At 43.3% G+C, this 144,179-nt stretch overlaps 4 protein-coding genes and 1 long non-coding RNA gene across 10 annotated transcripts in view; 4 read left to right on the top strand and 1 right to left on the bottom strand.

Moving 5' to 3' along the window:
• dock3 (dedicator of cytokinesis 3) overlaps nt 1–2,313 on the top strand; it is a 157,251-nt gene extending 154,938 nt beyond the window's left edge. The window contains exon 55 of the mRNA XM_081705151.1: nt 1–2,313. This exon is cut by the window's left edge and continues 2,866 nt beyond it. The gene's annotated coding sequence lies outside the window, so the exon portion shown is untranslated.
• A 1,995-nt stretch (nt 2,314–4,308) lies between these two features.
• On the top strand, nt 4,309–7,972 carry manf (mesencephalic astrocyte-derived neurotrophic factor). The gene is made up of 4 exons (XM_027001876.3): nt 4,309–4,510; nt 5,296–5,423; nt 5,513–5,654; nt 6,857–7,972. Exons 1-4 carry the CDS (start codon nt 4,423–4,425, stop codon nt 7,039–7,041), a joined length of 543 nt encoding a protein of 180 aa, XP_026857677.1. The 5' UTR covers nt 4,309–4,422; the 3' UTR covers nt 7,042–7,972.
• Nucleotides 7,973–8,821: 849 nt separating this feature from the next.
• Nucleotides 8,822–12,801, top strand: rbm15b (RNA binding motif protein 15B). The gene has a single exon (XM_027001908.3). The coding sequence runs from the start codon at nt 9,037–9,039 to the stop codon at nt 11,545–11,547; it is 2,511 nt and encodes an 836-aa protein (XP_026857709.3). The 5' UTR covers nt 8,822–9,036; the 3' UTR covers nt 11,548–12,801.
• An 11,356-nt stretch (nt 12,802–24,157) lies between these two features.
• On the bottom strand, nt 24,158–83,512 carry pcbp4 (poly(rC) binding protein 4). 6 transcript variants are annotated; one of them, XM_035520219.2, is made up of 15 exons: nt 83,366–83,512; nt 82,953–83,046; nt 54,281–54,478; nt 52,989–53,012; nt 49,778–49,810; nt 47,449–47,565; nt 43,150–43,281; nt 41,360–41,488; nt 37,980–38,054; nt 36,501–36,572; nt 34,524–34,565; nt 34,162–34,240; nt 32,367–32,422; nt 28,387–28,556; nt 24,158–26,501 (listed from the first exon to the last, which is right to left on the bottom strand). In XM_035520219.2, the coding sequence occupies exons 3-15, from the start codon at nt 54,386–54,388 to the stop codon at nt 26,147–26,149; spliced, it is 1,392 nt and encodes a 463-aa protein (XP_035376112.1). In that variant the 5' UTR covers nt 54,389–54,478; nt 82,953–83,046; nt 83,366–83,512; the 3' UTR covers nt 24,158–26,146. The 6 variants fall into 6 exon arrangements, with proteins under 6 accessions (XP_035376112.1, XP_035376111.1, XP_035376113.1 ...); XM_035520218.2 differs by lacking the exon at nt 83,366–83,512 and having other exon boundaries at nt 82,953–83,176; XM_035520220.2 differs by lacking the exons at nt 82,953–83,046; nt 83,366–83,512 and having other exon boundaries at nt 32,367–32,419.
• Nucleotides 83,513–93,993: 10,481 nt separating this feature from the next.
• LOC113572380 (uncharacterized) lies at nt 93,994–116,132 on the top strand. The gene is made up of 2 exons (XR_003410101.3): nt 93,994–94,758; nt 114,678–116,132. It is a non-coding gene; the product is annotated as an uncharacterized LOC113572380 (long non-coding RNA).
• Nucleotides 116,133–144,179: the final 28,047 nt, after the last annotated feature.

The following is a 144,179-nucleotide window of genomic DNA, read 5'->3' as shown; positions in this document are numbered from 1 at the left end:
ACACCACAGGATATTAAAGATTAGGTCCATGGAACTTTGCATATGTAGTATTAGACTTTTATTACATATGATGCCTTGAATTGTGCTATCAAAACTTTGTTCCACTTAGATAAACTATCAAATTAAAAATGGTCTATGTTGATCATTTGTAATACATAAAAATGTACTTGGGTCTGAATCTTTTTGCAAGCAGCTGTATATATTGAAGCTACCTGCAAAACATGTAATCAGTGTTTTAAGGTAATCACTATTAATACTTTAATTTTTCATTTGAGTTTCCTTTTCACAGTTTTGGGCATTTGTAGATGAATAAGTTTATGTGATGATCATTGATTTTGCTGATATAATTATAGACCGCAATTTTTAATTTTACACCAAAAGTTTTAATTTTGTCTGTATGTCCCTTTCAGTGTGCATAGAAAAGCCAACTAGTCGGGATGTAGTGCATGTCACTTTATCTAGAAGATCTATTTTGGAGTTGAAAAGTAATTTTTTATTGACATCTCACTAATAGCAGATGATATAGATATGATAGAGAATGCACATGACATATACAATATATTTGCCCTCTGTTATACTTGAAAGATATCAAACGCAATCATGCTGTCTTGAATCACACACTTTATTTCTGTCTGTGTAATATGAACTTTGTCTTCTTAATAGTGCAAACATTTGCTGAGAGGAAGGTAATTGAATAAATAATAGTGTGTTAGTGGTTGCAGAGCACATTTTTGAAGGGAATATTTTGAAAGTAGTTAGCAGTGGTGGAAGACTCAATGAAACATAGTCATTTTAAGTCCTGATGTATTAAAAGTAGCATTTAAACTTCATATACCTTAGCATAACCTTTCATATACCACCCATATTTTAATCCATCTTTCTCAGTCAAATATGAACACGAGAAGAGTCAAGTGATAACTGGATGGTGTAGTGAAATAATGTCATGTCTTTTTTTTTCTTTTTTTTTTAAAAGCATTTTTTTTGTACAAATATTCATTTTAATTTATCAAATTTCCAAGCTATTCTCATTTAGATTTGCTTTTAGGAATCAAGTAGGATATTAAAATGTTTTATGCTAATATATGTGTTTGTTAGTATTTTGAATGATAAGGGATCAAAGGTATTTGGGAAATTTTTTCACAGACACTGTGACGAGACAAAAAGTGATACAGAACTGGCCAAAATTGTGGGTTAGAGTTTCACCTAAAAGGTATTCATATTTGATTATTGGAACAATTTCTATTATGATTTTAATCTATAACTATTTAAGAACACATTATCTGTGAATGTGCATGTATGTGTGTGTCTTTTATTGGTTTCGTTTTTCTTTTTTGCTTTGCATATATGCAGGGGAAAAAGAAACAGTATTACATTCAAAACTCATTAATCACAAAATTATAGCTATAGATGTACATATTTTACTCATCTGATGTCTTGGCAGAGTAGAACTTGTATTTTGAAATGTTGATTTGGCTGGGGTTTTTTTTTTTAGATTGAAGGCCTTTGTTCTTACATGAGGAGGATTGGGGAGAATATGGAGAATGTGTTCACCTTCTCTTTCTTTCCCCACATGGGTTTGAAATGCATCAGATAAATTGTTTGGAACACAGAGTGCAGAATATCAGAATATGTGGGCCAAGTAACATACAGTTACATTGTTACACTTTTACATTGTACACTGTATTGATCACTTAAGAGTTCAGAGTCCCTTGACCTGTATGTTTATAATGCGTTTTTGAAGAGAGCAAGACGATGGCTACTGCTGTAATGTTGAAAGAAAAATGCCAGTGTGTTGATAGGAATTCCATAGCTCAATTAAAAGAAGAACAAAGAAAAAAACATCTTTGTACAGACAAAGATCTTTAGAAAGAATGGAACTAAACACTTTGGAAAGCATTACAACTCTTATGTCAATATATCTATCTTTATGTATATATTCCTTCATAAGCTGTGTATTTATACGGTTAAGAAGGGTAAATCATGTATAGATTGGGAATAATTGTCTGCCTTGTACTCTCGGATGTAAATGTGTTTTTAAAACTAAAATGCAAACTGGAAAGAGTGACTCTTTCAGTGACCTAATCACTACAGTTATTTTGTGTATTTTGCATCGAAAAGGAACAAATTATGATAAATTAGAGATTAAAAGCCTTTGTACAAGTATTCTCCAAGTAATTTCTTTGTATATATTGTGCTGGCATGGACAAAATGTGACGTGAACTTTAGATGTAAATACATTTTTTCCTACTCACTTAACTGCTGTGATGTGAAATTCATTAATAATGCCTAACATTAAAGATAATGTTTTATGGACTTGTAGTTGACTTGTCTTCTTGGCTCCGTAATCATAAATGTGTCACAAATGTGATGTAGCTGCATGTTTGGAGCTGAGCTATCTGGCCATACAGCCACATTCTGTTAAGCTCCATTATGATGTGTTGGTTAGCTCAGGAGTAAGCATCTGGTTTGGAAGATCTACCAGCCTGTAGAGTTTAGCTCTAATCCAAGACACCTGATGCAGTTAGTCAAGGCCTTCTGTAGCATCTGAATGTTACATCTTAACATAATGCAGTAAGGTTTGTTATTTGTTTTTTTGCTAATTTCCTTTCAGTGTTAATCCTATCTATTTCTCACCCACTGATTTAGGATAATGTCTTAGGACACACAAATGTGAATTTTAGACTTTATAATATTTTGGTAATTTCTATTTACATTCATTGTAAATAAACATTTTAGTTCTAAAACTATGAAAATAAAAGTAGTTATCGTAGAGAAACAGTGAATGTTTAGGCAGCAAGTCTATGGCCTTTTGATTAACTCAAACAAGTTAATGACAATAGCATTCTCTTCCATTCCACAATGATACACCAAAGTCTCCAGTATCCTCCTCTGTACTCCCCTGATATAGACCATTGGTCCCTTTTTATTTACGTTTGTCCATTGGATGCCCCTAATTCTCTGAATTAGAGAACTGAAGCCATTTTTGATGGTTAGGGTCCTGAGGTTGGTACACACTGCCAGATTAAACCCTGTGGAGGCCCCTAGGCAGTCATAATCCTGAGGCCTCCCTCACAAATTATCTCCTAATATATGTTGTGGCAGTGCAGCAGAGACCATCGACCGGTGTCTGCTATGCCTATTTGGAAATCTGGCACTGTTGGTACATCATTCTTAATGAAATTATCATTTTTTTCTTATCACCCCATAGGGTGTACTGTAGCTGTGAACCTACAGCAATTTTGCATATTTGTACTTGGGAAAAATTAAAATAGTCTGATTAATTAATTTGAATTTAGTTATCTTGTCTTACTTTTACAATACTATATATAAAATATATGGAAAAAAACAAAAACAACAACAACAAAAAAAAAAAACAGCACAAATATCCATGATCCATGACACCAAATATTAAAAACTAAATGCACCAGAGCTATTGCTTGGAGTCTCTTTCTTCTCTCTTTAGAAGGTGATTTAACTCTTATAAGAGAAGTAAAGAATAAAAGTTTTTGCTTATATGTTTGCTATACATAATTGGCCTACTTATTCTCAAATACAGCCAGACCTAACCCTTTGTATTTGATTAATTTTCATTAAATAATTTAGTCATTATTTGTAGTTTGTAGAGACTACTATTTACCGCTACATTTTACACCAAAATAAAATGAAATTAAGTCACATTCAACCTAGAGTTCATTTTCGTGATCTTCAGTTATGTAGCTAAAATTGCCAGTGTTCAAAAAGTAATGGTCAGTGAGAGCTAATGTACCTCTGCCACCCCTTGCACTTCAAAGATGTTAAGATGCTATAGTAACGATTCTTGAAGGTGTATCGAAAACAGTTTCTTCAAAACAGTTTGTTCTTGTAGTTACAAGTTCATGTGGTTTTGTTAACATTTGGTTGGATTAACGAAAACTAACCTTTATTTAAATAGTTGTTTATTAAACACTACAATGCGAGAATCTCGACTCCTTTTTAACACGGTCGTGAACTATTCTAGAAATGCAGTCGCAGTCTGTAGTCGTGAAGACCGCCATCAGATCTTCTGAACTACAAACATGGTGTATATATAAAAAAAACCGCTGCCAAATCACAAGAAGCAAATCTGAGCATCGATCGAACCTGGCCAACATGTCTTCCAATCAAAAGGCGCCAACTGGACTCTGTCCCTGGATTGAATAATCTAGATCCAATCAAAAGTGAGTGCGTGGTGCGGGGTAGTCAGGGAACCAATTGTGTTATGAAGAGTGGCAAGACAACCAATGGCGTGTAAGCATGGGCGGACCTTTTGTAGCAGGACGCTTCCTTGAATCATTACGTTTCGTACTCACGAACCGGTAGATCGTCCACCTGCACATAACTATATGAGACGTGCTGTACTTGTATCGTATTTTCTTTAAGTAGGTAGTGAGCTACGTTACAGTAATGTTATATTTAATTGGATTTTCGGTGGCTCTTGCCCTGGTCTTAATGCCGAGCAGCAGTGAGTCTTTGAAAGAGGGGGAGTGTGAAGGTGAGTTCATGTGTAAGATGATGCTAACCGCAGTAGTTAGCTGGATGCTTAGCGCAAACGTTACCGTGTTTAAACGTGCAGCAGTAATACTGGATGAGCGTTATTTAATCTTATGTTAATATGAACCCCCAAAAGACAGATTTAGGCAGACAGGTAAAGTGGCTAACTGCTTCATCTCACAGCTACTCTATAGTAAATGAAATGTCACAGAATGGGGAGCTCCGTTTGCCGGTACAGCTTGTGTATAGCGCTGGGGCTTGGTAGCTAGTTAGCTACATTGCAAGTGGATTGAAATACATTTAAGTAGCTAGTTAATTCATTAGCATTCGTATTTTGATTGTCCTGTAGATTCCAAGTCATCATGAGCCTAATGTGCCATTGACCAGCGATGATATTGAATATAGATATACCCATGTAGCGAGCCATGTATATCTGCCTAATTTTGCCTCAGGAGTACTTCCGGAATATTCAGAACTAATATCTGACAATAAAATGACGCGCATCTTTTATGAAAGTGCGAACTTCAGAGGTTTGGATAAAGATACAGTTGTGTAATCATGTTGTCTTTATATATAGACGGAGCTGTTTGTATTATGGGACTGTTCTATTAAAGACGGAGTGTGTAGAAAATGTAGTTATTAAAAAAAAGAACCTCTTGGAACATCTTGAGGCAGTCTGAAAGGGAATTTTCCAAGGTTCAGTAAAGACTCAAAGAACATTTTATGACAATGAAGTCACAATTATCGTAACATATTTTTGCTAACATGTATATGTTGTTATCCTAGTGTGTGTAAGCTTTCTGGGGAAGTTTTACCAGTCACTGAAAGATAATGATATCAAGTTCACGAATGATGCCATCGAAAATGCTCTGGTGAAAACCTGCAAAGAGGCGAAAGGAAAAGAAAATCGGCTGGTAAGGTGTTCATTTTCAACCTAACTTGTGCGAAATGTTTAATTTACCTTAATGTTTTATTTTAAAAATGTTTGCATCATTGCTCTCAGTGCTACTATATAGGAGCAACCAGTGATGCTGCTACGAAAATCATTAACGAGGTCTCCAAACCCTTGAGTTACCATGTGCCGGTGGAGAAGATATGTGAAAAGCTCAAGAAAAAGGATGGTCAGATCTGTGAACTTAAGTATGGTAAGATGTTGTTTCTTGTTTCTGGCAGCCTGTGACTAGCTAGAACTGTTGTGTTCCTCTCCTGTATTTGAAGGCAATCATGTATTGCACTGTTGTTGGATGTTTCTAGAACTATTTCAGCACCAGTTTAAGTTTTGCTATTGTTTTGTCTAGTCTGATGAAGCGGTGGATCCAGTAACTATAGCCACTATTTCCCCAAGGTTCAAGAACATTTGCATAGAAATAAAATGTATAGTGTTATCATCGCACTGAAGATTCCCAACTAGTTTATATCAGTGAAGAGATTGCCTGACCCTGAACAGCCTGAGTTTCTTTAAAATGTAAAGTAACACATTTCTTAGTGGTATCCTTGGACCTGAGACAAGGACTTTTGGTATCCTTGGATGTGTTTTACTCCTTGTGCCTTGCCGGACAACCGTGACACACACATCAGGTGCACCCTCTAGCTGCTCTGTCATGAAGCTTCCCAAGTATGAACAGAGAAGCAAATTCTCTCCCTGGCAGAAGGGGGCATCAGCTGACATCATGTATAGTGAATTCTGGGTCATGACACACATAACCTCAACAGATGACGAGTGAGCCACAGGTGTGCAAAAACAAAAAAAAAATTTCAACAGTAGTATTTGCCCATTGGAATGCATGTGAGAGAAATCGGAACTCAATCGAGTATTTGGTAAGACGAGTGCCATTTTAATGCATGAGAAGTGACATAATATGAGCTTCCATGGGAGCCCTCTTCTACTGTGTGCATGTGGGGAGATGCTCTATGTTCTGACTTCATTTAACACTATAAATTGCATGCTATTCTACTACATTTTGACTCATAAGCATAATTAAGTCCAAAATCTTATTACTTAAAGCCTAATTATCACAGTAAAACCTTTGCTTCAATTCAGTCAAGTCACAATTGCAGTGCAGAAATGAAATTGCTTGGCAGCACACAAGTTTCCACTGGCATTTCCACTAGTCATCTCTGTTTTTCAGGGTTGTTTTTGACACAGTGGGTGAGCAGTATTTGCATTGGAAATGTATGGGCGAAGATTTGCTTGTCACATGCATTAAAAGCATTCCATAAATTTCTGAAATCAAGCTTGTTGATTATGGAACCTCAGAAGTGTCAGCTTTCACTTGCAAATTGGACATGGTGCTATTTGAATATTTGTCACCTCTTCTGAGTGCATTTTTGTTCTTCTGTCCCCTAGACAAACAAGTGGACTTGAGCACGGTTGACCTGAAGAAACTCAAAGTGAAAGACCTGAAGAAAATCCTAGATGAGTGGGGTGAGTCCTGCAAAGGCTGCGTGGAGAAATCGGACTTCATCCGCAAGATCAACGAGCTCATGCCCAAGTACGCGCCCAGTGCGGCCAAGGCACGGACAGACCTGTAAACTCCTGTGGAGTTATGGGACTGAGGAGAGTAGCTAAAAGAATTGTGGGTGGGTGATTTGCGCTGTGCGGCTGATTGACCACCTAATGAGAACCGAAGATTTGTTTGTCATATTGCCCTTTAATCTAGTGGTAAACATTGAGTGACAGTGCAAGCATTTATCCTGAGCATTCCTTTTTCTTTTTTCCCTTTCAGTGAGAATTTAAAGTGATTATTGCATTGTTTCAGCAGGAAAAAGTAAAATACTTTTACTTTAACATGCCACCATTTGACTTAAGAGGAGCTGCTGTAGCCATTCCTTAGTCCTGGAGCGTTTGTCGCCGTTCTTTAGGATGGTGGGCAGTGGATGCTTCAAACAATCCCATGTGCATCAAACAGAATCAAGGCTTACCAAGAAAGCCACACAAAGCTAAATGCTAAAGTAAAAGTCCTGCATTGATGTCATATCACCCAGCTGATTTCACACATTAGTTTCACCTGTTGGCTTTTGCTAATTTCCAAAAGCAGGTGGTTGGGACCAAATTGCAGGTCAACGGTAAACTCAAACTCTGCCTCTGGAAACAGAGTCCTGTGAGCCCAGGGGAAAATGTTCCTGGAACTCATAAATGCCTGAGCAAGAGTGATGTTTAGCACAGAACATAAAACTTCTCATTGAAACAAGAAATAGCCTCGCTTAAGACTTTCCTTTATGAAAACATCAACAACATTTCTTGCACACTTGATTAAAGTGAAAAACCATGCCAGCAGATTGCAGGTTTACACCTAGATGGTATGGGTTATATTGCAAAACACTGTCAAAAGGATAGGCTTTTTTATTTGAGTATTATGAAATAGGAATGAGATTGATCTGCAATATACAAATGGACTTCTCTGTAAAACACATTTATTACAGTTGTACTATACTTTTTCATTAAAACAAGAAAATTACTGTATTTCCTTCTCTTTTGATTTTTAAACATTATACTTCTGGGAACTTTTGAGGTGGCTATGAGATTGGTAGCACTGTGCTAATTTCTTCCTGCATTATTTATGATAAAATATCAATTCTCTGGAGGTGGGATCCATGCAGAACAGAGGTATGTGCTGCCTGAGAAACAGCCCTGTTACATTGTGTCTAAATGTTCTGCATTATATCTGCCCTACCAGATGAGCTGCAGGAACTGCTGAATGCTTATCCTGTTACTGAAGACATCAGAAAGTTGGTCTTGAATTACTTTAGGATCATCCTGTTTTGATCATAGGGAGGGTTTTGGCTAAATTATATGCAAATATTGTTTATGCAAACAAAGCAGTTATAACTCGAGTAGAAATGCGCCTTCTTATCTTAAATGACTGCTTAGTGATGCACCACATTCACAGGCTGTGAATATCTGATTGATTGGTTATCTTGTGGAAAGGTATGTTTCAACGGTGTTTTAATTTCCTGCTCTCATAGCTACGTTATGTTATTACATATTACATTAGATATGTACATGTATTTGTTAGCATGCCTGTATGCGCATTTATGTAAGAATATATGAAATGAGCAGGAAACTACCCAGCAGAATTAGTGTTTTGTCTTCTACGCTGTAGCCATGTTAACATCACGAGTTACGTGATTATATATATAAAAAAGAAAAGCTCTATAGGCGTGCTTGTTCATCTGTATTATGGGAACCTTAACCTTAGAGAATGCGTAAAATGACAGGGGCACAATATTTAACTACTTGATCAGCTTTCGTGACATCAAGGGCTACATTGCCCAAGCTCCTCCCACCGGCGGAGCGCGCACATTCCTATTGTCCAAGATGGCGGCGTAGATGCAGGTTATACGATGCTTCTGTTTTTAATGCGTTTTTTGTTGTTTTTTTTAGTATAGTTGGACGTTTCTTTGCGCTATAAACGTGGGTTTAGCTTTTACTAAAGATACATTGATGCGCAGGGTCTCAAAGAACCGTGGAATTTTGTATCAAACGGGATTTTCTTTGCAGCCGCTGGGAAAAGTTTGAGCATCAAAATGAAAAGACAGGCCGAGCGGGACACTAGTCCCGCAAGAGCTATTGCCAAACGGATACGGGAGAGAGAGCGAGAACGAGAGGGGAACCGCAGGGAAGATGTACCGCCACCGCCGCTTGCTCTGCTGCTGGCGGAGAGTCGGAACTATCACAAACACCAGGCGCGGAGCCGAAGCAGGGAGCGGGAAAAGCCCCGGTTAAGAGAAGAACGAGCTGCCGCGGGAGATAGCCTGCATCACCGCCCGCACCACGAACTGGGTCTCCTCGGTCGGCCTCCGCTGCGGACTACACCAGTAATTCCCAAAGGTAAACCACCGACCACCGCAGACCTCCTTGGTAGCAGGGGAGCGAGTGGACTGGAGTACAAGACATTACTCATTAGCAACTTGGGTTCACAGTTATCAGACGAACATGTGGAGGACGGACTGTTTCACGAGTTTAAAAAGTTCGGAGACGTCAGTGTTAAATTGTCGCACACTCCAGAACTGGGCCGAGTCGCCTACGTGAATTTCAGGCAACCAGATAACGCGAGAGAAGCGCGGCACGCCAAAGCCAGGCTGGTGCTGTATGACCGGCCGCTTAAAGTTGAACCCATGTATATGCGTCGCCGCAGCTGCACGCCGCCTGATGTTAGCTATGTGCCTCTGCACGGTCCTTATCCCTACAGACAACGCTCTCTCTCTCCGGGTGCCGGAGGCAGTGCAATTCGAGATGTGCGACCCCGACATTACGTCGAGGGCATTGGACTTAGCAGAGAACGCGAGCGTGTTTTGGACTATTACAGCGCCTTGGAAGAGAGAAGCCGTACCTATGCTTACCAACTGCCTGATGAGGATTTAAAACCAGAGGATGATCAGAGAGCCACCAGGAATTTGTTTATTGGCAACCTGGATCACAATGTGTCTGAAGCAGAACTGAGGCAAGGCTTTGACAAGTATGGGATCATCGAGGAGGTCGTTATTAAACGTCCTGCCCGTGGACAGGGGGGTGCGTATGCGTTCCTGAAATTCCAGAATTTGGACATGGCTCACAGGGCCAAAGTAGCCATGCAGGGCCGCCTTATCGGCGGCAACCAGGTGAAGATTGGCTATGGGAAGGCCAACCCCACCACCCGCCTTTGGGTAGGGGGCCTAGGCCCCAACACCTCTCTGGCAGCCCTGGCCCGGGAGTTTGATCGTTTTGGTAGCATCCGCACCATCGACTACGTTAAAGGGGACAACTTTGCCTACATTCACTACGAGAGTCTGGATGCGGCGCAGGCTGCCTGTGCCCAGATGCGCGGTTTCCCATTGGGTGGCCCCAGCCGCCGCCTTCGCGTAGACTTTGCAAAGGCGGAGGAGACCAGGGCGTACCCACAGCAATACCAGCCAACCCTCCCGCTACCGGCACACTACGACGTCCTGGGTGACGGTTATGGTCGTCACCGCAGCCTGGAGCGAGAGCTGAGAGCGCGGGTGCGCTCTCCATCACACCCTCTGTTTGGCGAGCGTGAGCGTGACTGGAGCCCCCCCAAAGGCCTGGAACGGCGAGCAAATCCGGAGGCGTTCGGCCGGGGGAGGCCCCGCAGTCGGAGCAGAGAGCGCTGGACGAAGGAGAGGGACGCAGAGAAGGTGGCTGGGAAGGGCTGGGAGGAGCGCCGCAAGCGCCGGAGCCGGAGCAAGAGCCGCAGCAGGAGCCGCAGCGTCAGCCCCGGCGAGCGTATGTACGAAGAGAGAGGTCGTCCCAGGACGAGGGGAGTAGCTCCCTCCACCCCAGAGGACAGCCCCGACCGGGGCCGCGGCCGGCTCCCCGACTCCACCTCTGAGCCCCAGGACCACACCCCTGACAGCAGCCGGCACTCGGGTGACGATCGGCCGGCGCAGGATGATGCCGGCCACGCACGGAAGGGAGGTGAGCCAGAGCGCAACCACCACAAGAATGAAGCGGACCCAGACTCGCAGACAGACAAGCCCCGCGGCGAGGCCAAGAAGCCGGGCACTCTCTCGGAGTACGCACAGACCCTGAGCCGAGTGTGGCACGGTTCGCTGGTTCTGAAGAACAGCTGCTTCCCCACCCACATGCACATGCTCGAGGGAGGGACCAGCTTCCTCCTTTCCCTCATGAAGGACAATCAGGTGGGTGGGACCAAGATCGCTCAGCTCAAGATAGCCCAGAGGCTGCGGCTGGACCAGCCCAAGCTGGACGAGGTAACCCGCCGCATCAAGCTGGGCGGCCCCGATGGCTATGCGGTCCTGCTGGCTGTCCAGGGCCCCATGGACCGTGAATCGCCCCCTCCGGAGCCGGGCCTCCAGAAACGTCTGCTCCGCAACCTGGTAACCTACCTCAGGAACAAGCAGGCTGCCGGAGTCATCGGTCTCCCCCTCGGAGGGCCCAGGGAGCGTGAGGTGGGGGGTATGCTTTACGCCTTCCCTCCCTGCGACTTCTCCCAGCAATACCTGCAGGCTGCTCTCAAAACACTGGGCAGAGTAGATGAGGAGCACCTCGTTGTCGTGGTCGTAAAAGACTCACCTTAATACTGCTTCGCTTCCGTTCCAGCCACTGTTTTCTTTAGAAAATATGGAGTCTTCCGATTTGAACACTCCCAACCGTAAGTGGATAAAAAGACCAGCTTTGCTTGTCATAGTGGATATGGTTACGGCCTTTCACGCAGACTCGCCCGCTTAATGGTGGACATATTTGGTTCCTTTCCAAACAGTTTTGAAACGGCTTGGCATTTTTGTCCTTGGTGGGTTTTTTTGTTTATATATATATATATATATATATATATATATATATATATATATATATATATATATATATTATATAAAATGTGAGAAACTTGATGGAAAGTTGTTTTTAATTCTGTTTTTAATGACTGCATTCTAGTTTCTGATTGTACCTCATTTTAAAGTGTCTTTTTCTGATCTTGCATGCAAGAGGCGGTTTTACTGAATTTCCTCACCAGAGATCTGGTGTGATGATTGAGTATTTGATAGGAAATCAGGCATAATGTTTTGTATTGAAGCCTTATTCCCCCCTCAGTAACTTAATGGTTCCTTTCCCCAGTGCAAGCTACTGGAGTTTTTTGTCTGTTTTTCCTTATGCTGACAGACCAAGTTAATCTAAACCATGCTGTGTCCCGTATGTAATACTTGCGAGAGCAGTTTACTTGTTACAGGGGAGGCACTTGTACCCGCACAGTCAACCTCTACCTCTGAAATCATTTAGTGTCAGGTAATTTTGCCAGCCTGAAAATCAGTTTGTTTTCAGTAACATTTCTGACATGCATTAATCAAAACTTCTTCAAAAAAAGGAAAAAAAAAAACCAAACAAACCGATGAGTTGTATCCAGCGACACTAATGTTCAGAAATAGTACAAACTAAAACTTGTGCACTAGTATAATGGTTGTGTAGTATGCCATTAGTTTGTTTTTAAATGTTATGTTTTTCCACAGCTCTCTCCCCAGTTTACCTAATGGGAAGTCATTTAAGAACATATGAAGTTGACATTGTGCTTAAACACTGCCCACAATGATTTTAAATGAACTCCAGCTGCACTGACTGAATTCCATTTCGACTTTTTATGAAGGGGTACCCATTGTTCCAGCAGCTCACACTACAGAGAATGACAGCTGCTTCTTAGATATTGTTTTATAGCCTGTTCTCTGCTCTTCTGGATGCTCCATTTTGTTCTCAAACATGTAGCCTTTTTTGTTGTATCTGTTTGTATTTGAACAATGGTATGCCATATGAAAATGTAAGTAAACATTTCATGCTTTTGTTTTTAATCCTCTCTGGTGCTTTAATTCCTGATTCTGAGGGCTGGTATGATCATACTGATATCAAAGGCATGCGTCCCCCAGTTCATAATGATGCCCAAATACCTCATATTCCAGTCCCTGAGCCTATATCCTGTCTCCATAGCTACCTATTTTGATCCATGCTTCAGAAGACTAATGTGGAGGTTAGTTGTAACCAGGCAACGATGCTCACAAGTGAGCTATTGCATCAATACAAGGAGAGGCACGGGAAGTTGAAAAAGTAGTTAACGTTTTGGTCTGTTCCTTGGTGGTGTTTATCGCCACTAGATGGCAGTGTGTCCACAGAGTTTCTTTTTGTGCAAACTGGTTCCAAGGCAGCCCTGCTGTGCAAACGCGAAATAGCTTTAGGGTATAGATTTGGCAGTGCATATTAAACACTGAACTAATTTTTTCCAGCTTAATAATGCCCAATCTTTAACATTTGACATTTAAATTTCCACAGTAATTCATAGGATGAAGATGTATTCCTCATATAAATAAGTTAATATCACAACTTGTGAATATTTATTAGCTTTGCTCTAACTGCATGAGCTAACAGGCTCATGAGCTAAAAGACCATCATTAAGGCTGCAAGTGTCATTAAAGTTTGTCTCTAAGCATCTGGGTCAAACACTCCTGCAAAGGAATGCTTGTATCTAGAAAGCTGACTGAGTGCAAAGTCATTTTTGCAAGACATCTTTTCCATTACCTCAAATGGCAAAACAGGAAATCATAAAATGCACAACAAACTGCATACTTTGCAGTGATATGAAAAATGACAAAAATGGAAATTTATTTATTTATTTTAAAGACCTGATTGACGAATGTTTATGCTGGTTTAGCAGCAGTAGTCGGTGTTTTACTGAACTTTACTGAACAATCCAAAACAATGGAAATGTTCTTGTTTCCCCCACTGTGTGCAGCAAATGAAGTTGTGTAATGATCCAAAGAGGATCCTTATATTTGCAGCCTTCTCTATAAAGGTGTCTTATTTTGTCCCTGGTAAATAATGTCCAGCCCAATTCAGAGTCTTAATTAAAATCATGAGTTTGAAAATAGTGTTCATTGTCGCTACAGTTTAGTGGTAGATTGAGTGAGCTATTTTTTTCAGTTTTTAAACATAGGTTAAAATGTTTTTCTTAAGTAGAGAAACCATAGGTTCCTGCTGTGTGTTATTCAAACTACTGCTGTTCTACATGTATTATCAAGGACATATTCTAAAAAGGTACCATTTACAGAGTATTAAAGTAACCTTAAGCTGTGGAGTTGACAGACATGCCCAGTAATTCGCCAGTGTCCTCAGAAGGACTTGTTTCCACATCCCACTTGAAAACAAATTGGACCCTGAGCCTGGCCTCTGTTCCCTGCAAACAGTCGAACCCTGGGAACCAAGGCACTGTGAACAGTAAACACATCCCTCAACTGTTTTGCCATAATTAGGCCAAGCAGAAACCCCAGCCATTTCGCTTCCCTCTTAATCAGCTGACCAAGCTCCAGTTGTCTGGATCCGCAGGAGCGTCTCGCTTGACGGATCTTCCAGAACCTTCCAGCTGACGATGCTCGCTGCACTCCCTTGGCTTTGACTGACGTGCTGCTTAATTGAGTGGACTCCTCAGTCTTCAGAAGGCAGGTCATTCTAGAGTGTCTTACGCCAGTATTATTAAGAGAGTTTTTTGTGCTTTGTCCGTGGGCTGCATTTTCCACTGTATGGGTGAACCCAGAAAAAGGGGTAAAAGTGCTGTGGTAAGATTCTGTAGAGTCACTAGACATCCTAGCCATAGACTCATTGAAAAGTGTGGGTTTACTTATGAGGGTTTCTCATACTCCTTTTGAATTTAACCCTGGAATAATACAAAACAAAATCCATTTTAAAGGTGGTTGTGCACTGAATTCTAATGTAATCCTCTTTTTTTAAAGATATATTTTATATGTCTCTCTTTAGAAAAAAGCTGATATTAGCAGTGGCTATCTTCATGCACTTAACTAGTGCAGGAGAATAAAACCTGTAAATCACACACATGACAATTGTTTTACACAATATAGTTTTAAGCATGGCTCTGAGAATGTATAATGCAGACACTCACTCACTACCCAGCGCCTGCCTGCACCTACATTCAGTGGACACGTTACTAAGTTTCTCTCTCTTGTCATTCAGAAATGTTCAGTTGGTCTCATTCCATGGTCAAGTGTTTTAACTGCAGGACCACTGCTGTTTGGATATCACTGGGGCAGTGGACCACTGTCAGCGCAGAAGTGACATTGGCATTTTAGCAGATATTGCACTGACATAAGAGCATCAGACACAGCAATGTTACTCAAGTTTGCAAAGATGCAAATGTCCCTGCTGGGTCGAGTGGTCTTCCATCCAAAACTGTAGCCAGTAAAAATGCAAGTGGTGAGTCAGCTGTCATGGGGCTTGGTGGTCTGAGATCACAAGGCAAACTAAGACTACACACCCCCGGCAAAAGCTGTGGCCAAGTTTCCCTGGCAATCAGTGGGAGAGCAGATCTGGGAGGTGTGAGATGCTGGCAAAATGGAGCGCTTTTTTTTTTCTGTATTCATGTAGCGTGACTTCTAAGAATTTACTATCTTCTCGGGCTCGCTATACTTGGATTTAGCCTGACTGGCTGCCTTCAGGCAGATTTTGATTTCCTGTTTTAGATAAAATATTATTTTACTATATAACGTGTTTAGACAGTGCAGTGTTGGTGTGGAAGAGTAGCTGGAAGAGTGTGGAAGTGATGTGTCGGTACGGTTCTGTCCACTTGTGCATTTTATCTACTTTTACACAACTGACCCAGCTTATGAAAGACTGGATAATTAGCTGATGAGATCATGTTGGAGTGGGAAAAACTCAAAAACATGCTGGGCATGGTAGCGTTTCTCTACTGCAGGAGGCTGCTGTTTTTTTGAGACCTGTGTTATAATAGCAGTCAATTCCTCTGCTCTCAGGGTTTAAAGGCTCAAAGGGGTGTTTTAGTACACAGATTCCTCACATGTTACATGTTTAGCCAGAGAGTCTTAATGGAATACCATTTCGTGAACTTTGGCTCTGTTCTCTCCAGTCTACCGTGATCCTTCATGTGGGGCACTCAGGACAGAAGTTCCCCATAAAGGGGGTGGGGGGTGCTGTGCAGCCATGGACTACTGGCCCGGGCATTTATTTAAAAAAAAAAAAAAAAAAGAAGACACTTCTTAGATTTAGAACCTCAGGAAAATATTAGTCCTGCATTTCATTTCATTTAACGACAAGTAAACCCAATATATTACTCATGTTTCCTGTGTTATATTTCACATTATTCTTGATATTCTTGATGCATCTGCTATGTGGTAAACTTTCTTTGATAACCCATGGAAGTTGTGCTGGAATGATGTATTATTACACTGCTGGGTTCGCCAGGTCCCTGTACATTGCAGACATATAGCCAAAAATCCTTGCTCAGGTTCACACGTGGATAGGAAAGCTATGGTAATGGCAAGAGACACTCCCTGAAACTGCGTTTTCGGCAAGGAAGACCACTATTCCGGTAGAGGCAGCCACAGCAGAGGAGAGCATGTAAACAGAGCAACTCTAACACATGCTCACACCTGTTCTCTGTGCACAGATAATTACTGTGCAAAGATAATGCCCGGTCGGTGCACATGGGTAATGCCCCCTCGCAAAGATAATGCCCTGTTTTTGCACAGATAATACCCTCTCTATGCATAGCGATAATTCCTGTTCTTTGCACAGGGATACTGGCCAGTATTTGCACAGGTAATATCCTTTGCTAAAAAAAGATCTTATGAACAGTGTAAAAAAAAAAATCCTGATTAATATTAGTCCTGTCTGCCAATCATCCTGTGTCAGTTTACCTCAGTTTATCACAGCTATTTCACTGTTTCCAGAATTAGATGTCTGCAAGCTGAATTCAGAGAGGAGTAAAATATGTTAAAAGAGCTGTCTGCAGAGTCCTGCCATCCTACCTCATATGCCACTATGAATATAGGCCTACATATTTAGTTCAGTAAGGTTTATGCAAATGGTTATGGTTAATATCAAATGATTTTAAAGGAATTTAAAAAGAATTGTTCAGGCCTTTTATAGTGATTGTTGGTTTATACAACTAAATTATAGTTTCCTGTTGTGAATTGACTGTAAGTAACTTTTTTGGTTCAATTCAGGTGTGTGCTTATTTATTTATTGTAGGAGCACATTTAGCATTTCCAAAAAAATCCAATATTACTTAAAAAGGAAACACTTTCAGTAATTTAAAATGAAACATTTTTTTGTGAAATGCATTCTTCTACAGTAAACCAAATTTTAACAAAATGACGGAAAGCCTGGACCGTGTTTAAAACACAGACGTTTCTCCTACAACCAAAAGCCTAAAGCCGTTTCTGTCATCTTCCCTTAGTTACTATCACCAGTTGCCCTTGGCTGTTAGAACCCTGCTGCTGTCCTCTCAGCCCGATAGACATGCCAGCTCTCTCCAGCTACCTGGGTTCTTAATCCCTCCTGTGTGTTTCAAGCCCGAAGTGCTCAACTGTGGGGGGGTAGGAAGCACCCCCGTATCACTATCGACAATGTCCGTACGAGCACAGGGTGGTAATAAAAGCCCCCCAGGCAAGCTGCAAGATCGTGGATGTTCTATTGTTTGCCATAAGATGCTTTCTTCTATCTTACTGCAAAATGGGACCACTCTCACCACGTGCTGGGGAAAACAGGCAGCGCATTAGCAACATCCTATATTACAAGTTCTAAAAGCAATTTATCTGTCTCATTCCATGCCCTGTGGAAGTATCTCTCTTCTTTTTTCAAATGTTCAAATTTCTGAATAAGCCCAAATTCACTTTGGTGGGTGAGGGGGTATATATGAGGCTGATGGATCTTTTGAAAAGCTTCTTGCTGTGCTGAGGCAGCAACATCTCTGACCTGTATATGTCTGATTGACTTAACGTGCTCCTCTGCACCTGCAGGTTTTAACCACAACTCTTCAGCACACGCACCAAGATGTAGGTTGGGAGGGGGAGTTGTTTCAGTAACCGTCTCTCATACCCCATGTAGGCTCTATTGTGGTTTGTATCATGTCCCTAAATAAACAGAATATCTCTGTAAATAACTTTTATGTCAGATATTGGAGAAATGGAATAACTTGGTGAAATAAAGTTTTTTGGCACTGGTAATTGCACCAAAGGTTGTTTACAGCACAAACCCATGAAAATAACAAAATGTACATTTTGTTGTGCAAATTTTCTTTCTCCAAATACACCGGTGGGCCGAGTTCTTTCTCAGTGCGGTTTTGACCATGCTCCTTTTACCATAAATCTCATTACCTAATTGTTTTGCTCTCTTTGGCTTTCATGATCAATTGCCCACCAGGCTGAGGTCCTGTGGGAACCGTCCAAGCTCGTCTGTTGCCGAGGGGGTCATGTGTGAGCACGGAGTGTTTCCCGGTAGCAGCCCATCGACCTGGGGCACTCACTGTAGGCCAGGCTGGTTGCTCTTAAAGCTCGGGAAATGGAGGGCAAAAGTAATGAAATATTAATGTGGAATCATGAGAGCTCCAATGAAATCCATTAAAGTGGTGGGGGGTGTTTAGTGGGGGGGGGGGGGGGGGGGGTCAATGAAACATAGCCACCCCACCCATCTCAGTCAACCAGACCAGAATGGAAACAAGATCTGTAGATGTGGCTGCTGTTATCTCTCCATATCAATTCTAACAAGGAGTGCCCATGATGTAACCCTCAGTTTTGACCAGCCCCTAGCAAGCCACAGCCAAGACCAGCACTGGCTGTAATACAGTCAAAAAGCTATAGCTGTGGTGGCTTAGTGTGATGCAACAGGGCCCGAATGTGACAACCCTGTTTGCGGTTCTGCTGAACTGTACTTCAAAGCTGTATCTAAAAGTAGTAGTAGTATGTGACAGACAGTTCAGCTGTTGTTGCTTTGGGCCCAAGTTGCCTTCAGCTATCAACAATATGTCATGGTACGAATGTAACAACAGTGGGAGAGTTCTCATCCAGGAGCAGCCACAGTATTTCTTCATTTTGTTCATGTTATTTCCAAGTTTTGTTGAAGCACGTGTCTCTTGCACCCAGAAGCTGGCTTCGACTCATCTTACCCCAGCACCACGTAGATCGGCCCAAAACCTATGCCTGTCTTCAGTCTGGCAGTCAGAAGAAAGAGGCCCTAAGTCTCTTGGGCGACGATTTGGGTGACTGACAGCATGGCTTCCAAGGACACCTGGTGGAATGTAGTGCACCAACAGCAACGCTAGGTGCACTGTGTTAACAGAGGCGTGGTGGAGCACGAGCAACACATTATTTCTGCCACGCAGCAGCTGAGTGGCTTTCGGGACGCCAGGCAAATTTGTGACATACCTACCCTAGATGCTCAGGGCATTGTTGCACGGCTACGAAATGAAGCTCCTCTCTGCCACTAAGCCCATCATAGTCTCACAAAAGCCGACCAAAAGTCTAGGCGAGGAGAGAGGCATCTCTCTAAAACAATAGGGAGCATGTTTTATCAGTGAGAGATTATGTATTTTTAAACCATGAACTGAGCACAATGGCTCAGCCAGCACAGCACTGCTGAGGTTTATTCTTAAACAGCACCATTTGCTTCTATTACCCATGATCCTCTTTAGGAGTAGACACAGTTACTGTTTTGTTTAAAGGGGCAGCTGAGTGAATACCTTCCTCCAATTTTACACTTAGCCACTGAAGTAGTACACTACCCATGGAATTCTACACTTTATAGGAAACGGGGAGAAAATTTGGTTATGATTTAAACATCTACTTTTTCATATAGAAACTGGCTCCTCCTGGTACCAATCTCTCTCTCTCTCTCTCTCTCTCTCTCTCTCTCTCTCTCTCTCTCTCTCTCTCTCTCTCTCTCTCTCTCTCTATATATATATATATATATATATATATATATATATATATATATATATATATAACACCCCCACACACACACTTTGCTTTGCCGAAGGACCCGTGTCCTTAGTATTAATAGTATTTATTCCTATTAGGTCATATGTCGCGATATATAACAAAATAGCAGTAAGATCAGACCCTTCATTTCACTACTGTATTAAGATGTAGGATCTCAAAGCCTGTTGGACAGAGGTCTTTGGGCTTCTTCTTGGCAGATGCTGACCCCGGGGGGGGGGGGGGGGGGGCTCCTGGCTGGCAGATGGCTGACTACATGGGGGCCAGAGGCACCAGGCATCTCCTTCTCCTTCTCTTTCAGCCCTGTGATTGATCCCATTCTTTGATTGTCCTCGTGGTCCTTCAGGAAGATCTGCTCTGTCCCAGTGGGACACTGAAACAGGACACTTCTAGATGCTCCACGTATGAGGTCAGGAGTGCTGTTGTATTGGACTGTGGCGTCGACATCACTCAGAGAGAGAGTGTTTGAGTGTGTGTGTATGTGTGTGTTTGTGTGTGTGTTTATCACTCATTCTGGTTGAAAGGGTGCAGTAGTCGCAGTCACAGTTTCCTTGTTATGGTTCCTTTGTACAGTACAAAGGTAAAGAAAGCAGAGTTGTAGAAATGCTTGAACAAAGATCATACAATTGGGCTACATAAGCACGATATATAGCCCAGTCATGTCACCTACACAGACCATTAGCTCACAATCACCGTGAATTGTCCCCTCCATTTGTACTCAGCACAGTGATTTGTGCTGAATAAGTTGATAAATTAGTAAGTGACTCCTAATGATGCATAACAATAACAGTAATACCTCCCCATGCAGTCGAGCCACTTGGATTTCAACTTTTACTTATTGCCACAGCAACGAATCAAATACACTAAAAGCAATAAACTGAACTATACTGGTTATTACGGCAGAGCTTTTGTGATGCGTGAGATTTGATTGGTTAGCCGTGAGTACTGAGAAGTATGATATAATCATGGAAGCCAGTGTACAAATTTACAGAAAATATTCTCATAGTCTCCCACAATCCCTTCCTGTGTATGCAGACGGACAAGAAAATACTAATGACTTATGCTTTGCAGTGTGGACAGGGTTTCCGCTTACTGGTAGCCATTAGGACAGGTCTGAGTGTAGGCGGACCTGCTTAAAGATTAGCTGTCATTCTTTTAAGAGGCAAAAATAAGGCCAGACCCGCCCTGGGGAATAAGAGCTGGCTGATGATGGGGTTTAGCACACTTGGACGAGTCGCGCCAAATGGATTTCTAGCCGCAACAGTTGGCTTGGATTTGGGGATGTTTTCCAAGTAAGAACGATGTCTTAAAGGATTTAAGCCTTTTTAGCATTCAATTTCAGCATTCCCCTATATACACATATTTACAATTTTTTTTTTTTTTTTTTTATAAATCAGTGATTTGTGGGAATACATAAATTAATTATGCGAATAATGCAACGAATGAATCAATAAAAGACTGAAGGCATTAAACAATGAATAAATGAGCAATGAGTGAATTAATAAATGAATGCGCAGCTAGCCACATGGGTAGTTAGCAGGAAATCATGTGGTTGTGACAAGTTTCACCTAGGACGAAAAAGGCTATGGGGAGAAGGTTGAAAAAACAACCCCAATCGTGTTCTTTTCCGTCTGCCAGACCACATTTTTTTGTCCCTTATTTCAATGATTCAGTATGACTAAGCAGACTTTATGAGTGCAAGCAGGTTCCCTCTTAGCCATGATGAAGTAGAATAAATGAGAGCAAATATAACAAAAACAGGGGAAATAAATACATCTAAATCTATGGCATTTCAGAGTAAACTGCATCGGTCGAAACATGTATTACGACTCTAAAAACGATAGAAATAAATCAGTTAATAATCCAACTAAGTGAAAGTCAAGTGCAAAAGTGCGAAGACTACTGCTACATCAGCCGACGTCCATTGACAGCAAATGGATCGTTGGTTTACAGATAGGCCACTAGTTGGAACGGGAGAGTGCAGCGCACCTACCCCGAGCTCAGTGAGCCGCGGCAAGGGGCCTGCGGGGCCGGCAATTCCACACTAGCACGTGCACAATTACGAAACATTCGCTACCCAACCAACCATAACAACAGTTATTTCAGCCTGACTCCCGAATAACAAAGGTTCTAAGCAATGATATCATATATAGCAGTAATTAAATGAGAATGATAACCCTGACTGCCATCGTCTTTCTACAATCTAGCCAATCTAACGCTTGTTTAAAATCGGGGGGTGGGGGGGAGAGTACACTATTGATGTATATAGTATATTTATCGCTTTCTTTTTGTCCGTCTTTCCCCACTATTTGTTCTCATTAACGCTGCATACTCTTCTACACACTAAATGTTTCTGGCATTGATAAAAAGGCAATAGATGACTAAACTGGTTACGAAAGCCAAGTTGTAAGGCAGTTGGCTTTACCCTACAAGGCAACTATTTGATGTTAATGTAACGCACGCAAACATATCGCTTTCCAAACGAAACGCAGTGTCTTATTTTGGGGTTTATAATTTGTAGAGATAAATGGAAAAAGAGTTTGAATTACAATTTAACTCAATTTGAACTCATAACCTTGCTATAACGTATGCTGCGTTATACTAATTTTTTTTGTTGTTGTTGTTATGTTTTGTGGCTATAGTGAAGTTTATATTAAGTTTTCCCGAATAGCTTTTTATGGTAGCATAGCGACTACATCCGCCGTCGGTCTCTGTCCCACTGCTGGGGTAACCAAGCGCGGCTTTCTCTTGAACTCGTGCGCTGAACTCTAATGCACGCTCTCCGTTCTTTAGCTCGTGCATGGTGCTTTTTAAACTCGTGTCGGGCCCCACTTGTATTTGGCGGAGCTCTCGACAGCCAAGTAGCCATCACCATATAATTACCGGCGTCCATTTAGGGCCTCTTTTGTCTTCGACTTGCCTTTAATTGTCAGTAAATTGTAATTATTATTCCAGACATCGCCCGGAAGAGGTTATCACCCGGCGTAATTGCCCGTGGCTTCTGGTGCCTTTGTCTGGGGATGTTGGCTAATTTGAAGGCTGTTGGAAACGATCGGCCTAGGCGAAGGGATAGGAAACAGCCTCCTCCAGCAGGATGCGTTGCTTGATTGTGTGGGCAACGACGGTGTTGTCGGTGCGACTCGGGGCTTACTGTAGGGTTATCATTACACTGCAGTGCCCCAACACCGAACCCCCAGGCGCGCACTCAAACGCTCGCATGCACACGTATATACCCTGCATAACCATTTATTGTGGCCTGGAAGAATTTGTTTGTGTTGTGCAGCTGTTTAAGCGTAACTGTATTCATAGCAGACTTTCATCTCGAGGTTGTAGTCTGTTTCTCTCGCACGGCGGTGGCACTGCGCCAGGCTGCACTGTCGTTAGGCTAGAGACGCACAGACCCGTCTATCGGTGGTCGGACGGCGTCAGGCCGTTGGATGGCGTCCGTGACCAAACGTCGCCTGCATCCACTGCCGTGTTCCGAACCGTTGGCTTTAGTTGGTCAACTCTGCATGTTGAATCGGCGTCGACGGTCGGCCCTGTGGCAGTTTTCCGATTGGTTGTTCAGTATGAATTTGACACGAAACGAAATAATATAAACTGCATATGTTTTTTTGTCTCCTTGTGGTTTGATCTACCGAGGCAGTGTGCTAAGCTAACATTTTTTTTGCTAGACGGAAAGTAATTTTGTTGTGCATTTGTCAATACCGTATGCAATTTTCTGGAATGAATTAGAGCTCAGATGTGGGAGTCACTCAGAACTCAGTACTCATTATAATAAGCCTGTACCCTCGGGGAAGCAGCGGTTTCCTTTTGAGTTATTTTCTTTTAGGGCGGAGGGATCAAAGGGGGACCTGATTGGTCGGTTGCGGCTATTCCTAGAAAGGTGTTCTATTTTCCTGGGCTAATCCCACTAAATGAAAACACAGGAACTACTGAGCCCTCTAAGCCGAGTCAGAGTGTAGGGTAACGTGGACGTTTGAGTTGCACTTTCTATGTCTTGTGCCAATGTTTTTAAACGTGATTGTGCTGAGACATGAGAAATAAAAAACTATTATGACGCATGCTTGTGTTTGTATGTTTGTTCAATGTTTAAACGAATGGTACACATTAGCTTTTAATTTGACATTAAGATCATGCTAAAATATATCTGGTAGTTTAGATTCAGACTTGGCATTTGATCAATGTTGAGTAAAGTAATCAATATTAATACTATACCACCCCCTACCCCCACCCCAACAACATTTTGAATATATGTTTAATACAGTAAAAAAAAAAAAAAAAAGTATTGCATGTCCAAACAACATAAAACTTGTTACTTGTGGTGCCTGGTTAGAGAGAGAGAGAGAGACTTGTGTTAGGAGTGATGTCAACACCAGTGTGCAAACAAATTACAGTCAGGAGCCTAGAATCAAGTTAATACAGTATTGTTTTATTTTTTTTCATATGGCATTGATGAATGCAGTGAAATCAAGAGTCACACAAGTGCCAGGCCGACACAGGGCGAAACCCGGGTGCAAATCAAAACAGACGTTTGAAGAAAGTAGTGAATCACTTGAACATTTCACCCCTGTTTCTCATTTGGCCATAGTGGAATTCTCATGTTCAAGTGCAGTGTGGCATGTTGTATAGCAACGCTGTGTCATTTTATACAGGGTAAATGGTGGTTTTGTTTGGAATGAGCGAATTGATAGAATGCAACGAATATACAGGTTGCGCGCATGTGTGCGCGCACTCGAGCGGGTTCGTGCTTGTCTGTGCGTGTGCGTGTTTATATCACATGGTTCATCAAGCCGATGCTATCGTGGCCTTTGCCTGAATTTTGCCTCATTGTTCTCCACAGTCCATACCCAGCAGTGGTGTGTTTAAGGCCGATACCCAGGATACATCGCTGAACCATCAAGAGATGTTTTGCATAGACGCCAAGTTGAATTCATGCAAATGAGTATGTGAGACGTTAGAAGAAAGGAAAAGACAGGAGAGGGAAAAAATACATCCATAAACACAAACACAAGGTCAAAGGTTAACCACATCTAAATGTATGAATTTGTAAGTAACCGTGGACAAATTCAATTCATAATATCTGGCTTTACAAAAATAAGTGAGTTATATTCATATATTTCATAAAAAGAAAAATAATATATATATATATATATATATATAACAGAACTAAAATAAGTCTACATAATATACTCTTGTGGATGAAAACAGTCATAATTACAACAGCTACAGTTGATGCACATTTATGGCTAGGTCTAGTGTGTGTGTCTGTGTTTGTATGTATTTGTGAGAGTTTAATCAACACTTTCAGTCCAGTATTGCTTGTCTGTTAGTTTGCCTGGTGTTGATTCCGCTGCCAACAAAGAGACCTTGGCTACTATTTGTTTTAGCTTCTGTGTGAATGTGTGGGCCAAATTAACATGCATTTTTAATTTCTGAACAGGTAAATCACCATGCATAGAAGACTCTGAATGCTATCAGGAGAGGTGAGCACAGTTTTGACCACCGCAGTTCTTTTTGTTTAGGCTAGTTTAGCTAAGTTCAGCGTTTCCAAATCGAAATAAAAGGTCCTATCTTTACGAATTTCAGTGTTTAATTAGTTTATAATATCACATAATAGCAATATACACTTTCCATTCAACAATAAGGAATCTTGAAATCTGTGAAGTTTAGAGGAAGGAGAAAATTATTGGTGTGCCTTGTACCATAAAAGGGCCGAAACTGTTGTGTGATGACACGCAAAGCCAACATTGTAAAAGAAAATACTTGCAATAAATAAAATAAATAACCCATGTTCAAACAAATGTGACAAAAACACATAAAAACATAACACAAGAGCGAGGTTTAAATCTGTAGTCTTCTTAAAAACATTTTTTCTGGTTTTTTTTTATACATTGTTTAAAGATTCTTAAAAAAATGAGAAAGTTGTATACATAAGCATCCACAGACATCATTGTATAAAAGCTGAGACAGAGTGTTTAGCATCAGTCACCAGTGTCATACTTTATAAACTCTTTGTGGGAATATTTTGTAATTATTAATAAATAAGAGCAGACAGTAGATGAGTATAAGGACGGGGGCATGGGACAGGACTGAGTTAGGAGTAGGCTATGGCTTTAGAGGCTACTGAAACCAAAAAACATAAACAAAACTTTCTAAATATGCTATTGTCCTTCTATAGTGTCTTAGTAGTAGTTTTCAGTAACCAAAACAAAAAACAACCCAAAACAACAACAACAACAACAACAACAACAACAACAACAAAAAACTTCCAGTAAAGTCTCTTTCGACTACACGGCTACAACAGGCAGGAGGGGAGGACCACTGAAGCATTTCCTCACCGGGTTGTGGTCTCAGGAGCAGGGACGGGGGGCTACCCATGGTTGCACGCGGGCTGCCGTCAGTAGGGCGCAAACTTCTGCCGCTCGGGTTTCTTGATGCCGTTGGCTGAGGAGATCTTGGCCGTGTAGGAGGCCAGGGCGCCGTGGGCAGGTGCAGCAGCGGCAGCCGCGGCGGCCGTGGCCACGGCCGCGGGGGCGGAGAGAGCCAGGAAGGGGACGGACTTCATTCCCAGGAGGCTGGAGAGGGGGAGGGCATAGGGAGCGCCCAGGATGGGAGCGTGGGGCAGACCACCCATCGCTGCCAGGGCTGCGGCGGAGGACGAGGCAGGGGAGGCGGGCTGGGTGAAGCTCATGTTGAGGTCTACAGGGGTCGACATGGAGGAGGACTGGGCGGTGGATTTGGCTGTCTCTAAACTGTACGGGGGGGGGGGGGGGGGCAGGAAGAGGAAAGGGGTGTTGAGGGCGGAGGGAGAGGAGAGAAGGAAAGGGACCCGGATGGAGAAGGGTTAGAAGGTTAAATAAAAGACATGTTAAAGAAAAAAATTGAGAAAGAGAAGGAAAAGAAGACAAAAAAAGGAAACAAAAAGGAAAAATCATAAGAGAGGTGTGTTTTGCTGGAGGTTGCAACAGATTATTTGAGGGGGGACCTTGGCACTCATGGGGGAGGTGCTGTTTAATTTGGGGTGATGGCTTGGGTAGGGGCTTAGGGAAAGGAAACAAAATGATTTTAAATTCATTAGGATTTCTTTAATCTGTAGTCGATGGTAAAAAGAGCAAATGCGTTTGGCAATATGGTTTTGATTGCAAATGCAGGAGCTCATGCGTGCTAGCACAGAGTGTGTGTGTGTGCGTGTTTGTTTCAAGAGCCTGTGCTGACCTTCTGTCACACTGAGGTCAAATGAACATTATAAAAGAATGGGGTGTGTTCAATATGCAGAACTTTCTGATGCAATGCTTTGCAATGCTGCATGTGTTGAAGGATGTGTTCTTTGACAGGAACACTAATGGCGGGTGACACTCATGGACGGAAGCTCCAAAACACGAGTGAACACGTCAAGATGAAAGAGCTTGATTGAATCATCTTGTTATCTGAAGACTGTCAAAGTGGAATTCCATAGATTCTCTGGCCGAAAACTACCTTCCACTCACTGGCTCTCTTCCAAACCAAATTAACAGCATTTCAACTCGTGACAAACCATTTAAAGAACTTAAACTCATATCAGATGCAAGTAAAACTAAACTTGTTCGCAAAATTGTTTAAAAATGACCGTTTTTCTATTTGTGGCCTTGCAGAGATTATAGCAGATTTTGGACAAAACAAACAGGGATCTCATTAGGAAGGCCCTCTGGCAGTCTGCACCCATCTGCTTGTTGAACACACCTGGGACAAGCACCCATTTTTTATTCATGATCCACACTCGGAACCTGCTGATTCACAACACAGGCCAATAAATCTGACTGTGATATCTGACTGTCTTCAGAAATCAGAAATCTTAGTGTCTCCAGCCATATGTGCAAATATGTAAATAAATAAATAAATTAATTCATTCTACATAACAAAACAACTATGATAGCATACAATTTCTCATTTAATTGGTTTGAAAAAACAATTCTATTGTAAATACTAATAATTATTATTAGTATTATTATTTGATCAAATACAATGTCTCATTTTATATTTGTGTCTCATTTTCACTATTAGTAGCAGTCATTACTATAAGTGCCATTGAGAAGCACGCTGATTCATTTTCATAGGCCTGGGCACTGAGTGAACTATCAGTTTTGTTTGATCATCACATTAAATTTCCTCTGTCATTGCCAGGAGAACATTACACCGAGAAACACTTAGAAGCTCTCTGGAACATGTGCCTTTCTTGTCTGACTCAACGTTTGATCAAATTACAGCTGCTGAGCTCTCATGGGAGAGAATTACAGTCTGTCTATGAGGCAGACTGAACACTCTGCCTTTAGCTTTAACAATCCACTATCTTGAAACACAGACAATTAATTCCACGTTTTGACTTATTTTAGCCCCTTTCCCCCCATTTTGTAGTCACCTGGTGATTCTGGTTCGAGCAGGAGAGTGATTACAACACTGTCCTTCTTTGACACAAGAGCAATACATTAGCAAAGGCCCCAGACAGCCAGACAGTCGATGTCCTGGCAGAGATGTGATTTATACTCCGATCCTTAGCCAAGGTATTATTGGGTAAGGTGAGAGACTGATTCTTGATGAGCATATGAGGAGCAGCTAACCTCCATTTACTTCCAGCACAGACAACAGGGTTGTGGTACTTACCAGGATGTGATGAGGTACTGGGCCAGGTTGATGCTGATCGGAGTGCCTGTAATGGTGACATGTCGGTCACTGGTGCTGTCCAGCTGACTGCCGATCTTGATCTGAGCCCCGGATACCTGGCGGATCTCGTTGATTTTTGTACCTTGTCTGCCGATTATGGAACCAATCAGCTGTGAAGGCAGACGAGGGCAAAAGAGGTTCAGTGATATTGGGTTAACCGAGGTGGTAACGAAACCATGACACACTTACACTGAATTGGGAATCTGAATTCAAGTAACACTACCTTTCATATATGACTGTATCCCAACCCAGTCTCAGAAACCCACAGAAACATCGCATTTTTTAATGTGCTAAGTATTCGGGGCTTATATTTCTCGTTTGCAGGGTGTTGGGAGCTGGGCTAGAGAAAATATACAGACTGTTCAGATGCCCCCAAGGACTGGGTTGGGAAACTCACATAAACTCTAAAGTATAAGGAATTTCTTTTGTGTAATATTCCATATTAGGTTTTTTTTATTGTCACCTTAAAAGTTATGGTACAGTGTATTAAGATAGAGACATAAAGTGGGACTATGCTGTTGCATGACCTCTAGGACCCTTCATTTTCTTTTGCAGTCTTGTAAAGGGGAAACCGTCAACACATCATTTAGTCCACACTGTCTGGCTGAGTGAAGCAGATTACTTGTGAATCTAGTCCATAATCTCTCTAGTCATTGGTCATCTGCGGTCCTATCAAAATCGGCAGTGACCAGTTGTGCTGCCAAGTGACTACTGATTTTCAAACTCAAGTCAGGGAACAAGATCACAGAAATCCATGTCTGTATCAGGCGCATCTAAGCACTTGTTCAGAGCACACTCTCTGTAGTTATGCAATTTCTCTCTTTAGCACACTGCTACAGAAACATCTGCTGTGCTTTGTTCAAGCCACTGAGTCCGTGTGCCGCCACCGAAACCGTTCATTAGCACCACCCGAAACGGCAAGGCAATGATGGCGGGGCGCCGTGCCTCCGCAATGTGCGTTTGTTAATGGCCATGCTTACTCTGCTGGTTGAGGTCGTCACTGTGAGCCCACAACAGGTGGCAAAGCCTGACTTTCGCACTCGGCTCTAACGCGGTGCTCTAGCTGAATGGGCAGCTTCCAAACTCAGACACGGCCTGCCGATTCTCCGACAGCACGCCGGAGGGGAAGGTCGGAGGCCAAGCTCTTGACCCCGGTGGCTTTGTGTCAGGCCTGGACGATGACGATGCGACACCAGCGCAGATGCGTTGGCAGTTCGGCATTTGCCTGACAGTTCCCCCTTTCTGCTCATCCTCTTCGTCCTAACACTACTCCCTCACATTGTGTTTGTGTGTCTGTGTGTGCGTGTTTCACCCACAGAGCATTCCTTTCCTCACAAGTCATATGGCGCTGCAGTTCCTGATTTGTCCTGCTGCTCTCCCTGGTGCCTGAGGCTATTAATGGCTCAGCTGATTATGTAGGTGTCCAAGTGTTTGGCGGACGATGGGCAGGTCACGCTGGCACCCCAGTCCGGCCCCCTGCACCAGCCATCCATATCCCGTGTTTTATGAAACTGTAAATTATTCAGCCCTCACAGGAGAGCAAGGCAAGAGGTCACACAAACCCCTATTTCCTATTTATTCATAGCAAAAATATGAAATAAAGCTTCTGACGTCAGACATTATCCAGTTCAAAGATCTGGTCCGCACAGGAACAGAAAACCATCATTGGGGTAAATCCCCTCCCTTCCGAGGTAACAGCAGGTCTATTTTCAGTCGAATCCCTGTTGCACTCTGTAATTTTAAAAAAATCCGGGGGAGACAGCGGAGGACATGGCTCAGAGGAGACAGGGCCACTCTCCCCACTTTTACCCCCCTGCTGTGAGCTGACTCACTGGGAAGCCCCTCCAACTTACAGGCCAAAAAAACTTGTCTCTGCCAAGGTGGTCTCCAGCACCGGGGTCTGATTCCTGTCCTGCCACGCTCCTGAAGACTTCACGGGTTAGGCCTTTGTGGTGAAGCACCTCCTCAGGAGAAGGAGGCTTGATTGCGAGTGATAAACAACTTGGTCTGCCAGCCTTTTGATGTTTGTTTGATGTTGTCTTGTTGCAGAATCGTTACGCTGCAAATGCATTCCAGTAATAAATGCCATGTTATCTCCCTGTTTATAGCCTTTTTGTGCGCATGTGAATGGAGACGAATTCAAATTTGGCCCGTTGCATATACTTTGGTGAATGCCTGTCATATATATTGGCAACGGTTTATATATTTAGTAATAGATCATAACAGATGCATTAGATAGATTTAATATAACATGACCATTGAGACATTATTGTATTTATGATTTGTTGGTAGGATCTAATCTATAACTCATGTATATTAAGAATACTGCTATAAATCAGACTACAGATGTTTCCAGTTCATACATAGTCAAGATTTGTATTGGCTTTTAAAGTCCTTACAATACATTTACATATAGTCATATGGTTATATCCAGACCATTGTAATATATATAGCATCTAAAGCATTTCCCTACTCAAATCATTTAACATAGGATTTCTTCTCTATTAGCTCATTATTACAATGGAAATTATGATTGCTTAAAATGGTATGTTATGCATTTATATATATTATGCAAGTGCCACTTTAAATTAATTTTTATTTCTGTGATGTTAGAATAATTTGACGCAGTTGCCTAGTCTGAAGCAAAGAAGGGTGTAAGGCTTAATATGTTTCCTGTGAACCCTGAAATGTTGGCCCAAACGAGAGATGCACTTGTTCACTTGTCCCAAATAACAATTCAAACAAACCTGCCTGCTATGAATCACAAGCAATAAAAACCCAATACCAGTGAAGGATTCTCCTCGCCTTCCAAACACCAGGCCCTTAAAATAACAAAGCTCGCATTCCGCCATCGCGGCTCATGGCTCCAACGAGCGTGGCCGGAGCCCTCAACTGGGCCTGGAGCCAGCAGATTAATCCAGCGATCTTGGTGAGGCACAAGGGCACTGGGGCGTGGAGCGAGAGTGGGGGTGCTTTGGTGGGCAGGCATGACAGGCACGTCCAGCTTCCCTCCAGGGCACTGTACTGTGAGAAGCTGTGGGCTCCGATGAAAGGCTCCGGACGGCATCTTTATTTACCGCTCTGTTTTGACAGCAGAGGAGCCCAAAATACGTCAGCCGGCATGACAGGATTGGAGGGAAGCTCCTGTCACTGCTGCAAGGGAGCCAGGCGGACTGATGGGGCTGGACGGACTGTCTGACGTGGGGCTGTTTGTGCCGTATCTTTGATGGATCTAGGTTACACGACGAGATATGAAGAGCCCACGGAAGAACGCCGTTGCACAGACTGTGCAGGGCTGTGCTTTTATGAGTTCTCAGTAATATTACAAAGAGTCACAAATCCTCTTTAACATATAGCCCGTAAGTGTATTATCACTCTACCACCAGTGTTAATATATTAACCTCAACTCCTCACATGCACACACACACACACACACACACACACACACACACACACACACACACACACACACACACACACACACACACACACCATTTCATTTTTCACTGTGCATACTGGAGCTCACATTTCTTATGTTTGGGTGACATCCTTCTCATAATTCTCACCTATGAGATTCTAATATTCATAAAGCAAGGCAGATATTTTCCACCAATCCCATGAAACTGGATTACAACACAAACTTTCTTCATGCAAGCTGCTTATGAACAGATATTCTATGATGGACAACATTCTTACCAACTGTTTCTTCAATTTACACTCAGTATTAAAAGTAAATCAAAGTCTCGCTTTACAACCACGAAACTGCCTGTTCAATCTGCAGAACACCTTATAAAAATTAAAGACCTTACCAGCTAAGTGTGACTTAACCAGAACTGTAAATGACGCCACTAAAGTACCAATTTTGAAATGGCTATGGTGTAAACAGGCCGCTGAAGAGGAAGTGAGGGAGCAGCACTTACGTCGTTTGGAATGAGAAGCTCCTGCGAAGCCGTCTGGGAATTGGACTCCATGCCTGCTAAGAAAGAGGAGAGTCATCAAGTTAATGAAGCCCAGGAGCACTTCAGCAAAAGCTGATTATCACAGCTGCATTGTGTGCCTCTCTAAGTGGGTGTCACCCCTCCGAATAATTGTTCACTCCTGTAACTGAAAGTGGAGCTCAACATGTTGGGCCTTTGACATCTCAACGGCTGCCAGTCCTTCCGGTTTCTACCTGGAGAGTTTGAAAGTCTGTTGGCTGCTTGTGGAAGACTGTTTGAAGAGGTTTAGGAGATTTTAATTTTTTGCATTTATTTTTTATTGCATTTTCTTCTAGCAATCATCCCCAAAGGAATTTATAGGGGAATGATATTTTTTATGTTTGTGTAAATATAGACAAAATTCTTGAAGGACTGCTGACAATGCCTAGAATTGCTACTGACAACAGCAGCTTGAAATATTTCGTGTAGCATTGAGAATGAAAGACCAAGAGAAACCCTGTTGCTAGTTTGCCAAGTAACTTTTCAGCAAGGTCTGTGTGAAAGTCCATGGGATTGGCCGTGGTCTCATGTGTACCTTACACAAGAGCCTTGCCTTTGTAACAAGACTACCATTCCCCATGAGCTAGGTCAGTCTTCAGCTCAGCATCGCCAAGTTAGCTGCACACTACACGAACGACTTCTGTACACATTGGTATCCTTCAGCAGCACAGTCCAACCTTGCTGCTTTCATTCCCGGTCCTGACCTACGACTGCTACCTGCCTCTGACGCCTGCATGTTATCACCTGCCACACAACGAAAGCTTAGCCAACTTCTCCCCGTCTCCACTTCCATCATCACCGCCGACCCCCCCACCCCCCAAACCCGCTCATCAGTAACCTGTTTTAATATACTGAAACACTGATGAGCTTTTTACCCCCAACATAATTGAATTCTCCAGCCATATCATGAGAGGGATATGCTCTCCTGGCCTCCGCAGCAGGAACGGAGCTGCTGTTGTGTTCATTCTTTGATGCACAGAAATTGCTGCGAGCAACACCTTTCGTCTCAGAGGCTGAGCGCTTATTTACCATAATGCTTAACAGTCAGTTAAGTACAAAATAGGCTGCTTTGAAAAACCCGTTTCTGCGCAAATATATACAGGATCCCCAGATGTGGTTTCTTGAAACAATATGAGAGAAGGGATAATAGTCCCTGTCAGTGGGCTGGGGTGGGGGGTAAGGGAATGGTTAATGCCTTTGGTTGGTGGGGTGAACTTGGTGGCTGTGAGAAGATCCCATACTTGACGAGAAATTGGATATGGACTGGAAAAGCATGGGCTGCTCGATGTGAATTCCCCACCAGGATCAGCCCTGTTTTTTTCTCCTGGTCTGATCGACACGTGCCATATGCTTCAAGGCAGGCAGCCAGACTGGCACGGCCCCTGGTGGGAGGTCCATTTGATCTACGTTTATGCGTCCAGGTGCTTCGATGCAACATGTCTTCTGAAGATATTGCCATCCCTGGCCCTGGGTGACACAGAGTCCAAGCAAAGTCCTGTTCGATTTTCCCATTAGTAAGTCACAACGTTCTGTTCTGAGCCAAAGTTTGCAGGGGCAGGACTGTGATTGTGAAGCTTGCTGTTTACATTTGCCTGTAATTGGCCACTGGCAAATGAAGTCTGTAAGGGGCAGCATATGGGAGAGGCTCCAACCAGTCAAACCAGCCTTCTTACAACTGGTCTGTCCCTTTTACATGACGCTCATGGGAAACAACAGCCAACGTGTGGGTGGAACTTACCAGGTAGGACGGGAGTAGTCGTGGGCTGGGCTATCGGTGCCAGTCCCTGCTGCATAGACAACTGGTGCAGCTTGGCCAGCTAAAGGACAGACAAACAGATACACACACACACACACACACACACACACACACACACACACAGAAAAGCATGAAGGGACACTTGAATGAATGACAAGTTATTACAGACTGGATGAGAACTTTGGCTTAATGACATATTGTTTCTAAACAGCAGCATAAAAAAAGAGTCAGACGGGCAAACATGCTCATTTATAATGTAGCACAGAATAACTGAGTCATATCTCAGTGTAGACTGGTGTTGTCAGGGGGAACAAGGACAAGCAATTAATCTTCATGACCCTTACCTCTGAATGTGGAATGCCATATTGGTTCTGTACAGTGTATGCCTAGAAGACAGAAGAAGAGAAGTCACAGGGTTTTTTGTTTCACCTTTCTGAGTACATTACATTACACACGGGAATGGCTTAGAGAGGCTGGCTAATAGGCTGGTGCCGTTCACACTCTGCCCACGCTTTCAACCCGCGTCAACGGCGCTCGCTTTGGTTGGTTTACAGAGGCCCACTTTCGAACCGGAGAGCTTTCAGAGTTCAGGCCTCGGCATCAAAGAGAATATGGAGCTCGGTAGGCAGACGCAGGATGTAAAGGGGAGGACTGTGTGCCACTCCCACAGGCACTCTTGTGTAAGCCTGTTTAAAAGTTTAAACACACTGCAGAAAGACAGACGAGAGTGAGAGAGAGAGGGGAAGGAAAAGAGCAGGAGAGGTGGAGAGAGAGCGAGAGACAGAGGGCGAAAGGCAGGTGGGACTAGTGACACAAAAATACTACACACACACACACACACACACCCACTTGCTGTTCCTATCACTCTGTTTAATAACTGGTCATGGGTTTTAGGAGAATGTTTTCGAGGGAAATGGACTTTTTTCAATAGAAACTGTACATAATCCACCAGGGCATAGGCCCAGACACCCATGGGAGCCTGAGAGAAGTGTGTCCGTGTGTATGGTGTGTGGGCTCAGTTCTGTTTGCTTTCTCTTGCAATGGTTGTCTTTTGATATATACTTGTTCCTGTGTTTATCATTACCTTCGCTGCTCTAAGCAGTTGGGGAGCATATGAGGGGAAAGGAGAGGATGCTCCATCGAAATTATTTCATTTATTGATTGGTGTTATTTATCTTTCCATGTCCCTTTCTATTCTTTCCCTGTTGAAGCACAGCCCACTCGTAAATAATGGGTAAAAGCATTAATCGCCTTACACAAGCACTTAACACAGTTACCCCCCCCCACACACACACAGACAAACACACACACGTGCACTAATGCAGTGCCTTCATTAGTGAGAGTCTCCATGGTCTTGCCAGGCAGCACTTATCTGAATGTACTCTGAAGACTGCCAAAGTATCACTCTGCCTCATGGCAAGGCCCTAAGTCATGGGTAGGCACTCTGCATGTGTGTGTGTGTGTGTGTGTGTGTGTGTGTGTGTGTGTGTGTGTGTGTGTGTTTGCGCGCACCAAAGTGTGCGTGTGTGTGTAGGTCACATGCCTCCCCTGTTTCAGCCAGTCTGATAAGGGCATTGGTAATGTTGTTGAGAACCATGACTAAACACAGACACACACACACATGCACATACACAAGCAAAGGAATATTTGGCTTTAATATTCTGTATCACCCTCCTTCACTGCCCAGATATTGCCTGCATGCTAAATTGCTGCAAATGGTTGATTTTATCAGTAACCAGGCCTACATACTTGACCTCCATTCCATCTTTGAAACTCCTCATCAAAACAGTCTTTTATGAGCCAGGTTCTCATCCTGTTGCTTTTCAGATATATTACGTATAAGAAATGGTCCATCAGAACTTGAAAAACTTCAGTATAGAGGAAAAAAAAAAAGACCCATTTTAATCCTTCACGACACCCCCCCCCGCCCAAAAAATCTAAGCACATGCCCAAAATGCAGCAAATTCTAAGCAAACTCAAAAAGAATGCTAGATAGCTCCATATCTTCCCCACAGAGAAAGGACATGGAAAACAACCTGAATTAGCTGCTACGAAACACGCGGTTCCCAAGGACTTTAAATTAATTGAAAACCGCGTGTTATGCTAATAAACAGAGAGGCCTAGGGTGGGATTGAGGATTGGGGACATGCACAAACCAAAAAAGGAGAGGTCTTTTCTCCCTGGCTCGAGAGATAGTCTGGTTGCAACATGCGGCGAGCGAGCGTGACAGGAAGAGAGTCTGCCTGCATCTTTACAGGCCTGGCCTGAAGAGAAGGAAGATGCAGTAGGACGATGGCGTCCTGTGGTAATATGATACTCACTTGTTGCAGATCCAGAGCTCCCTGAGCCACAGAGAATAGAGGGTGAGAGCCAAACTCAGACGCTTCGAACACCTTCAAAAGGCAATAGGAACAGAAACAACACACAAACCAAGGCTTTCATTTACATATCATTGCCATCTATCTATCTATCTAGATTTGTGTGTGTGTGTGTGTGTGTGTGTGTGTGAGTGAGTGCGTGTGTGTGTATGCCAAATCAATTTTATCGCCACATTGCACTTAAACTAGAGTAAGGTGAGCGAAAAGCTTAAGGGCTTGCGCCTTACATTCTAGCAGTACTGTTGGAAGATATATATGTGAATATTCTATGTACATATTATAAAAAAAAAGTAGTAAAATATATGCAGATGTGCAAAAGTACAAAACACAGTAGTATACAGGGTACAGACATTACATGCACACTATCACTCACACGTCATGCATGCATCATACATACTATGCAAAACAAACCTTGAGTAGACACTGTGATAATAATAGTAATATTTATTATTACTATAATCACTACTACTACTACTATTATTATTATTATTATTATTATTAATAGTAATAACACTTCAATAAATATGCCGGGCCAACATGACTGAAAGGGAAAGGGGCCGAACATCAATTTTTTTTTAATAAACATCAATCTTGGCCTTACCACAATAGGGCAACATGTCAGAGTTAGGCATTTTCACAGCTGCCAGCTGCCTCTCCAATTAATTTTTTTCACTTTCGAAAGTGAGCCTCTCCGAACTCTTTAATGTTAATGAATATTCATGAGCTGATCTTAATGTTATCGTTACTGAATGAATTGGCATGCCTTGAAGAATAAACATTAAAGCCACTTTAGTCTAACACTTTAAGGGAAAGTTATAGTGGTGTGATCGCTAGATAATTCAGTGAGGAGAATAGGTAGAGAAGACATAGCATGTGAGTAGTCACTGAATTTCATACGTTTTGTGCTTTTTTCTTGTGTACCTCAAAAAGGCTGAATTCAGATTTAGCTAATTTAGTTTCATTTAATTATAAAACATCCGTCAGAAATTAACATTTTAAAGCAGAAACAAAGAACCGTATTATTATCATCAACTTTTTTGATCTGCAGTACTTTATGGAGTACTTTACTTTGACCATACCCTACTTGTTTGAACATTTACCAGAATTACTAACAAACTAACATTTCAGTACTTTTCATTTCAAATGTTAAATATTATAATCAATAAGTGTGTCTAAATATGGTAAACTGTACTTCATTTTCAACAGAGCTGAACTGAGGTGCTTTGGTGGTTATGGTGTTAGGTGTTAGGCTATTAATTAATAAATAATTAGGGTTAATACCCTAATTATTAATATTTATGAATACCCTACTTATTAATTAATAGTGTATTAATGTGATGCAGTATATGAGAAAACACAGGCCACATCCAAGCAATACAGTGTGCTGTGTCTGTAGATGATTGTGGGTTTTGAAGTTCACACCTGATTTCCAGAGAGCAGCAGTGCCCCTGGCGTGGGGCTTGGCCGGTATGGAATTGTGGCGCCTTTCGGAGGTGACTGTGGAACACAGGGATAAAAGGAGAGCAAATCGGGTGGCGTTCTGCAAACTTGTTTTCAAAAGCGTTTTGTTTATGAGACCACCATTTTATTTACAAGTTGTCATTTCAAGGTTCACTTGCCATAGTATGTTTATCCATAATGAACGCAGACAGTACATTTTATAAGTGTTCCTTATTTAGGAAAGAAACAGCACACAATATATGTAGTATTTAAAGGAACAGCCGAAAGTAAAAAGAAAACATAAAAACACCTGAAATGGTATCTTTTATTATACCAGCAGTGGAAGGTCTCAAAATAATCATATGTTCGTTTTAGTGCCTGATTGCGGAGACTGACGTGATTTAATTACCTTAACAAGTAGAAATGCTGACAAGCCCAGCACAAATGCACTGTGCCTATCGATCAGTTCCTCAGCACATTACTTAAGCGCAGCCCATTATCTTTAAACCGGAAGCCATTTGCTTAGATTATATTCTGTATAATGTTGAGAGTGATGATACTCGGTTATGGTAATGCTTTTTTGGCATTTGCTTTTTTTTCAATTAAGTATGAGCTAGTTGGATAGATCATCATGACATCTAACAGCGCGTCAAGAATCCATCCTCTCCATTCAGTCACTCCCTACTCAAGCCATATTTCAGGCCAGAGGTTCTTAGACTAATTAGCAGTAATCTGGGATCAGTTCAGGCCTTACGCCCTGATCCATACAATTAAATGCACATGGATGGGAGAAGCTGACTCACCCTTCTTTCTCCACTAAGTACTGCACGGGCCTTGATTAGGCTTAACCCAGACCTGACCATCTTTGCTCATGTGAAAAAGTGACACAAATACGCTACTTACTCCTTATAGACCTACATTTACTTACCGGCTGTATTAGTATCTAACACAGAGCAAGTTATACGTTTACCTGGAGCAAGTGTAGTACAAACTCTGGTAATTATTTTGGGGGAAAATATGAGAAGTACTAGGAAGTACATTAAAATGTCTGACAGGTCCTTGTGATTAAGCAGAAAAGGACACAGTGAAATACCTTGTAATTGGATAATTATTTGGATTAGCAAGGTAGTGAATACAAACATGTTCCACTAAATTTCACCATAATGCCATGGGCTTAAACAGAAAAATAAATAACTACAAAATAAACACCTCTAAAAGGAAGGGTTACCCATAAACCCCACACAGAGAACTGATGGATGTAACGAGGAGCGATGCTAATGGATCCGGATCCTGCCAAGCACGCTCTCTCCCCTCCGATCAGCTGAGCGCAGGGAGTCTTTTTAAACATTCATCGGGCAGCTTTGCATAATTTGCATCCTCTAGCAGGTGACAACAGCCGGCGAGGAGCAGTCCTGAGACGTGGTTCCAAGGCCTTTGAAGGCAGGCTTGGCATTAGAAAAAACCCAAAACAACCCCAATGAGCCAGTGAAAGGAGCAGGAGCAGGTCCCACGCTAAAAGTAAAACTTCCTCATGGAATACACCCCAACCCCCACTGCCCTCCCGTGCCTGTCTGATACGATGCTCGGAAGTACACAGAAAGTGCATAAAGGAAGCAGAAATTACTGCATGCACTGCAGGAGATAATTAAAACAGGCCTTTTAAGTACTGTTCGAAGAAGAAACTGCAAACACTGTCCTATATTTTACATGAGACTTTAAAAGCTTTGTCAGGCTTTAGTGGTTGTAATACTTGTAATGTAATATTAAAGCTTCAATGAGAAGCTGCAAAAACAGTGACACCCCAGAGATTAGCCATGAATAAAGTCCTATTCGGACTGGATTAGTTTATCAGCGGGACATTTGTAATAAAACATTTTGCACGTCTCCTCAGTGATGAAACTCATGCATCCAGATGGCATTTTACTACAAGAATACAAGAATATAGTGTGTTGTATCTACAAACAAAAATGTTTGTGTCATGTGCGATCATATGTGCTCCATTCACAACATGGCATCCAAACAGGCAAAAAGGTGCTGGAGTAGAGAAGACGTGGCTCTGGGGTGACCCAAGGTTTCAGAAACAATTTGAAATGACAGTTCATAACCACAAAGTATAGTATAGGAGTCAGTTTGGACACAAATAACTGTATAAATTAAAACTCAGCGTACTAATAGGGATCATTATATTTGCCTAGTGTGCTTTAATTTATTATTTACTACATATTCTCCCTTTATCCTTATGGCTTGTATATTGTATTACATTAGCAGTTTGAATACAAACAATAACTTACAGTTATATTAGTTTAACAGGCTTTAACATTAGATCTTTAAGGAAGTGATCCAACTAGTAAGTAATGATTTATACCTGGAGCTGCTATTAAAATAGCTCCTTTAATAAGCCTACAGGATCTCGCTTTTACTGATTTTAGCTTCTTTTCCATCTGGACAGTGAGTGCTCTCTTATGTAGAGAGTTTGCAGTGGAACATGTACCATGCAGACCAAGTAAACGTTAAGCGACTCTTCATAAGCATCCATTTTTTCGTTTCACAAATCGGGGAAGGTCACCGATGGATCCATGGACTAGGAAACTAAATACGACTAGTAGCAATGGTCAAAAATTGTTTTTTTCCAATCACGAGGCTACATGGTCCTGGAAAATCATGGTGATTTATATCAGGCTGGGACCAAAAATTAGCAGAGGAGCACTGAGTTAGGGTAATCTAATTCCGCCTTCTATTTTCTCAGTGGAGGAAGGAGAAAAACACCTATGTGGCCGTTCCGGATGGAAATAAAAATCACAGTGGAGAGCCTGAGAAGCAAACAAGAAGTTACCGCAGGACCACATACAAATTTAATACCTTCTGAATAGGGCTTGAGTAAAAAAAAAAAAGTGCATACTAGTTAGCAGTGGCAATAGAAAAACTTCAATGTTAGTTTAATGACCATCCGCAGTCTTGTTTGCACTCTGTTACATCCCCACAGTACAGTTATGGATTATTACCAAATAAATTCAACAATGGTGGTTTTAAATCCATAGACAGAATCTTTTTCATTATATAATGTCTGGAGCTATTGTTGAGTCACAACAAGTGTTGCTGGTATATTCTGCCAATGTATTTTATACACTGAGTACGTGCGATTGGTGAGGACAAAGTTCATTGCTTCTGGACAGTCAATGTGCTGACTTATAATGAGAGAGAAATGGGCCCAGATTCAGGCATGGCTGGGTCCGATTCCATTATGTTAACAAGAACTGAAAGGAAGCTTTCTGCAGAGTGCTCCTTTATGTAGATATTGCTATTGATTCAATAAGATTTTCAAGTTCGAGGATGAAGTGAAACAAAGGAATGAGCAGCAGTACCTCGAGAATGACAGTGCAGATGAGTTTGACACACTGGATAATGGCCTCTTGGCTACCAGATATTGTCACCCCTCTTTCTGTAGAGTTGGGAAGAAGGTCTCCGGCCACCTGGACTTGCGCCCCTGTGGTCTGCCAATGAGAGGATGAGCCATCAGCACACATGCATGAAGCAAGCACTACTGGACTGTAGAGAATGTAGGTCAGAGTAGCATGAAAATGGGACGCAAGTGCAAACTATTAATTGCATTACAAAATATGCATTAGGGAAGGCATCTGGCTACATTTTAGTACATGAATCGAGATGCTGACTTTACAGAGTCACTGCCTCAGTGCGTCTCATTTCCTGATACAGGGACCAATGCAATGCACATAGAGCTGCAAAAAGTAGTAATTTGATTATTCATATTCATATTAAATCAACAAAGCAGCTTAAATGTTGTTTGGAAATCAGAGGCTGTAGGAACTCATTCAGCATTTTTAAAATTTTGTTTATTGTTTTTTGTAAAATAACGTAAAACAACACTGCACTTTCTGCATCTTTTTACTTTTTAAAATATTTTTGTGCTTTACTAACTATAAATGAACATGTATCAAGTTTTTCAAAGCTTGTGCTAAATACATCCATAACATAAACCAATTTGGCTTACTATATAAGTAGCATCATTAGTGCTTCAGTAATTTGGAAAGGATAATGTTAGTAAAATAGCTATAATCTTACTCTGTCCAGTCAGCTCCATTTCAAACTATGCTGCTGAACCTTGTCCTCAACACCAGGATATTTTATTTTCAGTTGCTGGAACATTCACATCGTACACATCTTATTTTTGTATATCACATTAAACTTATTTGTCCTCAATTAATAAATGCCTCCAGACCTTGTTTTTTTGTTTTTATTTTGAGCATTCAGGTTAAGACGTAAATTCACACTTAGTTTCATGCCACTTAAAAGGTAAATAGAAAGTCAACCAAGCAAATATCTGTCAACATTTTTATTGTTGGTGTTGTCGATAACGTCGAAAAATTGTTTCAGCTCTAATTGCACATTATAGTTTTTTCCCTTAGCCTAATCCAACAGCTGTTGCACTATTTGAAGGTAGGAGAATCAGTATAGTGAGGGAGCCCTTATGTTGGAACATTAGTGACTTTTTGACCTAGCCAAGGGTACCATATGGGGATCATCTTCACATAATAAATGTGCGTGAGGGTCCCCAGGAGTCACACAAGCCACCAAAGTATGAGATGTCACAGCATGGGGCCATTTCATTCAGAGAAATACACCATCCCACAGTTGGCTCCTTGCTTGTAACCTGTACCTAGTATTATCAGGCCTAGGCAATAAAGAAGCAAGGTTTCTGAAATGAAAAACGTGCACACTATTTAGCTAGTGTGAGCCAGCGATTTCATTCCATCCCCTTGCACAAGTTGCAAAGATGAACCCCTGTATAGTTTGCCTGGCTGGCTTGAAAAATCACAAAAAGAACAACAAAAGCCTTGCTCTCTTAACCAAATCTCCCACCTTCGATTAACATATTGGAAACACACTTCCTGCCTTTCGCCTTCCTCCATTTCCTGCATTAGCGTCCACTCAAAGTTAGCGTGACCAGGCTCTCAGCATTACCTCATCCCTAGGTTGACAGCAGAGAGGCCATAAATATAAAACAAACAGGTGATCACTGGCATCCAGACCCACGAAATATCCAGTGGAGCAATGCTTCTTACTAATCTTATAGAAGAGGCAGACAACGGCAAGGTGGCAAAAAGCCAGGAAGAGGGACGGAGGTGGCACTTACCTCTCTGATCTCTTTGATTTTAGAGCCGCCCTTGCCGATGAGAGAGCCGCACTGGCTGGCAGGAATCACGAGCCTTAATGTGACTGGGGGCTTGCTGGTGACTGTTCCATTAGCCACCAAAGCAACCAGGTCCTGGTGGGAGAGGGCATGGAAGAGCATTTTAAGATGCTCAAGCGCAGGTGCTGCAGACTTTAGTACTGAACGGAAATAAAGAGCTGAGACACGGAACAGTGCTGGATTGTGTGTGGTGAGGCAGGGGGAGGCAGGATCCCATCAACGCTATTTCCCGAAACGCTTAGACAAGTTATAAAAGGTGAGGGAAGTCATGACTTTGGTACGGCCATAGGCAGACACCATACACGGCTAATAAATTAGATTCATCTACGCGTTGGCCCTAAGAATGGCCCATAAATTTGCTCATAGCATTTTACATGTGAAATACTAGATCACTGGTAAATTGTATTTGATGGAAATGACGAGTTGAACAGAACATAGTCATTAAGACAGTCTTGCACATGTCACGGAAAGCTCGCCTCCCACGAGTCCGGTGGTTTGGCTCGCCGCGTGCAGTGGGAGGGTCATGTTCGTAGCAACACCTGCACACACCTGTATTGTTAGTCTTTTGTGTATTTAAACACTTATCGTTGTGTGCAGTGTTGTCGGTTATTGTTGACGTAATGTGTTAATGGTCATGTTAAATGTTCTTCTTGTCATTGTTAAATGTAACCGTGTTTATTGTGTTTGTTCAGTGTTAACCGTGTTACGTTCATTGTTTGTAACACGTGAGTGCCGTCGTCTTTATGTTTCAATTAAATGTTCATCCATGTCAAGGAAGTCTGTGCGTCCTGCTCCACGCCCTTCGGCACTCGGGCAGTCGTTACAGAACAATACAAATTCAAAGCTTTACAGCTGTTTTAGTCATATCACATCACCGTAACTAACATTTATTGAGATCTGTATCCTCTTTAATGCATCAAAGAACTCTAGAACCTGTTCAAATCAATTATAGGTAAGTCAGAGAATAAGCCTGGACTGAACCTTCCAAAATTAGATCATTCCATAAGTTTTAGATGAATTTTGTACAACAAGACCTTGTGCATCCCCATTTCATACTTCCAAGGGGCTTCTTTCACATCATCACAATTTAATCAATCCCTGCTATTCACAATTTAATCAATTCCTACAATTCACAATTTGCAAATCGATGTGGCCTGCCGACAAAAGGTTACCAGCAAATTGAAAAAGTTGAGCCAGGCCCATGGCTGAGCTCCCATCGATTTCCTCCATCAGATTATGGACAGCATTTACCCATCTCACATTTTGTGTTGCTTTTGAGGCTATATTTGATGTACCCACTGGCTTCAGAACCACTCAAGAATGCAGCTAATGGGACCGGAGTCAGCCACTCATCCAATCAGCAGTCTTAAAGAGCAACAGCAACAGCCGTTTAGCCCCACCTCCCTTCTCTGTGCTTTTTTTGGATTCTGAGGTAACTGCCACTGGTCATAATCATACAACCATGGGTGAGCCAGTTCTGGAAAGATGGTACATTAGCAGCTCAGGATGCAGCCCAATGGCTGACAGTGACAGCACCAGACTCACCCATTAGTACTGCTATTCATCCATATATGTATGAGCCTGCATCTAGTTTTTAGTTCCTATTTTCTTTAGTTTAATTTTTAATTTTTGGTTTCTAGGGAACATTTTACAAATATTGCTAAAGGTCATCCTCACTCTCTTATCCACAAAAAAGACTACAGGGATGACATAGCTAGCTAGCTACATAAAGTAGCTGCAGTAACAGACCAGCTAGTCGTAACTTGCTACAATAATGTCCTTTCTTCTCTAGACAAATGCCATTTTTTGAAATCACATCATTTTGTGAGAAAATGACTTGACAAACTAATCTGGTTAAGTATGTTCACTTGGCTTATAAAGGGCTCGATAAAGCTACCTATGTGGGCAGGTTGAGTAGTTTTAAGCCATGCTTTTTGGTCTTACATCATGGTCTGACATCATGGCACTTGACTTTAACCCAAAGCAATTCATCTTCTCTTCAGACATCTACTGACAAAGAGACAATTCTCTTGTCTACAGTCATAAATGTTCTATAGAATACACAATAAACTACCACATGATATTTTTGTTACATTTTCTGTTGTTTTGTTGCTGTTGCCCTTTCAGTGAGACAGGAGAAATAGCGAATGTGGCTCGAGAACAGCAGTCGAGGGCACCTTTCACTGCCATTCTCCAGCCACAGAGAGCAATAGGAGCTGATGTCCATTAGTTAGCTGGTGTAATTTCGGAGGCTCTTTCTTTAATTAAGCTGGCAATAAATATCAGTCTCGAGTCGTGGGCCGCCGTTGCTGCAATCAATTAGAGGGGGGCTGCACTCTTGCTGGGGTTTAAAATGTAAATAGTGGCTGGCTGATGTGGCGGCCGCCACCAGCTCACGCTCAGGCTACGTGGATGGAATCGTTATGAGTTGATGGTCTGCCTCCAGACGTCACCTGACAAAGGGATTTCTTTCTGTTTGTGTTGACAGAGGGCCTGTCTGTGGAGACTCTGCCTTTTGCATTCCTTCAGAGTGCACTCCAAAAACCTCCCGAGAACGGACAGGGAATGAGAGGGAAGGAAAGGAGGGGTCCTCATCTGCCTCTGAAAATACAGTGGCCTTTGGAAAATATGCAGGAGATGAATATCTGAATGCGTGAATGAGTGATACATTATCTCTTCCCTGTCTCTCTCTCTCTCTCTCTCTCTCTCTCTCTCTCTCTAGCTCTTGCTCTCACTCCCTGTTTCTCCCTCTCTATATCTCTTTTGCTAGAGAATTTATACTTTCACCTCTGCCCATATCAGTCTCTCCTCCGCTGAGTCAGGAGTCTCCTTCTGGTTTAAATTTGGATATATGCTTTATGTCATAATAGACATGAAGAGCACATCTCCCCCCTCAGTATCATTTGAAATACTAGCAAGATGTTCAGGCCCAGTAATCCACTTCTTCTCCTGATCTACTGTTCTCAGTTCGACGAATGATAAATCAGCAGTTGTGATGTTAACCTCCACAGGTCCATGCTTTATCTTATAAGGTGCACTGCCCGTGCATGCCGACGGAGACCTGGGATTTAATCCCTGGTACTTTACAGGCTTAATGTGGAATTGCTGAAAAATTGTCACAGCCCACACAGGATAAGTGCTGAGTTCTTAAAAGCAACCAAGGTAAACACGCTCCGTTGTATGTTTCCCTGGTTGCATTGTTATTTGACCTGCTGTGTTTTATGACTCTCTGAAGGCAGTTTTGTAAAAGACCTGTGTTAAACGAGAGGTCCACTTCTCAGAATTTTCTCAACCTGTCCTTATTCCTTACTTCTTCTTCTTCTTTAGTTATAACATGCTAGCACACATGTCTAATAAAGAGAAGGAACAGAACCAGAGGCAGTAGTTTGGTCTCATACACTTCCATTAGCCAAGCCATCCAACCTCTTTTCCAGTATCATCCTCACTTGCCCACTGAATCGCAAGGCAGATAATGTTGTAACATTACAAAGTCAACCTCAATTCCATTAAGATTCACCAGTAGTTGAGGGCATAGCTCATGTGGCCAGAAATCGGTGCGATTGTTTTGTGTATGTTTTTTTTTTTAACACCAGCTTTTTTCTCCTCCTCTATACAAAAACACGAAAGGAGGCAAGTTCCGGATAGCTGGCTAACGAGTGGCGCCCTGCCATAAATGAAGTAACGGGTTTTGGTTTGAGTGCGTGGATTGGCAAGGCAAGGTTGACACAAAAGTTGATGCAGAGGAGTCATTAGTGGCCCATCGGGGCCCATCAGGGTGCCTCGTTTTGTATGTAGGCTGATGGAGGAAAAGCATGGAGCGTTAAGTGGCCCTTGGGCATCGCTCCACGGAGGACTGCATGCATCTGCATGTGTATGGGAGGAGTCTGTGTAACTGTGTGTTTCCAGCAAGCGTAATTTACCTGTGGTGACTTTGTACTCGTATTGTTGCGGGAGGGTCTCTGCAATGACATGCTACTACTAGGAATCTCTTTCGTGGGGTGACTTTGTGTTCACCTTGAACATGGTACCCTATAACATGGTCCTCTGATTATACGCAACAGCGGAGCAGTCATGAGAGTGGGTGTCAGGCACATCTCCTGTCATGAGCCTTTATTTGTGTGATATTAAATATCCATGTGCCTCATAATGTAATTTCAGAGTGCTTATTTATAGCTAAAGTACACTGCAATTTGTGTGTGTGTGTGTGTGTGTGTGTGTGTGTGTTTGCGTGTGTGTTCTCACCTCCTCAAGCTTTATCGTGATCATAGTAAACGCTCGGAACACACACTCTGTCGGGCCAGTGATGGTGATGATGCGCTCGGGGCACGAGCCCTCTGAGATGTTGACGCGTGCACTGCTCTGTTAGGACAGACAGATCAGGAAGACGAGAAGTCAATGGCAACGATGGACACAGTAAAAGAAACAGCCACAGACAGACTGAAGGTTGATGGCCACTATTTCAACGGCTCATCTAGATCTGTGTCTCTCTCACTCCCTTTCCCCTTCTCTGTGTCCCCCCTTTTCTTCAGAGAACTGGTGTGGCTGGTATCTTTCTGAATCTCTTAGCTTTGTTTAGAGAAGCACAGAACAGGCTCCTGAGCACTGAAATATAAATATGTATCTAGAAGTAGGGCTGTAAACAGTGTGTGTGTGTGTGTGTGTGTGTGTGTGTGTGTGTGTGTGTGTGTGTGTGTGTGTGTGTGTGTGTGTGAGTATGCATGATCACGCAGTATGTAATAAAATACAGCATTTTTTGTGTTCTCCACTCTCATTTATGTGTGTGTGTACGTGAGCAACACAGAGACATCCTGTGTACTAATATTTTTAAAAATAGACGACAGTGTGAGGTGTGTATAAATGTGTATTTGTGCGAGTGTATATATGTTTTTTTCCCCTGTGTGTACACTCAACTGACTCATTCTCCAGCTTCAGGAGAGTGTGTGATGGACGGCTAAAGAAAGTCCCGTGTTGGGCTGGCCCACATGAGTCATCCTCCTGTAGGTCCCATGCCATCTCCCTCCTTTAACACCGATTGCCATCGATCACACTTCCGCACGCGTCCACACGCTCATGCAAAGCCCTACCCCCATCCATACATCACAGCAGCTCTCCACATAAATGCCACAGGAGATTCTGGTTTCATAATCCATAACCAGTCCTAACCTGTAGATTTCGAACTAAAACGCAATGGGTCAACGCCTTAGGATTTCTCACTTTGGGGCTGCGTATCCTTCCAAAACCTGGTTGCCAAATCCCACAGCATGCAGCGTTTGAGGTTTCTCAGTGCACCTCTGCTTCTGCCTCTCTTTGTTTATGATAGTGGCAAATGAAGAGCTTCCAAACGCTTTTCTCAAGACAGAGATGACTACAAAAGATCTCACATAAACAACAGTGGCTTTACAAATCTCTACTACCGCCTTTAAGAAATAGCTTCATTTAAGGATTCGGCAATGAGACAATTCCATAGCCAAGTCTGCACCCACATGAATGCAATCATTCCAGGTTCCTCCACCGTTGCCATTTTGATTACTGTTATGTCTCAGCACTCGGTGCTGATGGCTATTTCTCGCTTATAGCTCATCGCAAGTGAAGGGATTTTTATCTTTCCAATCTGAGACACTCCGATCAGAGTTACACTAAAAGGGGTCGGCGGTGAGGAACTGCTAAGTCGCAGCAGCTGGAAACGCTGAACACACCCACCCACACACACACAAATACACAAGCACCGGTAGTGGGCCGGAGGGGACAGACACAGGAATAGCCACATGAGCACGCCTTTTGATGTCGCCTGTGACCCCCGCACGACCCCGCGCTGCCTCTCAACCAGCAAATGATGCCTACCCCTTGCACCTGCTCTTGGGCGTACGTCCCCTCAGACGCCAATTAGGCACGCGCGAGAGAGAGAAAGGAAGGGTCTGTTCTGCATCGTGTGTTAGGGAGACGAAAAGCAGCAGCCTTCATTCGGCGGCAGGAAACGCATGTCTGTCGGGAGCTTTATTGCGCTGGCTGGCTGCTAGAGCGAGAGCGAAGCGAGAGCAAGCCAGGGAAACTGCTAGAGAAGAGCTACACATCAGTGTCTTTATGGCTGAAATAAAAAGGCTTTTTTCACGTGCGAAGGCATTGCACGCACACACACACCTGAGCTCTCTCCGTCTCCGGGTGACATTCTTTTGTGGCAGCAGCCTTGAAATACCAACATCCCCATTTAGCAGGTGTTAATGAATTTATATTGTGTTCAGTGTGGGCGCGCATGTGTGTCTGTGCGTGTCTGGAGCCCTTGAGATGAAAAATCTCATTTATATTTATGTTCTTCTCCTCTCGCATTGTCTTGTCAGCATACAGATGTGGAATGATGTAAGATTTGTTTCTTTTTTCAGTCTGCTTGGGACCACCGCTGTGTTAAGCTTTAATGCGTTGGTGTGCCAGGCCAGCTTCAAATACATAGCATTTCCTGTTTGATATGTTTGAAGCATAATGCAGGCTATACATACAAAACAACAGTGTTTATATTGTGTGTGTGTGTGTGTATGTATACATAAAATATGTATTCTCTAGGTACAGTATCTCGTACCTCCTCTCGTATCCTCTTGACTGTTTCTCCTTTCTGTGAAAAAAGAGCAAAAATAATTTTAAATTCCACTTTTGGCACATCCTGCTACCCACCAGGCCGTCGCTGAGGTATTCATCTAAGTAACCCATGTATGTGCTCGACTCCGATACCCAGTAGCATGCATTTTGTATGAACAGGTCCCAGAGGAGCCCCTTCAACCACTGATGTCCCGCCCACTGGTGCCAATCAATAGCTCTCCAAGCACTTATAATAGGCAGTCTCTTTTCTGTCTTTCAGGAAGAAAGGGCGGTGCCCAACTATGGGAGCAGAAGTGCATTCCTGTCCCCCTTCTCCGTTGTCTTTCCACCTGAATAGAGTAGCGTAAGGGTTGATTGCGTTTTATGAGTGAGGGCCACGCCTTCAGTTTGTGGACTGTGGCTTGAGGAGTGAATGAAAAACCACAGAAGTGGGAAAGAAGTCATTTGCCGAGCTTCCTATGTGCGTTCTCCTTACACTCAAGATATTGCATCATTCCGCTGAGCTGGAGTGCTTTAACACAAAACACGAGGCTTTCTGTGTTACATCCTTACACACTTGCTCACTTATAAACGTGACTTATTTTCATTTTTGAGTCTTCCTAATGCCTGGTGCATACCTGACGTGTTGCAAGAGGCACGAGAGTCCGCCTGGCCGAAATGATGTCACACGCCCCTCTGTGCGGTATCGGCCCGTCTGGCGCAAATTTTTTGCAACTTCCTGGCAGCGTGGATGTCAAGCAATAAAATGTAGAATTTTGAAGAGAGGCGGATGGCAGAAATTAGAAAGTAGAGACACCTTTTATGACTCCTCGGCGAGAGACTATCGAGACATGCAGATGGCTCGGAGTTCTTGGAAAGGAATTGCATTGACAGCCAGTCTCCCAGACAGTTTGACAGGGCTGGAGTGGGTACTGGCATGCTGAACGAAGGGACAAATTTGATGCAATAGATCACCACAGCACTGGGCAGACGTGAAAATATTTAAAATGCATTTCATCATCGGTTTGGCGAACTGGCATTACCAGAAGGTTATACTCTCCCTTCTGTCGACTTCCTTTGTTTATTAGTCCCAGAGATAATCTCTTTTTCTGTTTGCCTCTTTTAACAGTAGCAACATGTACAACTCCAGCAGCAGATCTTCAATCGCGTTCGTTTTCTAATAAACAATTCCGTGCTCACCCACTTTGTGCAGTTTAAAATGGTATTTTAAAAATAGGGGGATATCGCAGAGAATAGGAGAAAGTACCGCAATTGAGTAAGCCTATGAAACAGTTGTGGAGATCTTGCAACCCTCAGTGCGGAAAGTGTGATGCCGTCTTAACATATGCCACGCGTATGCATCTAGCAGTAAAGTTAGGTTTCTACCTGTCTTATTGTCTTTGGAGCTATGAAAAAAATAACGTATTTGCGATGTAAAAACGATGTGCTTTCTATGTTGACCCCGTGCCGTGTTGCCTCGCGCGGTCGTGCGCTCGGCGCTTCGTGAGAATGGTACGCCTCTACGGGCAATATGTGACCCCTCTGTGGGAGATTATCGAGATTGTCTAATGCCTCGAAATCCACGGAAGGTTTCTAGTGTAAAAAGAGGCAGTTTGTTATAAGACATACAAAAACATCGATCCGTCTACATGCCATCCTCTCCTGCCGTTCTTCCTCAAGCTGTTGAATACTGTGGTCAGTCACTTTTACTGCATTTTTCATCTACGCTGCAAAAGTATAACTCAGGCTTAAATCTGCTACTTTTACTCATGGCCCATCCACACGCACTGCAACCACAAGTGTAGCTCTGATCCGCTGGGTGACAACCGACGGCAAGTTGTCACCGGTCGACTCAAGAGGTAAACCACGCGAACGCATTTCTAACGATCGCAAAGCTTGTACATGCCACCCACACGGTCGCCAATTCAGACCGGAGAAACACGGGAGTACCCGCACGAGGCCTTCTGTTCATTTTCATTTGCCGCAAGATGAGTGTTGAGGTAGAAGAGAAGAGAAGCGTGTCAGCGTGGACGGTGTTCGGACGTGATTGAGCATTAAAGTATCACCATTTCAGAAATGTCACTCGGCTGCCTGGAGAGGCTGACATATAATTAAGATCGCCAAGGAGAGAGCCTAAGATTCAGATTAGCCCTTGTCTTGTTGGCTGACGGGGGCGAGGGTGAGATTTCGGTCAGACAAGCCACATGTAACAGCACGTTTTAGTTAGAGAAAATAACTCGGAAAAAAACACTGGTTACATTGGCTGCTTATAATGTAGCTCCACATTCTTGAATTAGACATGCTTGTCTGTTTGTCTCAACTTGTTTCTTAAGTCAGTAGTCATTCCATGTGGGGTGAAATCTTGTGTGTCCTATTTTATGTCCTTCTTGTGGGTGTAGGAGTAGAAGACACAGGTGTCGGTCAAGTGTTCAGTTCTGGAGACCACAGTAAGTCAGTCTTGCTCAGCTTAACAGGTGCCTGTTGGCCGTTGTCTGTGCTGCATCACCATCCAGCTCCCAGTGTACTGGTGTAGAGGTGTGAGTGTGTGTGAGTGTATTTAAGAAGGTAAAACTATGGTGAAAGGCCAGGGACCTATTATCAGGCTAGATCTGAAGAATGAGCCTCTGCCTTACAAAGTGAGTCCCAGTAGGCCAAGGAAATGCTAGTGTATGGTGTGTGTTTACATGCAGTTACACACTCGTGAGTGTGACTGCTGCAGGACCTATAGTTAGCTAACGGGGCAAAGCTCAAAGCAGTGGTACAAACACACACACGCACACACACACACACACACGCACGCATACACAAATACACACACGCATGCGCGGACACACACAGCATGCACACACTGCATGTTAATGATGATGGGTTTTGCTGGTATGAAATCTCCACAGACGGCTCCAGTCGAACAGCCTTCAGGGATAAACAGTGTCAGTGTAGGGTATTAAACAGTATGAGATGGGAAATGCGACCGGTTCCCATCATTACTGTGTGCATGGCATCTCTGCCAAAATTAGCTGAGCAGTTTGCTATCAAAAATCTTAATAGTCAATCACTGTGATTATTTTTTAGATGAAAGATTTATAACCTTAGGGCTCCAAAGAAACTACACGTGCACAATTTGGTGGGAAAACTGGATGACAATAAAGGAACATGGTGTCAGCACAGAAATATCATGCAAATATTTGCAAACAAAGGGAGACAGAGATACTCACCTTGCCTATGATGCTCCCCACCTCCTGCAGAAACAGAAAATAACAAATAAAACACAGGCCAAATGTCAGGTTATTGATTGGCACGCTCCTCACTGGACATCCGTCCACAGGGAGTAGACCCGCTAGCCATCTCAGAGCTGGCCCTAGCCTTCATAGATAGAACAAACCCAGCTGATCACTACCGGACCAGGCTGTGGCTGCCCAAGCTCCCCCTGAGGAAAACTGGTCACGCCCTCATCAAATTTCACTAATTCGGTTCTAGGATCTCTGTGCGCTAGAGATGGCGGTGCACTCACTGTTAGGAGCAGTACTGAGATCTGAGTAAGACAATGGAATACGTGGACCAATGAGACATTTCCTTTCAGCAAATTATTTTCTATTAATTGTGAGCAAAACCATAAAAGCATCCATGATCAGTTTCAATGATGAGTCACTGTTTTCAAGTTATCCTTCAGTAGTCATTGGATTCAAAATCCATGATTAGTATAATTTTCCAATCTTGTCAAATCAGAGAGCAATTATATGCCTATTTTGGATTCTTGTCAAGGATTTTGCAGTTTCATTGGAAGGTCAGGAACTCATTCTCAAAGCATTAAACCCCACTTCTAAAGTTTCTTGTCAGAGATTCTTTATGCATACAAAACAGAACACAATATGCCGAAAGTGACATTTCAGCTGAATGATATATGAATTTTAATCTGCACAGCAATAATTTATGTGATGATTTATTAACAATTTCCAGTGTACACAGACATTTCATGACAGTTAAAGACTTATTCATTACATTCAGATAGAAAATGGAACATTAAAAGGGCCAGTATTTAAATCAACTACTTATGGGTGGTTCATGGTCTGGGGAAAATACATGGAAAATCTATTCTAACTCTGTCGAATCTCATGGCCGGTTTACTTAACGGCCCAGATGTCCCAGTAATGAGGGCCAGTAGACCGATCTCTTTGGACTGCTTCCTGAAAGCCAGTAGTATACTTCACCCAAATATGCTACATTGGCTTACAATGAATGAAAACTAGTGATCAGTTAGCATGATCTGATTTGCATAGCCACAATGGTTAAACAATCATGAAAAATCCATTAGGGTTAATACTGAAGGCTGAGGTTCCCAAAGACATCACAACAGCAGGATTAAGTTGAGTATCACATGGATTCATTTTGGTTTTGGGTCAAGTGTACAACATGTGAAGTTTCTATTGTTAGATGCTTCTATTTCAGGATGAGGTGTGAGTGTAGCTGTGTGTGTGGGTGTGTGTGTGTGTGTGTTTGTGTGTCCCACCTTGCCGTGCATGAGCAACCTGAGGGTGAGAGTGACGTTCATGCCCCCTTCTCCAAAATCCTGCTCACAGTTCATTCTGGCTGTGCAGTCTGGCCCAGGGAGTCGCATGAAAGAAGCTCTGAAGATGATGGTGGTGTCGGTGGGGGAGGGGGAGGGGGGGGCAGGGAACTCAGGCTCTTTCTCCTTCCTCTCACAACCCTTGGGGAAACACAGGAAGAAAAGGCAGATCGTACTTAGCATCATACTCTGGGTTCTTTAAAAGGGGAGGGCTCGTGGAGGAATCCTTTCAACGACGGAAACATCATGCATCGTTATCCGTTTTTATTAGCATCGTTCGTCCTTTTAACAAAAGGTCAGTACTTCTGAGCAGAAACGTTATGCATTCGTCTTTTTTTCTGGGTAACAAATGGAGGGAAACCAATTATTTAATGCTCATAAGCCCAGACAGCAATTTGATAGCAGCACTCCACCCCAATGCTGTATCTTTTAAACAGAGAGGATGGCGTAAGGAAGAAACCAGGGCTCTTACTTTCAAAGCAATGTTTAAGGAAAGGGTATCATTTGTCTTCAAGAGGCCCTTGATGAGAGGCATGGCGATATATGTGCCAGCCGTTATTTGACTGATGTTAAATAAAGATACAGATAGCACACGATCATAACAATGTAAGAGACAGCTGACAGATATAATGAGGCATTTAGTTGCACAATAGCACTGTGAAGCACAGGCCTCTTCAAATAAAGCTTTATCATTTTGACTGCATTCCACACCTCCCCCCATCCCCAAAGTAAAATGGCAGTTGGTGAAGGGTTTGGCTGGTGAGGCTGTTCCAGACATTTCTGTACCCATGTGCTGCTTTGTGTCCTGTCAACAGTTCTGGCACTTGGAGAAAGTGTGCAATAAGACATGCTGAGATCAGGGAATTGCGTCCCACTTGTGAGGTAATTGCAGGTCATATCTACATTAGCTGTTTTCTCTCAAAGACACCTCAAGAAGGCTTCAGAGACTGGCTACTTTTAAAAGCGGCGTCTAAAGTAAACAGAAATATACCCATCCATATACCCATCTAAATTGCCCAAAATGAATAGTCAATAAGGGACAGTGCCTTAGGGGATGTATTATCATATTTGTTATGCTAAAAGTCAAATGTCTTATTTGGAAAAGAAAAACAGAAAGCGTAATGGATGAGTACACACAGGGCATACACAACGGGTGGAGGCAGGCATGGTTTAAAAAAAAAAAAAAAAAAGAAAACTTGTAAAATGTAAAAGGCAAAAATCCATCTAGCACACTCCACCTGACCATTTCAACCAGACTGAGCCTTGAAATGTTTTAATGTCATTGAGAGAATTAACTGCCAAGTCAGTTAAAGGCTCAGGGCAGAATTAAATAGGCTCTTGGCATCAATGTACTACTTTTGGGGGATGCTTGGGAGAAAAGGCAAGGACGACAGGCCTCTCGGCAGACGTCGCGTGTCAGAGCCACGACGTCGCTGCATGCTAATGAGCACCTCGCTTGGTTTTGCTCTTTGGGCGCCTAAAGGAGGAAGCTCCCTCATCCGCCCCTTGCCGCATCGCAAAACCCTAGGACACGGGGAACGTGGGAAGATGCTACGAGCTTCGTTAATTGTAGCCTCTGTCATTGCAGCCTACTCAGGCACAAGGCACCACCTATTTTGGGGGTTTGGGAGGGTGGCGATGCCGCGCGTTTTCATGTCTGGCAGAACTCCAAAATGTAGGTCACAAATCTAACACCAGCTCAGGCGTGAAGAAAGAGACGAGTGTCAGTCACATCAGGTGGATTTCTAATGAGGTCTGCCTGTCTGAGCATGAAGTGGGCGGGGTTAACAAACTGTTGCTTGACTTGTCATGTCTGGGGGTGGGGACTGGTGGCTTCTGTAGACTACAGCCTTCGTTCCCTTCATATGTGTCTCTTTATAGCTTCGCTGCTGCTCGCCAGACCAATTACAGCAGCATTCTGCTGGAGCGTCTGAACAGGGAGGCGTGGAGAGATACAGGGCCCTGAGGGTCACACTCAGGCAGTGCTGGCGACTCTTAAGCCCAGAGCGAAGGAACATCTGGCTCTGCTTCTATGTCCCTAATTGACATGAAGCTCCCTGACTCGACTTTTCATTCTGGAGTGATAAAGCACTGGGCCTTTTTGGATATGCTGCGATTAAAACCACCATCAGGGTGTCCTGTTGTGACAGAGACACGACCGAGGGTGGGTAAGCTGACAGCAGCCCTCGCTCACACGCCTGTGTGAGCATAGCAACCATGGTGGGATGTCGGCGAGGGCGGACGCGATTAGCAACCAGCTGTCATGGCCACAAGATCTGGTCCGATTGGCCCGAAACTGAATTTCTTGTGTGAGCTGTGAACGCCGAGACCTGTACCTCGCTCCAAAATTTATGATGGTTGATCGATATCAGATTTTCCAGTGGCATGTTACATCTTTTCAGTTGGCATGGCATGGCATTAGCTGAATATTCCCAGTCCAGCCACACGCAGGTGCTTAAGATCGAAGTGGCCTTTCACACGAGATTCCTGGTTCACCACACTTAGACCAAGTAACAAAAGTGGCGAGTCCTTTAGGAGCTTGAGTTTGCAGGCAGCTCAGGGCAAAGCGGAGTGCTAACGTTTGCATGGCTGCTCACTGTTGCTTACCACCATTCCTCCTCAAAGGCCAGATCACATATCGTGCTCTGCTAGTCAAGGCAGTGAAGCATGGGAGGTTTCTGTTCCGCCCCCCATAATGGTGTATTCCACCTACATTGCTATGCTACTGCTACAGAAGACCACCACTTCTAAAAGGAAGGAAGGGTAACAACAGGTGCCTACATGGTCAATTCGCTATGTTGCTTCATTTCACACTGCAAAGTATTATCTTGGGGGTGTTTTCAAAGGCAGCAGACAGGACACTGGACTCTGAGCCGAGATGGGGAGAGGCAGCAATGTTTGCCAAGCCATTTTTCCTCTGGGGTTGTACATTGAGGGCAGGATTAATTTCAGGGACTTTGGCGGGTGGCTGAGGGGCAGTATTTGCAGCCGGTATCCTTCAGCACCACAGTGGAATTTCTATTACAGGCCACTCTGCTTCATCACAGCAGAAATTAATAATTGAAACACTTTCAGATTATGTGCAGGATGGGGTTAAAAAAAAATCCCTGCTTAGGCGTATACCTCTCCCAAGCACATAACGGAGCATTTCCACATGCCTTGAGCCACAGCTTCTGTCTCTGATCCCGTGTATGAGTGATTCATGGCCGGTCCCTGGGGTTTATAGCTAGCGATGCCATCTTTCTAGTTACTGGTCAGGCCTACACTGTGGTTGGGAGGTGGTAGTGGGGGGCATGACCAGGTGTGTGTATGAGTGTGTATGGGGGGCATGGCCTAGGGTTTGAGAGGGGGTGGGTGTAACAGTGCAAACATTGGCTGTCGATACTGAGACACAGGGCACCTCGCCCTACTAACAATGGAATATGGGCAATGGAGTGGGGGGAGCAATGTTAGCACTCGGTAAATGAGATCGGGTTAGGTGCTGGCGAAGCTGCTTTCTTCTTTTCCTCATACAGCTGGTCACTTTAGTTCGATGCATTCCTTTGATGGAGAACACGGGCAGCCGTTTGGATTCAGCAATAGCTTTAGATGTGCGTGTAAATGATCCCTGCAAAATGCCACCTGCAGTTGCCAAGACTTTCACCAACTCTCACACTTCAATGACGTATGTACTAGCACCAAAATACCTACATAATCATTATCCAAATACAGCTTCTCCACGGGTTCCATAGTGATTCCACACACCAGATTTACGTTGCAAGTCCATCTATCTTACAGCACTAGTAATCAGCCAAGTCAGTTCAACGCACAGCAATGACTCACTTAAGCCATGCTCACATGACTTCAGGTTTTATAACTTGTCAGCTCTTCAATTTAAGGGTTCAGTAGGCAATAACTGATGAAGTATTTCAAAGTTTATCGTAAATTAATATTTAATGTCATCTAGTGTAATATAGATTGTTTTCTAAATTGCGTGTCTTGTGTGTCACAGGGGGCTTCTAACCCTCGTTTATCAGAGATTTGCAAATGATGGTGATCATGTTATCTCCTGCCGACTGACTCACAAAGAGACACAAAAATCCATTTTGTTGACGTGGTCACTTTTTAAAGAGTTCTACAGTTTATTTGATGTGCTTTATGAGATAAAACCATGATGACGTAAAATGGGACGCTTGAATTGCATAGTTTTTCTAATCACATTTTATGTTTTTTTTGAGTTTGAGTTATACAGTTTTGAGTGTTTCTGGCCAGTGGTGATGTCACGGTGATGCATGCAGGGTGAGAGGTTTTTCAGACTAAACTGGAACATGTAAGTGCCACACACACACACACACACACACACACACACACACGAGTGCAGCTCTCCTCTGACCAGGCCTTCACAGAGCGAATAGAGAAGGGAAAAAAGATCAGGCAGCTTTGTCAGTCCTTCAACAGCCCTCCTCCTTCTCTCCCTCCTTCCTGCTCTCTCTCCCCCTCAATCCCTCCCTCTGTCTCTCTCCCCCTTCTCTCTTTCGCTCTATGTATCTCTCTGTCTCTCTCTATCTTCCTCCCCCCCAGTGTTCGTGATCACTGTAATTACACTGAATCTAATAGCAGGGGTGGCGTTGTGGAGGCCTCTGATCCGAAGACAGTGAGCTCTATGTGTTGGGCTGTAGAACTTTAAGTATAAAGCAGTCAAACTCAATTTCCTCCTTTATGGAGAAGCATTCTTTCATGGCAAATGTGTCTATCTGCCACGCTTCATAACCGCCAATGAAGCTAAAGCTTAGTGTCAACTGAGATCATGAACGGCTCAGAATCGAGCAAAAACGCAAGAAGGAATTTCTCACACAGGACTTGCGACAGGCGGATTTCCCGATCACTATCCCTTTACATCAGTTTTCCTGATGATCACTGCCCTTGTCATCACAATATCTTAAAGGTGAATAAAAGTAATAACGCATCCCCCCACCCTGAGGTGGAAATACTAGTTAGTGTTGGACAATGAATGTTATTTCATTGTCAAAAGCTTTGAAGTGGATTACCATAATTACGACACTCAGGGCTCTTTGGGTTGGGTGAGTGAGTGGATTCTTTAAAGGCGGCCCATGCATGGAGAATCACAAGCCAGCTTCAGAGTGAAACTAAAGTGGCGGTACTTTATGTAGCTGTAGTAATATTTATTCTCTCTGAGGTCTCAGAAAAGGGCTGAGTGAGGAGAAGGAAACCCTGCAGAATAAACAGGGCTGTGGAGCGTGATTGACAGCCCAACGCCGCCCGCGACCTTGGCCGCTTGAGGGCCTCATGTCCAGGGGAGATTTATGAAAGGGGCCTAGATGCCACAGCGAAAAGGGAGATGACAGGGGGCGGGGTCGCGGAATCTTGTCTACCGCTCTGGTGCTAAACCGCCAACATGGCAGCACATGGCAAGACCCAAACTCACACACATGCACAACCACATACACAAACACAGTCAAACAGAGAGTTGTCCAATCACTGCTGCACACACACACAGTCGACTAGAGAGAGTTGACCAATCATTGCTGCACACACACAGACACACACACACACACTCTCTCTCTCTCTCTCTCTCTCTCTCTCTCTCTCGCTCTCTCTCGCTCTCGCTCTCTCTCTATCTCACACACATACACAGACAAACAAATAAGCAGCTGGAAGGACAAAATGAATTTGAGTGCTAGGCAAAAGTGCTGTGCTATGGTATTTTTAAAAATTTGCATTTTATTTGGATATTGAAGGGAAATTTGTCTAAAACACACACACAGAATGGCCTCACAGTGAAAAACCAGAGTGAAGGTTAAAACATCATGTTCAAGGAACATAAACATCCCCTGCTATTTTAGCAAATCTGCTAATCAGGGGTGCAAATCAGGCAGGTAGCAAAATCAATACCTCTGATTGTGAAGAAATTAGACTAAGTGAGCTGACAGATCCTCACGTAACGTATGGGGCGTGGTCAGAATGGCCACATAAATTCTGATCTGGGATCTGCCTTGTCAAATTACTACTTCAAGAATTAGAATATTAGGATATGGTCTGAAATCAGCAGCTAACAGCGAGTGCTACCCGTGCGCCAATCCCCGGGTTCATACTGAGAAAAAGCCAGGGCACTATTCCAACAATTCACCACAGAACATTTGAATATCAGTGCTGAACAGTACACGCCTGACCCTTCACACCACCATTAGGGCTGGGATATGCTAAGCCCAAACTGATATGAGGATGTTCTAAAGGGATTTGCCCTTGTCATGTTTCATGGATATTGATTCTCTATGACCTTATTGACCTTTGCTGGAGTTAATACTAAAATCTCCCATTTTAATTACCATGAGTAAAAACAAACAAACAAAAAATGTAAATAATGAATAGGTCAGAAAGTAGCGCACACAAATGTGCCTTAGGATATTGTCAGTAATCAGTAATCATACTTATCTTGGAATGATCTTGACGCCCAAACGACATAACTAGTTGACATAGCTAACTGACTGCATATATATTTTTCTGTATTTGTTAGACAAGCCTCTTTGATTTCCTGTGATCACCAGGGAACAAAGGCTGTCTTTGTAGCTAGCACCAGTGCTTAAATTAGCATTCAGGCTTCAGGCTTAGGAATTACAGAAGTACCGGTGACTAAACCATCTTGGGGCCGGATTACAGAGGGCAGCGGAATTATGAGGGTAGAGTGTCGACTTAGTCCTCTCCATATCTAATTCCCATTGTCTGGAGCTGGAAATTAATGCATGGCTTTGCTTGCAGGGTATTTAGCAAATATATAGATGCGTGGTTTATGCTTTAGCAGTTCAGAATTGCACTCCATGGCTCTTTGTTTATTTAATTTTAATTATTTATTTGTTTATTTATGCATTTATGTACACTGAACTAGCTCAAAGATGAAAATGTGAAGAAAATACTAACAAAATCTGTGGCTTCATTCTGAGGTGTCCTGAGTCCAACTACTGTAGCTAATGTATCAATGTCCTGCCGGTACTGCTCACACCTCAACCCACAACAGCCCCTATCTTGTCCCCATTTTTCCTCATTTGGCGAGAAAAGCTCCACCCGAGAGTAGGCACTGAATTAAATTTGTTCTGTAATCTTGCTAGGCTGGGAGTACTCAGATATTTAATGAGCAGAGGCAATAATCTGGAACTGGCCCCTTTCTTTATTTAATTAGAAGCTCCACAAAGGCGGTGCAGTTATTATCCTTCCTAGGTTTGAACTGCAGGTCTGATCTGCCTGGCTGGAAACTCCATTTCCACTCTTGTGCTCCAAGATCCTATTTCTCCCCACTCAGCCCATCGGCCACTGCCTCGCCGGCTTCTTCCAGTCCAGCTGCTGAGCTCACCGGATAGAGAATATTGACTGAGAACTAAATTTCAAACACATCTTACTCTTCCTTTTTTCCCCTCATTCGCTGTTTGTGATCCCTGCTCTGGTATGACCTGAAAACCCAGGTGATGGAAAAATAAATAAAATAGAGACTGAAGAAAAAGAAATACGCAAAAAAACACTGAGAGCCTGGTGGGGGAGTGTTTGGAAGTGTCTTTCTTTTTTTTGCTGTTTTTGTTTTTTCTCCCTCATTACCATGCTGGTAGACCAGAGGTTGTGCATTTCTGTCGGGCATTTTGTTTGGGTGTCCAGTTCCTTTCAGTCATGGAACTGTTAGTAAAGCTTGCGATTAATTCTCTGGAGATCCACAGGAAAACAAGAAGAGCATTTTTGGGTTACTGGAGGGGATGAATCTTCAAAAGATTCACTGAGAAACACTGTGTCTTGTTTTCTGCATAACAGAGATTACTGGGAAAAATACATCTCCTGATGAGCAAACTCGGGTTGACCTGAATATATAATATGATTCCATCACTGTGCTTTTGCCACTTAAATTATGGTTCTTTGAGCTTCAGCCTTTGTCAGGGGTAGGGTGTAGACACCTGAGCTGGAAGATGAGATACACACTTGGTTTGGGGACTTGACACTTGGGCCCAGTGGAGTGTGTTGCTACAACAACAGTGCGTGCCACCTTCACCCTCTACACTATGTTGGATTCCACCACGGAGGAGTGGGTCGTAAAGGGTGGAGGATGAATGGAGAAAGCAGCGTGCTGGGGCAGGATTTTGTCAGCTGCACAATCAAGAGCACGTTGGGCGTGTGCCTGTGATCTTGGGGAAGCTCCTCAGCTGTTCCAGGCTGGACAGCTGGGCCCCATTCGGGGGTGGTGTGGGGCGAAACCGCAGGGCTGGCAGGGCACTGGAGTCAGCGGGGGACAGTGAAATTCCATGCTTTCATTAAAAGCATGCTTCGATACTGGTGTGCGACATGTAAAAACTGGGCCTAATCCTTGCTCGTTAATGCCGACCGCAGTGCTTTGTGGGAGAGTTCTTTCATAATTCATAATTTCATAATTCTGTTGCCTCTGACTGAAATATGTAGTAATGTCTGATTTAGTAAGGGAGCAGAATCTCAAGACCCTCATGGGAACTGCTGCTGTTGCAGACTTTCTTGGTCACAGATTAATAGGCCATTTGACCCACAGATTGCTTTTGCCTATTGGATGTATCATTTCACCATCACCAAGTAAGTGTTCTTGGTTTCAGAAAAAGGTCCTTTTTTCCCTCCCTTAACATATGTGGCAATGTAAACATGAAAATGTGAATTTAGCATGAAATTGTTTTTGGCCCAGGCCTTGAATTTTTTGATTTTTTTAAAAACTTTAAAGACCGAAATTACTCTTCCTCGGACTGAATGCACACAAGGTTCAAGCAAGTATTTAAAAAGAATGTGGGCACTGTACTGGCAAGTGGCAGATGTTCTGTAGTGAAATAAAGTGAACTGACTCTCTCACATTCCTCTCAAGGTTCTAATGAGGTCTATAGGGAGCAGGATTCACCTGCTCTGTGTGCCCCAACCCTCCGCTGACCTCTGCCCCTCCCACTGTTCTGTGAGGCCCTATCAAAAGAGCCACAGGCACAATTAAAATCAAAGGCCAATCCTTAAGTAATTAAGTAATTAACAATCAGTGAAAAGCCTGGCATGGGGTTAATTGCATATTATGTTATGAGCCAACATGCTGAGGTTTCGCCTGCGCAGTAATGTCTTTCTAGGCATTAGGCAAAGCGGCATTGTTATGCCTTTATTGGTAGATTGGAAGTCATTGGCCAGGTTTTGTTTCAGGACTCGTTCTCCTATTGATCTCCAGTAGAAGCCAGATTGACTGCTATCGTTTTCAGCATCTGGCTCCTTGCCTCTGGGGCTATTTTAAGATGTGATCAGCACAGCTAATTGGATTCCTTGTTACCACTAAGGGCTGGTGTCAAAGGTCATTCATAGTCTGCCCGTACCTGTGGTTTAGATTTCATATTTTGTGGACAGGATATTCAGTCTGAGTTAATTGTAACCTACACTACATGCAGGAGTGGGTACAAGTTATATCCTGACAGACAAAGTCATTTGATAGAATAAATGGGTATGACACTAAATGCTTCTTTTAAACGTATCACAAAGAGGCTTTAACTAAGGTGAAGGTCACTAAAACGTTTTCCATCCATACCACCAGACTCTCTTAGTACCTTCACCTAAGGTGATCGTTTAAACTGGGCTGATTAATATTACCCTATCCGTGACAAAAGTCAGAAGCCGAAACGTGTGTCGAGCTAGAAAACTTCTTCAGCTGATGTGCAGTGTTCGCTCATCAAGCCTTGCTCTTGCCTTCCGTCTCCACAAACACCGGACCACGGAACGCGGGCACGTGTCCGAGAGTTCTGTTCACTGGCGCCCGAACGCAGGCACACACATGCCTGCAAGGCGAGCAATATCGAAATTAAGCAAATTAAGTGAAGGTGACACACTGATTTATTTACATTCTAAACAAATTTATATTACATTCTATACTCTGGAAATCAATCACGCTAGATAATCCAATTCTTTTAAAGGAGGGTGGAGGGTGGCGAAGCGTCATTCGTGGAAATGGTTTTATGAACTAAAGGCTTAGGTTTATAGCTTTGGTGACTCTCCCCGAGTCGTAAACTAAGAGCTGATGGTGTCCCTGTGCTGTTTTAAGCAAATGACACCTAAAGTTTACAAAATAATATATCCCTTAAACACATAACAGGGTTCCAAATTAATCAATAGTTTATTAGATATTGGCTCTTCCTTCAGTTTTTTGAGAAAAGCAACATCGTTTGACTAACCACCCTAACCATCAAGAAGCATTAATATGCTTATTCTGTTTAGAGGAAAAATCCAACATTTTAATTAATTCAGTCATTCATTTATTCACGTGGGAAAAAAATAGACGGTTCTAAAATAAAACATTTCATAAGACGAGAAAGCAAAACTGTTTTTAGAAACTACAATGAATTGAAAATTTCTTTTAAATAAACACGCCTCGGTCATTTATTCATTCTCTCATACAACAAATATGAATCAAAGAAACCGATTACTGATCTAATTATACTTACTCGATAGTAATTCTGTGGTCTTATGGCATTAAGGGGGTGGATGGTTGCGAGGCTTGTTAAGCAATGTCACATTAATTGTGATTTACTGTGGTTTCCAGTCCTTATGTACGTGTGGGTATGTGCGTGTGTACACCCGTGATGGAGCAGCCTGACAGGCTGGAAGGCAGGGCCTCATTAGTAAATGTCTCCCCTTGTCCGGGTGGGAAAACGTCACCGTTGCTCGCGTTGCGCGGTGTCATCTGACTAACCATCCGCTGAAGGTCTCGGTGCAGGTCCCCAACTGTTGATTCTGTCACCAATTACCAGCGTTAATGAAGTAAGTAATGTGAAGTCTGTCAGTCTCACACGCGGACTTAATGTCGTCATGTATTTCATAGCAATAGCCCACAAGCACAACCGAAGAATGTAGAGGTTTGTGTATTCAGAATGACTACCTAGTGTACAAAATCCAAGCGACAACATGCCAGAATTGGGCTGCGCCTGCAGAACGTCTTGCGTACCCATTACCGCACCCACGGGACATGCGGTTAAACCACTCACACGTAGCCAATAAATAGCTACACGGTCATCGTATTCAATGCATGAAAATCCGTTGAACTGAGTGTCAAAAAACACCAACGTAGAGCCTGTCCTAGACAAGGCCTATTTACATTGCTAGATCAAACGACCTAATAATGCACTGATCTACCGTTTAAGCCTTACGCCAACCATAAAATGAGTTTGAATGTGCTAATCTATGTGTTGGGAAAACAATATAAGAGCATAAGGACAGTGGATTCATTACCTTTTCGTCCTATAAACGGGTGTTGAAAGCAAATTTGCCTCCACTCATATTTTATTTAGTTATTTTTTGGCGTTCAACCCAAGCATGTGTTTTCACGTCTCACTGTTTTTTGCTGGTCAAGAAGACAACGACAGTGCATGTAATTGATTTAACCACGTATGCTGCAGATTCAGCCAGTGACGTCAATTGTTTTCTCACGCGCCGTCCAAATCGTACTTTGCAATACAAACATAATGTAGCGTGATGTGGGCCGTAGCCGGAATGTTGGTGCCCGGTCCATCTTACCTCCATCCCAACTGTCCGTAAACCTCCTCTCACATTCATCTGCCCATTAACCCTCACATCACCTATTGATTTTAAGGTTCGCTTAAAGCATCTCACAACCATCGCGCTAATTCATCAGTTGTTCAGGCTTACACGGCGTGACGATCTTTCCTGTCCAGTGCGTCATGGTAAGTCATCTGACGGTCATATGCTGGGAGACGAAGTGGTTTTAGCGAGGTACTAATAATGTAATTCAATTAGTGGTTATTAAAGCTGGTATTTGTTCTACCATCTGTACGGTTAATTAGCTTACTGCTTAAATACCATGCCAACTCTATTACGCTTTGTATGCGTATTCATAAACTGCAGCAATTTTACTTAAGGTTTAGCGGAATAACACTGAATGTGTGTGTGTTTTTTTTAATCAATAAATACTGAGCTCCTTTCTATTACCTGTATTCCGTCATAAGCAAATTTGGCTTAGTGTCATTACTGTCGTAATAATGCCCGCCAAGGACTCAAAACAAACAACAGGCCTTGTTTTAATATGGAGTTGAGTATTTGTGTTACCCCAGTAGAACTATCCCAGATAAAGGCTGCTTATTACACATGGTCCCAAGATGCACGAAGCTGGCATCTTATATCCCCCCACCCCCAATTAAAATCACAAATTCCATTGGCTATGCTAATTATTTCAACCGGAACTTCCTGGGTAACCGTTAATCAGAAAGAATAATAAAGAACAGCGTCATTGAAAAATACAAAAATGCAAAGCATATCTTTAATGTAAACTAAGAAAATACAATAATGGTTTATGTGCAACAATACACATGCCTGGGAAATTGTGCACTTCATCAGAAAAGGTATTTAACAGAGACATTTATTTTTAGAATGCATTTATTTGTAGTCTCCTGTGTGACCATTCTGTTGAAGTTGGCTACAAATCATAAAATGATCCAGACTAGATCAGAGACACTACAATGACCTCACTGGGTTATTTATAATAATGAAAATAAGAACGGTGAAGAAAATAACAGGATTAAAAACAAGTATGAACAATTTACAAAAGATACATTTCCAGCCACCGCAGGCTAGTACTGCAACCAGCCCTGAGACATACACCCTACTATCACAATCATCCAGAATGGGTTGGGGCAGCAGGTGCAGGCTGCTGCAATGGTAAAACAGGATGCAGATTTTAAAGGGGGGGGGGGCATTAATGTGTAGAAGACCACAATCTTGTTATCCCCCGAGATGGACTCATTTGGCCAGGCTTGCCTCCTCAGTCCCGCCCTGGACCCGCCTCTCCTTCCAGAAGTTCTCCACCAGTCTGCCGGTCCTACATTCAATTAAGCTAATGGACATCTGTATAGCAGTGTGTCCTGCACTTCCGTCTCAGCACAGGCGCACACACACTCGCACAAGCACACACACACCCCCACACACAAACAAGGCTCTCCGAGATGAGGCTCTCTACAGAGCTTTTTAATCAATGGATGGCAAAGGCAAACTGACAAATGTTTACGATATACACTCCAGTTTCAGTCTAAGTCATAATTTCCCCACACATCCCCAGTGAGATGTCTTCTGTAGGTTATTTGCAAGTCAATAAACATGTTGATACATTTGGAGAAAAAAAAACAAAAACATGACTGATGTGTTTTTCCCAAATAACAAGTCAATCTGTCACTTTTTCAAGTCAAAGTGAAAAATCAGACATATTGAGAGTAGCTCTTCACTATCAACAATGCTGAAGTTCCAATATCTGTACCCATATTCTAGTTTCAGTGGACCATCTGTAAACATCCTAAGGGCAGATAAGATTCTGGGGCATGTCTTATGCCAAATATCTAACCCATGGTAGCATCACAAGGTGAAAACATGGGAAGCCTGTTAATGATCTACAGTGCTCTCCACAACGAGTAATCATATGATAAAAGCCTCTTCCCATGAGAATGGATGGCCTTAGAGATGTAGGGCCCACAGAACACTTCAAGGACATTTCAAACCATCAGGCTCCATTCTGTTGCATCCTGTCATCTGCCGGTCCTAACTCCAGATCACCCGACAAATTGGGACCAGTTCTCGGACAAACGTATTGGTTGTGCAGCCTTAAATTAATCGAGTTGCCAATTCATCACCTCCTTTCTATGCACTTCATTTCCACTCTATGCACACCCTGCCACCAACACAGCAGAGTCACATAGGAGCTCAGCAGAGTAAATCTTCTTCCTTGACATTACTGTTTATTCCAAACCGGATCCTCGCCGCCCAGACCTGACCTGAGACAAAGGCAGCGCCTGCCACTTGGTTGAAAAAAAACAACAAAAAAAAAAACCTCTATTGAGCCATTTGACTTTGTCCTAGTGTGAAGGTCGTGGCTGTTCTCCATTACTCTATCTCATTTCCCCTTAGTTGACAATGATGCTAGCAACCTGAGAACCCACAAGAGATAGAGGGACTTTGGAGGGGGGGGGCGCGGCAGGGCAGGGTAGGGTAAATGATCGATAGCCTACTAACAGCAAGGCACTGGAGGTTATGGATATTTATTTTGCCCACTTCTTACAGGAATTCTGCCTTTTTTATACAGCCCCATCAAAATGTATGCAGCGTATTAGCAAATCGATTGCTGCATATTTGTAATTGCAAAGGAAACAATGGGATTTGGCAATACTAGAGGATACAAGGTTTAGAAATGGTAAATAAATGCAGGGTTTTCTCCTCTGGTGGGAAAAAGAAAACATTTTTAAGTTGCATTATCATATCCTGAAAAACACACTGACAACTGAGGTCTGCCATTTTTATTAACAGACAGTGTGTGACTTGGGAAGAGTGAGTATAAATTAGTATTATAATTTAGAATTTGACTTTGAGAGTGATAAATGCATGAAGTAGCAATTTAAATCAGTGTGACGATCTTTACCCTACGGACTTTTCCTGCAGCCATGCCAAGATCTTTTCTGTCCTGCCGAGATGGCCTAAAAGAGTCTGACTAAAAGGGGCGAAAGGTTAAACTGAGGAAAGGCACAGATAAAGAACGGAAGTGGATCAGGAGTTTCCGAAACTGATGACTCTGCGTACCACACTTGGAACATGCTTTCACAGTGTTTTTGATTATAAAACCCACAAACCACAGGCTGTAAACGTTACAACCAAAGTCAAACCCAAATGCAGTGCATGGAAATGGCAGCGGCAAAGCCAATGCTGCTTTCTACTGATTATGTCTCATCACCTGATCTCCGGGTGGGCTGGCAAACCAGAAAATTCTATAATGACAAACAGCAGACGTACGTTTTGTCCTTGTGCCCGAATTGGTTGTAATTCGAGCTGAGCTATTCTTAATTTTATTACGCGCGCACAGATTCCTGGCTACTGTGCCACACAGCTTCATCCTTTTCAGTCATTCCAGTATCCCTGAGCTTTTTGAAGGACTCAGGAAACTAAAAATAAATAAATAAATAATAACCATCAGGAGACGTCCATGTCAAGCTTCTTTTTTTATATACTTCTGCTTGCGTCAGAGGTTCTGGGAGCAGGAATCAGAATTCCCGTTCAAAGCTCCTCTTCTCACGTCGCAGTGCAGCGCTGAAATGAAGGCAGGGGCGTGACATGCAGGAGGGACGTTTCTGTCCACCTACGACCTGTGTCGCAGGCAGCGAGTAGGACCTGGCTGCGGACAATTAAAAATGCCGAAGCCTCTCTCAGCAGACCAATGAGGAGTTCCACTTACCTAATTCTGAGTATACAGTGGTGTAAAAAAGTGTTTGCCCCCTTCCTGATATCTTATTTATTTGCATGTTTGTCATCCCCTTTTCACACAGGGCCATGTAGGTTTGGATTTTTTTTTCTTCCTTCATTTAAAACCTTCATTTAAAAACTGCATTTTGTGTTTACTTGTGCTATCTTTGTCTAACATTTAAATTTGTCTGATGATCTGAAACATTTAAGATATCAGGAAGGGGGCAAGCACTTTTTCACATCACTGTAGGACTATGAGTATTAGGCAAGTACTGATGTTAATCTAATATAAAATTAGTGTATGAATGATGTTTATTTCCAGTTGTAATTTTATGCAGGCCAAAATGTATCCTCACTTCTAATTGTCAATTTATCTGACTGTGTTGCACTATATGCACATAGCTGGGCCCAATGTTCCGATAACATTTTAAGTCTGTGTCTGGGCCACGGGGTGAAAAAAGGTGAAGTGTTATGTGAATTTTATCAGCTATTTATCACCTTAACATGGCTAGGGAGCTGCAGTGTCAAAACAGTGGCAATGATGTTAAATATGAGCTTGCCTTGTATAGGCTTACATTGCCTGGAATCTGTCCATAAACACCCGCACTCTAAAACAGCTACTGAGATTTGTAAATGACTGTTCGACAGCATCAGATGAAAGTTGAAATAAAAATAATTGAAACATGCTATTCTGTTGTGAATGCAGTCTGGTCTTTGACCTTCAGTTCTCTCATTGTGGCAGTGGAAATAAATTGATAAATGAAAACAGCAACAGTTTTACTTTGAAATAAATGTGCTGGCCTCTGTGTTTGAGGAAACACTGAGTTTTTCTGAGTAAGCCTTTAGAAAGTTTATTAAAGTTCACCATTAATATGAAAGCTAGCTTGGCTATTTACACCTAAAAGCCAGCTGTGCCAGCAGGAATTATGTTAACTGACTTCTCACTTTAATTGTTCCCCTTTTTGGACAAAATACATCCTTAAGATCCTACCCAAGCACTAAAAAATCCACAGCTCAAGAAGAAAACAAGAACCCAGGAAACAAACTGTGGTAAATTAGCAAGTGTATCCATCCCAACATCCTTTTTTTGTTTCATTTTTGACTCCAAAAAAAAATCCAGGACTTAAATCATGTAATCCAAAAATGTTAAGGCTGCCAGTGAGATAATCTAGCATGCCTCATGCCCAGACATCATGTGACTATGACTACCCATTCTAAAACAAAATATTGCTATCAACCCCAAAGTGACAAACTCCCCACCAAACAGCATAAGGTCTGTCCGGGGCCACAGGAAATTGTGCAGGAGCTGGGGAGAATTCTCTCGCTTTTATGTTTGTGGCAAAGGGCCAGCCTGACACAGCGTGCTTGGAGTGAGAAAGACCTGTCAAAGCAGTTCTGGAAAGCCATCAGTCAGAGCAGTCTCTCCCACTTCCCAACAACCAGCCAGTTCGGAGGAACACCTGACCTTTCCATCTAATCCCAGAGAGTGTTCTCCGAGGGTGTGCGCTCGGTCGGAGCTCCTGCACTGCCAGGGGAATTGCTTGTTTGAACAGTGGCAGTATTCCGGAAGTACTCCGGTGCCTAGGGTACCACAGCATATACAGTGGTGTGAAAAAGTGTTTGCCCTCTTCCTGATATATTTTTGCATGTTTGTCACACTTAAATGTTTCAGGTCATCAAACAAATTTAAATATTAAACAAAGATAACAAGTAAACACAAAATGCAGTTTATAAATTAAGGGAAAGTTTTTATTATTAAGGGGAAAAAAAATCCAAACCTACATGGCCCCGTGTGAAAAAGTGATTGCCCCCTAAACCTAATAACTGGTTGGGCAACAACTGCAATCAAGTGTTTGCGATAACTGGCAATGAGTCTTTTTCAGCGCTGTGGAGGAATTTTGGCCCACTCATCTTTGCAGAATTGTTGTAATTCGGCTACATTGGGGGGTTTTTGAGCATGAACCGCTTTTTTAAGGTCATGCCACAGCATCTCAATCGGATTCAGGTCAAGACTTTGACTAGGCCATTCCAAAGTCTTCATTTTGTTTTTCTTAAGCCATTCAGAGGAGGACCTGCTGGTGTGTTTTGGATCATTGTCCTGCTGCAGAACCCAAGTGCGCTTCAGCTTGAGGTCACAAACAGATGGCCAACATTCTTCTTCAGGATTTTTTGGTAGACAGCAGAATTCATGGTTCTATTTACCACAGCAAGTCTTCCAGGTCCTGAAGCAGCAAAACAGCCCCAGACCATCACACTACCACGACCATATTTTACTGTTGGTATGATGTTCCTTTTCTGAAATGCTGTGTTACTTTTACGGCAGATGTAATGGGACATACACCTTCCAAAAAGTTCAACTTTTGTCTCGTCAGTCCACAGAGTATTTTCGCAAAGGTCTTGGGGATCATCAAGATGTTTTCTGGCAAAACTGAGACGAGCCTTTATGTTCTTTTTGCTCAGCGGTGGTTTTCCTCTTGGAGCTCTGCCATGCAGGCCATTTTTGCCCAGTCTCTTTCTTATGGTGGAGTCATGAACACTGACCTTAACTGAGGCAAGTGAGGCCTGCAGTTCTTTGGATGTTGTTGTGGAGTCTTTTGTGATCTATTGGATGAGTCTTCGCTGCACTCTTGGGGTAATTTTGGTCAGCTGGCCACTCCTGAGAAGGTTCACCACTGTTCCATGTTTTTGCCATTTTTGGATAATGGCTCTCACTGTGGTTCGCTGGAGTCCCAAAGCTTTAAAAATGTCTTTATAACCTTTTCCAGACTGATAGAGCTCAATTACTTTGTATCTCGTTTTTTCCTGAATTTCTTTGGATCACAGCTTACTATCTCGCTTTTGAGGGTCTACTTCACTTTATCAGGCAGGTCCTATTTAAGTGACTTCTTGATTGAGAATAGGTGTGGCAGTAATCAGGCCTGGGTGTGGCTAGAGAAATTGAACTCAGCTTTTCAAAGATGTAATAACCACAGTTAATTTATGTTTTAACTGGGGGGTGGTTTAAAGACATTAATTTAAAAACTGCATTTTGTGTTTACTTGTATTATCTTTGTCTAATATTTAAGTTTGTTTGACGATCTGAAACATTTAATTGTGACAAACATGCAAAAAAATAAAGTATCAGGAAGGGGGCAAACACTTTTTCACACCACTGTAACAACCCGCTTCTTTGCCATGTGCCCAAAGCAAGTGCCAGAGCAGGTGAGTGATTCCATGATCACTCTGCTTTCAAATGCCTCACTGGTTTAAAGGAATTTCATTGAAATTTATTTCAATCCAGTGTGAGTTATATTAGCACAGGTAATTTCACTGTGTGTCTGTTGAAATGAGAGAATCGTCCTGGATCACTGTATAACTGTAAATCTGTCCTTACACTCTGCCCTAGTGATGCCTGGTCCAGAGATTATTGTGTCAGGTAGCCCTTGTTTGTTTACATACTGAGATTACAGTCATACCTTATCTGATAAGAAGATGAATAGTTAATGTCATTACTCTTGAAATTTGTTTCTAAATACATACCATTACTCCTGTGTCTAAAAATACTGCAGATTGTTATGCATATTTTCCTACTGCAACACCCCATCTGTAAGTCACATAGATTGACAGGTGCAGGGCAAATTGTTGGGTGGTGTTTTTTTTGGGGCGGGGGCTGAAACAACAAAGATGGGGAGAAAAGAAAGCAGAGGGAAAAAACAAAGACAGGATGCTTGGAAATCTGATTAGCATGCACACCACTAGGCTGGGAGCCCTGGCTGAACACTGCATGGCGCTAGTCGTGCTCTACTCCCATCTTCAACCTCTGCCCGCTGTTGGTCAGATACGCTGTAGGGAGGCGGGGATAATGCACCCTGGCCACCTGCCTCCGCCGCACTCTGGGCCCTGAAGAAACCGAAAGCCGGTGCCATGGAGTCAGCGGCTGGATAGGGGTGGTGATTGTGGAGGAACACACGTACAGAGCAGAGAGAGCAGCAAACCAAAAATAGCACAAGCCTTGTTAAATATTTCAGGCACTCAGCTGGCAGAAGGGAGCGAAAAAAGCCCCCCACCCCCAAAAAAGTAAAAACTGCAAACAAAAGCATGGAATGTGAAATGCTGAAACTCTCTGACCTGCACTGAATCAGAAATCTATTTATGCCCCCCCCCCCCCCCCAACCCCTGGATGTGGTGACAGATTTTCTGCGAAGCTCTAGAGATTTAGCCACTGACATGAAAACTGCAGAGACTCTCTTCTACACCCCTACCCCAACCCCTCCTCCATACCCAGTATAAACGCCCACCCACCTGCCTGCATAACTCTGGAGCTGTGCACGGCGACCCTGGCACGGTTATTTAGGTGTTTGCTTCGACCAACCAAAATGCAGTGTGAGGGACGAGCGAGGTTATTCGCTGCTAGAATGCGAGTCGGCTGTTCCAAGCTGCCGTCACTGACCGTACCTGGCAAACGGAGGCAGGGCTTTGTGGCAGTGCGGGCCATTCTAGGCCGTGCGTATAACAGCATATGACACGCTTTCAAAACGCCTGGTTGGCCAGTAAAGGGAGATTGGCGGGGGATTTTTTTGGGGGGCGAGAGCGACCACTGTCTCATGCTTAGGAATACTGCAGCAGGCTCCCCTGTTATGCAGGATGAGGGTGATGCAACAGCGCCCGGGTTCGGGAGTTGATCAAAAGAGTACGAGAGGCAGCTTGGAGTGTGGCGTCGGCTCGCTAGCGTGATTGGTGGGTTTGGTGCCATCAGAGGCTGCGTTAGTCTAGCCACGCAGGCGTAGCCACCCGCAGTGGAGCACTGGGGGGGAGGCGCACTCGAGCTCCAGCACTGGAGTGCACAAGCACAAACAAGTGAATGTGCACCTTAGCATATGCACTAGCTATTACATTCCTGCGCTGCTATGATCTGCCAGTGCCAGAACCACTAGCGCTGCTTCCCCTTCCCTATCCTGTTCCAGTGTTATCTTTTGATTTATGTCATTTATTGTAATATGTTGTTGTCTCTGTTTGTCACCATATACTGGTGCTGCCTTTCTGCCTCATGAACGCAGAGTTAAACCTTCTGGGCTCCAGAAGATCTTGGAAGTTGTTGGTTAATTTATTTGTACCATTGATTTTTGGAGACGCGGCACTCATAAGTCTGGTATGTTTGGCCAGGCTGGTACTGTAGATGAGAGCAAGGGTAAACAGAACAATAACCAGAGATTTGTGGAAACCTCAATCCTTGGGACCCTCTTGGGATTCTTGGGATTCTTTTAATCTGTATCAGCAACCAAAATTGGACAAAAATTGGTTCCTCAGTGCAGCCACGTATGATCCCGAACCTGGAGCTACAGGCAGCCTATTCGCAGCACCGTTGGTATCCCAGAATCCTCCTACTCTTCTCACACGGCCATAAGACCATTGTGTGCACACAAACTTTTATGCAGCCCTCACATGTTTATAAACCCCATAATGGGAAATAGGTCACCCTAATCGATTCATTTTGGAGAGTCCTGCCGAGATGGTAATGGCGATTAGTGTGTATTAGGGCACAAACAGTGGGGGTGGGAGGTGGCGGTGGCGTAATGTGGCGGGCGTAGAAGTGGCGTCATGTGGCGAGATGATTATATCTTCAAAAATGAGTGCAGCCATCAGCTGCAGGGCTGTCTCCTCCCTAATTCATACTGACACTGCATCCCCAGCGCTCGATAACAAAGAGATCTGCTGCATGATTGCTGGGAAAGACAGGTACACTCAAGGAGTGTGGACCAGAAGACGCAAAGCACAAGGGAGAGGGAGGAAGATTTGCCGAGGAAGAACACATACATGCAACAATGTACAATTAAAGATCCATACAACATCAGGACAAAGAACACTAGAGGGCATGGGATGAGAACATCCTATTGATATCTCTAAGACATCTGATCTTGGACTAGCTTCCTATCTCATATGTATTAAAATACATGATTATATTCCACTGGGGGCAGGGGGAGGGGGGGGTCTGATCCTACATCAGTTATGCCTGTGTGATGGACTTCCATGATCTTAGCTCTGAGAATCTTGAACAGGCCACTTTTTGATGGACACCCAGCAAAGCTTTTACCTCCCTGTTGCAGCCTGCAAGGGCTGCATGTTTGCCGCACTAACGAACCCTGTTATTGGCATTTCTGAGAGCCTTTGGAGATGCATGTGTCACTCTCTCGGGCTAGGTAATTTATGGAAGGCCTTCGCCCCTCCCTGCCCTTGCTGCCCCATCACTTACACCCCCTCCCATTGCTTGAGAGATCTCTGGCCAGTTTTCATTATTGAAAAAGGTCTCCCACACTCTCTCTCCATCTCTTTCCCTCTCTGCTTCCTTATTAGATCTGCTATTCCAAGAGCACATTAGGATATTAAATCCAGCAAGCGAATGGATGCTGCCTTCAGATTTGGCAGGATCGACGCTCCTGCAGCCCCACCCACTGCTTTCACTTGTTCTCTCTTCTCTCCACTGCTGCCCCCTTTCCATCTTCCTACCTCTCCCTTGGTCTGAAAAGATACATGGCCCAGTGGTGCAAGAAAGCAAGAGAGTTGGACAGAGAGAGCAGGCATCTCTCACCATGCCGTGCCGCGGACCGCCTCGTTGTTGGCTCTGTGGTACGCCATGCCGGGGGGTCAGGGCGTGCACAAAGCCATCCCTTGTACAGCAGGGAATGACGGGCGACGGCCAGGACAGTGGCCGCTCTGTCATCGTGTCGCGCCGCTCCGGCTGGCGCGCCCGTGAATAAAGCCATGCATGCATGCGCCCACGCTCTCCCGCCCCCCCGAGCGCCACGGCTCGGCCCTGAAGGAGCATTCTTCATGACACGTGAGCGCTGAGCCGTCATTGCTTGGCCACAGCTGAGCAGGAAGCGAAAGAATGCCTTTTTTGTGCAAGCCCTAGAATTGAGCCCACACTTGTGACAAAGGCAGACATGGCAAGACGTTGGGTGCGGTCGGCTGTCCCTCAAGACCTTTCAGCCAGAGACGTTGTTTCTTTGATTAAGAAAGATAATGGGACAGTCACGTCCCCAAAGGATGACACAAGGGAAGTGGATTTTAAACAAGCCCGAGGATTAATTTGTACCTTTCGATAAGTTCAGGGAAATTTCCAGAAGCACCACTTCGTCGTGCATGGCCCAGCTCTTGAGATTGGCCCACCTCATTGAGCATTCTGCCAAACTTAATTAAAGATGGAGTCAGTGGGGACATCTCCCCCTCCCTTATCCCATTCAACACAGTATGCAATCTTGTCCACCCTTGCGTCAATGTGTTCCCTAGAAAAAAAATTAATAAATAAAAAAAGTGGTAGGGCTCATAGTTCAAACATATCCATACCCTTCAACTGGGCCAATTGAACTACACCAGGCTCATAGGATGGATTGCTCGCACAGGTCCCTATCGCCATGGTTTGAGGATACAACTAGTGATTCGAGTCACTGCACACAAATGGGAAAACAATCTGCTATCTTCCCCACAAGCCCAGAGCACCAGGACCTGGTTGTTGGGGTCACGGCCCGTCTTGACATAATTGCCTGACCATGCCTGGAAGGGGTCAAATGGAGGAGGAACAAGATGAGCTTTTGTTTGTGGGGACGGGATAACCCATTTTTGAAAGGGAGGGGGGAACGTTGGTAGACTGGCAGACTTGATTTACCCCCCCCAAAAAAATGCATATGACTAGGGTCCTCCTACAAAGTTAGGGAAGAACAAGTACATGTTCAGCTCAATTCTGCGGAGGGCTGGAAGCCAACCAGGCTCTGGGACTGGTTCTTGATTCCACCTCGTTTCCCTCAGTACACCGGTTATGATACATAATGGACAGGTTTATAGGCATTCATAATCTGTGATCGCAATATCAATATTGGGCCAAAGTGTAAATACAGGAGCCAACATATTTCTGCCTGTATGTAATTATAAGCTTTTTAGGGGATAATGTTTACTTATTACACTTATATAACTGCACAGGTTAAATGAATGCTAGTTAACTCCATGGAGAGTGAGGAACATTGATTTGACTAATTACAAATCCACTTTGATGACTGATTATGATTGTTTAACAGACGTGTGTGCATCCAAACAGACGTGTGTGCATCCACTCCACATCATACATCATTCTCATCCTCACAGGAGCTTCACGACTGTAGCATGATACATTTCCACAAACACAGCCTTGCATCCAAGGCCCTTCCATTGCCGCCTGCTGACTGCATATGAAGATCTCAATGCTCTCCAGAAACTACCAGCTGCCAAGCATGACAAACAAGCCTGCTCCCCCTCCTCAGATCCTTCTAGTCAGTTCTTAACCTGTAACCCCTGTGCCCTACCTCCCTCTCCAGAAGTCCAATGTCAGATTTAAGCTCCCTTCTGCTTGCTAGTCGGAGGATTCAGAGTACTTTGAAATGTGGCCTCTTTTTCCCCTTCACCGCTCCTCTCTTTTCCGACCAGTGGCAGAGACTGAAAGCCAGTACACCCCAACACTATGAATCCCTTGACTCACTAATGTAGAAACAGTAAAGGCTCAACCAGGAGCTGTGTCTTGTGGGGGGGTGGGGTGTGTTAACGTGCCATGGCACTTCCCCATAGCACAGCGTGTCTCCCAGTAAACCCCGATGGGCCATGATAGGCCCAGAGGAAGACATATGCGGAACTCGTAAATGCACCTGCCAGAAAATTCTCCAAAGAGCTCTGGTATTATGAGTGTTTGGGCTTGTAATGGTAGAAATGGGACAGTAAGTCAGACACGGTGTGACAGCCATCCTGTTTGGCAACACAGGTGTTTGACACACACGTCCGAATAATTATATGTTCAAAAACCTTCCAGCCTCTCAACTGTTTATTTCTTCTGTCACTTGTCCAATAAATAATTAAAAACATTTATATGTTCCATAAAATAGTTATCTTTGTTTATATTCAACAGGCTTTTACAGAATTACTTGAAGATAAAAAATAAAACAGTCTGATCACTCACCAAGATTAATTGCCCAGTTTAAACTTCCTTCCATCCAAACAATAACCAAATCAACCGAATCATATTTCGTTTACTTGTTGTTAGTTGAATATCCAGATTTGTGTCTGTCCTGATACTAAGGATTGTTTAAACTCATTTTTAATCCAGCACATAGCCCTAAGCACTGACATTAATATGCATTAATGAAGGACAGTACTGCTTAGGGTGGCTCCAGAGGGGAAAAAAAATAAAAGAATCTCACACTAATTAACATGTGACTGATTTTCAATTAACAGCGACCTCATTCTCTCCTAAAGCAAAGAAGAGGCTTTTTGTTCCAAATGGTAGATTGTCTCCCATGCACTTTATGGTACTGGCTTACCAAGAACAATATGTGACTTCTCTCTTCATGTAAAGGGCAGCTCTGTTTAACACTGGATGTTACAGACTTATAAAGGCGAAGACAAATATTTCACCATTCCCCCCCACCCCCAGACTACAATGGTACAAAGCCACAAACAACTCCCCCTCTCATTGCCCAATGTTTGCCTCAATGCAAGTCAAAAGATGCATTCTCAGGCACAAAACGCATCTTGCTCTTTCTAGACGACAATTACCGCTCGCTCAGAAATGTGACACAGAAGAAGGGGGTAGAGCCACAGTTCAGAATCATCCAATCTGAGCCCTTGATTGTAACACCTTCTTCTAAAGAAATAATCGGAGAGGCTCAGAGAAAGTTTTGTTGTTAATGCAGCATTGTGGCCATGTATGTGTGAATTGTGTGTGTGTGTGTGTGTGTGTGTGTGTGTGTGTGTGTGTCTAAGACAAGTGTATGGGGAGGGGGAGCTTTGATGGGGAAAGAATTCCGAATGAAGTGGATATGAGTGGCAAATAAATAGCACAAGAGACAAGAGGCTCTAAGTTTAGACCTGGTCTCAAGGCAAACGCAACAACCACACCACTAAAGTAGTAGCATGCTGATAAACCAACAAAATACAGCCACGCCACATACCGGTGTTTGGATTAACAGCCTCACCAGCTCGAGCAGCACTGACAAGAGGCATTTAGTTTGTCTGTTTACCAGATGAAGCCCGGGTGCAGCTGAATGTCTTTAATGACTCGGCCTGCATGCAGCCCAGGAATTAAAGTACCTGTTTGAGCAATGTTTCCATGTCGATCACATTTAATACATGGAACCATACCTATAAATGTAGGCAAACTGGCCCATGTGAGCTTAAAACCCATTTAGTAGGAGGAAGTTGTGTATGAGGAAGAACTTGTGGAAAACTTGTCATAGAACCAATTGCTCATTTGGTAATGTTGCCTTTGTTCATCTGATTCACTCTGCCTGTGAATTTAGCATACAGTGTACTAAAGGTTTCATTTTGTTAATGCCATGTTTCAAATTGGCTCTGAAATCTAGCGTATCCTGTAAAATGCCAGTTTCTATCTTTTGATCTCTGAATGAAAGGATGGAAGGTTGAATAAGAACACTTCCAGATGAAGGCTGTACACCCTTTTGGGTTTCTAATCCTGGAAGTCACACTGGAGGCCCAAGGCACTGGCCACTGATGCCAGCGTACAGACTAATTATCAGTATCTCTTTCCAACTCTGTTTGAAAATGCCCTGCTTAAAGGTGACTGGCTCCACCTTCACTACCCACAGCCATGGGGCTCAGCGATGCACCAAGCTTAGCTTTGAACTCCAAATACTGGAGGGGGCAGTAAACAAAGCAGAGGTGGAAAAGGAAAAATCTGCATTAATCACATGCATTTATGTCATGCACATATACTTGGAATGTGGAATCGCTAGGAAGAATCAGGATTACTGGATTACAGAAGGCTTACTGAAAAAAGGTGTGGCGTGAAGCAGCCCCATGCAGACCATGTACAGCATAAATGCAAAAGGCCTAATTAGTTAATCTTCAGTGTTAAGTACAAGCTATCTTTTGCTGGCATTTCATACCATTTTAAAGGCACAATCATGAATCACTGCAGTAACAACGATGCTCCAACTCCTAAAACACACCAAAATAGACATTTAGGTTAAATCCTACTACAAACCCTGAGTGTTTCCTAGGATAGTCTCAGTACTTTTTGTGAAGTGTTTTTCTTTCCTGAACCACAGATTCTTTTGGCAGACTGCAGTGTAGACAGCATGGTTTGAATTCAGCAACCCTGATGAACCTGATGTTTAGCAGAACAGGAAGTGATATTTAACATGAGGCAGAGCTGAAGAGGTGTCTTCTGGCCCAAGATAGGAGGGGCATGCTCTCATCAAATCAGTCTCCAGCAGAAGTCACACCATGCTGGCAATTACCCACTGGACTTTTAATAAGAGAAAATCAAACCTTCAGCCAAAGGTACCCTTTCTGTTAAGCCATCATTTGTTATTCCTGAAGTCTGTACATCTCTGTCCTCCAATGTGAATGAATTTGTTTTGAGGTGGAAAAAAACAAAACAAAACACACTGTGGAAGAGCGGGGAGCATAGGGGCTTTCACTGATGAGTGGTTTCATTTCAGACCAAAGCTAATGTTATTTTCTACAGTTGTAATGAGCAAAGAGTGCATGTGCATCCAAAATACCTCTGTAAATAATCTGAATGACAGTAGCAAAACTGGTGAAGATGGCTGAACCTACTCATGCTGTTTGGGAGCACTTTTGGATTTGCAACAGTTCTCTTCTGGGTTTTATAGATTCAATTACTTGAATGCTACTACACACACACACACACACACACACACACACACACACACACACACACACACACACACACAAGACATTCAGAGGTTCCCAGCTGATCCAAGGATCAATCAGTGATATTCAACTAACTCTTGTTTTGTAGATACTGTGGTGAGGAAACTTTAATATCTAGTTCATAGCACAGCACTTTGGAAACACATTTTAAATTTACTGAAAATATAGCCCCTTGAAATGTAGCATTTCGTTTTCAAGGGGATCCTTGGAAACGAGATGCACTAAGAATGCACTGGATAATACAGGTCTGATTAGGCACAACAACAACCCTAACCCTAACCTTCACCCTCGCAACAATCGTAACGACTACATCACAAGATGCAGCTGTACGCCGAGCACTTCTTCCAAAAACAATCCTTTTACACGGAGTGAAAGCAACAGCCAGCACCGTTATCTTTACAAAACAAGGCAGCATGCAGGACTCTTAATATGGCCCCGACTCTATCATAGAAAATACCACTCACACAAAGCGTCTTTGCTTCTCCAGTGCTAACAGGACTTCAACCTATGTCTTCATTTTGTTTGTTGAGGATATACGCAATATCTTGATTAGTTTTCTTAGCTACATGCATAACCTTATCATGCATAACGCTTAATCTTAATTGGATTTCTTATTTCCACGTATAACCTAATCTGTGATACATTTTTTTTAAAAGTAAAAGTATTACAGGAACACACTGGATATACCCTATTTGAATATTTTGCTGGTTTTAAAAAAGCAATATTGAGTTCAGTATTTTCCTATCAGTAATTCGACGAATAGTCGTCAAACCCAAACTCTTGACCTAAATTAAACACGACAAAAATCCATAGAATTGCTAACTACGCAAATCAGCGTAATGCAAAATGCCGTAAGGCGATATAAAGATTCGTAATCTTAACACATACGATTAGATTATTTTATGAAGGTTTAAATGTTGGTCGAGACGATCGATCACACAACTCTCGCGGCATAATCAACTGAAATGTTCAGTAGCACCGTCTGTCGTGCGTGCATAACAGCTCCCACTTCCACCCCTGGTGCCATCTCTGAAGATTTGCGATGTCAGTGTTGTGCCCCCGCCTCCTCCGCTAACAATGGAAATGAGTGCTTCGCCTGCTTTGCCAAACTACTGTCAGAATCTACGAACATCTGTCCAGACTATGCCATATGCTACCTAAATCAGGGAACAGCGATCTCAACCGTTCTCAACCCTAGGCTCTACGTGCATCCTAGAGCTACTTTGCATTGGTTTACCTGTTCTCATGGCAGCACGCAAGACTTGGTCCTGCTTACTGTAATAAATCCGATGTGAGCCGATACACTGAAAAAGCCCACACTGAATTTCACCACGGCACGAGACAAGTCAGCTCAATATTAGGTAGCCTGTTAGTAGAATAAAAGATAAGCTTAGTTCCTACTCCACATTAATGTTAAATATGTACAATCCCCGTGGTTTTGCAAGTTAGTTCTCGAAACTTCAGTAACGCTGGTACGGTCAAAGCCGATGCCATTTGCTTCATCTGTAAGGCAGCGTTTCCCCCCGTGGGACAACATCTTGTGAAGTCGGTGACATGGCTAACGTACACGTTCGTGTAATACTTTGCTTGCGCGATTCACAAAGGCATATTAATCCGTTTCGCAGAAAAATAAAACTAGTCATATGGGGAAAAGAGTATTAGAAAGAAATGTTCTTACCGTTTAATTTTAGACTTGAACGCGCAGATCAAACAAAGCGTAATTGCGTTATATATTCCCGGCTGGTGTCCACATTGTCAGCGCGAGGCTTTTACTGTAAGAAAAAATCCTGATGTCAGAGTGGAACAATAAGCCAAAGAGGGAGAGAGAGAGAGAGACAGAGAGAGAACGCAAGAAGGGGGGCAAAGATGTATGCAGCGGACGTGGGACTACCCTATCCAATTACAACAGACAAATGAGGGGATAAATGAAAACGACGCACTATGGGTTAAGCCTTACACTGAAGACCGCGAGGGGAGGGCACTATGTGAACTCCATGCGGATGTATTTTTGTTTGATTCTCTAATTCTCGAACCGCGCTATCCTTACTCCCACGATATTCCAAAATATCGTGCCCAGCGCGTTTTACCTACCTCGCTTTCTGGAATTATTGAAAGCACGATGCACGGCGACCCGAAACGCACATCATAAAATTGTCGTCCGTTCACTTAAGGTTAGGAGTTAACAGATCCACATGTTGGCGTAAAACGCTCTGAGATAACACTGTGTCGATTACTTCAGATGAGATCCGGCCAAAGGTGATGGCAGTTTCGTGCGCATCCGATAGGCTGCGCATCTTTGACTGTGCGATGCCCTTTAAATGTAAATAGATTGCGTAAATATGTCCATATTCTAAAACCACACAAAAATAATACAGAGTAGTCAGGTTTATAATTTTATTATAAGCAATTTGAAACATAATCTCTCCCAGTTATTAATAAATAAATAAATAAATAAATAAATAAACGTAGACGGTGATTTTAATATATAAGCGACCGAAAATGTACAATTGATGTACATTTATTCTCTTGACCTGGTTTCGGAGTAAGATCTGAAAAATTCGTGACAAACTCTTGGGAATCGGTAACTTCATAATTAATTGGTTTACGCACGTCTATCGCTTTCATATACAAATATGAGATACTTGTTCAGCTTTGCAATGCAGCCGTGTGCAGTTGAAGACTAAAGAACGAAATTCTGCGCCAGGCATTGCTACGTTTCCTTCAAATATTTTAAATTTGCTGCCATCTAGTGTAAGTGAGCCGCAATATTGCCTTGTCAGATTTTGTAACGGCTTTACCTTTAGACAATTTATGTCCATGCGTAAAATGGATTTATATTCTGCAGTCATTATTCTCTCAAAATGCAAAAAGTGCCGCAAATTATAAAATAATATAATTTGACAAAATAATAATGACAGACGATTTTACAGTATTATGGAGTTGTAATATTTATCTTATTATTATAGAGTTATAGTATTATGGAGTTATAGTGTTATCATATATTGTTCTTAGATAACGAGTGTTTTAACATGAACCCTTCATTAATTTATTGCTTTCAGCTACATGGGAAATCCAAATAACAGATGGTAAGGGTGCTACATTGGGTCAAGCCTTTGCAGATTTGCCTCCCCCTGGTGGCTGATTTATGCAATGACCCCCATAGGTGTACATTTAGTCTTTCATAGACACACACTACCACCCAGCAAGCTTATCTTCCTCAGCGCGAAAATGCCAGTCACTCTTCCTCTCCAGATATTTTAATGAATGCTCCCCTACTGTAAGACTGACACAGAGCCTGAAGGGTAGTTTGATAACTCCTCTCACTCTAAGTTCTGGTGATAGGCGATGATCACTGTGCCAGGTTGTTGAGGCCAGTCTACCGCCGGTCTGCTTATTATGACCCAATCTACTGGTCGCTTGCCTTCCAGTTGTCCTGTGGTCAGCTCCTTGAGTTGAAGAAGGGTGATAAGCCCTCAAACAGTGTCCAGGAGCGCTGATCTCTGGACAAAAGACCTTGTCAGGTCATTATTTAAAGCTTTGTTTTGCTGTGTATTTTTTGTGCTTTTCCAAAATGGACAAGAATTTCCTCATGGTGTAATTACGACAAAATAATATATTGTTGAGATGCTAATATACAGCTAGGTGGACTACGGTAGTCAGTAGACTGTGTATTACATATTTCCTACTTTATGAATCACAATGGAGCAAACTGACAGATGGCTCTAAACCAAAGAAGGTAGTGGAACAACACATTATCAAACAGTTACACTCCACTTTTGCAGGCCGACACTCTCTGCTGTTTATCACTCCGTATACAGTCTTGTAAATGGCATATTATTATTCGCAACACATTTACCATAGGGGCCAGTGGCGCCTGTCCCTTACTGCTCTCCATTATCTTTGGCAGCTTTCTTTCTGGCCTGAAAATCCATTGACATTTATGCATTCGCCATGTGTGAACATCTATAATTGGCTTTCGTGGATTTTTGCAGATGATTTACTGTACCTGGCCTGAGTTGCTCACGGCCCGAGTGCACACCTGTGCCACATCCATCACTGTCAGGGTTTAGGTATGCTTACCCTTTACTACAATTAGACACACAGGCCTTTTTGGACTTGACAATGGCCCTAAATTACCCTTTGTCTTTTTGTTGTTTGCTTATGTTATTTTCAAACAACTTCTTCCCAACCTCCTCCCACATAGCAAGTACCAAGTGTAATAGGTATCTGTCCTGTCACCTGGCAGCTAAAGCTCGGGAGTTGGCGACGGCCACACGCATGCCCAGCGATGCGTGCAAAGTCTGTCACCGTGTCCTGTAAAATTGTATAGTGCCTCGGTGCGCTTAGAGGGCAGCAGTTTGCCACTCCGTTACCCGAGCATGCAAATGGCCTCTGACACTGTTTGTCAGTGAAGAGAAGGGTGCTACTTTCCCACCCTCCTGAGAAGGAAGCAGCCCAAGGTATTTTAGGGACTCCCAGCCACCTGAACCTGAAGTCGAGGAAACCGTGGCACATTTCAGTGCTGCTGTACAGTGCTTTAAAAGTCCCAGTAGAGCCTCTCTGCCCACTGCTGGAGAGGCAGTCCCTGTTCCCTCTTTGGGCTGATTCCTCTAAAGCATAGAGGGCAGGTGCGCTAAGTGTGGGCAGCGATGAGAAACAGCTCTGCCCCCGAGGGGAATAATATGTGGGCAAAGCACACGCAGATGGGGAACCATTCACGTTGCCCTTCCAAGTCAAGCCGTGGACGTGAGCGAGTCCAAATCGCTGAATGAAGGTGACGGGGACTTGGGGAGAATGCCAAACAGGTGCAAAAGTGCAGCATGGTTGAGGCAGAGTGCCCCCCCCCCCAACTGAAGCCATGGTGACAGCAAAGGCGTTGGAACCGTGTGGCATGACCACGACAGAAATGGAGGACACTTGCAATCGGTAGTAATTGCTGTAGGACAAGTGGCTGATGTTGAGCACAGGAGGAATATCAATAGGGCTGAACCTGAACCGGCTGTTATGATTGGAGGGAATTTTGGAGCGCCATGGACTATGTGCTTGATAGGTGTATTGTCCATTAGTGTGACAATTAAGATGATTTATACAAATGCTTCAAAAATATCAAATGATATGGCTTCTTTAAAGGGTTAGTTTGGCAAAACAAGGAAAAAAGTTACCACGGCCCAAAAGCCAGTTGTTAGTAGTCTTGGTTAAAATATTATTTTTTTTCATTATTAGACATTTTAATATTCCTCAATATAAGTTTTTTTTTTTTCAACATAGTTTTCTTATGGCTGTTTATTTAGTCATGTCCCCTTTAAATCGTTTCCTGCACAGCCACTTTATTGACACCACATGGGCCTCACCTAGACAAGGCCGCCAGGTTTGGCACAGCAGGTTGTGCCTGTTCAGAGCTCCAATCTGTAGCAGATCTGAGAAAATAAGAAAGGAATGGCAGTGCAGAGAAGATTCCTATGCTCAGAAGTTCCTACACACTGCTTATATTTGAAGTGTGTTCTTAAAGCAACAATTACACCTTTCTGAATCACCTTAGTGTTGCTTTGAAGCAGCACTACTGTTGCCACTTTGATGCTTTCCAAGCACTGCGTTTGAGGAGCTTCTGAATGTTTATATTAGCATTAGAATGAGAATAGATGGGAGTGATTTGGGCTAAACTCTTTTAATGCTCTCAGAGGTAAACAACATCATGCACGTATATGCATGCTAAATGTTATCATAAGTTTATGCACTGCGGTTCTCATTCTTTGAAAGTTCCTCTATGTCATTGAAGCTAGTGAGGTTTTTTTGCTGGGGAAAACAACAGAGATAAGTGGCTATAAACAAAGTTTGATCTGCCATTATTAATTATACTGAATGTTATAATCATGTGACATAACCAGGATAATACAGGTCTAAGTAGTATACTGTATGTGATGGGAAAAGAATTGAACACAAAAATTTACCTTGTAAAGATGTGAATATAATTAGTGGAAGGAGTCAAGTGGTGTTCGATGGAATCGCCTGCCTTTATTGTGTAAGGAAGTACAGATTCTGCTCAGATTATCAGTTCAAAATGGCCCATTTTTGGATCAAATTTTTGTGCATACACTAGAATACGTACTAACATAAAATGTCTTACTAATCTATTTCTACTATGCAATTCATTGCATGCCCAATAGATGGCGATCGGCAAGTAAAAATAAATGCACTGACAACAGAATTTAACGGTGCTGTACAGTCGTATGGATCAGTGAGATACAGTGCTGTTTATTGCGTACTGATGCGTTGCTTTAGTCCTGGAAAACAAAACGTCTCCACCTTTGTTATTGTTCAATTTTAAAAAATCAGTCCCACAATTCTGCAATACACACATTATTTGAACTGATAATAAGATAACAGTGTTAGTAGACAAACTCTTGGTGATTTTGTGGATCTGTCAAGATAGGTTACTTAACTTCAAGTTTTAATCATTGTGGAATGTACCATAGCAGCATATCTCCCGCTAAAATTCGACACTGAAAGCTAACGTCAGTTAAGGTCAGGCTCCAAATTAAATAACCCCAACAAAACGGTTTACACGCCGGCGTTTCCACGAGGAACGCGGTTTAATTATCTCACTAGCAACTACTGATTAGTCCCCATAGAACAGGCTTTTATAGCAGCTCTATGCCGAGCATCTGCTAAACCTGCAACGTGACATTGCAACGCGGAGCTGTGCGCACGTGCTCCTCGTCTCTCTCTCGCGCTGATCAGCCGTTTTGCTAAGTAAACATGCTTAACGGAGTTGGGCGCTATAGGGCGCCTGCCGCAAAGACCTGAGGTCTCATTATCCACAGTGGTGGTGTGGGTCAAGGTGATAAGGCGCATTGGATTCTTTTCAAACGATGACTGTCACACCGCAACGCTGTCTCTCTCGCCGGATTTAACACTGCTTGCTGTTGTTGCTGGTCTATTATTGAGCGCATGGAGCTTTACAGTAGTCTGCTTATTCTGTCCACAAGAGACTGTCTGCAGGGAAGACAGAAAGAGCTGCCTGGCAAAAATACACAGAAATGTATCTTGATATGTTACAAATAGGCCTACATCTTCAACAAATGTAGACCTATCTAAATATGTGTGTGTGGGTGTGTGTGTGTGTGTGTGTGTGTGTGTGTGTGTATATATATTCTATTTAATTAAGATAAGCTACATTCAGCAGAACAGTACTGAACAGTAAACTGATTATTACTGAAGGCACATGAGTAGTGCATATCTCTTGGTGCCCTGAAGATTTTGTACAAACTAGTCAAGCAGGTGTGTAATTCTACTCAATCACAAAAGGAGGTAATTCAAGCATAGCACTCAAACCTAACCAGATCAAAAGGTTCCTTTGCCTACAGGCTACTGGATGCCGGCTTTCTTATGATGATAAAAGTGACTGTTCAGGGATAACATGAGCTGACTGAAAAGTCCAAAAACTTTGTTAAAATCATTCAAAGGATGACCTTTGGAGGAAGTTCAGTGAAAACTGTTCAAGGTGTCTGGAATCTTGCAAACTAAAGTGAACTGAATCGGCTAAAATAATTGAATACCATGCACTTTATCACTGAACTTGCAGTAATACAGATCTATGGGACCCCATCATGCTGTATTGAACATTTGAAGCTTGGGTCAGTGCATGAAAAGAAACAAGACTCCTTAGGCCCATATGCTGATAAAAATATATTATTTTTTAGGCAGGGTAGTGTAAAATATATTTTTAGTATTTGAAATACAGTTTGAAATTACAACTGTATATATATATATATATATATATATATATATATATATATATATATATATATATATATATATATATATATTTATTTATTTATTTATTTTTTAAATCCTATTTCCAATATATGTAATTAAAATGCAACATCTCTGGTATCAGGACTTGGGTTAATATATTTAATCTCTGACTTGGGAGACTTAATGTGTTGGCAGCTGTTTGTTTGATTAAATTGGCTTAACTGTTGTAAAATTATTCAAGGACATCCGGTTGTGGACTTCAGATATTGACTACTCTCCACTTAGTTGCTTCTAGCACACACTTGCTAAGATTTAGCAGTAGCCCATAAATGAAATACACAATGCCTGCGTGTGTTTGGTGCGTACGAATATGTCATTTAACGATTTAATTTACCATGAGGTTTGTAGGCCTGCGCGAAAAGAATGTGTGCAGACGCGTCAGCGCTACCTGTTCTGTCCTTGGAGCGCTCCCAGCGTGCCGCGCGACTCGCGCCTCATCCACCTCGCGCCTCATCCACAGATTCACAGCGTCATAAAAGCCAAATTGATGGGCTGAAAATACACGCGTTCAGCGTTCTGGGTAATGGCAGTCCCTGACTAAATATGAGCCGATGAGAGCAGCAACACACCAATCACGAAACTTTGGAAAACTGTAGGTGCAGGCTGGGGGAGTCCGTGTGGAATCCTGTAGATTTGCATATAATAACAGGAGAGAAGCGTTCTAATTGCTGTTTTTGGGAAAAAGCCGAGGCTTAGGTGAATGGTATATACGGTAATAGCTTCTGTTTAGCAGTATGGAGTGTTGGCTGCAAATCAGTATGCATTGGGTTTTCCATAGCATACTGATCAAGTTATTTTATTTTGTTCCCTGGGTTGTGGTATACAAACAGAAAATCGAATGCTTTGCAGATGTATAGCAACACTAGGACACAGAAATCAAAGACGTGTAACTTAATATAAAATAATCCAAAATTCTTAAACTAACGAAAACTAGGCGTGATAACAGTACCGGTGACATTTGTTCAGTTATCGAAGGCTTCTCGCTTTTAATGATTCGATTTTAAATGAACCGCTGCTCCTGAAACAGTTCTTTTCTCTGGTGTGCTTCTCTGCAAGTCGGCTATCTCGGCAACATTTTAATTAGCCTGTGATTAAACGAGGGGAATAAAACCGAGGCCTCTCTATAGCCGGCTAATTACTTTTTATCGGTCAACGAAGAGCTGAGGTACAACCGATACTACTGCCCCTCAGGCGAACGGGCTGTAGTCCTTCTCCCTGTCCGGGCACGGCTGTGTTATTTGCCGAGAGGGAGTCATGGCTGAGAAGACGTCTATGCTTTAAATCGATGATACGGAGCGACAGGAGCTCTGACAAGTAGATTGTGCAGAAAGAGCGGGTCAGGACTGTGCCGCCTGAATTTCCCCCGCTCTTGTGCATGTAAACTGGCAGGGCGTTAAGTCGTGTCAGTTCTTTTTGAGGAAATGTGAGATAAGGCATTACTCCGCAGGAAAAAAAAGACGGTAAGCTCAGTCGAGTTCAGAGCTAACAAAAAAGGTGTTTCGTTTAAGGAAAAAGAAAGGGGCCTGTCAGTGCTGAAGGAGATTTGCACTGTGAAAAGTGGCCAAGGGTCTTCTGTCCCTCCCGGGTTGAAAAGCAATATGTACTTGCACGCCGTCTTTGATGCCCTGCTCGAAGCAAGTATACATCTGACGTTAAATCAATATCCCATTGTTCAGAATTTTGCCTTTTTACCAATGCAGTCCACGGCTTTTAATGCGAGATCTGTGCATTGTATACCCGAGTATCCTTTCAGATCCACGCATTGCTGTTAATTTAACCTAACTTCACTGTGGCCTGTTCAGTCTTACAGTATCATAGATACGTCCTGGTGACATGCAATAGAATCTTTTTAAAAATATTACAAAATGTGATTCCGTCTATCCATGTTGTCATGTAACTCTAGATTGTCATTCTTTGTCGGTATCTAGATGGATAGATACTTTATATTATGCTATATATGTTGCATGGTTTATTTACGCAAAGGTACTGTTGTAAAGGTATAAGTAGAAATTGTACCAGCATTTCGGAACGATAGAGGGCGCCCTTAGACTTAACATAGCACCATGAGCCTGACGCTTGTAGAACTCGTCGGGCAGGTTTGCAGTCAGATAGGAGGTTGTTCTGTGGCGTATTGGAGGTGCAAAAACTGTAGATAAGCAACTGTGGCGAACCTCTACCTTAACCCAGAAGTTTCTTTTGTTGACGTTGAATGGGTGTAAAAATAGATTTTTGTTAATAATAATTTCAGCTTGCGTACAGCACTTAAATCAAACACGTGTTATTGAAAGTAGACCATAACTGTGTAATTATATAGGACTCACAATGCAATATTTAGAAACAGCAAGAACATTAACTAGTAGTCAGTTCAAAGTTAACTCTCATAAGCAATGCCTCCAAATTTTTTGTATGACTGGAAAAAAAGATTCATAAATAAATTACAGAGCATGACATAAATACTTTTTGAAGAGTAATAAGTGCTGAATATCCTCTCTTTAAATTTAGATAAGCATTTCATGACTTTACTGTACAAGATGCACTTTGATGTGAATATGTGATCCAGCATTGGGTTTTTGCTAAGAGAAGGCCATGCATGTGGTCATGAAAAAAAGTGGTTTCTACATGCTGCGGTAATCATTACATTGTGTAACCGTGTGTACAGACCTTAATATGGAGTGTATCGAGAAAATCCCTTAAAGCAAACATAGTCCCAAAGTCAGACCAGGGACAGCTTTGGGCTAGTTTGCCATGGGCATATCTAAAATGATGTTTTTCCTTTCATTGGCCTACAGCAGAAACTGTTCTTTTCACACTCTGGTTTTCTGACTCCAGATCAGTGTTGCTATTTTGCCCATGGTAGGTAGGAGAAGCTGGGTTTCAGCACAATTTGTTCTCTGCAAGACATGGGCCTGTCTGGCCCCAGTCCTGAAGATGCACAGTATTGTGAAGTTCAGTGTTTTCTATGCAATGCACATGATTCAGCTAAAGAAGGAGAATATTGAACTGCGTTGGAGTTGGAGAGCCCCTGATCTTGTGTTGCAGTCTCTTAGGGAGAAAAATCTGTCAGGAAGTCATACAACAAAAAGACATTTAGAAAGCTCCTCTCAAAACCTCTTGCATTTTTCATAGTTTCAAAAGCGCTTCATTATAGATCAACCCTTAGAGCTAGTTCTGCACATTTGATGTTCCTCTTTATGTGTTATTATTAATCACAGATACAACACCTTTTAATGTTCTTTTTTCACATCTTTGGACGTATACAAAGCCCCTGAGAATTTCTTTAGTTCTGTTTTTCTCCAGCTCGCCACTGGATGATGTACAACAAACACTCATTAGCCTAGAAACTCCTCCACTCGTGCTCACTAATGAGAACGAACAAAGACCTCAAATGAAGGACCCGAAGGTTCTCATCGAAGCACTCTGAGCGCCTCGCTGAATGCATAATAGACCTACAGGAGGGGTGGCTCACACCTGAAGGCTGGTGTATGGGAGGGGCTTTTGTGTCTATGGCGACTCCTGCCTAGTCGGCCTTTATTCAGCTCGTAAGGGAGGCGGGAGGCGGGAGGGTGGAACTCTCGTGCCAGGGATGCCAATCAGAAACCGAGTTGTCACTGCCATTCAGATTTGCCCTTCCATCCGTGCACTCACCAGCCTCCAGTGCTCATCTGGATAAGAAGAGACAGAGATGCTTGATCGGCTGTCAGCGGTCCGCAATAAGGAAAGTTAAATGTCCCCGATGTAACATTTTAGTGTAGTAAAAAGCGAAGAAAGCAGAGGACAGCAGTCCCTGTAGTTTTCCTTTACAGAGAGCAGGAACAGAGCCAAGAGTTTATTAGCCAGCATTTCTTCTCCAATCCATCATATTGTTGTCCTCTGTTAACCTAGGCTCCTTCTCAGAAGGTTCTCATGTCATGTGTACTGTATCACTGCTTTTTCATGAATTTTAATGCATGATTTATAGGCACATTTAGCCCAAAGATGTAGTAGAAGCAACAGAGAAAATTGCGACCAAAGAGCAAACTATAGCAATAGCTTTTCACCCTCTCGGTCTTTGAGAAGAGACACTCTTTCTGGGTGCTGCTCAGGAACATACCAGTGAGCTGGATTTCTCAGCTGTAGTGCTCTCCTCCAATCGGTAAGCTCCTGGGCATTTAGAACTGTGGGTGGGATGTGTTTACTTATGACATGTAAAATTTTTATATATATATATATATATATATATATATATATATATATATATAAAAATTGTGTGTGTGTGTGTGTGTGTGTGTGTGTGTGTGTGTGTGTGTGTAATAGAATTTGTGTTTTGTAAGAACATCCTGAATAATCTCACGTTTTGGAATGGAAAAGCACATGTATGGCATTGCGACAGCAGCATAATGTCATGCCAAAGATATTTGCACACCTGTTTTCTCTCAAACAATGGGAGCCAATGAGAGAAACATCTCCTTTTCTGGCTGACGACTGGGATGGGCTGAAATGCTCTGTACAAAAAAGGGACTTTACAAATGAAGGCGATATGACTGATATCTCCCTGTGTGGCTGTCCACACCTGGTTCAAGCTTTAAAGAAGAAAGAAAATTCCCTTTTTCATCAACTGCATTATGCCAATTTGAAATAGTCATTTATTAATCCTTTATAATTACATTTCCTATTAGTAGCATGTTACCAAAGGCAGTCTACAATGGCTCAAATGTCCTGGAGTGTAGGGAGCAGGTGCTTCGTCTAAATATATTTCCTTCAGAGGCTGGTGGTCAATAGAGGTGATGTAATGCATTTGGAACAGAGCTATGTGGGCACCCCATCAACAGCATCTGTATAATTACAGGAATGCCCTCCACACTGCCTGGCAGATGACCATACTGGGACTTTCTGTTGACGGACATGAGCAGACAGCACATCGGCTTATAACTGCAGCTGCGGGTGGAGAACGCTTCCCTGCAAAACTGTGGCCTCAGTCAAGTGGTTCGGCTCTTAACCTCTGCGCTCGCTTCAGCAAGGGTATATCTGATAACCTCAGTGCCCACATGCTGATATCGGCAGCTCTTTCTGTGATCAGTTTCCTTCCTTTCCTTTAAAAATGGAAACCCTCCTTCCACGTTCATTACGAAAGGGTTCCGTGAAAGTGTAGGAGCATCAGAGGGAGATGCCTGGTGAACCGACATGACGTGCCTAGCATTATCAGCTGTAAACCGGGATTGATTCTGACAAGCTCAGGGTGAGTTTGATTTGTCCATGCATTAATGTATATGATAATGTATACATTGGCAGGTCACCATTGTTAGCAGAGATGCTGGGCCACAGACAGATGGAATACTCATGCAGAGGCTGACTTCCATACTCAGTAATAACTGAAAAGGAAAAGGAGAAAAAGGAATCCCAAATTCTCCACCAACAGTGCTGATACGTGGGATCGTCTTGTTTCTGAGACACAGCACCGCTGATTGCTCACGGCCCCGCGTTTGAAGCTCCGGGATAGGTGGGGCAGGGGAGGGGAAGCCTGGCCCAGGCCGTGGCTGAAAACAAGAAAGTCATCAGAGTTCAACCTGCAGCCCGCTTTTGATGTTCCTCTGACACAAAAAGTGGAATTGCAGTGGGCGATTATGGCCTTTCATCTTCCAGCCAGGCCGGCGGCCTGAGAGGTGAGGATGATGATGCTGTCTGGTGGCCAGGTGAGTAAACAGCGCAAGCCCACCAGGGCTGCTGATAGTATGGTGGTCAGGCGCTAGCAGGCACGCTTTGTTTGTGGGGATAGTGGTTAATGCGCTCCCCATCTCCCCCCTTCTGGTAATAAAGGTAGAAGCCTGTGGGCTAGCTGTCTGGATGAGCGAATTCTTTATTTAATGGACACCCACCCCCACCCCCCAGCCCTCACCCCCACACACCTCTCCCAGCTGAGATTTATTCACAGATTGTGCCAGGCAGAACTGCTCAGGCATTAATCGCCACATTTCACAGGCTGATGGCTTTTGTGTCAATGCCACAAAGTGGCCCCTGCTCAGGACGTAGCTTTTCCATCATCAGTGTCCACCATCAATGGCTGGACTGAGTCTCATATCAAATATATTGTTTAACACTAACCACTGTTCACTAATACACATGCCTACATCTGATTTTTTTCTTACCTATTTCACAATAGAGGTTTATACTGATTTTGGAGTTTGCACTGATAAATAGAAAGATAAATAAATAAATAATCATTACCATTGTTATGATACATTACCATACAGCATATACTTTAAAGTGCAAGAAACACCAAACCAATACTTTGTAACATTGGTGGTCACAGAAATAAACATATAGCTGTCATGATAAATGAATCAGAGTGAAGTTTGTATTTGTTAGAAGACAGAAACCAGTTCCATGCAGGTATGGAGCACCAAACCAGCATTTTTAATGTGCTGCACTCTGTTCACTCGATGGTCTAGAACGGACCCAGCTCTGCAATGCATGTTGCCCTGTTTCATGGCTGTCTAGCTAACTGGAGCTTTCAACTGCAGCTTTCCTCTACTGATAACAGCACTGATGTATTTGGATCAGTTGCTCCACATGTTGTTCTCCAAAGGAGAAGACCTTCAGGAGGAATGTTTATGGGATACTTTGAATAAGATTCCTGTCCTGATGGTTCCATGGTTATTGTGTAGTTGCAGCCTTGTTTGCTCTACGTGTTGCTCTGTTTATTGTTTCTTCTCTGTACAGCTTTGACAGCTTTGCCATCCCTGTTCTGATGGCTCTTGTAACTAATGGACTATGCTCACCAGACACTTTACTGGAAAAACTTTGTAAGTGTAGAGTTGCTCATGCTGTGTTGAGAATGGCCCACCTTCCAAATAACATCCAGTCCTCAGTGGTCCTGTGGTCCTAAACCGACCAGTGTTGAACAGGGTAGAGGATGACTGAGAAATCTTGCATACCAACAGACACGGGCTAGTTGTAGTCTTCTGAAATGTATAAGATATACCAAATAAGATGCACCTAATGATGTGGTCATGTAGATACAAATCAGAGTCTCTATTAAAGTGAGTGGTGAGGTAGGATAGGCCCTACACAAATGGGATGTCATCCCCATTGTTGTTTTAGTTAATAAATAGTTTGGCATAAGGCTCTTAATTCAACTGCAGCCATACATGTTTCATTCATCTACAGTCAGTTGTTATAGGCAGACATATTTCTACAGATACATAAATGGCTTTGAGCCCTGTGACTTATTATTAGCTCCCTCTACAGCATTCACTCTCAGCATTATGGCTGAAATTTATATAGATTAAATCTGTCAAGCTTGCATTATCAGCTCATCCTCAGAAGCAAGTGATTCACGACAAGGACAAGGAGTCCATTTGTTCGCAGGCTTTCAAATAAGGGACAGAGGCAGAGGAAGAGGCTTTGCCCACTGCTCTTTCAGCTCATTTGTGCACATCTTTATGTCACATGCTTTCACAAGAAGCACATTGTGTTCCAGGCATGCTGTCAGGCCCAACAGTGCTGTAAGCACAAGAACACAACACCCAAAGTGCATCCGCTAATAAGGCCCTTTTCGTCTCCTGACCTTACTCAGTCGCCATGTGTGTTGCAACAGAAGGGTCAAAATCAGCGTTTCAGTCAGTTCAGTCATGTCCAAAGCAGATGGGCTTTAACGTTCGCCAGCGATTAATTAGGGCTTGCGATCTGTAATTATTTTTCATGTATGATGTTCACCACATCCTATCCTGCGAGTCTTCCTACCAACATATACAAAAAAAGTAGTACATAAATAGTATGCAACTTACTTTGTTCACTTTCATTAACAATGCTAGCAGGCTGCTATCATGGAAGCATGGTGGTGGCACATAGAAGCAGTACAAAAGACCTCAAGACATGTGTAACAGAAATAGATAACCTAACAGTCTGTGTATACATTATATATCAGGACAATCCAAACCCCCCACTCCCAACAGCCCCTTACAAGAAATACAGCTCTTTTTTGATCAGAAAAGAAAAAGGGTAATTTAAGATGCAAAGTCATACATTGTAATACAGATTGTGCCATTTTCTTCTGCTTGCTGAATCTAATTTGAATTGGAAGACACTTTCCCTTTTGCATTAGTATTAGATGCCTAATTGGTCTGCCCTTCCCCCTTGCATACTGCTAATGGCTGTCCCGTTGCTAAGGGTTACAACAGTATGGCTCTCTAATGCAGAACAATACATGGATGTCATACATCCAGTGTTCCACAGGCGTGTGGCAGAGGGTAACACACTGTTTTTGAATCTGACGCTGTAAGGCTGTGGCCCATTCTCACCCAGTGTTGTGTGGTTCTCATTTAGAAAGCTGTTACATTTCATGCCCATTACCATAAGGCCCGACAGCTGAGCAAGAGAGACTTACACAGGCTAGTAGTTATTCACACAGTACTAGAGGAGCTTAGAAGAATGCAGAGTTAAACTGAAGATTAGTTTGATCACACACGTGCACGCACACACACACACACACACACACACACACACATACACACACACACACACAAACAAACAAACAAACACACACCAACAACCATGCACACACTCACACATACATCTACACCTACACCCATGCCCATCCCAACAAATATGTTGTATTAAGCCACCAGACGAAGACCCGTGACTTCTATGCCCTTTTAAAATGCACTATCCCTGTGCATAATTAACAGCATAATCTGAGGAGATAGCGACAGCCAGGTCTAGTACAAGCCCTGCTACTGCGCAAATGGAGCGATCAGTCGTCTCCGGCATTTAATAAGGTATCTGTCACAACATGTAATTGCACAGTCAGAGACAGCGTTTCCCCAGAGCGTCACGTCATAACGATCTTCATTAACTAGTAGAAAGAGTGCTCAAGGTAATACTCACTCTATTATTTAACAATCCAAAAGTGCAATACCTCTGAGAACCCTATCCCAAGGTTGACTTTCCACTGCTAAACTGAGCCTTACTCCACCCTTATGAAAATTAATTTGCAAAAGCTCATATGCATAGTCTTGACAACTACAGTATATGGAGCATCGCTGTGAAGCACAGCAGCCTCTCCATTAAAAGCACCTGCCTGGCACCTTGTAGCCATGCACGCTGTGTTCTTCGTTAGCTATGGCTGCAGACTGGAACCCTGTTGCCTGTTGCCATGTGTTGGCCCCTATCTACCCTGCTTATCAATGGTCATCTTCTCATCGTTGGACTGCTGCTGACTAGATATTAACACTCATCAGTGACCTGGGGGTTAAGCCAATACAAAAGTGCCGGTGGGGTGCTGAGAACAGTCCGTAGCTTCGGACATCCCGGGGCTAGAAAAGAAAAAGGGTCATTTAAGATGACCCTTTGAGGGTGATGATGAGGATGATGAGGAGGAGGGTCCTGTTCTGGAATCCACTGTGTTTCTTTCAGTAGCTTGCTGGTTTCCTCTTGTCAGCCACCTAAGCCTGTGTTAGCTTCTTTCTGTTTGTTTTTTTCCTCTGTATTTCTGGTTGTACGATCGATTATGGATTTGTAGACTTTGCTCTTGTCAGCATGTTCATCCACCTTTGTGCACTGTTGTTATGGCTACACTGCTTGGCCCGCCCCTGACAGGGCCAACTGCTCAAGCACATGCCGCTACCTCAGCAAAGCTGACACAACAGGACGACCTCACTAGAGACAGTGAGGTCTTCTATAAAACAATACACCTCAACTGTTAGTGAGCGCTAAGTTTGTAGCAGGCAAGCAATGCACCGATCACAGAGTCTGGTACTTACTCCAGAGTTTTGCTGGCACAAGCGTCAACGTTTGGAGTTTTTACCTCGCTCTTTGATTCTGGAGATGTTTACATGCTGCTTCGGGCTGTACAGAGATTTGTAGTGACTCTGCACAGATTTGTTTCTGTTTATAAGTGAGTAGTTTCAGATAAATGCACATACCTTGTTTTGTTTTGTTTTTAAATCTGATGATGTAATTGGGTACACAATGGTGATCTGTAAAAATCAATATGTAGATTCAGTTCATTTTAATCTGTAGAGCAGAGGAATGAATTTAATCCTTGCCAGGCAGAACAGTTATGGACCTCTGTCATCTGATTTTGTTGTTATTTAGCTTGCTGCTACTCTGAAGCACACTCAGTACTGTGCACCGTCTGCCAGTTGGAATATATACTGACCGTTTATAAGGGCAGGTTCATCCCTCAGCATTCACTTGGTTAATGGTTTCCAGATCCTGTTCTGATAAGCTAACCAAACTCTCTCAGAGTTTTCATGGATCCATAGGTTGATTGAGGAATAGGTTATTTAAGGAAGCCCCATGTTTCCCTGTGAAAATATAATTAATAATGAAGTGTTAATAACAAAGATTGTTTTTCTCCTAAACCTTTTCTGCTAGTGTAACGCATCATAAAGGTTTCTGGGTTTTGTGCATTTGTTATACAGTATGCCGTGAACTTTGAGTTTGATGCACATTGCTAACACTGAGTAGCCTTTAGTCATGCACAAGTTAATTAATCAGTTAAGTAATTAACCCATTCATTCATTCATTTATACAGTTGTTCATTCATTCATGTATTCATTCATTCATTATTGTGCATCTCGTCTTTGATTACAGAAAACTCCCAGTTAACTCCCAGTTCAGCTCGTTGTCTAGGTCTGTCTGCTCTTGATCTGTTGTTGATTGTTTGTGACTCAGTGGCTGCTTTATGAAAAATGATACAGCAGAAATGATCAAACGAGCACATGTAGATGGAAAGGCATACCTGAAGAATTAACACAAAGGGGCTGTGTTTAGTTGTTTACACTTATGTATGCATGCTTGATCACATCCCTTCCTTCTCCAACAGGAGCCTTTGAAATATTTGTTTTAAACTTTGGCCAGCAACATTAGGATGCAGCCTGTATAGAAAACCTCTGACTGCAAAAATGTGTTGCACACATATGAACATTTTCATCCTGCTTTGACCTCTCTTCCACTTCCATGGTCTGTGCAAAATGAAAAAGAACGGGGTTGAGAGTTCTGTCACGTTCAGTGGTTCTGCGGGCCAGCAAGTATAAAATGTGTTTTACACTGACAGTCTGGTGCTGAGTAATGTTCAACAAAGTTCTAACAAGCTATTGTTTTGGTAGTTAAGGCAACAGGAAGTGTTATGCAGATGTTCAGCATACTGTTTTTTGCAGTTTGTAGGTGGTATAATTACACTCTTCACGAGACTTGCAGAACCCCACCCACCCCTTTCACTAATCACCCATATTTAAGCAGTAAAAAACACCGCCAACAACAAAAATCAACAGCAACAACAACAACAAAAAAAACCCTGTTCACAGAATCCAGCACATGATTGGGAAACGTCTATCAATAGCACCTGTGACACTCATCCGAAAATAATCATATGACAATCATCAACAGGACTGATGCTATCTTAGTAGTCCCTGCATGTGCAAAATGACAGAAAGTGAGTTCCCTGCATATGGTCTTTTGAAGGAACCCTCTAAAGCGCGATGCTGGAGTTCTGCATGAGAGACCTCGGACAATGCCCACCCAAGCCTGCAGGCAGCCCAGCACCTCCCAAGCCTACAAGCCCCCCCCCCCCCCCCCGCATCCCACGGCAGCACGTACATGTATTCTGGCCTGCAGACTTGGCTCGGCAGCATCCTGCAGGGCTGAGATTACAGAAGACAGGTGTGTTCCGGAAACCTCCCTACCAGTCTCTTCACAGATGCTCGCTTCACTTGACTAGATGCTATGTTTGTTCATTCATTGCACTTTCAGTTTGAATAACCTCAAAGTGATTTTGCAGCATTTCATTTTACACTTTACAGTACTCTGTATCAAAATTCCCTCCATTTCATGAGATGTTTAACTCCAGTGGATGTCACCTTCTTCTGATGCTGACGGTTTCTCTATTTAAGTTGTGCCTTCATTTTTTCTCCCGTGGGTATCAATTTCAATGATTTCTTCAATCTGAGGTGCCGAACAGTGAAGTGATTACTGCATCAGATGAATGCAGCACGGTCCCCACCCTGGTTGGCCACTCCTTTAACAGGGTCAGATCACTGCAGCAAGTGGGGGACTGGCCCACAAACACGCCCCTGCCCTGCTCCAGCCTCACCGTTTTCTGGAAACCCTCCCGCCACCATGGAGATAACCGTGCTCTGGCCTGTCTAGTGACCTACTTTACATCTGTGCCTGATCCTGAGTCTTTAAGGGGTGATGGCAGAGTATTGGCAAGATGAGCATAAGGAGAGAGGGAGAGGTTGGGGGGGTGGAGATTGAGGGACAGAGTGAGAGGAAGAGAGAGTGAAAGGGTGAGAAGGAAAGAAAGAGAGAGGGAGGGAGCACAGCAATTGTAACTCCATGGAAATGCACTGAGGGCAGATGTTTTATTTGCAGCAGCACTGGCAGTGTTTGCAGACAGGTACATCTGTGGAACGGAGCAACAGCAGACAAAGAGTGTTCAAAGCCCTCTGCCAAGCAGCTGAGCGTGAATATTTCCTGACTCAGCAGGTGAGGGGCAGAGAGAAAGTCCTCTCCGAGCCTCCAGCCAAGGGATGCACACCCTTGATATGGGCTTGTTTTCAAATGGTGCTTTTTCAAACAGCCTATGGAAAACTGCACTGAGGTGACATAAGCGAGGGGGGGAAAAAAAACAGCAGTCCGGATGAAATTGAGATTTGCTGTTCCACACTGAGGTGAGACAAGCAGCGTCCTCTCTGCTCCTCGCTTTTATGGGAAATTTTCCAGGTTTTATGGCCCAAACATTAAACCAAACGGGGAGCGATAAACACATGCCACTGACCTCATGAACACATCTCCCGTCAGAGGTGCCATGTTTACGATGCGCGAGCCAAAGCCCCTTTGAGGGACCCCGAAGCCTCCCAGCCCATTCGAGGTTATGGATTATTAGAGCAGTTAATGTCACTACTCACGTTGGGTTGGCTGGTGGTCATGTGGCTCTGTGCCGCCTGTTCGCCTGGTGGATAGAGACGAAGCTGATCTGTTCTCAGGTCAGTATGTATGGTAACAACATTGGAAACTTATTGTAAGGGACCTGCAGCGGCCCTGAAGGAGGTGTGTGCACGTGGGCATCCCGCGCCGCTGTGATCCACCCCATCTTGGGTTTGCTTAGCATTCCGGCCCATCCACATCTTCCAACGCACATCATTCCGGGCTTGGAACATGGAGGGGAGCACAAATTCGCCCTTATTTTGAATCAAATCAGCGAAGGCCTGTTTTTTTTTCTCTCGGTGCAGTGGAAACGTAGTGGCGGGGATGTAGGAGGGGTAGTGGTAACTGATTATCAAGTGGGACCAGGGAATTGTTTCAGGGTGCCCTGGGTTATTTTCTTTTGTTCATGAAAGGTTTGTTAGGGTTGTAAGTCAAGCCTTGATAGAGTGAATGGGTTCCAAGTCTGTCTGTCAGCTTGACGTGCTCATGCGCCCATAAACAGGGTAAAAAGCGTCCCTCTGGGCTTTGAATGTTGCCTTTGTGTCGGAATGAATGTCTGTCTCCCGTTTTGTAATAAGCCAAAGGGGGGGGCGGCTTAGTGAGATTGTGATTATGGTCTGACAAGGCAGCTCTGCTCTTTTCTGTGGCATATGGAGGGGGTCAAATGGCTTCGGCAAAGTGGGCGTATTTGCGTAGATTCTCCTCTTTCCTCTAAGGGGAGCTCTGCCATCGAAAACAACTGGCACTGCCTCTCCAGCCCCTCCCCGCTGTGCACAGAAGCCGACCAGAGGAAATTCAGTCTGTTTGTGCTGGACTTCAGTCATACCTCTGGTTTACATCCCTTTTGTCGTTTCTCAATATCCCCTCGCAGGAAAGGGGGAGGGGTGCGGGGGTGGGGGAACAGCAGCAAAATAAATTACAATGTCCCCGAAGTATTTACCTGTGAATGAGACTGCGTTACAGAGAGAGGCTTGGAGGAAGAGGAGGGTGACGACCCCTATCTCTCACCCTGTTTTGAGAGACAGGGCAACCCGTTTGGAGTGGCAGCCCATGGCGGGTGCCCATGCGCAGGCTGGGTTGATTCACTCTCCCCCCCCAGTGGGTGCGCATATTAGAGTATTGTCCTTCTGCATTGCCGTCCATGAGACGGCTGCCATGGCTGCCTATCACATCCTACTGGCTCTATTCTTACCCCCCTACCTCTCTCAGTGCGCCTTGTTTTTCTCGCTTCCCTTGTCATCTCTGCCATGGTATTAGTTCACTTTTTTTTTTTTTTTTACGGCTAATCAGCCAAACGAAGCCGATGCAGTGTATTTGTTTTCCCAGCATTTCCCAGCGAGCCGAGAGCTGGAAGGCAGCGTTTAGTTGAGGCACTGGAGCTGTGAGGTTTTTTTTTTTGAGGGTTGCACGCTTCGTGTGCTTTCCCCCTCGATTCAGGGAGGCACATGTCATTTTGATTCCCCGCAGAAGACCAATAAATAGTAACCGGGCTCCAAGCACTTAACGCCTCTGAAAGCGCAGCATACTAAGTGAGCTCGACTGGGTTTGTTGCACACAACTGCACGCAACCCTACGCATCTTCTTGAGCACGTGTAAACCTCCTGAGCTGCCTCTAAAGCAGGGAGGAGACAGCAAGTCTAGAGGTGGAGGTGGGAGGTGGAGCATGGCCGGGTGGAGAAATATAAGCTTCCCTCTCAACTACGTCAACATGCACATTGTTTTATCTCCTAGCCAAAAAACCTGCCGTTGGTACAGAAGCCCCTTGATGGTGGTGGATTTATTCTCGAGTTATTTGCAATTTCAAACAAATTTCATTCACCGTCTGCCTGTTTGTTCCTGTGATTATGTGCTCCTCAGATACAGAAAGAGGGAGGAGAGAAAGAGGGGATGGTAGGGAAAAGCCGGAATGAAAAGACACGCAATTATTCTTGCTACGTTTTTTTCTTTAATGAAATGCGAAAGTAATTCCCCCATGAAAAAGGCGGTAATTGCCCAAACAGTGTTATAATGTGACAATCGTGGTAAAACAAAGTATGAAATCGCATGGGATTTTAATCATGGATAATTCTCACACGAAGCTTGACAAGTTGAGATAATTAAAAAAAAATTTCTTTGGAAAAATAAGGGTTTGTTGGCATGTCAGAGAAGCTTATTTGCCCTGTCCTCCCTGTAGTCCTCTGTGGCACTAGTTGGCAAGGTTTATCAGGCTTTAAACTTGGAGAAATTCAAGGTAAAATTAGTCGTTTTTATCCTCTGCATATTAGGTTGAGATGGACTCCCGCTGAAGACGCACAGCTATCAGTTAACGATGATGAAGCCCATGAAATTAGAGCCTAACAGTACTACAACACCAGAGCCTTGCAGGAAAATGCAATCGAGGAACCAATTATAATTACGCGAGGCTTCTTATTGTTTGTACCAACCCACATATTACAAATTACTATTTTAGGAAGCACTTGTGTCAAGGAATAGTTTCTAATTACTTGATAAAGTTCTTCCTCTTGCTGTACCTAAAGTATGGCAGCTTGTGATTAGGGTTCAAAACCAGCAACGCTAATATGTAGTTCATGTGTAGCCCACAATTTGCATTGTATCCAGGTAACTCTGATTGTTTCATTAGATGATGTGGTGCAGTCTAAAGACAAATGCATAAAATGATGAAATTACTCTAGCTTTTTCCAGATCCTGCTATAAACAGTATTAAGCTTATTGTCATTATAATCACTGGTACTACTCCAGTGCATGACTCCACATAAGAGATACGGGTCTGCTGTCTCAAAAGGCATGATGTTGTAATTCACCATATCCATAACTTTGAATCTTAGTCGTGCCATGTGACAAGGCTAGGTGGGCAGGGTTCCATGTATAGGCATTTCCTGGGTTCTTATTTGGAGAAAAGGGTGGCAGAGTCTTGCTTATGTTAATGGTCTTTGGGAATTCCTGTACTCACTGACTACTCAGAGGCAATGGTACATGGCTGGGCATTCAGAGATAGCGGATTCAAAAAGCATGTTCAAAGAAACAACAGCATGACAGAGCTGCCGCAAAGTTTTTGCTCATCTGAAATGTATCGGAAAGCTCCGGATAAAAGTAGTTTCACCTACATAGCCAATTACATATGAATGCTCCTGACATTGGTTTAGCAATATCTTGACCCAAACATCTTCATAAGGGGTATTTAATGCTCCAAATCACATGGCCCATAATACATTCAATGAAATACAAAAGAAAATATTCAAAATAGGTGTGACATGCAACGCATTTCCTTTTTAAAGAGACCTTTATGTGAGGGTGTCCAGGTTTCCAATCGCAAATGTGCCTCATATTATGGCCATCCAACTTAAATTGTGGCCTCCACCCACCTGTGTTATGTGTCTGCAGTGCTCTGTAATAAGCATTCTTGACATTGTGGTGAGTCACTCCACCTAATGTGGACCACACCACCATTCAAACAAATACATTACTTGCAAGGAATGGCATGAAATTATACCTTTAACTGGAAGTGTTTTGCAATTGTATGCATGAGTAAAGGTGAAGGTGTTTTTCTGACACTGGTTTCATTGGCCACACTTATAATTGCCCTCCAAATTGATCATTGAAGATTGAAGACCATTTAGCATGTGAGGTGCATGTTTTTACCATTCTGTCCTGGAGAGCTGAGCAGTTAAAAAAAAAAAAAAGTAATTGAGGGGGTACGTTAAACACTGATTTAAGGTCACAGTTAGGTTCAACAATTCAGTGATGTGCCAGCATTTAAGAATTGTATTTCTGTTTCAGCACCAAGGGAAGAATCTTATATGTAGAAGTTTCCCAACAGTTATTTATTTACCCACAAATCATAGGAATCTAATTGAGCCATCTTTATAAAACGTTGTTCTGCTGACATTGTGCTAAACTGCTTTTCTTTATAAGCCAGTGAAAGGACCTCTGTCTATGGTCAGCTGTTTGCTTGGTGTGGGAGCTACAAATGCTTGTTATGCAGTGAAACTGGCTCATGGGTGGAGTCTTAATGAGATGTCAAGGATGAAAGCTCCACATCACTGTGGTTGGTCAATTTATTGGTGAAGGACGGTGTGTAATAAAGTGTTGTTTTTTTCAACCAGAATGTAATTAAGATAAGGCTTAGATGTTTCTCCAAGATACTATGATTGTGGTATCATCAATGTATTGTTTGTACAGAGGTATACTCTAGAACTTTATTACTATTTGGATTCAGATTAAATTGATTCTAGGCTGATGTACATGTTGGCATAGTTTGGAGTCATTACACTGAAAACAACATTCTGCCAGCTGGGTTGTGGCTGTTTTATGAGTTGCAAGTCTTCTAAACCTCCAATTTGTGGAAAGTTAATCTAGAGATAATGGTAATGGTGATCCTCACTAGCCAGAGCCCTCCCTGCATCAAGGGCCTTCCGCAAGCTTCTGAAATAAATTGATGATGGTTTCTAATTTTGATACTTACAGAAATAAATAATAAGACTGCACCATCCATGATAAGTTCTGCATATTTGCCTGTTTCTTCCCTTGATTCAGTGCATAAAGTAAGCTTTTTGTTAAAAACTAATCTAACAGGCAGTGTTTCTGCGATCGTAACTCAAGACGTTAGCCTCAGCCCAGCAGCTAACAGTAAAACACACTGTTAGTTACAAAGCAGACACACACACGAAGGGAGAAAGAGTAGACAACTTTTTTTCTGATGCAACTGAAGACATGAGACAACGTGAGCTCACCACAGTAGGTAGCTAATATGTATTCCAACATTCAAGCACCGTGTACTGAGCGGATTCAAAATGACAAAATGAAAATGACAGTAAATATATTTTCATTCCTTTAGCTTTTTTTTTGAGGGGGCGGTGCTGGGAACACTAATGTAGTCTTTATGATAGGCTTTATATTTAGATGTATGTTCTATTAATTATCTTTTTTTGATTGTAACTGAATGCTGAAGGACTGAAGAGCATTGATGGTGTTTAGCTGCAAAAGTAATTCAACAGCTCTTAAGAAAACACCTAAAGATAATAGACAGTAGACAGCAGAGTGTCTTGGTTCAGTTGTTTTGCATTTTTTTAACCATGAGGTGTACAAGAATCGGCAAATCGCTGCCTGTACACTAACAATAGAAAGGCCTTCAAGAAAAAAAGAAGGCATGGAAGAAAAAAACAGGTGTAGGTGACCTGTGCATCTTAAGAGGGATTATGGGAAATGAGAACGCTCGCCCCCAAGCAAGGATCGGTATGCATAAGAGCCGTGAGCATCAAAGAATGTGTTTGGAAAGAAACAACCCTCTGTTCTTTAATCAGGGCAACCATGGGAGCATCACCAGGGGCCCATCTAAACCTTGCTCTTCAAACAGCCTAGCCCGAGATCTGTCAGGGGCCTCCAGCTCTGGCAGGCAGACAAAGTTGTCTCTGTCAGTGACCTCGTGGGGTTTGGGCCAACAAGGGGAGCATCCCTTCCCTTCTTGACCGAGTTTTTTCAGTTTCCTTGTGTTGGGTTTCGGTGACATCTCTATCCCTCCATGGCCAGAGACCAGGTGGCACCCTGTTTTCCATTCATGAATTCATTAAGTCCCTAATGGAGTTGAATCGGACCCATCACCAGCAGTCACCCTGTGATCGGCCTGACGTACCACTCACTCAAGCTGTGCATAGACCAGAAGACCCAGCCGATCACATGGTAGCTGCAATAATGGGGGAAAAAAAGCTCCCTAATTGCACTGCAGAAATGTCAGGCCAAATCCCTTGCAGCTGGTACAGGCTATTGCTCCTAATGGACCCCGAAAAATCTCGCCTCTCGCTCTGTCCTTCCTGCTCATTTCCTGGGCCCCGTTCAGCGACCATCCTATCTTCGAGCTTGCCAGCGGTTTGCTGCAATCCTCCAAAGGGAGCGGGGTCATGCCTCTAATCGCAAGCACAGAGGGCTTGGTGGAGAGGGTTGAACCTGCAGGGTGGAACTGGAGTGGCCTGGTTCTTTGGCCTGGAGCATTGGGGCCCCTTACAATGCAGAGGAAAGCCTCTTTCAGCCACTTCTGCTGCTCTCGCGAAACATTCAGGACACAGGTGGCCAGATGTGACCGGAGGTGCTACCTCTGAGCTATGTTTTGGGCTCCTTTCCCAATATCTTTGCCGACCGATTTAGTTTTTCCTAAGAGTCCTCTTAATTCGTCCCTAATACATCGTTGCCTTTTAACCATCAACCCCCATCGCCCCAGTTCTCCTCAGAGAGGGTGCTGGTGGTGAGGAAGAGGTTGCCATAGTTATTTATCTGCTCAGTTCCTTCTGCGCATCAGCAGCGGGTAGAAGGAGGTGGGTCAGTGCGATGGCATGTCCTCCGGGAGATAACAGTAATGTCATAGTGAGGAGGAGCCTCCCTCTCTCTACCTCCCTGTGTACCATGCAAGTCTCTCTCTCTCTCTCTCTCTGCCTTGCTGTCTCCCAATTCTATAATTAGGTTGCTTTCAGGCACAGAGGTGCAACATCTATCATGTGGGTAATGCTAGCATCTTAGCAAAGGGAGGTAGAGAACACCTCCACCCCACACAGCATGTTGGGGAATATTGGTCTGATAATGGAGGAGCAGCACACATTTGTTTACACAAGTGTTCATTATTGATGTTTCATCGTTTGAAATATTGGGAGACAGAGGGAAAAAAAGAAATACGGGACAACCTAGTTGTATGGAGTGTATGGAGGCCACTCCAAAAACACAGTCACTGCCTCGCCGCAGGTGGTTGTGCAGCACACGGCCGAGCTAAGCAGTTTCTTGCTTGCTTTGTGTGCGTGCCAGACCGCATTTGCGGGAAAACTGGTGCCACCGAAGAAGAGAAAGAAGGAAGAAAAGAAGAAGAAGAAAACACCTGGCACCAAACAGAAAGCTCATTCTAACATTAAACTCTGGCTTTCTGAGCCCGGCCTGTTCTTAATTAGAAGTGAATGTTGGGAGACAGGCTTATTCATTCTCTCTGACAGGTCCTCCTTGTGTTCTCCTGAAGGACTTGTGCTCGTCAGCTAGGGAGGTGCCTGGCGCAGCATACCCACCCTGGTGGAGTGATATATTTTAAACTCACCTATTCTCGCTCTTGGGCTTCAGTGTCCATCACCTTAGTTTTACAGACAAGGTGGAGGGGGACAAGGGGCTGGTGCATGAACATAGTACAATAGGGGTTGTTATGGTTTATGGCGATATTCTAGCCTTTCCATGCTGTAAATCTTAGGCCACCCTCCCCCAGTGACAGAGACCCGTCTCCAGTAGCCGAGTTTAATGGGCCACCTGCCACGTCGACCTAAATATCGATCTCAGCTTTCCTGTTCCCCCGTCTTCCTCGAGCTGTAACTCCTCAGCACCTTCATGGCCTGAAGGTAGGTGGTAAGTAGACGGGTGGGCGGATGGGTGAGCATAAAGGTTGGCGGTAACCACCCTCTTCTGGTCAAGCCTTCAGTCCTCTGGTCAGATTCTTAAGTAGGATTGTATCTGGCTTTCAAAAGACAAAGGGCAGGAGAAGTGGAGTGGCAGCACTGAGTACAGTCAATGCTACACTCTCTCACTCTGCCCTGGCCTCGAACTACGTTCTGTGCTGATTCTTTTGCGTTGTACACGCACATGCAGCTAGAGAGCTTTTGTGATTTATCAAAGCCTCATAAAAACTGGTATTGTTATAGGGTGGAATTTTTTCCCACACCACCCGCCCCTTTTTGTATGGGGCTCTCTCTTTCTGTGCGTATCTCCTCCCGGATGACTCATCCCTGCTCACCTCAACATTTATGGGTATTTATTTGGTCGCAAACATTGTGTTGAATGCTGCTGGGAGGCGCTTGCACGTGGCAGCCAGAGAGGAAGTGTGCAAAGGCCCGAGAACCTGGCCTGATCGCCCTGTGCCTCAGGCCCTGGGGAAACCCCACAAAGGCCAGTCAGCAGATAGCAGGTAAGCCGAGATGTCCTCCACCCCCCGCCAGAAAAGTCGCATGAGAACCTCTCCATTTCACCCAAACGGAGTCCTGAAGAAAGAGCAACGTCTCGACGCCCTGCAGCGCTTGCCTTACCCGTGAGCCCGGTGACATTTCAAGCACGGGATTTAATAAAGGAAGGACTGTCACATGGTACAGCTGCCTTCCAGCCAATCTTTGGTTGGGCTTTGGAAGAGGGAAGAGAAACACGGGGGAAATTAAGGCACTGTCTCATTCCGCTGCAGGCGTGGGACTCAATGCCATCTAAGACTGGCTCCCTCTCTATATGGTTCTGTAGGGTACGATCTGCGGATATGGGCCAAATTTATGAGCGAGCAGTTATGGCGCTTCCTTTCTTTCCTGTCTACCCCTTCTCCTGCTGTTGGCGGCAGGACACAGGCGGGTTTGCTCGTTAACACTAATGAGTAAGCACACGCTCTGGGATGAGATGGAAACAGCGAGAACAGCGACACAGTTTGCAGTAATTGGCTCTAAGGTGGACTGGATGAAGATAATTGGAGGCGAATAAGGAAACTTAAGCCTATAATTACTTGTCAGCTCCTGTTTATTCGAATGCATTTCTCAACAGTGCAGTTGAAGCTCTAAAATTGAGACCCCACCCCCCATAAATGCACCTGTGCGCACATGCCTTTAATGGATAAATACAGTACATCAATACATCCTGTGGGGCCCAGAGTGTTCATCAGTAGACATAAAGGACATTCATACAAATCTAGTGCATCTGAATCTTCTCACAGTTTTATGTAATTATGGACTATTCAGGATAGAATTGGAGTAAATCCTTTGCTGTGGATTACAAATTGTCTAGCTATAGTGTTCCTGATAGCAGCTGGGGATGATAGTGATCCCATATACATGCACAACCATACATTGTACATTGTGTATATAAACATAATATACATATATTGTACATACATTGTTAATATATTTTTGTACATATATAGAATATATATTTCTCTATGCACCCCTGTTTTCTTTTTCCTCAGTTTGGACAGAGCACTCTCAACCATTTCACTGCGAGTTATACTGTGTATGACTATGTATGTGACAAATAAACCGAACTTGAACTTGAACTTGAATATACGCACTGACACTCCACCATCTTTCCATCTTTCCCCCTTTACTCATGGGATATGAGCCAAGAACCTTCTGGGCACTGATGCAGATCTCCAACTGCTGCACCACCCCTGCTATCACAACTTGGCAAATTGACTCTTACATTATGACCCATTACCCTTACAAAGGACAAACATGCATTACCTTCTAGAGGTAAATAATGGCATTGTCGTAGTTCCTTGTAAGCTCAACATTAGACACGCCCCAGGAGTGCAGTTCGTCAGTCTGCTGATTGGTGCCAGGTACGGCTACAAAAATGTCACGGTAGTCATCGACGACGCTGCTGGTAAATCATGCCAAGTAGAGCCACTCCACTGATAATTACTAGGCCTTGCTGAAGCGCAAGGGTCTGCGTTCCACATCGTGAATCTGCAGTAAAACTTTCTTCCCCCTCCCCCTCACTAGTGATAGACACCTCTAATTAATACCTAACGGCCGATGGAACCAGCTTATGTGATTATGCTAAAGTCATCTGATGCAGTAAGCACATAGTATGTCCCTACATCATTTTTTTTTTACCCCAAATGGGCAGTGATTACATCGATAGTAAAAAGCTAAAAAGTGCTACAAAAGCCAGGAAACCAGCAATAAACAACAACAGCAAAAAATGATGATAATTGGAAGAGGCAACCTCAGCAGCTTACTTTTAATTAATCTCCAATCCTCTACTCCCAAACACCAACCAACATAACCCACACCCACCACCCCATAGCCCCAACACCCCCCACAGTGATTTCAGAGGCCTTGCACCGTTCTTGTATTCTATATAGGGGAAAATGAAGAGGGGTAGGCAGGGAGTCTTGCTAAGATTTGTTCTGAGAAGTCTTTGCTGGTATCAGCAAGTATGTGCCAACTGCTGCCATTTATCAATGCAATGAAATCTCTCTCGCTCTCTCTTTTTTAACCACCCTACCCTTTCTGGACTGAGTTTTATTTCAGCCAGAGTACAGATGCACAGTGGCTGTAGAGGGGAGGGTCTTAAGGGTTCCCACGGTCTACTTCCTGATAGCTGTTGTGAAAATGTCACCAAAATATTATTCCGAGCAGTATTTGGAGCACTGCTATGAAGCATTCGAAGGTTCTTCTGGACCACATGTTTTTAGCCCTGATCACATTGTCAGTACCAGCACAATAAACAGCCTCTTCTGTACATAAATCTGGACTGGATGGTTTGGAACAGCAGGTTTAAAAAGTAAGAAGTAGAAGTCAAGACAGGCTTTATTGTCATTCATCCATATACTTGATATACATTGGAATGAAACTTTGTTTCTTATGTTCCATGGTGCTCATAACAACAGTAGAAGCAGAGGACACAAGGCCAAATGAATCGCCTCACAGCAGTACATTACACAGGATGGAATGAATCAACCAACAACAGTTCAGTACACAGGACCAAATGAATCACCTTACAACAGCACAGTACACAGGGCTGAATGAATCGCCTCACAACAGTACAGCAACACAGTATACAGGACCAAATGAATCAGTAAACAAGGTTGAATGAATTAGCTCTCCAGCATACCCTTCCAGTCCTCATCCAACCACCTAAAAGTTAACACTCTTTCCATCTGTGGTCCGAGCAACAGTAATCACCCCATTGCTTTCGCATTTAGGGCCTTGAATGATGTAGTCACTCCCAGTGTTGACAGCCAGTGCTTAATTAAGACCTGTCTCATGGGAGGGGCTTTCGAGGAACTTGGCGAGCCTCTCTAAATCACCCACAGTCCGTTTCACACAATCGGCCAATCGGCCGTTGGCTGCTCGTGGCCATAATCGCCCTCGTGGTGGCCAGATTACTGCGCCTGCCTTTCGTTATGTGCCCGCCCGGGCGTATGTGTTTATCAATCGTGGCGAGGGTGGAGATGCATTATGTATCGACATCGTTTATATGCATAGTGGCTGAGCAATTGCTATCCTCATTGATTTTTGGAGTGATTTAATAGTGGCTCTCAACAAGTGTGGAAGATTACACTGGTCCTGTTCAGAAGCATGTGGTATAATCACAGTCCCACTTATGAGGTGAAGCGAGCCGCGGAGGTTAATTGTTGGTTTGTTGCCTCTTAAGAGCACGCAACATTTTTGAGGAGGTGCGTGTAAACAACGTGGGGCTTGGCCAATCAGATTACAGACTGCCTCTGTTGTTTGCCTTTCTGCTATTAAATGGTCTTATCGCTAAAGTTAAAGATTTGAGTGCTGACACAGACAGGGCATACATGGACGCACACGCACGCATGCAAGCGCACACAGACGCACACACATGCACAAGTGCATATGAGCACTTCAGCCTGGTGACATCAAGACAATTCTGCATCCATATCCTCTGGTGGTGGTGTCTGTCGGGTTAGGTACAGAGTTATTGGGCTCCTGCAGGAACTTGAGATGTGAGACCTCACCTCTTCCGTGTGCCCTCTGTGGGGCCCCACGCTCTAGGCTGGCTTTGTCACATGCTCCGTCCTCTCCATGCTCCCGCCCCGTGGGATCAGGCCAGCTGAGACGAATTCACTGCGCACACACACACACACACACACACACACACATGCACATATGCACGTACACACATGCTCACATACATACATACACGAACACACACACACATGCAGAAATGCAACCACTTGCATGCCCATATACACCCGCCCCACACACACACACACACACACAGAGCCACATGCATACACAGCCACATGCACAAACACATGTATGCGCACACACAAATGCACACACATGCATACCCCCAAGCCACACACACACACCCACACACACATATATACACACACACACACACGCAGATAGCCACATGTAAACACATACATACACAGACTCTCTCACTGTCTCCCACTCTACCTTACTCTTTCTTTTCTGCCGAGTATATCAGTTGCAGTACTGTTCCTTCCTCTTCTCTACAGTGATAAATAAACTGAAAGATGGATTGGTAAAAAACGGCTTGTTATTTCTGCTTCTCATATGAGCCAGCAATGGAGGTCTCCCACTATGTCCATTAGAACTCCCCATGAAGAGCAGAGGTAATATTTTCACTCTTAACATTGTTGTTCATGGTCCACCAGCCATACTTGTTATATTTATTTGCTTGCTTGTTTAAGTCTCCTATGTAATGATAGTACTGACACACATCGTCACGGTTACATCCATCAACTGGGAGCAGCATTGTGTTGCACTGGTTGAAGTGATTCCATTTTAGGTAAAACATTGTGGGCATCTGGGAAAGCATTCCTGCATAAACAGTGGCTACAGGGGCACTTTCATTCATTGATTCCTGGGCAGTAGAGGTGACTGGCCACATATATTTAACGGAATCTTACACTCGAGAGACATTGTGTGTTGTTGAGCGACACTTGGTTAGTTTTCTAAAAACTTGTATACTTTTCTATATTCAAGCGAGTCAGCTAGTTCACAGTAGCTAACATCCTCAAGATCACAACAGTCCCTTTGTGCTACTTTGTACAAAGCATAAAGTACTTTGTACTGTTTGTCCTTTGTCCTGTTGAACTGTGCTTTTGTAATGTGGAGTTTGAAAAACTGGCCTCAGTGTGTTAGGTGTTAAAATAAGCCCAATGTCCAAAATCCTTGTTCCGTTCTCATTCCAGAGCTGAAGCCTTACCTGCTGACATCCACGGAGCCCTAGCAGCAGAATTCTGCTGTCAGAGGCACGGCTGTGCTGAAAATAAGCAACTGGTTTGGAGTCCTGCTGCCTTGGTGAACTCTCTCACGTTTGCTTCGAGACTCCTGCCTCGTGACTCCTGCCTCAAGGCTGCTGCCTCAAGTATCTTGCCTCAAGACTCCTGCCTTGAGTCTGCTGCCTTGGGACTTCTGCCTCAAGTCTCCTGCCTCCATCTCCATTTCTGATGGCATCACACAGCAGATAACTGTATTTGCAAATCCTTTGTTGAAAATGTCATGGGGCAACAGTTTATGTAAGGTGTCTTGAAGTGTTACATTCACCGATTGCTGTGGCATAGTCTTCGCTTTGCTCAGTGCTGTTCTTTCTGTAGGCCATTGTGGTAGGTACTGTAATGTTTTCATGATGAAAATAGCTCTGTGTGAGATTTGCCAATATTTGTACTCAACGTGTAATATTTGTCCTCAGTGTATAATGCTTGTGAATCAGGAATCTTCTGACATCTGCTGTAGTTACTCTCTGTTGAGCATGTGATATGTTTACACATAATGCAAGCTTACAGCTAGGGTAAGAGTTGTAATGAAGCAATATCTTAGCAGTATCTTAAAATTTAATTTCTAGTTATTCTGCTTGGGATGCTCCTAAAATTGTTTTTCACATGTCTTTTATGTGGAGACATTAGTGCACTGCTCGGTAAAAGTTGTTTCCTTCTGTTTTCCACAGGCAAATGTCCCTAATGATAAACAGAAAGCCATAATTTTTGGAGCCCTGTTTCTCATCATGCTGAGATTTTCCAATCTTCCAAAATCCCTTGATCATTTAAGTCATTATGTATGCTGCACCTATTTGGATGGTTTAAGCATCAGACAGAAGAACCTACTTTGTTCGCACCACCAAAGTAGAGTAATGTCACAGAAATGATTGTCTCGAATGCCTAAATCATTGTTGTCTTTAGTTTTAGTTGTGAAAAAAATCCTTTTTTTTCTCTTGAATCATAGGTCCAAACCATTATTTTCAGCAGAGACTTTATTTTCAGCAGAGACTTTTGCAGTACGAGGCTAATCCAGCAAACGGCTATAATTAGATATACACGCTGCAATTGCAAGGACATGCTGTGTGGGCTTACAGGCGGCAGAGCATTTTCTTGTGCGGTCCTGTTTAAGCCATGGTATTTGCATGACGTTTAGTCCAGTGAACGCTGTTTAGAGTGCATCTCCTGGGGAACATTCAAGGAGACGAGTGTGGGAAGCCATGAATTAGTCTACTACCGTATGCCTTCTTCTCTCACCGGCAACGGGGGCTGATGTCGAAGGGAGGAAGGCAACCTCTCGTGACATTGGTGCCAGGGCATAGCTGATGTGTTGAGCTCGTCCTTGTGAAAGCACATCTTTTAAAGGCAATAAAAGCATGAAAATGAATCAAACCTAAAGCGTTTCTCTGTTAGCTTAGCTTGGCATTTGTGGAAGGAAGAGGAAAAGCGAGGGGGAAAATAAATTATTAAGCTAAAGCCATCATTTGCTGTTCCTAAATGTGAATATGCAGTGGTAATCAAACAAGCAAAGGGTAGATACTAAACACATTAGCATGGGAAGGGAAAACATTATACAGCCGGTGCATAGGTGCAAATATTTGTTTGTAAATGTTAAATTGTACAACATGACATAATGAAACTGACATTTTTGGTTTCAGTATTATATCAAGCAATTTAAATGCAACAAAATCAAAACAAAAAAATATGAGTTAAATATGACGTAGGCAATTATGACATTGCATTTCCTTATGACAATGTGTTCAGACAAATTATCAGTATTAGTTAGCAAGTGTCTTATTTCAGCAACAGTCATGAGGTTAATTAACTCCGCATATTAAAAACTACAGCATCCATTTAATCACTGCATGATGATAAATTACAAATGGATTGGTTTCATATATCCATACTTGTGATGTTTCTTGAAGCAAAACATTTTGGGCTTTAAATATAACAGGGGCATTATAAAACATTTATGGAATAAATTGCTTCATACAACATTAGTCTGCAGCATGTAAAACATGATGAAAATAGCAAAATACAACTTTGATTTCACCATCTAAGCCAAAAGGATGAGTCTTCATTTAAGCGAGTCTCCATTTTTCCCTAGACTTGCATGAAATTCATTTTATTAGACTTGCTCTACATGCATTGTTCATTTTATTAGACCTACACTAAAATGATTTTACTAGACTTGCCTCGTTCACTTTACTAGACCTGTGAGAGTTCCTATAAATTCAGTTTGGGAATTAGGAAGAGCTCCAGAAGTGGAATTTTTTGTCCATTCATATTGGCTCAGCAATGTTCTTTGCAGGGTTTTTTATGCTCCTAAAACCTGTTTCTTGATAATGTGTACTCAAACTTAGAACCAGCATCAGTCCACTTCCTTTTCACCACCCTGCATCCACGACTGAACAAAATAGCCTGGAAAGTACAGAGACACGTGCGATGGGTCAGTGAGCATTTTCTTTTGGGCGGTGCTTTTAAAAATCTGCTAGCACTTCGCTATTGACCGTTTTCATGTTTGTGCCGCCTGTTGGGTGCTTCCAGATGCACGGCTCATCTCAGTGGACTTCTCTCCAGTCTGCTGCCTGTCATCAGGCAATCAATAATAAACTACAGTGCGTTCAATTTAGCTTTCCTGCTCAAGTCTAAAGTCCTCATGTTTCACGCATCTATCACGCATGTTTTATACATATTATATCGCTTTATATATATATATATATATATATATATATATATATATATATATATATATATATATATATATATATAAAAAATGGCATTAAATCCTGAAATTCGGTACAGCCGTCTGCGTGTCACTGCTCTTTATTCTTACAATTTGATTCCATACGGATTCACATTCAAAACTAAGTTTTAATGATGTAAGAACAATCAACCAATAGCATGTAAGAAAATAATTAACCAGCTGAATTTGCTTCGCACTGATTTAAACACCTGTTATATGAATGACACATAAGTAGATGTAGATGCAATAGGCAAACCATCACTCAATATGGCATGTACTTTGTGATCAAATGTGAAAGGGTAACAAAGGTGGAAAAACAAGCGAAAATCGTTAATCATAGAAAGCTAATTATTTGTAAGGACCTTCATGAAAGAACAGTTTTCTTCCTGACTGACTGATGATGTCTTGCATTCGTAGGTGATGGCTGCTTGCCTCCCTGCATATTCAGAGTTTTTTTACATATTTAACTGGGTCAATTTACATATTTGGAGAGTGTGCTTTGAAATACAACTAATTGAAGCTGATGATGTTTCCTGTTATGTGCATACAGTAAAAGCTAGTTTGGAAAAATGAACTGATGATCCCATAGTGGTGATTGCCATTATGATTTCTGCCTTAACACAAAGTGGTGTAATAATCTGCTATCATAATGATATTCTAGAGTATATAGATATGACTCCACCTTGGTCATTATAGCCCCATCTGGAGGGTCTGCTAAGCCAATAGTGACACAGAGTCCCTTGGTCCAAACGCAGGAGCAAACGTTAAACTTTAAACTCATGAGCAAAGAGAAAATAAGAAAAGCAGTATAAAGGAAAAAAACACTATATTAGATAACATCCTTTCTTAAATTTTTCATACAATACTGTAATGGACTTTCATGAACAGCACAGGATGATACTCAGTGAGACTGTCAGTGATGAAACAAGTGTGAGGTGGTACAGATTGTGTCTGTAGGCATTCTGTTTGATCCCTGGCATGATGCTGTGCACACACACACACACACACACACACACACACACACAACCACACACACACACACAAGTTTCTCTCATTTTTCTCTCTCCCATAGACACATGGCCTTCTCTCAGGACCACACACAAACACACAGTCCCTTTCACACCACCTCTCTTGTGCCACAAACACACACACACACACACACACACACACACGCACACTCTACCCTGCTGCTCGGTATGCTGGTGCTGTAGCCTTTGACTCTGTTTGGCTACAGCCAGCTCTTTCAAACAGAAGAGTGTGTTTGGAGCGCACAACGACCAAGCTATTCAGAAAGGTCAGCTCGAGCCTCCTATTGAACATGGGCTGTTAGGAAAAATCTTTAAAAACACAGGTTATTTCAAAAGGCGCGGCCCCCCTCCCGTGTGCCTCACCACTGTCAAAATGGCCACCTAAGGTCACCTATTGGACTGTCTCTATCAACCTCTGGCAGTGCAGTGGTGACCCACGTATACCCATATCGATCCTGCACATGCAAAAGACAGCAGCAACTTAAACCAGCAAAACATTTCACTACTTAAAATGAGTGGAAGTAGCCATTTACAAACTGCATATGCAACAATGACCAAAACAACTGATTATAAGGTCTGCTATACTAGGAAAGGTGCATGTATGTACATGCGAGTAAATGTAAATGTAAATGTACAGCTGCGAGAAAAAGCTGGAAGTGCTTGCGGGTTCTGGGCGACTGAAACTGACTGGAGGTCAGTGACCTGGTGCGTGGTGGAGGTGGGACTGTATGCATCGTTCCCTGGCAGAGAAGCAGATTAACGGCCTCCTTTCATTCTTCTCCATCACTGCAGTCCACCTTTAACTCGGACAGGCATGAGCAAGGCCAGGGGCCTCAAGGCAGTGGATCGAAGGATGCAACCTTGAATACACCCCCACACCACCACCACCACCACCACCACCTTGATACACATTGCCTGCTTCTTTTCTGCTACACTTACAAACACACAAAGATGAAATTAGTTCTTTGTTTGGTTGAGACAACAAAAGACGTTACATAAACTGCCGCCTTTGCTTCGCTGCATCTAAATGGTGAGCAGATGTGGGCAGGCGCATTATCCTCCACAAAATCACTTCATTCTCTTTTTTTGGCCTGTGCTACAGCAGAGAATGCCCGTCCCCCGATGACGTTGGCTAGTTTTACTTAATCATCTATGATCTTCTTCATCTCCAATTTTGTCCTCCTTGCTCATGTTTCAAATTATTTTTGTTAACGTGTGCAGTAAGAGGGCTTCTTTGTAGAAATCTTAAGTATCTATTTAAATCCTGAGAATGAGAAGTAGGGGGCGGGGTGGGGTGGGGGGCTAAGATGTGTGAAATAAACATTAAATTGCTGCTGCTTAATGTAATTCACTGTGAACATGCGTGCTGACTTATTTGTCAATTACAAGCTTGTTGAAGTCAATTTTGTGGGAAAGGACAGTCAAAAAACAGGCGGAAATTGAAGCACTGCACGAGCACACACGACCTCCCGTCTCACTGAGATAACACAGAACTTGCTGTTGGAAGCGGACTGACAATCTGGACTGGAGAGACGTCATTCTGAACAGGCTTTTGGATTTGGGAAAACTCCAAAGCTCTTTCACGGGCCTTATCAGTTATGTAATCGCAACTCACACACACACACACACACACACACACACACACACACACACACACACACGCACACATACATATATATTTTGGAATCTCAGGCACAGAAGCTCGGTTGTGCATACATGTATATGGATACATTGGTGTTAAGAGGATCTGGCTACATGGGTCAGAAACTTTCACTTGACTGGTGTCTGGCAAGGTAAAAAGAAGACAGGGGAACTTTGCTTTGTCAGATCAGCAGCTAACTCTGGCGTCATTCGTACCTCTATCCAAAAGCAGTTGTTGTGTATTACTCATAATATACGCATTCAGCCTCCTTGAGAAATGACTGTCCTTCTCTCATTTAGCTGTGAAAGTGCAAGACACTGCACCTTTCAACACTGCCCCTCCCAACACCACCACACCTGACACTGCCCTTCCACTCCTCAACACTGCTCTTGTCTGGAAGGTTTTCTGCACGTTACCGTCCTTTACTAAGTTTCAGAGGGCAAGGTCTGACTCCAGACTGGCCTATTGCCATGTATGTGTGGCCTTGGATTTTGCTAATGATCTCTTCTGGGGACTGGATGACCCTTCTCCGAGGGAGTTCAGTCCAAGCCTCAGGAGGAAGCTGGCCACTGCCCTGCTTGTCATCTTTGGGCTTCTGAGTGGATACCACATGATGATTAATTAGTGTTTGAGTGGCAGCTGAGTTATATTCTCTCAGGACATGATTAAATCTTGCAGGGTTTATTTTTTATGGATATGGATCTATTTGGACTTTTCTATGTAAAATGTACAAAATACGAGTACATTTTTAGCAGAAGGCATTAATCAAGGCGACGGATGGAGATTTTGGAGACGTATTTGCAAGGATTCATAATGAAATCACTTGCCTCGAGTTGTTTTTCTAGCTCTATTGCATTTAAAGTATTTGCTCAACCTGTTCCTTGTAAATAAACAACTGAACACGACTAGTGGTAATTTACTCCACAGTAGGCCTGGTTGAGTCATACAATGTTTTGCTTAGTCACATTTCATTTGTTCTCTGGCACTAAATAAAAGCTCACTGTGAGGGATGAGATTGGGGGTCATGGCTGGAAATAACGAAGATTGGATTCTTTTTCAGAAAGTGGGGTGAGTAAGAGACGCTGATAATTGCCTTAAACTGTGAAATCGCCTCAACTGGCCTCCCGTCATGCAACTCTGGAATGAACGATATGTACTGCTTGTTGTTGGAAATGAACTTTTATGATTCATAGCTCGGGTGGCTAATGTGGCAGGTAGAGGGCATGTGGTGGTGTGACTGGGGGTTGGGTAGCCCGGGTGTGGCAGGGTAACCCAGCGTACTGTACAACATGGAAAAGAGGTTAGAATTGCATCCTGGCCTTGCAACATATTCAAAGTCTATAAAAGTCATATTATTAATATTAAAAGTCTCTCTGACTCCGGATTCTATTAAACTGTCATGTGCCATTCGTTATATTGGTGTTGGAGTCGAAAACGGTCAGTGAGGAGGCCCGATATGAGGGCTTTATATTTTGGGCCTTTATGTCAGAAATGGGATGGAAAAGGGACATGTCTTCTGAATTAATCATTCTCTTGGTTTGGTAGAAAATATCTGCACAGAATTCAAAGCAATGTTGGTGGGTGTGGTGAATGTGGTGATGGTGGAGGTAGTGATGGTGGAAGTAGTGATGATGCTGGTGTTGGTGAAGGGGGGTCTTTTAGTCCACTGGAGACTGTAGGTGGTGCAGGTTGAGTAGGGAAAAGCTTTTTTTTGACAAGTTGATAGAAAGGATCTGCAAGCAAAGTCATGTCTTAATATTAGGAGTAACCATCTACAAACTAACTAACCACTAATGGGTATTGGATGAGAGAAGTACACCCGCCCCCCCCCTTAAGTTACCAGCTGTGCTTAATTAAAGGTAATGTTAAAATATGCCATGCATAAAAAAGTGGATATAAACAGAGAGAGGGAGGAAAGTAGATGGAGATTATCATCTCCCAGTGCTGGGATGCTGTGATAGGTAATGAGCCAGGTGTATGTGTGTGTACCGGTTCATCGGGCCGCTCAGCCAAGCAGTGAGCATGCTGGGGCATTAATGGGAGGTTGATGGGAAGGTAATGGATAACCTCCCAGACTGGGGAGAGGCAGGACCCATTAGCATGTGCTAGCCATGCGAGCTAAAGCTTGGCATGACAAAGCAGCAGTTAGTTAAATCATTTGGACCATCTGCTGCCCTTCATGGGTAAAATCAATTTACTATCATTTCTGGGTATTTGAATTTGAGCTCAGCACATAAAACATCATGTGGCAAGTGCTTTGTACTGTAAATCGCGTTCAGTCTGCCTTATTTGTAACAAGAACTTTGCTCCAGCCAGAGGCAATCCAGACATCTGTACAATCCATATCTATTACCAGTGGCATGTATGGATCAATACCTAGTCATTAAAGGTATGGTCTGTCCATTCTACATATGGATTGCTTTATTGGAAAACTCAGTTAGATGAAGACATGGCATTTCCACATTTCTCATAGCAAACTTAAAATACCTGCACCTAACAGCCTGCACACTGCCCCTGCTCACGTTGGGATTAGTTTAAAAACGCTTTTCCTCATTTAAATCAACTTGAACATTTGCCGTTTCTATTTCAATTAATAACTAGTAATAACGTCTTCAAAAACTGTTCCTTTATTACCAAAGCTCTCCCTTTTAAAAATGGTTAGAATGAGTTATGTGCTGTGATTCATTATCTCAGCTAAACAGACAGGCGGTAACCTATTCAAGTAGACATGTGACCAAAAACTGCCCACCTGCAAGGCCAGGCACTTAAACTGGGAGAAAGGGCCAGGTGTATTGAGCAACGGCTTTGATGCACGGCACTTCCTTTTGCCTCTGGGCTGTGCACCTGGTTTAGAAATTCATGAAATCATCTCCCCTTGGGGTTTCATTTGTCACCTTAGCTTCCCCATGGATATCCAACTCTCTTCTTGCCGACCTCCCATTGTGAAAAAAATGGAGGAAGGTAAGAGATCCTGTCCTGGTAGCGGTGGAGTTAAAAGTCAATTTCATTACTGCTCGTAAAGAGGTTTATGTGTGGATGTACCATTGTGACATGATTAATTGTGAGTGACTCTTGTGAGTGAAAACTTAAAACATATCTGACAATGACACGGATGACACTGTCTACAGAAGGGCTCTTCCTAAATATCCTGAAGCAAGCTGTCCTGATTAATCATTATGTGATTTAAATTAAATTGTAATTAATAATCATTCTTTGGGACTACATAACATTTACCCACCAGATTATGCTTCTATAGTAATACTTTGTAGAGAGAAAGGAAAAAAATGTATATATATATATAATGTTGATCCTAAAATGATTAAATATTTCATAACAGCTGTCAAACCTTTCAGTAGTGTTCCAAATTTCATTGCTTATTTCTTGTGTTGTTCATTTTACTGTTCAACTTTACTGTGCATTTTCTTTTTTGACATCAAAGACCCTCTTTCCAGCATTTTTCCCATAAGTGTTATAAATATAAGGCCAGGTCCATCTTTTGTACATCAGAAGTAGCTGTAATCTGATTACTGCCTACTACTTTGTATTCGAATTTCCTAGCCCCATTATATTCCATCACTCTCTGTATCCTTCCAACCAATGCTTATCATATACCAATCAGCCACAACATTAAACCCACTGACAGGTGAAGTGAATAACACTGATTATTTCATTACAATGGCACCTGTGGACGGGTGGGATATATTAGGCAGCAAGTGAACAGTCAGTTCTTGAGCTGATGGATTGGAAGCAGGAAAAAAATGAACAAGTGTAAGTAACTGAGTGACTCTCACAAGGACCAAACTGTGATGGTTAAACAGCTGGGTCAGAGTATCTCCAAAGCAGTCTTGTGGGGTGGTCCCAGTAGGCAGTGGTTAGTACCTACCAAAAGTGTTCAGGGGCACCCAAAGGTTCACTGATGCATGTGGGGAGCAAAAGCTAGCCCATCGGGTCCGATCCCAAATTGCTGAAAAAGTTTATGCTGGCTATAATAAAAAGTGATATAACTGTATATGGGTCTGTGCAGACCAGTCAAAGTGTGCATGCAAACCCCTGTTCCCTGTAAAAACACCTACAATAGACATGTGAGCGTCAGAACTGAACCATGGAGCAATGGAAGAAGATGGTCTAGTTTAATTAATCACATTTTCTATAACATCATGTGTATGACTGGGTGTGGGTGTATGACTGGGTGTGGAACAGTATACACTATGAGAAGAAGGCAAGGCAGTGGATGTAATGCTCTAGACAAAGTAGTTCTGCTGGGAAACCTTGGGTCATAGCATTTATGTGGATGTTATATTGTCACACACCTCCTACCTAAACACTGTTGCAGACCAAGTATACCCTATCATGGCAACTTACACAACTTTTAGGACTTAAAGGATCTACTGAAATGCTTTGGTGCAATATACCACGGGGAATCTTTAGAGGTCTGGTGGAATCCATGCCTCAACAGGGCAGGACTATTTTGGTGGCATGAGGGGAACCTATAAAAAATTAGGTAGGTGGTTTTAATGTTTTGACTGATCTGTGAATGTGTAACGCTTGTGTCAGCCACATAGCCCGTGCAGTAGCAGAAGTACCCATTTGGAACCTCCAGCTATTACCCATGTGGCTCCTCCTGCAGGTGCCATCATTCACTATATCCACTGCTCCCTGCGAATAGGCATCACTGGTCTGATGTGTTGCATCCTCTCCTGTGCATCGCGGACAGCCGCCAGCATCGATTTTTCACTCCTGCATGTGTGCGCCACCATCAAGAGACTTCATTACCCACTGTAATTAAGGATGGCGGTGCACCATGAGTGAGCTTTAGCGTTGCCTCCCTCCCCCAAGGCAGATGGGCACAGGCCAACTCTAGGGAGAGAGGAGACAATGTCTCCCTGATACGGCTGGTAGTACCTATTCTCTACCTACAAGAACGTGAGCCCTCCCACAAGGTGGTGCATGCACAGAAACTTGGACACACAGGTGCACACTGGTCCGGGCCTAGCAAAGGAGACCCCTGCTCTCACGACTGACTTCAGTAACCTACGACAGACACCTGCTGCCCTCCCTGTCGCTACCTGCTTGTTTTCCCAAGGGCCCACAGTGCACGTCTCTTGCTAGCAACATCTCCCAACCCAGCAGCTTTAAATTAGTAGCGAGTTGTGCCACTTGAATCTAAACAGTAGTGGCTGCATGCATTTTTACTAATGGATGCCACAATATGGCTGTAAACCGAGCATGAAATGAATACAGCGGTGATCAGTGCGACAAACACCGGTGGTGTCAGCAGGCCCGAAGCCTATTACGGGCACACTGCGTGCCTTGGAGTTTCATTCAGCAACAGGAGTGTGCCAACTCTCCGCACCCTGAAACCATTGGCAGCTATTGAAATGGGATACGACAGGTAGGCTGAATTGCTTCCCCCCTCGTTGCAGTCTCTCCCGACTTGGCAATCCTTGACATTTTGTGTGTCTCTCTGTCAGTCACTGTTTCATTTGCGCGTGAGTGCGTTCGCACACACACACAATTTTACACCACTTTTAAAGGCTGCATGGGTTAGGTGGCACTAAAATGTGTAAGTAAATATTTAGTATTAGTATTGTAGTAAATATGTGTAAGCGTTTCTTCCCCTTATCCCTCTGCATGACTGCACGGATGCACTGATCAACATGCAATATTGGTGTATCAATAAAGAAGCTGCTAATATCACCTACCCCCACCTGGGCATGCACGCATATCATCCACACACAACCGGGTATGCACAAATATCACTCACACCCAGCTGGGTGTGTACGAACATGGCTGGATGTGCCCGATGCCTGATGCCATATGCACTCATTCTGCTGTCTGCGCTCACACACTCGTGCATGTCCATGCTTACTCATGCAGGCGTGCTGCAGAGTGAAGAACAACCATGCTCAGTGACATAGACCTGCTAGACTGTCCACCTGTTCCCACACATCGTTTATGCTATCAAAATTAGCTACCATGTATATGTGTGTGTGTGTGTGTGTGTGTGTCAGCTGCAGGGAGGATGGAGGAGGGATGCATGAGAAAAAAACCTCCCCCAGTGGCCCTGATGCTGCACACACGATCAGTTCTGGCCACCTGATGCGTGCCATTGTCTGGGTGGGGGCCAGGCCTTGTCCTTCAGCTAGATAGCATGTGCACTTGCTCCTCCATTCCTACACACATTAAACAGTGACTTATCTCAGTAGGAGACAAATCTATGGTTGTCACAATGTATGTCAGATATATTATGTATGGCAGATGTAATTATTTGTGTCATTTTGCCTGTCGGCTGTCAAAACAGGTGCTTTTTAAATCGGTGTTACAAACATCCACAACTATAGCCAGTGCCTCACTGAGAAGGACAAACTAAACAGGTCAAACTGGTGACATATTTCCTGCGTGCAGTTACAGGCAATAAACTTATTTTCCATTGCTAAACTCCTTCTCGACTGGAGGGCACAAATTTGGAAATGGGCCAGATTTATCAGTCGATGTGAAACATACACAATAACCCACTAAATAGGCCTATTGTGAAAAATACACACTTAAAACAATACGCTCCACAATGCAAGTGATAGTCTCAGATGAGCCTGGCAGAATTAAGGGCCTTTCTACATTAGACGAGGCCCCCAGGTCTTCTATCATATCGTAATCAGCCATGCTTGCATTCGAAATAACTCATATTCAAAGTCGTGTGCGCTCTTTGAACTCCCAAATTAAGTCCTCGAGGATCAGCTCACTCCACAACACCCCACCCCAAGGGTGCTAGCTAATTTACCTCATAGTCCTCTATTGCAGATAACGGCCTTTTGTGGGCAGCCTGTCAGCACACATTCTTTTTTCTCTCTTGGAATCTGGCTGCCTAGGGACGTCTTAATGAAAGCCATTCCCCCGTCCCCATACTGTGCTCCCACTGAATGTGGAGAATCCACGCTCTCGTTCACTCCATCTCTCCCTGCCTCTCCTCTTTTGACCTGCAATAAAAGGTGTAAAATATAATCTCCCATGAAACTACCGACCCTCCACCACATATATACAACAGCTGTGTCTGTGTCTCTGTGTCTGTGTGTGAATTTATTTCAGGTGGGCCGTATCAGAGACTGAAATTCAGCTTTGCAGGCTAAAAACTTGTCAGAGGTTGGCTGAAAGCAGGGTGCTTTTCAAGGAAGGATGATCAAAGCCTGTCAGTCAAAACAGGGCTGGAGGCTAAGACTATATGTGACTATGTTAGCCTTGAGGTGGTTCACTAATCTTGAGGCTAGCTTTGGTTTGGTGTTCTGGGCTGGAGAACTATTCATACTCTTTTGATCTGCACTAAAGAGATTATGCTGAAGATCCTGGTTTCCATACCTCAGTACATTATGATGTGTTTCATACTAATGCAATTATAGTGATGATCATTCTTCCAAGTAATATTTGGTCGGCGACCAAATTCAGGAACAGAAGGAGGTTAAACAAAAGATTGCACCCACTGAGACACCTCAGGTGGCCTAAACAACAACTCTAGACCTGAGACAAATAATTTCAGTAGTTCTCCATTCTGTTGACTTAAAAAATCATCTTCAGAGTGCCCTCTTAATGAATTAGCATGACATGTCACAGAAGATTTGCAGCCTTGGGGTTGTGATTGGCTGGAGATGAGGCTAATAATAAATGCCTAAAATCTGTAGGCGCCACCGCTCAAAAACCTAAATTTCATGAGGTGCAAAATCTGACAATGCTTCATGGTTGCCTCAGCCATCGAAAATCACACAATCAACAGGAACATGCGGGTGCATCCAACCAGTGATTACGTGCATTGGCTGCCTGTCAAGAGCTGGACTGTGCTTTGAGGAATTAAGTTTACCACAGCGATGGAAGTTGCATTTAAGGTAATGAATGGACCGGTAGTACACACCACAGTCATTGTAGCTCCACTGCTGACAGCTTATTGATGAGCCTCAATGGAAATGCCTTCTGTTAAGACCACAGCTTAAGTACTGAGTTGATATTGTTTTTTCCTTATTAAATTCAACTTTGTCCCACATGATTTCTCATTGCAATACAGGATAAGAGGACTTTGGTGAATGTAACCTAAACATAGCAATTTTATATATATCTGATTTTTGTGTCAGTGAATGAATTAGATGTGTGTGTCTCTGTGTGTGTGTGTGTGTGTGTGTGTGTGTGTGTGCTGGAGGGGAGGTCATACCTCTAACCCAGGGATGTCAGATCTCAACGAAACCAAGACACCTTGTGTGCGTGTTCCAAGATTCAGACTATTACAGAGATCTTTCTTAATTTTACTTGGGTGCAGTGATGTGGCCCTCTGTCACATAGGTGTGACCATCATATCATGTTCTGAGCCCCAAAGTATTATCTCTCCTCCACCAAACCTTCATTGAATGCATTCTGCATTCTGGTTGGTAGCGTTTTCCTAGCATCTGCCAAACCAAGATTTGTCCATCACACTGCCAGATAGTGACGTGTGTTTCATCATTCCAGAGAACCCATTTCCACTGCGCCAGAGTCCAGTGGCAGTGTGCTTCACACCACTCCAGGTGATGTTTGGCATTGCGCACAGTGATCTTACGCTTGCGTGCAGCTGCTCAGCCGCGGACATCAATCCCATAAAGTTCCTGACGTACAGGTCATGCACTCTGCTGTTTCCAGAGGCAGTTTGGAACTCTCTACTGAGTGATGCAACAAAGGATAGGCTATTTTTATGCGCTATGTGCTTCGACGCCCATCGGCCCTGCTCTGTGGGTTTGTGTGGTCCACTGCTGCCATTGCTCCTAGACACTTTCACAATAATAGCACTTACAGTTAACCAGAACAGATCCAGCAGGGCAGGAAATTCATAAACTGACATGTGGCAAATGTAGCATCCTATGAGTGTTATGTTTACTACCACTGAGGCCTTCAGTACAGCTCACTCTTAATGTCTAAGTAGACTGCTTGGTTAAGGGCTTGTTTTTTCTACAACTAATTGCAATGGGTGTGGCTGAAAGTACTCAGTAATGAACTCAATAATGGGCAATAGGTGTCCACCTGCTTTTGGCCATGCAGTGTATTTAGACTAAGTGTATGATCCACAGTTAAATGAAGCTGTGTATTCTATGAATGTATAATGCTGAAAAAAAAAACCCATTGCTTTCATCTCTATTCACTTTTATATGTATAGTGATTTTGGCAGTAGTCATTGTCACGAAACAGAAAATCCCAAATAAGCAAGGCAACAATGACAGTGGCAAGCAAAAACTCCCCTGAGGTGGTATAAGGAAAAAAAGCTTGAAAGGAAGCAGCACTCTGATGAGGCACATCCTCTTCTGGGCAGTGCCAGATAGCAAAGTTAGAGCCACAGATCTATATCGGTGATATATGGAAGCTGAATGAGATGTCAAATTTAGAAGGATCTCAATTAACTGGAAGTCATCTCAGAGCCCTGTGCTTGATGTAAGGTGATATCTTGAGGGTTCTTGTGAGAAGCTGCTGGAACTCATTTATCCCAGCTGTATTTTCGTCTTTCAATGTGTGTTTCAGCAATCGAGTGCGAGCTTTTATCAAACTCTTCAGAAACGACTCTGGTCCATGCTGAAAGCCTTAAAGCATGTTTGATGCTGTTCCCTGTACATTGGCATGGGAATGACTAGCAGAGATTCTATGTTTGACAGTGTTTTTCCAGCACCTCACAAACTTTTCAAAATAAACCCTCTCAGTGCTTCCTGTTTATCTGTGGCCAAAGCTAACATAATGACATGACTGGATGGGGGCAAGGGGAGAGAAAAGATAATATGGAAATAATATAGCCATGCTAGCAAGCAAGAGATGGTTTTGCTGTTATTAGAATGCTTTTAAGGGGCCAGTGTGGTGGAGATTTGAAGACCTGGCAAAATGGTTTAGCAGTGTTCCCTCTTCAAGTTGGAAATAATTTGCTCTTGTTTAATCCTGAATTCTGCTCCTTGCCATGGTTCACTAATCTTTGGCACCAGAAACCCGAGCTCACTTTTGGACTATTGTGCGACTTGGAATAAAGAAACCTCTCTCTGTCTCTCTCTCTCTCTCTCTCTCTGTCTCTCTGTTCCTCCCTAAGTGCACATTTCCTGCCTTTGTGAGGATCCTCTGCAGAGCAGGTAATAAACCACAATAAGGGCATAACAGTAAAATGACCCTCGACATCTCATTTGCATGCCATTAGTACATTTTAAAGGCCCTGGCCCTTTATTGGTAGATGCACGTCTTGATTTGCATGCCTAAATCAAGGGGACATCAGCAAGGCTTGTAATCTTCACCGTTCGGGTGTATGTCAAGTGAAAAATGGGGAAGAATGGAAAATGTTGAAGAATGAATAGATAGAAGTGGTTGAACAAGCAAGAGAAGCTTGTTGGAGATAGGCATAAGAATAAACTAATCTGCATTAGCCAATGCCAATGCCTCACATTTATTAGTATGCTAATCATTTTGTATGCATTTGAATGCTCTGATTGTAAATGGTTAAATGCATTCAGCAAATGCTGCATGCCATGAACAATACATTAGTTTACGACTACAACATCTGCAATTCTGTGTCCTGACAAGTTTCTTGAGGTTGTTCACTCTTCTGACAGCTCTGATGCTCAAAGCATAATGTCACAGAGGCAGAGCTTTCACATTAGCCTCACCAGGTCAAGCTTCACTGTAAAAATGCAGCTGCTCCCTTTGCTCAAGTACTTCATGAAATGGACTTATTTGCAGATCCTTTCACAGGATAATAAGAACGCCACAAATAAATAGAGGCAGTTTTCCATCAACCGTCTGAGCAGGTTTAAATGATCACCTTTCCTAGAAGCATTCAGCTCACTGTAATTTACACTGTGGAATACGCAAGATTGCATGGTAGTAGATCCATATGGTGTAGGATGTGTGTGCATAGAAACAATGTCACATGTTATTGAGATATAAACCAGTAAGTGTTGGACCAGAGGTGGTAAATATAAAGCTGTTTATTTTTACAGTCATTTTCATCAGCAGCACTGTGATTGTATACCAAACAGGCTCGGGGGTCATAAGCAGCAAAGCTGTGCCAGAAGGTGATAGATGGAGGGGAAAAAAATAAACAGAAAAATAACTCAGGACCCTCACACGTCCCAGCGGCCTGCTAATCTCAAGCCTTTGCCTTGTACAGTACATCCCTGTGTCAATAAGCCATGTGGCTGGGCCGGACCAGGGGCATCCGTTAGAATTCGAGGCACGCCACCCTTCTTATTTATTTATTTTTTTACGAAATGTGGAGAAATAGCTTTCCTCTGACAGCTCTCCAAGAGACCCATCGATTTAACATTGATTCCCACTGCTAGGAGAGAGTGCTCAAAGAGAGAGAGAGAGAGAGAGAGAGAGAGAGAGAGAGAAAGAATGAGAAAGAGAGAGAGAGAGAGAGAGAGAGAGAGAGAGGATCGTCTCCTTTGAAAGTCAAGAATGAAACTGTTCCTATTAGATTGGCTCTCTTGCTCCCAGCTCATTACACTCCCTGTTCTTTCATTTTGCTGCTCCCCTCTGTGATCTCCCATCACGGACTGCTCCTTATTGCATATTACATCACAGAGGCATCTAGGCCTGACATTGGAGTTTACAATCTTCATCAACACTGAGCAATGCTACAAGAGAAAAAAAAAGCTAATGGATCTGGACTGAGTTTATAGAGAATGCAAAATGTAACCTTAGGTAACTGAATTTCAACATTTAGGGAATGTTTGCTGTTGACGTATACCTCATAAGCACTGTAGGTCTTTGTAACAATATTTTAATCATTGAGCACCATTGCCCTAGGCCTTATGTTCTTAGTGCTTGCAGCACTGGCACATTTACAAAGATTTATATGCAGGTAGTAATGTTTAAAAAGAGCTTGAGAGAAACGTACCTGTAAAAAATGTAAAAACACACTGATGTAGGAGAAACAAATGACGGGCCTTACAGGCCTTACAGGAGACAACACAGTGAGCTCAGATCCTTAGATTTTCGATGCATTTGAATGCATCTCTGTGCATTTGAATTCCTTCTGAGTGTTCACTGGCACTTCTGGCCTACCAGTGATTCTTTAAATCATGCATTTCGCAAAGTCCAGACGGCATGTCATCCATTTCAACATAGACTGGAATGTTTATGTCAGTCACTTAAGTCCACACTGTAGCTCAGTGCTCCGTAAAGGCACTTCAGAATGAAACGGCGTCAAAAATGTGCCATGTGACCCTTTCAGTAACCGGCCTGGAAACCCGAGTGAGGGTGAGGCCAATCCAGTCCCTATTGCAGTGCACATTAGTCACTGTGGAAGAGCATGGCCTTTGCCATGGTGACCCCTCATAGCCTGTACCAGAGTACCTAACCTCAAGCTTAACTACACTTGATTACCTGCTGTCACCCTCCACAGACCACAGGTTGTTTCAGCTGAGAGGAGAGGTGGTGATGGTGGTGGAGAGTGGGGGTGATAACACAATTAGTCTCACCAGGGAAAAATGCCTTGAATCAGAAACTGTTACAATTTAGTTACATCATCCTGTTAAAGGCTTTTTGACAATTTTCTCAAATTGTTTTTGAGGAGGAAGGCATAGAGGCTTTTTTGCAGGGAGACGCACTTTGGTAATGACATATAAATGAAAAACAAGTTGGTGAGCGTTGTTGGATCTTTTGCCCCACCTTCTATGGATCTGACACGGCTTGCTTCTCTGCAGGCTTGAAAAATCCAAAGGGCTTCGGAGTTTATTTTTGGTTGTAAACCAATCTAACAACCATGAGAGGCAGCAAATATAAAAAGCTCTGATTATAACTGGTCAATTTGGAGATGCTGTTGGTTGAAAGCCAGATTAGTCAACGGCATTATCTCCCCACTCAGAAGAAAATGTACTCACCACCCACTTTATTAGAACCATTTTTTTGTTCGAAGTGCATTGTAGGTGGTCAGTTAGAGACTGCTACTTTTTATGTGCCCAGTCTGTTCTAGGCATCCTCCAACTCTTCTTCACTTGTCGTGTTCCCAACACATGACTGCTCTAGGATCGTTGTTTGGTAACAGAGAAACGCTCACTCCTGCTAAGATGTGACACTGACTTGGGTAAAATCTCCAGCACCACTGCTGTCTCTGATGCCCTCACACCAGCCCATATGCCAGCACATAGTAGAAGGTGACAACCCAGTTTTGCATGGCAACAGACAGACCACAGCTGGTGACTGTAAACCTGTAAAAATGCCCTATAAGTGTCCTTACTAGAGTGGCCAGTGAGAGATGCAGCAGGGCAGCTGTTTCTAATGGAGGGGGTCAGCTTTGAGAAGATCGACATAAAGGTAGTTTGAGGGCAACAGCCACACCCCTGTCTCAACCCTGCATCTTCCAGGCAGTAGATGTGTGCTCTGACCACCAGACCAGGGCCAACTCTCTGGCACTGCAGTCAAGAACACACATTTCTCCGTTCCAGGCAGTAAGTGAGAAATGCAGCACTGACATGCATCTCGGACAAGGCTCAGCTTTTCCTAAATGCAGAACGAACCCTATCTCAGCTCATGCCTTGGCGATGATTAGTTACGATGAGCGATACTGACTTCAGTGATAACAGGATTTGTTTGATGTGTTCCTGGCCTTCAATCCCTTCTCATTGTGGATGATATTTTCCCCTCATCCTGATCCAAATTTTTTGTATGACTCGTGAAAATTAATTGTAATTTTTTTAGGCTTCATTGTTCAGGACTTTGATGTGCAATTCGACATGGCAGAGCATTATGAACAACAGCACTGAATAACTGCTATCACACGGTTGTTCTTCTCATGGCTGGGGGCACCACTGCCTCCTGTTTCAAATGAGGCTTCATACACGGTGTTGATTCAAGAGTTCAGAGTGTGTGTGTGTGTATGTGTGTGTGTGTGTGTGTGTGTGTGTGTGTGTGTGTGTGTGTGTGTGTGTGTGTGTGATGTCTACTTGTGCATGTGAGGTGTCTAAATTTGTGTGCGTGTGTGTGTATGTGTTAGTGTGAACAAGAAAGTGCATGACTTTGTGTTCATGTGTATGCACAAATTGTCTGTGTCTGTGCATTGTGCCCTTCTGGCAGAGTTTGTTGTCAGTCTGTCCTTGTCTTTCTGAAGGACAGAAGAAGACTCTGAGTGTGTGTGTGTGTGTGTGTGTGTGTGTGTGGACTGTTGAGTATGTTTTTTCCTCATATCCTCTTCTCTCTATGGCACTCCAGTTGGGCTTGTGGAGCAAGCCTGATGCTGTCAGTCACCCAGAGCCTGCTGTGCCTTTGGGTTTCCCTCCTCTCCTTCTTTCCTTCTCGCTCTCTCTTTATGCACCCCCCCCCCCCCGGCTCTTTCTCTCCCTCTCTGTCTCTGGTATTTGCTCCTAGGGACAGCTGTTGCGGCCAGTCAGTTGCTGAGACCAGGCACGGCCCTCTGTGAAAGGCCCCTTCTCTTTGGCCTCTGCTGTGTGGTAATGCTACACTCTCAGGCCAATGTGGAACACTGGGAACTTACTGACTAGAAGAGAAACACTTGGAACTCCACCTCTTTTGCACCCACAGTCTCTAAATGCCTCTGTAACCAAAGCATTTAAGCAGTCATTGGAGTTTGCCAAGGCTCAGAACCACCAAAGAGAACACTTTCATACACTTTTTTATTGTTGCTGTTGCTGTATTTAAGCTGCATTTAGTTGACATATATAAGCACCTGTAGCACTTCCTTTTCCAAATAATTTTAAAAGAGTATGTCATTACATACTGTTGGTCTTGTCACATGCTAGGCCAATGGCTCTTTGAGGGCTATTTAAAGTCTAGGCCAGAAATAACATTAATTACTGAGCGTCGAGGCTTGTAGTGCATGAACTCTAGCCTTTGCGCACAAGTTAATATTTCATGCTCATACATAATGCTTTTGTTTTATACCGAAGGTCACAGAGTACCAATGTTAAATAGTTGAAGGGTAAGACTTTATTTAACTGATTTATGTCAGCAAATGTAGATAATAATAAAATAATAATTTATTTGTGTAGTACCTTTTTCTAACTCAGGGTCACAGACCAACAGCAAGAGACTATCAACAAAAGACCATGAATAAAGAACAGTGGAGAAATGTGCCAAATATATGGATTAGTCAGATCTAATAAGGCATTAAGATTTAAGTTTCCTTTGCCAATATTTACTGTAGGTTTATGTTGTGGATAACTTTGCGTTTGTATTTTTGTATTTGTTACGGTGAGAATGTAAAGCCTCCATTTATAAATCCGTTTTTATCGTATGCTGAAAGCTTACTGCAGACTTGGGGAGACAGCTGTAATGTGCTTCACAAAACACACACATCGCCGTTATGATTCCTTGGACAAGAAGGCCTACAATGACTTATTTTAATGGAAGTGTGTGACTTTCAGCGTTTTTTTTTTGTTTTTTTTTTAAATGGCGAGTGTTTAGCTGGACGTCAGTTTGAGTGACACGCCCAGTTTATGCTTTACTTTTTGCTATAAAGTTGGGTTTAAATCTCTTTAAGTTCAAACCAAGTGGAAATATCTTATCACCGCAGGGAAACGGGAAAAAATAGCATAGCAAATTCCTAAAGTTGACATTGTCAGTCGCCTTCGTGACAAAAAAAATCTCGCCATTCGTTAGCTCGATCGTGTCGCGATGACCTCTCGTTGCTCCACGCTGACTTTTAAAGCGCTTGATTATTTTTTAATATCGGTAGTTTTAGTATCAACCCAGCTGTTCACGTTTTATGGGATTGCTGGGGCCTTTAAAACCTCTTCACAGCTTAGGGAGCGTCATAGATCCTGGCGAAGCATATGAAAGCAGTGAGCCTCAGTGACTAACACTGTTATGCCAGGAGTTTCAACAGCGAATTCATCCCGTGTGGGCATAACTCTTTGTCCGCAAGTGCGCCCGGGAGTGTGAGAATTATTTGCGGTCTTACTAATAACGTGAGTTCTAAGGACACAAAGTCTTTTCACATTAAAGCAAACCATCGTCCCGTCGTCTCTTTCTCCTTTTCCTTCCCCACTGTCTTCCCTCTAATGTCGCTTAATAAAAGTCACTTAAATCAAATAAGTCTGTGCTTATACGGCTTCGGTGGCACCTGGCGAGGAAATGGGACACTTCTCCTTTTAATTCCACCCGAAAGCTTTTCATTGCGGTTAATTCGCCTCGTTATTAGCAGCATCAACATTTCGCTCATGGTAGCACCGAGTCGGTTGCGGCATTAGATAGGAAGCAAAACGGCAGCCATCTGTTGGAACGTACGAGTCTTATCCATCCTAGACAGCCACAACACGTCGACCACGTAACTTGTGAGCCGTTGTATTGCATTGTATTGCATTGCATTTTCCTTGGACATATGCATTCGCTCTGATTTAACCGCGAACAGAGAAAGTCATTAGTTGCTAAATGAAAGAAAACGCGCTCACATCCTGTGCAATAACCTGCCCACTATGGCAATGCATTCTGTTACTTCATAAAAAAATTCCCTTTTCACGCCATCGTCTGCGTTGTAAATTGGGTAGGTTTATCCGATTTCTGCACTGCCGCTTGCTGTGGTATTAGTATTAACTGGCAGACCCTTCCACCACCTTTCATGTTTTTATATCTGCCCTCCGAGGAATCGATAGTATTTTCCAAGTGTTCGAAGTCAGAGTTTTTTAAATCAAATGTATACACTTGTGATGTAAACAATATTCTGCTATTAAATAAGCATTGATGTGTTCACTTTTCGTTATTTTTCCTTTTTATTATATCTGATAATCTGCTGGGAATCCCAAGAGTGATGTTTTTACCTTTAATAGCGCTCAGAGTATAAAACAACCTGTTATAGGAGGGGGCTCTGCGCTGTCAGCATCCTGGCAAATTTCAAACTCAGCTGCCGCCCTTGAGCGCTTGGACATGGGAGACTTATCAACATCCTTAAACAGTTTCAAATTAGTATCCCCTTCAGGTGCCAGATCCTTATGTTCATGGGCATCGTTTGTGAAGCTGAGCGACAAGCAAACGAAAATTCGCTGCGCTAATACGGCCGATGTCAGGGAAGGTGTATAATTTTGGTTTGGGGCCGAGTGGTACGCGTGGTTTGGATTAATAAACACTGGGCTATTACTAGTTGGACACCTGAGGAGGTGGTGGACGTGTCTTATACTAGAGGCTCGTGGCGAATCGGGGATGAGCCCGTGCGGCTTCTCCTATCCGCTCCTGGTGAAAATGATTCTTCCACACTCCAGTCGCCGATGCTAGCGATATACACTTGTGGAGAGGAATTAAAGTATACTTGAAATGAAGGGCTCCGGTGCGTCTGCGTTCCGCTTGCTTAGTGATTTATAGTATGTTTTGATGAAGGCCGCTCTCGCTACTCAGACTAGCTTGAAATATTATCGTGGCTGTGAATCGCCCGGGGAGAAACTAGTAGCGAATGGCGCGGACGTTCCTCCCTTCGCTTCCGCGAGGGCCGCGGAGGGCAGTGTCACTCCTTCGAGCTCCGGGAGCGCGCAGACACGTTACTCTGCTCTAGCTCACGCTGAGGCCAAATTCACAAGTCTCGCGCTTATTTAATCGCAGCATATGTGTGTGCATAATGCCTTTGAGTACTTGCTGAAGGGTGCATCAACCTCAGACTTGGCTATAAGTATTCACCGCCTCTCAACCCCTAGCCCCACTGCAAATGAAATGAGGTGAGGCACAGAGCGATAAGTCAATGGCAACAACAGAGTGGTAAGGCTTGTCATTGACGGAATCTGTCGGAAATGACTCGCGATTAAATTAAGTGACGGACCTTAAAGCGAGTCAGAGTGAGGGAACAGTTGAACACAACAAGCGCTGACGGCTTTTGTGGTATAAGCTTGCAGCGAAAGTGATCTATGCAGCATTACACAAGCCAAGGTAAGAGAACACTTGCATTACAGTTGTGGTTTGAGTGACACGAGCAATTACGGACAATTGGTATTTACCTAACCCACTGACCCGTATTTTTCATGTCTCCAGGAAATTAGCACAGAATTTAGATTCAGTCATGACCATCTTATATGCAGATTGTAGTACTAGACTGAGGAAGGTGAATTTAATAAAAATAGACATAAAAACGGGGGAGGATGGCCACATGACATGCATTGTCCAAAACAACACTCTAATAAACAAAACAAAGACATGATTAAACTGAATCAGCACAGCCACATAAATGCATTTTTTTAAATACACGTTAACACTTGAACTAAACAAAGTATGCGGAAAGGCACACAGCATTCTGGGAGTTCGGGCCAGTGTCCTCTCCACTCTCCCGAATGGCACACCCCTAGATCCGGTGGTGTGTGTGTGTGTGTGTGTGTGTGTGTGTGTGTGTGTGTGTGTGTGTGTGTGTGTGTGTGTGTGTGTAGATATGGTACTTGACAAGGTGTGGGGAATATTAGGTAGAAAGTGAACAGTCAGTTCTTGAAGTTGAGCTGATTTGTTGGAAGCAGGAAACAATTGCAAACATAAGGATCTGAGTGACTTTGACAAGGGCCAAACTATGATGGCTAGACAGCTGGATCAGAACATCTCCAAAATGGCAGATCTTGGGGGTGATCCTGGGAAGCAGTGGTTAGCACTTAAAAAAGTAGTTCAAGGAAGGACAATCAGCAAACTGGTGACAGTTATGGGTGCCCAAGGTTTTGGAATGCAACACATTTCAACATGCCGTGTATGGAGCTGCTCAATGGCATACTGGTCCGAGTGGCCATGTTGAACCCTATCCATCATAGAAATGCGTGTGCATCGCTTACCTGGGAAAGTGACAGCATCAGGATGCACTATGGGAAGAAAGGAGAACCAGTGGAGGCAGTGTGATGCTCTGGGCAGTGTTATACTGGGAAATCCTGGGTTGTGGCATTCATGTGGATGTTACTTTGACACGTACAACATACTCCCCTTTATGGCCATGGTATTCTCTAATGGCAGTGTCCTGCTTCAGCAGGGTAATGCACCCTGCTGCACTGAAAAAAAAAAAAATCAGGAATGGTTTGAGGAACATGCCAAAGACTTTAACGTGTTGACTTGGACTCCGAATTCTCCAGATCTCAATGCAGTCCAGCATCTGTGGGATGTGTTGGAAAAACAAGTCAGATCCATGAAGATCCCTCATTGCAACTTACAGGACTTAAAGAATCTGCTGTTACTGTTTTGGTGCCAGACACCACATGGACTTTTAGAGTCCATGAATCAATGTTTTGGTGGCATGAGAGGGACCTACACATCATTCTTGTTGTGGCTCATCATTGCATATATAATTGTTCAGACTGTCACATTTATTTTTTTATCATCTCTCTTACTGTAGAATGAAAATGATTGAATTGTTACTTTCATTATTAGTAATACCAATTAGTAATTCCAGATGAGCCATTAAGAAATGATAGCACATTTTGCCCAGTCACTTCAGTGGCTTTTTGACAGTTGGCTTTGTAGTTGTTTCTTGTTAGACATTTGCACTCAAAATCTGTGCAGAAGAAGCCTGACTTTTAATTGTAGTTTAGACCTTCAGAGGCCGTTGTTGTTAGGCATCAGCGTGAGGGCCAAACAATGCAAGTAGCACAGATCCTCGTGAGCTTGAAAGTCACAATAGGTGAATCTAAAACCCATGTCTACAAACAGCAACCACCCCACCACCCCGACTGGGTAAATGAGAAAAGCCTTCAGCACTGGAGGGCTGGAATCCCTTCCATTGTGAAGAAAAACCCTGGAACTATATCAAAAATGGCTCCAGAGGGTACGCTGAGATGTGTCAAAGACCGCCATATGCCGAAAAGTACACTTGTAGGCCCCCTGTGGGCTTCTCCACATGATGCAAACTGCTAGCAAGGCTTGTGTCCCCGTGGCGGGCTTCAAAAAGTGCCTGAAAGAGCCTCTTCAGTTCTGGAACAAAGCCTTACGGACAGAGCATACTCCAGTGGAGTGACGGAGACACCGTTCACATGCTTAAAACTGAACTGGAGGTTACAAGCCCCCGAAACAAACAGGATCTGAAGGAGGTGTCTGTGGAGGTCTGACAGACTGTCACCAGGAGGAAATTCTCAAAGTCTGATGACATCTGTCCATCAGGATATTCATAAATTTGAATGGTGTGCAACCAAGGATATAAGGCCAAATTTTGTGTACCCACAAACAGATTATTAATTAAATCCTTTCAAACCTAAAGTGCTACACTGCCAAGCCAAGGGAAAAACAAGTCCTAATGCAGTCCTAATACTTATGGAACCCAGTGTATGTATCCAGGACAGGAACGCAAAAGTAATCTCAGTCTATCTTCCTCCCTGTCTCAGCCTTCTGTGTAGCTCCATGCTGCCACATGTCATTCCGACGCACGTCATGCCGCTGTAGCGGCGGTGACAGAGCTGGTGATACGAATCTTGAAAGGCAGAGCGCAGGCCATCAATAAGGATGAAGCCTCACGTTAGTGCTGACACGCAACTGCTGCTGCATCTGGATATGCCGTGACTCTGCATGGGAGCATGGCGAGATCACTCCATCAAAGACACACACACACACACACATATACACACACACATACACACACAGATGGATGTCTCTGTTCCCCGGGGCAGGTAGCAGCATGCTGCACTGGATTGAGTTGTTTGTACGTGAAAGGGTAGTGGGTTTGTGGTGGAACTTGGTCAAGATGGTTGATGTGAAAACAGTGGTGATAATAAATTACATATGTCAGGTAAGGGGTGTGACCTTTCGACCTTGGGAGCACAAGACTGGTCCCTTCCCCTGTCATCCCCAACACCTCTGTTTCTCAACTGTGCGGTCTGGCCCCTTCCCGCAGGTACTTGAATTTGGGAGCTCATGAGGCACTGGAGAAAAAGGATGAAGACAGTCAGTGATAAGAACAGTTTACCCCAGCTAAATGTATCCTTTTATTTCTAAAGAAAACCTTGGCAGTCTTGTACAAGGACAATCTTTTACAATGATTCCTCTCCTCTGCATGCTCTTTAAATATTTTGTGATTTCTGTGCGCGCGCACGTATGTGTGTTTAAATTTCTACAGTATTGATCAGAACATGAACTGCCTCCTTTATAAAGTTTCTCCCCTGAGACTAGCTGACTACAGTATTTGGAATATTTTACTGGTTGCTGAAATTGCTGGCCACCTCTGCTGCCCCCAGCTATCAATACGCAATTATACTTTAGCCATTACCTTCTCTGCTACTCACTTAAGGCTTTGTGTTTCTGATTTATCCTTGCTATCGGTAAATGCGGCAGGCCTTTCAATGAGAAACCAATATCATTCACAAACCTGTGTAAACAAAATCCAATTTGTTTCACCAAAACTTTGGGATGGCCCACCTTCTGCCTGATTCCATTCTAAAAAGAAGCAGGCTTATTTAAAGCTCCCGACAGTGTGTATTTGAGAAGGTAACAGAATATGCGAGAGGAGTTTTAGTTAGTGTTAAACACATTCCATATCAAGCGTGAGTCACTGTACTTGTTGAGGCAAAACTACCCCCCCGCCCCGGGCTTTACTGCACATAAAAGCTTAACCACGCGGGGCATTGCACTCCCAGCCTGCTCTGTTCCGCCTTCGTCTCGCCTAGCTGGGAGTGTTCATCGCCTGCTTGACAAATGTTTGGCCATGTGCTTAGAAAAGGCATGGAGAGAGCGAGCCTGGGAGTGGTGGGAGTGGTGCTCCTTTGGCCCTGGGAAGCATTTTGAATTGTCACCATTCCTGCTGTTGGTGGGTTAGTGTGGATGAGAACACGTGTTTGCATTGCTGCTGGGGGGTGGGGGGTGAAGGTGGATGGTATGTGTGGGTGCATATATGTCTTTTTCCCCCATGAGGAGTTTTGTTAAAGCTGGATTATGGGCCACTATGGATTGTTTATAGAGGCAGTATGCTCCAAAAGTCAGCAACGAAGAAAAGCGGATGAGTGTTCTTGCAATAAAGCTGTTTCCATGTCAACACGCTTGTTATTTCTTTATCTATGTTTACAGTGGTGGGTGAAAGAAGCAAAAATTACATTTAGTTAATGATCACCAGCAATGCAAATGCACTATTTTGATATTCAGATGATGACTTTTTGCTTGTTTATTTACCTCTCCATACATCCCTAGGGCACGTTATGCTAATTTTCTTCGTTCTGTGTCTGGAAAATTGGAGGGAGAGAGGGAGAGAGAGAGAGAGATAGAGAGAGAGAGAGAGAGAGAGAGAGAGAGAGAAAGAGGGAGTGAGAGAGAAAGTTAGGATAGTTTTCAAAGGCGGAGGGTGGGGGTCTTGCTGTGCTCATTTTAAATGAGCTCCCTCAAACACATGTGCACGCATGCACACACAATGGAGCAAGATGGAATTGTCTTGCCGGATGTGAACTTGGTGTGGAAGGAGCTGGCAGGGCTGTCACATCAATTGGATACAGTGGAGTTCAGCACATGCAGATCCCATTGCTGCTCTGGTGGCAGGGCGCAGAGGCAAACGTGCCACCCAGGTCACATGAGACGCTAGGCAACAGTGTCACGTGAGCCATCTCACACTAGAACCCTCACACTGTTCCTAGCAAGCATCTGTGTGCACTTGGCTGTTTGTCTCCAGATCTTAAAGCAAGGTGAACAGTTTGAAGCGGACAACAAGTTTGCAGAAGGCTCACATGAAAGCACATGTGCAAGAGATAATAGCAGTCCCCTGGAAGAACAGCGAATTATGCTAAATCATGAGATTATTATCATGCGTGTGGGAGTGCTGGGCCATTCAGTGTGCCTAGAAAAATTTATGTTCACCTAATGCTTGATTAGCATAGAGTCTAAGTATGCCACTTAGGTACACAGCAGGTAACCTAAACAATGCGCTAGAACCGTGGGTCAAAGAAATGCACAATAGTGGGAATAAGGCCTTAGAACTAAGAATCTTCCTCATGTCAAGCAGGCAAAGAATCTAAACAGCAATCTTGTGACTGTGCTTGCAAATTAAGGAGGCGTGAGTGGGCTTGCATGAGTGGGGAGGGGGACATTCATGGGTCACGCATGTTTGGGCTGCAAAATTCCATTTTGGACCAGGCAGAGCAGATGCTGGATTAGTGCATGGTCAAAAGGAAACATCATAGAAAATCTTTCAGTATTGACTGTCATGTGCCTTGAGGTCAGGTTGGGGTGATATTTGTTTCTTTCTTTTTTTATTAAAATTGATGGGGTGGTGGGTACATTTCTCAGATCTGCAGGTGGGCTGTGGGTCAAGTAAAATGCTGACCTAGTCATTATGTCCATGTAAAAAGGCCTCAAGGTTCAAATAACTTTCCATGGATCACAGAGCATCATCCTCCTATCCTGCATATAGGAAAACACTGGATCACTGCTCCTGTAGACCACTCCCAGTCACCCAGGATTAACCAGAGAGTTCATCATAGAGCAGTGAATTGTGGCAGGATCCAATTATACACCAGTATGGACTTTATTGTTTGCAAGAAACTCTATGTATATATGAGAGAGAGAGAGAGAGAGAAAGAGAAAGAGTGTGTATAGTCCTTAAGTTTGAATCATGAGACATATTTAAGGTAGGCTAATAAAATGTGTTTTATGGACAAATAAAATATATTTTAGAGGTATAATTGTCCTGTAAAATTTCAATCTCCAAATCCAACCCATTTCTTTCTGATATAATGACTTTATTTCATTATGAATAGAATTGCAGTTTAGTGGTCATTGGGCCATGAACCTGAAGAATTTTGAGTGAATTACTTCTGTGATTAGCTTAATGAAAGCAACCCAGGTTCATTCGAATTAGGCTGCGCATTCTCTTCATGCTGATTTTGGAAGTATTTGATGTCCTTTGATCATCGTCTGTGAAAGATGCGAAGATCAAAAAGAAGCTTAACCTTCGAAAGGGCGCTGGCCCGCAAAAGGCACTACACCTACCGCCGTAGTTTGCAAGGCAGTTTATTTAACGAGACGCTTGCTGCCAGGAACCCACAGATGTTCAGATCACTTCCACTGTCATGCGCTTTCGCTTTTTTGCCGGAAAGACGTCGCGACACATTACTAACTACTGGTATTTTCAGCAAAAGTAAAATCATGCTATTAAGGATTTCACTGGGCTCCAGTGT

The sequence above is a fragment of the Electrophorus electricus genome, chromosome 22 (assembly GCF_041902795.1).
Source record: "Electrophorus electricus isolate QZ-2024a chromosome 22, ASM4190279v1, whole genome shotgun sequence".
NCBI lineage: Eukaryota > Metazoa > Chordata > Actinopteri > Gymnotiformes > Gymnotidae > Electrophorus > Electrophorus electricus.
The sequence above is the reverse complement of the archived record's forward strand: the minus strand, read 5'-3'. Positions and strand labels throughout refer to the sequence as shown.

Coding starts and splice junctions, on each gene's coding strand:
- manf (XM_027001876.3), top strand. CDS start 4,423: ATGTTATATTTAATTGGATTTTCGGTGGCTCTTGCCCTGGTCTTAATG. Junction 5,424..5,512: donor AAGGAAAAGAAAATCGGCTG/GTAAGGTGTTCA, acceptor CATTGCTCTCAG/TGCTACTATATAGGAGCAAC. Junction 5,655..6,856: donor GATCTGTGAACTTAAGTATG/GTAAGATGTTGT, acceptor TCTGTCCCCTAG/ACAAACAAGTGGACTTGAGC.
- pcbp4 (XM_035520219.2), bottom strand. CDS start 54,388: ATGCGACTCCCTGGGCCAGACTGCACAGCCAGAATGAACTGTGAGCAG. Junction 53,013..54,280: donor GGTTGCTCATGCACGGCAAG/GTGGGACACACA, acceptor CTGTTTCTGCAG/GAGGTGGGGAGCATCATAGG. Junction 32,423..34,161: donor GACTACTCCCGTCCTACCTG/GTAAGTTCCACC, acceptor CCTCTTTCTTAG/CAGGCATGGAGTCCAATTCC.
- rbm15b (XM_027001908.3), top strand. CDS start 9,037: ATGAAAAGACAGGCCGAGCGGGACACTAGTCCCGCAAGAGCTATTGCC.